Here is a 144,179-nt window from a genome sequence, read left to right as displayed (position 1 = left end):
CTAAGGACTGCTAAGAAGAAGAGGAGGAATACACAGGTGAGGTTCACCTAAGGACTGCTAAGAAGAAGAGGAATACACAGGTGAGGTTCACCTAAGGACTGCTAAGAAGAGGAGGAATACACAGGTGAGGTTCACCTAAGGACTGCTAAGAAGAAGAGGAGGAATACACAGGTGAGGTTCACCTAAGGACTGCTAAGAAGAAGAAGAGGAATACACAGGTGAAGTTCACCTAAGGACTGCTAAGAATAGGAGGAGGAATACACAGGTGAAGTTCACCTAAGGACTGCTAAGAATAGGAGGAATACACAGGTGAGGTTCACCTAAGGACTGCTAAGAATAGGAGGAGGAATACACAGGTGAGGTTCACCTAAGGACTGCTAAGAAGAAGAAGAGGAATACACAGGTGAGGTTCACCTAAGGACTGCTAAGAATAGGAGGAGGAATACACAGGTGAAGTTCACCTAAGGACTGCTAAGAATAGGAGGAGGAATACACAGGTGAAGTTCACCTAAGGACTGCTAGAAGAAGAAGAGGAATACACAGGTGAGGTTCACCTAAGGACTGCTAAGAAGAAGAAGAGGAATACACAGGTGAGGTTCACCTAAGGACTGCTAGAAGAAGAAGAGGAATACACAGGTGAAGTTCACCTAAGGACTGCTAAGAATAGGAGGAGGAATACACAGGTGAAGTTCACCTAAGGACTGCTAAGAATAGGAGGAGGAATACACAGGTGAAGTTCACCTAAGGACTGCTAGAAGAAGAAGAGGAATACACAGGTGAAGTTCACCTAAGGCTAAGGACTGCTAAGAAGTAGAATAATTAGAATACACTATGCCTAGGTTGGAATCAGGGGTCATCAACATGTGTCCGTATACACAGACACATGTTGTCTGCGTGGCAAGACTTGTCCTCGTCTGTGGCACATTTTAGATTTTGTTTTAGATAATAATGTTCTTCTTATTAGTGTGGTTGCCTAATAACAATAACATACTATTGTTATTGTACTCCAGCGCTTAAATCGTTTAAATCCTGAAATAACGCTCTATTCTCCCCTCCGTTTGGCCAGCAATTCGGAACTCTTCCCAAGGCATCTGTGCGCTTTGCCCTCATCTGATTGGACAGTATACAATGACATACCCAACACTATTCCTGTACAGAGATAGATAGACAACCACACTTGCAATTCTGCAGGATTGCATCATTCTAGTCAATCTCCGTGTAACCTCAGAATATACTGTATGTATGACAGTAATTTTCTAAAATTCTGTATAGTGTTATACTTTTCTTTTTATATAAACACAGATGCCTGAAGAAGGCCTTTGACCGAAACGTTGCCAATGAAGTTCGTCTTGCAAGTGCACTTTATGTGCATTTTTCTGAATACATTGAGCCCTGCCCACGCACCCCTCTCAGAGCATACAGGTGTGCATAAGACTTTGTTGCCTATATAAACACAAATAATAAAAGTACAGTATTGTAATGGCTTTGAAAGTGAGTTCCGGGGACCCGCTGGGTTACTTGAGGTGGTAACTTTCCAGAAAAAGAGTAACTAATTGGAAACTGTCGGTGATGTCATTGGTAGACGGGTTTCTGAGTTGTCCACGGCCCATGCACTTCTGAAGGCCTATATTCATAGTCTGGATTTTCGTTGGTGAGGTCACCACAGCTCCGGTGGTGAGCCTTTTATTGATAGTATCAAGTGCAGATAGACAGGAAAGAGGAAGAGAGAGAAGGGGAGAGACGTGCAGCAAAGGTTCGTCATGAACGGGACTCGAACACGCGGCACGCTGTCAGGCCAGAGCCTATACTGTATGTGGCATGCACCTGGACCACTTGGCCAGCGGGCTGTTTTTATAATGAGCATTAGTGAGGACTAATTATGATTTATGAAGGTATGGCTGACATTATGTTCCTTTAACTTACACTAACTCTGAGAGTGTATACAAATGGAACCAAATGGACCTGTTATAGAGTTATAACCCCATAAGGGTACATTTAGGTTTCTCACTTCATGTTTTCAATGAATTTAACCCATTCTGAACGGGAACCCATTTTGGTGTTAACACTATGTTATGCTTTAGCTTTTGAAAAATAGCAGATCTACAAGCTCATAGCGCGCCACCGAGTGGCGCGCTACGAGCTTGTAGGTCTGCTATTTTTGAAAAATCGAAGAACGACTGACATTTTTATAATCTGATCTCAGGTCAGAATGGGTTAATCAGACCAGTATGTGTCCAGTGGAAGCCTTGTATGTATCTGATCTCAGGTCAGAATGGGTTAAGATGAGGACAGGAGACGAAACCAAAATAGACGATGATGACAACGGGGCTTTCATTGTGCTTTATCGATCCTCCCTGGGACATCTGAGAGAGGCTATGTTTGGGAACCGGAGCCGAGTTAAGCTTCCGTAATTGGATGAGCGGGACGTGAGGCCGGAGAAGCCAGCCTGTATATTGACAGACTCCAGGTCAGTTAATGTCATTGAAGTTGTCGTCCAACGATCCATCGTTGTCTTCTTCAGATCTTAGAGCTTCTTCGATAGGACAGCTCACATCCATTCAATAGCACTTACTGTAACCGCCGCAGTCCCCTATATCTACAGTATGGCGGAACACTCCTGCCTACTGTACAAATACTGTACCTTTATACTGTGAATTTAACACTTACTAGCTAACTTGACCTCTGGCTCTGTACTTGGTCTGCTCTTTGTTTTTTTTACCAGCTGACGTGTCGCAGTAAGTAGCTTTGCCGAGCCATGCAGGGGCCCATAGGGCAGGAGCCTATCTCCTGTTTCTGTAGCGTGAGGCAGCTTGATGTACAAGTACACCCCCTGGACATGACGCTAGTATGTCGCAGGGACTTACCCCCAATCCAACCCTTGATGCTGAGTGTCAAGCAGGGAGGCACTGGGTCCCATTTTTAGAGTCTTTGGTATGACCCGGCCGGGGATTGAACCCCGTGCTCCCAGTCTCAGGGCGGACACTCTAACCACTAAGGCCACTGAGCTGGTGTCGCAGTAGATCTGCAATTTTCAGCTAATGTTCCCCCCCAGAATAGGGATGCTAGGTTTCAAGTGGTTAAGCCTGTGTAAGCTAAGGAGGTACGGTGGCGCAGTCGGTAGCGATGTCTCCTCACAGCTAGAAGACCCAGGGTTCGTTTCTCGTCGGCGATGCTGTGGACGTTGCATGGGCCGTCCGTGTTCTCTCCTCTAGGGCCTTCCTGATGGAGTGGAAATTAATTGGTTGGAATAACGTGTTCCTTCCACGCGCTATGTCCTACCGGGGAAACTACCCCCCTGTCAGGTAATCAGAACCGGCCTGCTCACTGAAGCACCAGCTCAGTTCGGGGCTCTCCCCAGGTTGGCAGAGGGAGAGTAGTGCCCAGGTTTACAGTTTATTGGCACCGGTTGAAAAAATGGGTTTTCTTTTTCTTTTTAAAGGCCTGTGAGCTGTGGAACACATCCATCCATCCATCTATCGTATCTATCTTTCTATCTACAGTCACCTCTCTTTCCCCCCTTTACTCTGTCTGTCTTTCTTACTTTCATTACATCTTTTTTCCCAAACATGCCACCGTTTGACCTGGGTCATTGCGTTATGTCACTGGCCCTCTGCATACCTGTTCTCGCACATGCATGCACACACGCACGCACGCACACACACACACGCACGCACGCACACGCACACACACACACACACACACACACACACACACACACACACACACACACACACACGAGCACACGCACACGCGCACGCACGTGCACGCGCCAGCCCGGGGGGGCCGCAGTGAGGTGAATTGTGGCCATCTGGTCAATAATCATCCCGGTATGACTGGAATGGCGCGGAGGGCTTTAAAACAGAGGATTTGGTCCACACGTTGTGCCCTGGGCAGCTTGCTGACAGCAGCACAATCCCAGGGAAAGAACTGGGACTGATTACAGGGTCATCTGAACACACTGTGGGGCTCCTCCAGTGTTGATTTTGACAGCAGATTAAAATAAAAAATTAGTCATAGTCTTTTGAATAAGGTTTTAGTAATATTTTAGCCATCTTAAATGTTGTTGTCTAGTCTTAGTCTAGTTTTTGTCTAAATAAATAAAAACGAAATCTACAGTTGACTTTGATCGACGGAAATGTATCTTGGTGGGCCTTGATGGCGTCGTAATGCCTGATTTTACACTTGGTTGCATGCTGAAAATTGCCGATCTCACAATCTCACAACTATTTTCAGAACACCCAAGCGCAACCAAACATAAAATGACTCTTTTAGTTCAACTGGATCTATTCTATATACTATGAGTATATTTCTAGTTTTAGTCTTCATAGCTATTTAGTTTTCAGCAAAACAAAACATTTTTCGTCATAGTTTCAGTCGACAAAATCAACACTGATCTCCTCAGATCTGTATCGTTGCTGTCCGGCAACTCCATATCATCTTGTAGATTTTAGCTATCGTCTATAGGCTAGACACAAATATTTGAAAAAGTTTGGAAATTACATGCCTAAATTACATGCCTAAAATAGGGACACTTGGTTGATAGTGGTTAAGTCTGTGGGTTTTATAAATAAATATATAACTATAATATTGTAACTAAATAACATTTAGTTACCAAGAGTTTTGTACATAGGCCTACAAGGTTTCCACCGGATAGCGCCGATATCCAGTAAAGTCATAAATAGTGTCAACTTAAAAACACTGCTATTTATTTACTTACTTACTTACTTACTTACTTACAGAAGTTACTGTTGGGGAGTTTAATTAAAATGTGAGTTAGTTGAAGCAACAGCATTATTTCTCTGGCTGTTGACCTTTTGGGCAAGGTCATGGAGGATGTCTAATCTCCCTTAGAAGCTAGACTACCATCTAGTGGGCATTCAGTGCACATGCAACACAGGTGAAGTTTCTCACATAACACAAAACCAAAATGTTCACACAAACCTTGCTGTAAGCATGGAAGACGGAGACATTTTCCTTTGTTGTTGAGTGTGTGCACTAAATTGTGGTGTAAAATGGTAAATATAGTTGGTTTTTTACACTCACAGTGTGAACATTTGGCTTCAGAAGACTTGGATTTACTGCACAAGGAGTAGCCTATAACGTCTTTTCATGGTCATTTTTGGCATCTTAAGTGATACGTAGTTTTGTTACAACACGTGTTACTGTGAAAAGCTTTATATTCCAATAGCAATCATTGCTATAGAGTTGGTCTCCTCCAGACCAGCTCTTTAATACATGGATACAATATGTAGTAACTTTGTGAGTTTGTGTGTGAATAAGTTGAATACGGTAGATACACATCCTCTTGGATGGCTTGGCTAGTATATGATTTGCTAGTGGATCATTAATCTAGCAGCTACTGTATATAAATATATGGTGTTCACATTTTCATTTGACCTGTACCTTTCCAGCCATGCATGCACGCATGCGCACGCACACGCACACACACACACACACACACACACACACACACACACACACACACACACACACACACACACACACACACCCCAACACCCCACCCTTTGTGCATGAATGTATCTGCTACACTTTTTATTTGACGTCTTTCTTCATAATAATACATCACAGTTGTGACAGGTGGGTTTTCAATTGCTGCCTTAATGGAATGTGGAACTGGGGAGAAAGAGAGAAATAATTACTCTTTTTGATTGATTGATTGATTGAAATATTTATTAACAGTTTGCAGAATTACAGTACATTTCAAGCACAAACTCAATACAAAGACTGTTAACTGTGAGTGGACGACCCAATTAAGCCTTACACTTGTTTACAACAGGGTCCACATTGTTCAATTCATCAAAACTCTAAATGAGGCTATAAGAGTTTACTATATTTAATGTGATTTTAATGTATTACACACACCCTGTACAAGCCAGTGTACGGGGTGTCTCTCTTTATCAAACGATAAAGTATTTAGGGACACACTATACGAGATGCACAAACCGAAGGAGCAGTATAAGAACAAGGCATATCATTCCATTTAGTTCCTATGTTGGTCTCCCAAGCTGTCCCCCCTGACCCCCCACAGTGTTCATTTCCACCGTGATTGTTTGGCTCTGTGTCATGCCACATGGTGAAGTCCACTTTGCGGCCATCAGACCACATCCAGCTACCCTCCAAGTGAATGTCTGTCAGTCCAATCCAGGTGAAGCCTTGTTCTGGGTCAAAGTTCTTGATCAGGTCGGTGACGAAGGTGTGCTCCGCGCCACTGTGGATGGACACCAGGTTGGCATCTTGGGACAAGCAGTTCCACTCTGCTTGGCCCCAGGTATAATGTGTAGCAACGTACTTGTAGCAACGGCCGTTGAAGCTGAACCAGAACATCGGACAGGATCCACGCTGCAGCTTCACCTCAGCCGAGGCAGCCGTGTGCACAGTGTCTAGTGCCAGGTTTTCATTCTGTAGCTGCACCTCAGTCAAGGGACTGGCGTGCACGGTGTCTAGTGCCAGGTTTTCATTCTGTAGCTGCACCTCAGTCAAGGGACTGGCGTGCACGGTGTCTAGTGCCAGGTTTTCATTCTGTAGCTGCACCTCAGTCAAGGGACTGGTGTGCACAGTGTCTGGTGCCAGCAAGCCCAGCAAGCATAGGAGATGAGGAATCAGGAACATGTCAGTCTGAGGTTGTCTCTCTGTCAGTGGAGCTTGGATTGGAGTCTTCTGGATGTCTCTCTGATGATGTCTGTATCTTGCCGACGTTAGACTGCTTGTTTTTATATCTGCTCTACTCTATAGTGGGTGTCTGCACAGCTGAGTAATATGATTGGTTGTAATGCTGGTGAAGTACTGAAGGTAATATGAAGATATCAAGGTCTGGCATAAGAGATAACAGGGAATGGAGATAAACACATTCAAGATAAACACAAGGAAGTAAAACATAGGTCAGCATACGGGAATAAACCATAGATGTCTTTATATTGTTTTGTGTCTTGGGTACAGGTCAGTGAATAACACACTTGTTAAAGAATTAACCAGAATTAACCTTTCATCTTAGCTCAGTAACCCACAGGTCTGCTGGCACGACTACTGTACCTGACGTTCTTTACTGGAGACGGTCTGTACGTGGCCAACCAATGACCTGCATGGGTTACGATGACAAACATACTTTATATGAGAGATAAAGATAAGATACAGTACATCAGATGAACACAACAATGGAGTTGTCAAGAGAACCACGATACAAAGGAGAAGGGGGGGGACGGGGGGGGGGGGGACGGCTTTGTTTCAAGTTGCACCTCCTTGGCATAGACTTCCTTAAGCATATGACCTCATACCATTCAAATGACATCACACCATTCAAATGACATCTCACCATTCACATTACAGCTCCCCCTGCGTTCCACAGCTGTGACATCACCCTCACACCTGCCTCTGACGACCTACCACCCAGGTCCTAATAGTGCTGTAATGAGAAGTAATCAGTACAAAATGACCACATAGCAATCAGATAATATTAGACGATTAAAAAACACCATGAAAGACTCAGTCAAAACGCCTCAATTATGTGAACAGGAAAGCTCTAACTGTCCAAACATTCACGTCGCCTATAACCTCCATTCTATCTCTTATGGCAGGGGGTTCTGAAACTTTTTCGGCCCAGGCCCTCCTTGGAGGGAAGATTTCTTTTTTTTTTTAGATGCCTGGAACTATTTGTATAAAAGAAAAACCTTTCCACTACACTCACTGCAATATCAATCATGTGCCAATAGTCATTTTTGAAATACGGTTTTCTTTATTTTCTGAAAAATGTATATTTTTCATTTCCTGATAACATTTTGGAGTTAGGTGGTTTCTTCCTGACAGCAAAGATATCTCCTCTTATCAACCATCGTCATTAATCATCACTGTCTGGAATTCTATAGATTTTCATAATAGTCGGGCAGCCGAGGTGGACGGGTGGGAAATTCGGTACCGGTAGTCTTTTTTATTGGCCTAATATAGCCCAGAAAAAGACACTCTTTGGGCTAAAAACAGCCATAGACATCGCAAATGTGATGAGGTCAGCACAATTTGGGCACATTTGGGCAAGTGGCTATGGCTGCTTTTAGCCCAAGGAGTGTATGTTCTGCAAAACTAATGCTTGGAATGGATTCAGAATCATGAAAAGAAACCCTGGTTTGACATGTCACGCTACTTAAAGCAAAAGGAAAATTTGACATTTTTGCCAGCCATAAGATGTAACTGTTAATGGTAGGGTCACAAGAAACCCCTATAAAAAACGATTGCCCAATACTAACAGCCGGTCAGCAAGTGGATTCATAAATGTATGTACAGTATATAGACAATATTTAAAAAAAGACTATATACCAAATGTCCCGCTTTAAACAAAAGCAGCCTGCCGGCTGCCAGACCATGAAGACTGAACTTTGACCAGACTCTCAGAACTCATACAAATAGAGCACTTTGAATTTGAGTTTGGTGTATACTATAGTTATTATGGCCAGTGGGGCTTATTGTTGTTTGGTGCACAAAATGCTGTGCAAAGTGTTCCAAAGAACATCATGAATCAAACACTGGCAATGAATCAAACACTGGCAGGCAAGATCTTTCTTTTAAAGATCAAACCAGCTCCAACATAATGAAAAGGGTAGCCTATACTGCACCCATCCCATGGAGAAATTCAAATTGTTTTGTTACAGCAAGCAATAATAGAGGTATCGGAAAGGAAGGAAGTACAATAAAAGGAAATTAAGTTAAATAAACCATAGCCTACAAAAGAAAACCGTAGGAAAACAGTGTCCATTGCCTAGAATAATAAATCTACAAGTAGCTGTAGCTTGTAGATCACTAGGCATGTGACTCACAAACCCAGCTGGGATGCATGTAAAGAGTGTACAGGCCTGCAAACGTGCATGGCTCCTCTCCACACCAAGGACCTCTACTTTCTTATTTTACCCTATTTTTGCACACAAGGGAACACTAATGGCTGGAGAGACGCTGTGCAGATTTGAGCAAACATTTTCTTTCACTCCTCTTCCAGCAAACACGCACGCACGCACGCACGCACGCACGCAGTCGCACACACACGTCAGTCACACACACACACACACACACAAACACACACACACACACACACACACACACACACACACACACACACACACACACACACACACACACACACGCAAACATACCTGCCTAACAGATACCAGGAGGAATGTTTTAAGACATTTTGTTGCAGAGGAAACCACACCTGTCTATCTTCTAAACCCAAATAACATGTTGTTTTGGACCGGTCACCGTTTACATCTGATATTGGTGTGTTTTCAGAGAGTCCAGTGGTGTGTGTGGATGTTCAGACCATAGGTGCAGACGGTACAGTGCAGTCAAATGTCTATGGAGATGTTTGATTCAATCTACACCTGTGCAATCCTGACCTCTGCTGGGTGTGAGGTGAAATGCTACCATGATGTGTACCCTGACTATGACCTACTCAGACAGGTGACACCTAATAGGGGTGATACACTCTGGGCTCCATTTTCGTCACTGCTAAACCCCTTATCCATAAACTTCTTCGCCTTTTTTACTACTACTTTGAATAGTTAAAATGGCCAGTCTACAAGCTCACAACGTGTCAATGTAGATTGGCTAGTTGAACTATTCAAAAATTGTTTTCAAACTAGTTGAGCTGTTGATCCAGCTCAACTTGTTTTGTAGCTTTGTAGATTTTGTAGCAGGTACAAACATCGGGTGTGACGGGGCGTCGGCGTCGCTGCTTGGATTCCATTGAAAAGGAATGGTAGCCTGTAGCTTTGAAACTGCCAGTGTGGACATGCATCACAGGATGGTCATCAATTATTTTCATATTATGTCCTAAACGTATAAAGGAAACTGATATCCTCTCAACTTTTCCTCATGACATACTGTATCTTAGGGGGAAGGATTTACATTTTTATGTACCGTGAATATGACAGCTTACGGTGCTATACAGTAACAGTGTAATTCAGAGGTGCTGTGGATGACAGTTATTTACAGGGGTGACCTGAACCACTGCCCTATTGTCACCACCATGCAGGGAAGAGTAGACTGAGAAATAGCTTCTTCCTCCAGCATATGACTGCTTTTAATATTGCCTTGTGTACTTTGCTTATCTTGATTTTTTTTAAATGTCACTTTTATTTGTCGTTCTTGGGGGTTATCTTATCTTAGATGTTTTTTGTGTTATGGCAGTGGTTCCCCAGCACTAGGTTGGTCAGGCTCGGGACCCATTTTTGTGGGTCACGGGGAAATCGTTATTTCAAAAGATTTGCAAAAATGTAATATTATTATAGAATGAGAAAAATGAATTTAAAGATTTAAAGAAAAGAAAACCTATAAATGTAAAAGAAGAAGAAAACAAAGAAGACTTTCTCTCTCACACCTCACTATACTGTAGCCTGTAAAACAGCTTCCTCAACACATTCCTCCTGATATCTGTTAGGCAGGTATGTTTGCTTGTGTGTGTGTGTGTGTGTGTGTGTGTGTGTGTGTGTGTGTGTGTGTGTGTGTGTGTGTGTGTGTGTGTGTGTGTGTGTGTGTGTGTGTGTGTGTGTGTGAGATAGATAGAGAGGGAGGAGGGAGAGAGAGTTATGTCTTTTGTCTTTAGACTTTGATCAGGGTTTTTTAGGGCACACACAGAACCAGTAGGAACCGCCCACCCATGTCATGTGATCTCTGAGGAAGCAGGAAGGGAAGCCACACTGAAAGTCAACTCAGTCAGTCAACTCAGTCAGTGCCACAATCATTACTAAACTGAAACATGGCACAGCACGTTCTGTTGCACGAGGAAAACTTCTTCTGTTCTCTCTGTGTGGATCTACTGAAGGAGCCAGTGACTCTTCCCTGTTCACACAACTTCTGCACTACGTGTATTGAGAGACACTGGGAAAAAAATGAGAAATGTAAAGGGAGAGTCCGATGTCCACAGTGCAAAGAGATCTTTTATAGGCCTGTACTGAAGAAAAACAATGTGTTGGCTGAGGTGATGGATGTAATTGAGAAGACAGAGCTCGAAGGTGTTCGTCCTGATCACTGCTATGCTGGACCTGGAGATGTGGGCTGTGATGCCTGCCGTAAGAGAAAACTGAAAGCCGTGGAGACTTGTCTTCAGTGTCTGATCTCGTACTGCGACGAGCACGTCCAGCCTCACTATCATTCTCCTGCCTTTAAGAATCACAAGCTGGTCAAAGTCTCCGACAGGCTTCACGGGGACATCGGCATCCTGCAGGTAATCCAGGAGACGGAGGAAGAAGTGAAGGTGCTTCAGCAGGAGAGGGAGACCATCAATTACTCTTCCGATAGATCAGCGAGGAACAGTGACAGCCTCTTCGCAGAGCTCATCTCTTCCATTGAGAGAAGACGATCTGAGGTGAGGGAGCACATCAGAGACCAGCAGAGACGCGAAGTGAATCGTGCTGACGAACAGAGGAAGCGTGCGGAGGAGGCACTCGCTGAACTGAGGAGACGGCATGCTGAGCTGGAGCAGCTCTCACTTACAGAGGAACCCATCCATGTCCCACGCAGTTCCAACACCCTCTCAAGGATCAGTGAAACTTCACACCCAGCCATCGGCAAAGTCCGTCCTCTGAGCTACTTTGAAGATGTGACTGTGGCTGTGTCAAAGATGCGGGGCAAACTAGAGGCCATTCTTAAAGAGGAAGGGACAAACGTCTGGGATGCAGTGAACAGAGTGGATGTTTTACTGTCAACAGCAGAGCCCAAGACCAGAGCCGAGTTCTTAAAATATGCACTCGTAGTCACAATGGATCCAGACACAACCCATCAAATTTTGGCTCTGTCCGAGGGCAACCGAAAGGTACAGAATACTACCATAGTGCAAGGACATCCTGCTCACCCAAAGAGATATGGCGATTGCTGGCAGTGTCTGGGTGCAGAGGAGCTGACTGGACGCCATTACTGGGAGGTCGAGTGGGGCGGTGACTACGTCGACATAGCAGCCTCATACCCAGACACCCCCAGGAATCAGGCTCCAATGGAGCGTAGATTTGGATTGGTAAACAACACTTGGTGTTGTCAGATTTGGGGTGAAGGTTGTTTTTACAGACACGGCGACGATACTAATGAAAACATGAGGCCTGTGAGTTCCAGAATAGGAATGTACCTGGATTACCAGGCAGGCATTCTGTCCTGGTACAGCGTCTGCTCTGACACCATGACTCTCCTCCAAAGAGTCCAGAACATTTTCACACAGCCCATCCTCCCCGGATTTTGGGTTTGTGACCATGCCACCATGAAGATGTGCCATGACATCAAGAAATCTAGTGAGGAGTAATTAAGTACATGTACTCAAGTGCAGTGCTTAAGTAAATATTTGACGTATTTATTTTACTTTTAGTTACTTTTTGTATTTCCAAGTTTTGATACTTTTACTTCCTCTCCACTACATCCCAGAGGAAAATAATTTACTTTTCACTACACTACAATTATTTGAAAGGTTTTACTACTATGTAGGAATATTTGTATTATGTATACAAAGCCCTACTCTATTATACCTATTAAGCTGTTTGAAAATAGCTCTTCTACAAGATCATAACGCGTTGCTGAGCAAAACGTTGTGAGCTTGTAGTTCGGATGTTTTGGGGGAAAGATTACTTTTTTTTACTAAAGTGATGGTTTTTGTTTCATACCATTTTGTCTAGACAAATTGTCAAGTATAATCATTTTTGTACGACCTGGCCAGGGAATCAAACCCCGACCGGTGACCTCCCAATCTCAGGGCGGACACTCTAACCTCAAGTGTACAGTATATTGATTTACTGTAGTTTGTTTAAATGCAATCAATTTGATAAAATGTAATGAATCATGACCAATGTGATATATATATTTGAATAAATGTTTGCATATGACTACATGCATATTGTGTTTTTTGTTTTTATTTTATGAGTGTACATTAAGCTTCAGATTTTTTTTCCCATTGCTGTTACTGTAAAGTGGCCTGGGACTTGTTTTGTGTATTATCCTCAAATGTCGCCCTCGCCTCAGGTCCCACATCAAACCTCTGAAGGTGGTCTGTACAGAGGACAGGTCTGTGTATAGTGTAAAATAGAGTGTACGTGAAGGTGATGTGATTTGTGATGGAGAGTTGATTGTCAGTGGTTTTCAACCCTTTTCATATCAAGGTTTATTTGACATTTGAGCCACGGACCACCATTTGATGAGCTGTTACCTCTCAGACCCAAAACATAGAATATTTTGTTATTGGATACAAATGTGTCCACAATTCCCATTATATAAACCCATTGTAACTTCAAACTCCAGCTATTCAAAAAACAGCAAATCACTTTGTGCCACTATGAGCTTGTAGATCTTTTTTTTTAGCAAATCTTTGAAATGTTTGTAAGATGGTGGTCGGCTGCCAAAAACGTATTATCTTTTGGGGGCCTTGACATGAAAGCGTATCAATAGGTTTTTCTGGAAACGTTTAGGATTTAGAAGACATTTGTAGAATAATCTAAATCCTAGAATAGAATGAGTCTATTCACAGGTATGTAGGTAACCGGAAGGCTCAGCCCAAAACACGCTCACCCACATTGTTTGCATCGACTGCATGCTATAGGGGCGGTTCTTGCATTCTTTTTGTTTAACTGCAGGATAAGATTATAAATAAGTTCAGGGTTAGGCATAGTTTTACAGAGGTTAAGTTTAGGAATAGGGTTAGGTCTTGGCACCATCAGTCATCAGTCATCTAGTATTGCCCATTGGGGGTCGCCATTGCATCAAACTAAACAACTTTCTCACTGGCACAAACCCAAATAGGATGATAAGGAAATAAAATATACATATTTTGTCGTTGTATAATAGTGATGGAAAACGTGGGGGCTTTTTATTTTCCCCTCTTTAGAATTGTCTTAGGTCTGGTGGGGATGTTATATGCCTGCTTCCAGCCTGACTAAAATGGGAAATATGTATTGTCATATTATGACTGATGATTTCACTATTTTATAAAACCTTATACAATATGTGTGTTGTATTAAGGGATATGTTTTCTTGATACATTGTTAAATATCTCTATGATAGCATAGCAATCAGGTTGGCTAATTTCGGCAAAGAGGTTTTGTGTAGAGGGAAAAAAGAGCAGACCAAGTGACCGGTCAAGTTTACAAAAAAATACACATCAACGTGAATCCAACATACACTGATGGTAGTGCTGTCAAACAAGTCTATGAATCTATTAAATCTATAGGTCCTTGGGCTAAAAAAACGTTGAAGACCCGGAAGTTTCAAGTTATGATTCGGGGAAAGCCTACTGAGTGGCAAAAAACAACTTTCTGGTCTTGACAGCTCAATGAGCCCATACATCTAAAAAGAAAAGTAGGATTTGATTGCATTAAACAACGTTAAATAACATTAAACTCACTTTGCCACTCACTTTATGCATGTATATGTGTATATAAAACAATAATAATGTTTAACTAAAGCAGTCATAATCGCTATGGATCCTACAGTGGATCTCTACGGTGACACGGGTGTGGGTTGGGTCAACTTGGGTGTAGGGTTGTTATTTGTTTTTCTTTTTTTTGTCTCTGATTAAACTGATAACTATGATGAGTATCTCACATGCTGTGCTGTGAGAAGGATGGGCACAATAAGCTTTTAAGCTTCAGCCCATGCCTTTTGATCACTTTCAAGGGGCTGTTTCTTTTTTTTGCTGATGTAAACTTTATTCTGTTCTGTGAAGATGTTCAAATAAACTAAACTAAACTCCATTTCTTTTTTTTCCTTTCTCCAAACAAATTATAAAACAAATACATTTTAAAAAAAAATGCATTAGAATCCCATATCTGTCACCAGAACCAATCAAGGATGGGTGCTTTAGATGAATCTAACATATTTCTAAAACCGAGCGTGCCCTGATGCTGTAGGCAAACAATGCTGTGGTGTCAAGCTTAACCTTAATGTGACCCCGCAATATTATGATTGTGCCCAGGGCAGCCCTCTGCAGATTTGTCTAGGAAGGCGCCGTGTGAAATTCATATCAAATATCAAAATACTGAATCAAGCAAATTAAAACGGTATGGGGTGTAACACAAAAGCCAGAGTAGAAGTTAAAATTACGCCAAACACGTTTGAAAGTGAAATATCCGTTTAATTACATTTATTTGAATACACCGGTAATCATTTAATTTCAACGTTTCTGTAAAGTCATCTGTAATTCATTCAGATACTGTTTAAACATGGGGGAAATATATATCAGCAATGGCATGTTTAATTTAAAATGAAATGATATTGATATTGATTACTTAATGACAAGACACCATTGTACCAAGTCATTCTGAAAGCATAGGCCTATATGTGAACAGCAGGTTATATTACACATTTTCAATAGACACAATAAACATATAATTTTAGTGACAAAGCTTAGGAACAAAACTACTTGTTTCTAATGACAAATAAATGGTTATTTCAGTGGTTCTCAAACTTCATTTCAAGAGTTACAGATATATACTATAGACATCCGGTTGGAAACTAATCTCCTCTGGGAACCCTTCTTGTATTTACATGAACATAACAGTTTACTTGTGCTGAGAATGTTGACCTTCAGAGAGACAGATAAATATAAAATTAATATTATTAGACGATTGTTATTTGTTACTGATGTGGGTGTCATCTTTCGTTTATTCAGTGACAGCCATAGCACAGATTCCAAGACCCCGGAAAGGTGTCCCAGACCTATCTGTCTCTCTGTGATGTTCACTCCGCTCTCCCAACAGTCCTTTTTTTTCATTTCGAGAGGTAAGGTCTTTATATACAGTTGTCAGATGTTTACAGAAATATTCATGTCCTTACTAATACATCATGTAGTTCTCTCTATCCCTTTGGCCTTTAAGCCGATTGGCTAATACACATCTCAAATTTGTGTTGAGACAACATGCATGGTCATTGGATCAAATGGTCAGTGTGGTGTTAGATGTGCTCTCTGCACACTGTCATATCAAAATGGTCAGTGGATGATAGGCATTCTTGTTCTTATAGTTCACAGCATGGACATGATATGACACAGCCTCTCTCTCACAGCTAGAAGTATTGAACACAGCTTGCATATGTACCTAATATGAAAACCCCAAAGTTTTATCTACTTGAGGTCACACAATTCAGCATAACTATCAAAGTTAGAGTTAAAGTAAAGGCCAAATCCAGCATACAGGGGCTGGGTGAATATGCTCTGGACTCTGTGGAGTAGAGTCATGTTGTAGGAACTCTGCATGCCACTCCAGGGAGTCCAGGGCCGAGGAGAGAGACTGTAAAAGGACAGAGTACCTGCGCTGTGATCCAGGTACACTCCTACTCTCTCCGACAAGGCCGGAGTTGGGATTCTAGTAAAAGACTGCATGTAGTTGAAAGTATAAAGCGGGTGGTAATTACTGCCATTGCCAGTTATCTCCTCTCCCCTTTTCCAAGAAAAGACACTGGTGTCTGGCTCACACTGTAAAGACCAAGCTCTATCACTGTATCCAAATCCACTACCGTTAAAGGACCCTCTCTCTAATGAGAACGATCCTGCTCTGTAGATATCTTTGTATGAGACCGCTATATCAACTTTTCCACGCCACTCCACCTCCCAGTAACAGCGCCCCTGCATACCCGCTCTACTCAGAACCTGACGCCATGCGGTGAATCTCTCTCTGTGGCGGGGATAAGATTGTTTTTCCGACGCTATTGTTACTTTTCTGTTCCCTTCAGACAGAGACAGGTTTTGGTGTGCTGTGTTTGGATCGAGTGTGATTGGACATGAATACTGTAGGAACTCAGCTCTGGTCTTAGGTTCTGGTGGTTCTGACCACCTGAACCCATCAAGCCAACCACGTCTTTCCTGGTGTCCCTGAACAAGACACTGAAGCCCTAACGGCTCACTGGGCATCCCCTTGGGCTGAACACTGCTTCTAATAGGATGTGTCAACATAATTACCAAAAAAAGGATCACTACCAATAACGTCTTTGTATTTTTATATTCAAATAAAATATCCTCTAGATTGATTTTTATGACCTCAGCTCTGGTCTCTTTGTTTTTTTGTATTGGCTTCATGGCTCTTGTTCTCTTGGCTCGTGGGTCTCGGCTCTTGTTCTCGGCTCTTGCTGACAGTGAAACATCCACTCTATTCACCGACTGTGAGATATGTGTCCCTTCCTCTTTAGAAATGTCCTCTAGACTGTCCCTGGGTTCTGGTGATGCTGCCAGTAAAACATCCACTCTATTCACTGACTCTGAGATATGTGTCTCTTCCTCTTTAAAAATGTCCCTTAGTTTGTCCCTGGTCTTTGACACCATGTTTGACACAGCCACAGTCACATCTTCAAATGACCTGACATTGCTGCTGACTGGGTCTGTAGATTCACTGATCTTTGAGAGGGAAGTGTAACTGTTTAGGAAATGGATGGGATCCTCTGTGTCTGAGATCTGCTGCAGCTCAGCATGTCTCATCCTTAGTTCAGTAATCTCCTGCTCCACACGCTTCTTCTGTTCTTCAACACGACTCACGTCATGTTTCTGCTGGTCTCTGATCAGCTCCCTGGCCTCAGTTCGTCTTCTTTTAATAGCAGCCGTCAGGTTAGTAAAGACGGTGTCACTGTCGTCCACTGCTCTATCAGCAGAGTGATTAATGGACCTCACCTCCTGGTAAAGCACCTTAACGTCTTTCTCTCTCTCCTGGATTCTCTGCTGGACGTTCTGCTGACTCGTGTCAAATGTTTTCTGTCTCTCAGCCCTTTCCACTGCAGCTGAGATGGTATCGTGATGTTTATGTTCTTCCACAGAGCACCGAGAACAGATACACTGCTGATCAGTACGACAGAAAAGCTCCTTCACCTCGTTGTGACGAGCACAGATGTTCTCCGGAAGCTTACTGGAGGCTTTTACCAGCTTGTGAGAGGAGAGAGGAGACTGATAGTGAGGCTGGAGGTGAGTGTCACAGTAAGAGACCCGACACTGAAGACAAGTCTTCACAGCTTTCAGTTTCCTCCGAGTGCAGAAATCACAGACCACATCTTCACGTCCATCAGAGCTGTGATCAGGAGGAACAGCGTGGAGTCCCGTATTCTTTGCTATATCCATCATGTCCGCCAACATTGTGTTTTTCTTCAGAACAGGTCTTGGGATAAACGTCTGGCTGCACCCTGGACAGCTGAATCTCCCTTGTTGATCATCCTGATCCCAGTGTTCCTCAATACACCTACTGCAGAAGTTGTGTCCACAGGGAACAGTCACTGGATCCTTCAGTAGGTCCAGACACAGAGAACAGCAGAAGTTTTCTTGGTCAAGTTGAATTTCTTGCTGCGCCATTTTACAGCTAACTGAGTCTGACAAACAAACTCACTGACTGACTGGCTGCAGTTTCAGTGGCTTCACATTCCTAGTTCCACATCTGGTCCCCACCCCCACACACTGACGGGCGGGGGTCAGTGTGTGGGGGTTGGGGGCCGGTCCACCGGTGCATGCTAGAGAAATGTGTGGAAATGTGAGTCCCTCTCTCTCTCTCTCTCTCTCTCTCTCTTTCTCTCTCTCTCTCTCTCTCTCTCTCTCTCTCTCTCTCTCTCTCTCTCTCTCTCTCTCTCTCTCAATGATTAGTGATGATATAGCAATGATTACTACTGATCACCATGGTTATTTAACAGTAGACTATCATTTACTCCAAGAGTGTACAAATGTAACTAAATGGATAAATTAAGATTGAAAACACATTAGAAGGCTAATATCTGTTACCACTTACCAGAACCAAGGATGGGTGATTTCATTTAATCTAACATGGTTAAATGGAGTTTGAAGTTACAATGGGTTTACATAGGAATTAGGAATAAATTAATGAATATCAAATATCTGAGTACTGAATCAACAACTTAAAATCACGCCTGTGTGAAGTCAGTGGTGCAACTCCATACCCACAGGAACATCCAGACCCCCAGGAACGCGGGGGGGGGGGGGAGGGAAGTTGCACCACTCAGTTCACATTTTCGTTAATCTTTATACGTGTATCGCTTGCTCCATGCTGTTCTCTCTGGTGGTGTCTGACCGAGGTGGCACATTGACCTGAAGGCCTGTCTTGATTCAATCAAACCTTCAAGCTATTATGTAAAGTAAAAGCCCATGTCAGTAATGTCACACCTGACCTATTGTTTGGAAAGGAAATGTGGCTGGGTGCGTCTGAGCACGAAAACAGCATGGTTGTTAATCACCACCTGTGCGCAACCTAACACACACACACACACACACACACACACACACACACACACACACACACACACACACACACACACACATATTATCTGTATATATGGTGATTTCGGGTGTGCCAGTACAGTACATTACAGTACAGTACAGTACAGTAGGGTACAGTAGAGGGACCGCCACACGGTAACTGTCATTTCTCAACTGTTTCGGACGTGGGGCTGCTCGCCGGAATCGGGCCGGCACCCTGGGTGTGCTCCTGTGGGTCTGACTGGAACCCCCCCCCACGGGTTGCACCACTCACTTAATTTTTTTTACAGGGACCCGTTTCGAATTGCAGCTGGGGCTCTGTGAGAGCGGTTTTGAGGGAGTCTAGGGATTCAGATTTCTATACCAAACCAATAGCTTTGGTAGAGCGTTCCACATTTTAGTGGCATATATATGAGCGAAATGAATTTAAACCCTTAAGTTGTTACAAACATTGCTCTCTCGTCAATAGTAGAGCAGCTGATTAATCTCGTCCTATAACATTTACTATCACCCCTGACAACCAAATAGCCAATCACAGAGCGACCGTCCCTCCGGGCTATGGGACAGACATCTCTTTTTTTCCTTTTTTATCTTTTGCACCATCATCAGGCAGAGGACGAGGAAGGCAGGGCAGCAGGCTAGTTGCTGGCTAGCACACAAACGGCTAGCAACGCAGCAACAACAAAACACAGCCAGCCAAAGCCTTTAAGGCAATTACCTCAGTTAACTTGTGTGTGTGTGTATACAGTGCAGTCACTGGCTAGCTGGCGTGGCAAATATATAGGTATATATATATACAGAACAGAAGAGAGGGAGAGAGAGAGACCTTCGCAAAGACTCTCCCGAAGTTATCTCGCCCTCGGCCGAGATGTCAGCGTTCTCCGAGGCTGCCCTAGAGAAGAAACTGCAGGAGCTGAGCAACTCGCAGCAAAGCGTGCAGACCTTGTCCCTGTGGCTCATCCACCACAGAAAACACTCCAAGACCATCGTCACCGTGTGGTTCAGCGAGCTGAAGAAAGGTGAGGCTAGTGGTGGTCAGTCCACATTATGACAAATGCATCCACAACACAGGGAAACATTGTGAACGATGGCTAGGAACAACATCAACAACAGTGTGGAGCTAAATAGCACCGAGCTGAGCTAACGAGGGCTAACAAACAGTGGTGGGGGAGTAATCGAGTATTATTATTTTTACTTTATACTGGAGTATTTCCATACTTCTACTTCACTACATCTCGGAGGCAGATATCACATTGTGTACTTTATACGCCAGTGCAATTATTGGAAAACTTTATTACTTTGTAGATTTAGAAAACATTCGTAGGTTTCGGCCATTTGCAAGTCCTCGTGAGCTTGTAGATGTGCTATTTTCAAAAACCTGTGAAATGGGACACAAATAAAGAATACTTCTTTCCACCATGCACTGCTAGTCGGTGTCAATGTGGTACAACTTTGTCAATTGTCAGCTAACATGAAACTGCCACGGCTACAGGGGCTAACGTTAGCCAGGCAGTACAGTGCTGCTGTGAAGTTTGCAATCCAGTCATAATTAACATTATTAATATTGACCATGTTTCGTTGTTCTCTTTCCAGTGTGTTGGCACTTATTGTTATATTTTAGTCACTGACGCTGAATGAAAAGCAACACGGAACAATGTCACTCCACTGCATCATGCTATTCCATGCTAACGTTGGCTAATGCAATGCATGCATCTGTTAGTGTAGCTGCAGCTATAGTGCGAACTTAACAGTTGGCTAATAAACAGAACACAGGTTCTGTTGTAAGCTTGTTACACCTGGACTTGGTATTCTATGTGGTAAGGCTGGTAACTTGGTAAGCCACAATGCTCAAGGGTGTGCCAATAACTCAACTGTGCCAATGTGCAATCATTGACTAGCCTAGAATGTAGAGACTTGTAGATGTATTTAGCGATTCTGACAATGTCAGAATCGATAAATACATCCATGAGAGAGTCTAAATCTTAGGCTAAAAGCATTGGCTATTGTCAATATTACATATTGACACACGATTGATTGATGGCAGGAAACTTCACAGGTGACCTTAGGTCTTGTTCCCCTTAACCCTTGGGTTTAATAACTGGGATGGGAGTGTTTATTACCGGCATGTATTTATCATACATTATAAGCATGTAAAAATGACCCTCGTGCCTGGAAAATCTTAGTACTAGTTTAGTCGTTTCTACAGCTAGAGACTGAAGGTGGTGTGAGACACGGGATTCAACAATACACATGAGTTTAAAGCTGCTATCAAAGCAAATCTGGGCTTATAACACCTCCAACAGTGCCACAGGTTTATCACCTCCATGCCACGCCCCACTGATGAAATAATTAGGTTAAAAGTAGCCCAGCAGACCACAGAGTGCATAAATTAACATATACTCCAGATTGTCGACATTTGTGTATTATAAATGTTTTTTTTGTGGTTTCATAAAACATTCTAATATTTTGATATAGGATTTCTAGATTATCATGAGCTGTATGGCAGATTCATCAAGATAAAAAAACGAAACGTTTTAAATATTTCACTTCATGCGCAATTCATCTTGAATATATGAAAGTTTCACTTTTTGAATTATAGGCCTGTTGAAATGAACTTTCACACAATATTCTATTTTTTGTAGATGCACCTGTCCTGTACTTTATGTGTAATTGTGTATAGCCTCTGATGTATGCTATAGTGATTTGTCTTGACTTAAAAGATCACAGTATAATTTTCGGTTTGATTCATTGGTTCATAGTAATATTATAATATACGCTGGTGGTCACTTTGTACACATGTTTAATCTTCTCCTTTTGTGTTGATTAGACATGTCTCTATCGCTAACATAACTCACTCCACTAGTCGACATAAATCAAACCTTTATTTATCCATGGAGGGAAATCCAAGTGTCGTTAATTTGCGGTTAACAGCAGTGTATGATGTAATTGTCAAGAACCAAGAACCAAGATAAATGATATATATATATACGTCCCAGGTGCATCCATGTGATGTATTTTTTTGTTATAGTTATTATTAGGCTCATAGGAATATACTATGTAACAACCAGGTATAGTCTGGTGACCACCGGAGAGACGGGTGACAGCTGGAATGTAGACGGCACCCGGGTGAACAGTATGGGTTAGGGTTAGCGCCCCAGCCTGTGTCCTCCGTGAGGAGGAAGCCCAACAAACCTCGGTGAGGCCTTTAGGAGGGCCATTATAATCCACCACTCCTGAATGGAGTGCCTGGTGCTGGTAGTCTGGTGCAACGCACAGGTCCTGGGCCTGGTGAGAGCAGGAGTGGACCTGGTGAGACGTAGGAGGGGCCCGGCCAGGAGTAAACCCACAGAGCCTAGTCCTTCCACGTGCCAGAATTTGGTTCTCCAAGTCCCGGCAGAGTAGTTCCGGAGCAACGGATTGTGTGGCCTTGCTCATTCCCTGACGGACTGATCGAGGGTAGCTACTGGGACGTAAGTCGGGATTTGATCAACCCCGGCTGGGTCGCCTGAATGAGGGGTATGATGTTGAGAGACCCGAAACCCCGTTGACATCAGGAAACGTCACTGAGGATACGTCCCAAGTGCATCCATGCGATGCATTTTTAGTTATATACTCCTCTGAATGTATGTACAGTATAAATTAATGTAAAGTGAATATATGAATGATTATACAACTAATATTATACGTCTATTGATGATTGTGAATATAATGATACTAAATAAATAAAATGTAGTATAATAATACTAAATAAATAAAATATAGTAAACTGTGTTTATATGTATGTGTATGATGTCATGTAGGTTACACTATAACAAGTGCAAGTATACACATGGTCTAGTAGTATTTACTGTGTGTTTATGAATAAGGTGTACTGTCAATATATACTGTATATGTGTAGTCCACAGCAAATATGAGAATAAATAATATTCTGTCGGCAGACCTTGGAACAGTCGGCATCTCAATGAATTTGTACAGTAAATGAACAGCATTAGTGATTAACTGAATAATATATGTACAGTCTCAGCAGTACACAACTCTTAACATGGCATCTGCCTAAATAATCCATGATTGCAACTTGCACAAGAAGAAGAAGAAGAAGCAGGTGATGAACAATATTGCTTTAACCCATTTTGGGCGGGAACCCCTTTTGGTGTTTTAAACATGTTATAATTTAGCTACAAGCTCATAGCGCGCGCTACGAGCTTGTAGGTCTGCTATTTTTGAAAAATCGTGAAAATATTTATTTCAGAAAACTGGAGGATTTAGAAGATTTTTTTTTACTTTCGAGGTCAGGCCTAAATGGGTTAATGGCACATAATATAACACTGACCACAGTCACAGACCACACGCTCCTATTTTATACATGTTCCTTTAACTTCCTTATGATTTGCCATTCAAATACTTCCTTACAAGACAGTGAGAAGCTGGAAGATGCTGCCGTGCAGCCTTTTAAACAAACGTGTCTGTTCATGACTGGATAAGCTCATGAGCTTACTGCTTCAGCTTAGTTTAGAGTAGTTGAAATTCATTAAATTGAATCGCTTTGGGGCTACTTTGACAGACGTGCTGTAACCAATATAATTTTGATACAGCTATTAGCTGTGACAGTGTGTGGATAAGGCATTCTGGCTGCCATATTATAACTAACGATACCCCAAGTGGCTGCTGTATTTTGAGTCATTGCTGTCAACTGTAACAAGCATGTGGTGTTTATAGCAGCCCCCGGAGGATTCCCCCTGGTACTGATGGCACATTACTCTGAGGGAATTCTTGTGTCCTTCATTTCAGTGTTGGCTGTGAATGCTCCTGAAATGGCAGGCATTATGTCTTGAAACGTATAGTTAATTGCTCAACCTGTTGTGAATGTCTACAACTACATTATAGTGGCACAAATCTGAATGGAAAATCTGCCCCTAAATCTTGAATGGAGTGGCGAGTGATGAGCAGGTTTAAAATCTTCAAATGGCCTTCTGTAATTAGTGCGTTACCGTGGTGAAGAGTGTATCTCAGCACCCCTGGGAGGCTTGATAATTGTGACTGATTGCTCGCTCCACACATAAACCCTCTATTCTTAGTAAAACAGCCCTGATTCACAACTGTACTATTCACATTTCTTATGGCCAATTGCGACCTGTTGTAGATCTGCAATATTTGCCGCATGTTTTGGTGCTGCTAGTGTTTCTCCTGTTGATTATAGAATGATGTGAATACATCAGTTTAATTTATGAATCATTATTGATTATTCACCAGTCTGACTGTATAGCATAGCATGAATTGGATAGAAACTGTGGCAACATTTGCATGATAATTGGCTTTTTGGTCTGGTCCAGTGAAAAACGTGCATAGAGACTGATGAGGAAATACCACCATCTTGTTGTCTGTTAAGTTAAATATCAGGATGACTTTTTTTGTCCCCACTGCAGAAGGCAAATTGAAAAATATGTGGAAAAAGTAATGTAACTATTACTGTCACATAACTAGTATTCTACTTCAGTGCACAGCCACATACTGTATCTCTTACTGTTTCATTACCACCACAACTGGGGGGTCTGGGGACCTCGGTTGTCATGGGAATGGGGCCTAATATCATTGCTCCGTGATGCTCTAAATCTGTTTGTTTACACTTGCTTCTTGTATCTACAAATTGTTCCTGGTTGCTACTCCATTAGTCGTCATGTGTGTGCCAACATCTAGTTCCCACCAGGGAGCAATTACATTACATGTGCTTTCTCTCTCTTCTCTTGTGCAGCTCTGGTGTCCCGGAAGCTAACCTTCCTCTACTTGGCCAATGACGTCATTCAGAACAGCAAGAGGAAAGGACCAGAGTTCACCCAGGACTTTGCCCCGGTCATCGTAGACGCCTTCAAACACGTCTCTAGGTCTCAACACTGTCCCTGATGCACATAAAAAAAACCCATTGTTTTCAGATCGTTATTTTCAGTGCAAAAATAAGACTGAACAAAGATATTATATCATATTAGTTTAAGAAAAGTAGATGTTTGAGCAAGTCTTTTTTGCTCTGGTGTTCTTCTTTTTTCTGAAGTCTGAATCTGAAAGCACGCGAGACTAACACATCCATGTACAATATATACCTGTAATGCAGTATAACAGTGTGTCAACTGTGACAGATGACACAGTTGGAAGGTCAATTATGTCAGTTAAAAGAGAATTCCATACTAGAAGGCTTTCTTACCTTATTTGTAGTTGTTACGTCCCCACCAAAGAGGTCCAGGTGTTATTTTGTGCTCCTTATTGGCTATTTCCCCTACCTTAAGCCCTAAATGAATTGCATTCAATTGAATGGGGCTATGGGGTGTTGTGCTAATTCGCTTATTTCCATCCATTTCTTTTTGTATTTCGATGCAAATAAGCGAATTAGCACAACACCCCATAGCCCCATTCCATTCAATGATTGCGCAATTCATTGAGGGCTTAGAGTAGGAGAAATAGCCAATAAGGAGTTTTTGCACAAAAAAAAACACCTGGACCTCTTTGGTGGGGACGTAACAACTACAAAGAAAGGTAAGAAAGCCTTCTAGCATGGAATTCTAAGTAAGTGAGTGAAATATCTGTGTATGCCGATAGCAATCATTACTATAGAATGTTTGTTCAGTAACGGGGATGTCCCCGTATCTCTCCAGCTCTTTAGTAAACGGAACGTACTTATAAAGTGAAATGTGAATTTGGAAGTGATGAAACAATGAAATAAGCAGACCCCTATTACTGAACAAACACTCTTATCTTGATTATTATTAAAGCTCTATATACTGATGGTAATCATTGCTATAGAGTCTAGGAATGTTTACTATCAATATAATAGAGCTTTCATATCAAAAAAGCCTTTTGCTTTAACCAAAGAATATCACTTGCAGCAGTGCCGTTAAGTTATTACTAAGCCACCAAATGTCTTTTCCAATAGTGTTTTGACTGTACGATCAGCATCTTGGCAGCTGTGTGTTTAGTACCGTTTACTGTGTTGTAATGTTTTGACTGTATGGGTTAAAGTTCTCAGTCGCCACAACTGATGTCAGTCATTAGGATTCCATAGAAGATGTGCTCTTCCGTCTTCTATGGAAGCAAAATGAAAATGGCAGATGTACAAGCTCACAACACTGCGCGTTGTCTTGTGAGGCTATTTATGTCTTTGTTTTATGAACAAAGAGTATTTGAAGTTGTAGCAATAGAACATACATGTTTAGAAGCATCTTTCATGAACATTAATGTCATAGAAGCAAAGGTTAAAGCCTCAGTGTGATTTCTGTGTGTGGAACATCAGCAACATGATGATAATGCATTACACTTTGAGTTCATGAGGTTTTATTTGGCTTTATTCCACCTGACTGTAGAATCTCTATTCCATGTGACTGTAGAATCTTTATTCCATGTGACTGTAGAATCTTTATTCCATGTGACTGTAGAATCTTTATTCCACGTGACTGTAGAATCTTTATTCCACCTGACTGTAGAATCTTTATTCCATGTGACTGTAGAATCTTTATTCCACCTGACTGTAGAATCTTTATTCCACGTGACTGTAGAATCTTTATTCCACCTGACTGTAGAATCTTTATTCCACCTGACTGTAGAATCTTTATTCCACCTGACTGTAGAATCTTTATTCCACCTGACTGTAGAATCTTTATTCCATGTGACTGTAGAATCTTTATTCCACCTGACTGTAGAATCTTTATTCCACGTGACTGTAGAATCTTTATTCCACGTGACTGTAGAATCTTTATTCCATGTGACTGTAGAATCTTTATTCCATGTGACTGTAGAATCTTTATTCCACGTGACTGTAGAATCTGCATCCTGACTGCTGTGTGTTTACTGTGTTGTGTAGAGATGGCGAGGATGGCTGTAAGAAGTCGTTGGGTCGGGTTCTGTCCATCTGGCAGGAGAGAGCCGTGTACGAGAACAGCCTGCTGGACCAACTGTCACAAGTCCTAGGTACGCCTCAAAAGAACAATGAACGTTTTTGAATCACAGCTTCTTCCGCCATGTTGTTTCTATTTTTTGGTCCATGTTTTGGTCAGTTCTATATTGGTTATTAGCCCGGGGAGCCACAGGCCCAACATTTGAGAGGACCTGTGATGTGATGTCATGCCGTACTTTTTCTTTATTATTCTTTCATTAATTTGGTCATTAGGGTCCACAGAATAAGAGGCCTGCTCTGCTGGAAACATTACGACAAAAAGTTTTATATATCACACCATAGACCACCTATATAAGGCACCATTTTCAAAATGTCATCATGCTTTAAGTATAGCATGTTACATGTCAAACTAGGTTTTTCATGATTCTGAATCCATTCCAAGCATTGGATTTGCGTGAAAAACACTCCTTGGGCTAAAAGGCGTCATCACAAATGTGATGAGGTCAGCCCATTTGGGCACATTTGTGCAAGTGGCGAGTGTTTTTCGTGTAAAACTAATGCTTGGAATGGATTCGGAATCATGAAAAGAAAACCCCCTAGTTTGATAATAATCATATTTGAAGCTCACAACGGTGTTGTGAGCTTCTTAAGCTTTGCATTTTAAGTAATATTTGGCCAATGTTTGACCACAGTATAGTTGATAATTAGTTCATGGTCTTATTAGTTTATTTTTCTTTGTAGAGGTATTAAAAAGGTCTTACAAGTCCTTAAATTGTCACTTTAGAAATGTGCAGATAGTATACCTTGTATACACTATATGTTATATATACTGTATGTTGGTTTGTTTACTGTTAAGCGAGAACACAATGTATGCACAATTAATCTAACCTTCTGGGGACCACTGAAAATAATTTGGGGACCCCCAGTTTGTTTGGGAACCAGTGTATTTATAGCACATGTGGCGGTCTCGTCGTACGTTGCAGGCGGAGAGAAGAAGGCGAAGAAGCGGTCCTATGAGGAGATCCATGTTGACGACGAGGACTTTGCGACCCAGAGCTCCCCAGCGGAGCCGCCACAGGTGATGACCAGAACCAGCCAACCCACACATGGTGCCACTGATAGAAGGCTGTTGGGGGAACTCTGTTAAACCATTTTAACCGTCTTAAACCAACCCATATGTTGTGTAGTGTCGTGTTGCCAGACTGTTGCCTCTCGCAATTTTCAAATGCATCTGTGTTCTGTAAAATATAAAGTCAAAGTGGAGCCTCCTCCCCATTATCCTAATATAAATATAAATCATCTAAGCATATATAGCTTGCTGCTTATCAGAAATGGAAATGAAAAATATAAGGTCTAAAGATATTTTAAAATATATTTAGTTCCAGACTATATAGCATTCAGATATTGTGGAATAGTTGTCTGGCTACGCGAGACTATTTGTTTTCTTTCCATTGATTACGTTCCTAGTTTGGGCCGGCCGAGTGGTCCAGGAACCAAGGCTAGCCTGACAGCGTGTCGCGGGTTCGAGTCCTGATCCCGACAACCTTTGCTGCGTGTCTTCCCTCGTGTCAGCTCTCTCCCCCTTTCCTGTTAATTATCAATTATCAACTACGGTTAATCTATCAATAAAGGCAAAAAGCCCCAAAAGATATCTTAAAAAAAAACCTGATTAGTTCCATTAACTAACTGTGGACTAACACACACATCTACACTCTCCCTCTCTCTCTCTCTCTCTCTCTCTCTCTCTCTCTCTCTCTCTCTCTCTTTCTCCACCTCCTTTTCTCCACCTCCTCCCTCCGTCCTCTCCCAGACAGGAGAGTTGATCCGGGCGCTGCAGGAGCTGGAGAACGCGGCCTCTGGAGACTCGGCGCTGCGTCAGCGCATCTCCTCGCTGCCTGCCGAGGTGCAGGACGCCTCGCTGCTGCACCGCATCACCGGTAATGAGACTACGACACCGGTGCGCTCGTGACGCGTGCGGTTTTTTTAAAGGGGATCATTTTGACACCACTGTTGGCTGGGCCATGGAGAGAGTCGTTAAAATCTCATGTGTCAATACTCTTTCAATTTGAAGTAGACCACTGGTTTTCTACAACAAATGGTGTGTGTGTGTGTGTGTGTGTGTGTGTGTGTGTGTGTGTGTTTATCGCTTGTAGTGTTGTGAGTTTGTAGTTTGGCTATATTTGTTCATTAATCATCTTAAATCAAACTAGCAATATAATAAGTTTGGAAGCATCTTGAAACTTGAACGGTCTCTCTCAGAAATGTCATGATTTCTTCAGCTGGTATGCCTAAAACAACATTACATCTTCAGTCTTGAGATTTAATTTTTGCTTTATTGTGTCCGTGTCCGTGTGTGTGTGTGTCCGTGTGTGTGTGTGTGTGTGTCCGTGTGTGTGCGTGCTGTGTGTCAGATAAAGAGTCGGGGGAGCGTCTGTCCCGCTTGGTGGAGGAGGCCTGCATGATGCTGGCCGACTACAGCGGCCGCCTGGCGGCCGAGATCGACGACCGGCGGCAGCTCACGCGCACCCTGACGCTCTTCCTGCACAGCCAGAAGGACGGCCTGGCCCAGAACGAGCAGAAACTAGAAGTGCGTAAATACTACACCTCCTCTTTTTATCTATATTTCTCACCCTCTTGCTTTTTAACCTCATTAACACAGTGGCCGTTGATGTGTCCGTTGGTCAGCTTTACTTCTCTAGCACCATTCGGTAACATAATATGCCAGATTTATACTGGTGTTGCACACCGACAATTGATGTACAAGTGCACAACGCGTCACACTGCGTTACGCTGTGATCTTGTATATCGGCTGTTTTCAGCGCACTGTACGATGCGCAACTAAGTGTAACTCTGGCTTTATTCTGTCCTTGTGCTTGTGACTCTCTCTGGAATGAGCTTTCTTTTTCATGTAGTTGAAGATGCTTTACATTTCAACAGGATGGTTACCGTATGTTAGCAGTGAGCCAGACTGTAGATTTAAAAAATAAACGGTATGGGCACAAACCTTGTATCTCCATGTTTCTTTTATTTTATTTTATTCATAGACTAATTATAAACTATTTTATACTTGGTCATGTGATAATGTTGCATTAAGTAGCAATAGGTGATCTAGAAGCGACGCCTATAATGACACATTAAACCAATGAAAAGTATTAACAAGAACTTATGAATATATGATGACTACATTGGATCCATTGAAACACACATTCTCTTTTTTGTTTTGGACATACAAGGTTTCTGCCTGCACGATGGCCACAATAATGGTTATTATTATTAAAGGTTTTCCCCCACTTTGTTCTGACAAGTTCCATTAAAGGTCATTCTGTCTAATTCTATACATTTATTAGTCGGTAGAATGCAGTACATTCAGGATGGTAAGTGCATTCCCCTCAGCCTTTAATTTAGCGTTGTTTGTGTTTACCTGTCTTTGAGTGTGTAACTGTCCAGCCTTTATCCACAGGGCAGCAGGATTAAAGGAATTGCCTCTTTTGTATCATCAACTTCATCAAGTTTCTTGTAATAAAAGAAAGAGAATAAAAAAAATAAAAAAAAGATTTTCTGAGTGCTGTTATTTTGCTTCGGCAGCGTGTCAGCTGCTTCTGACGCTTGCATTTTGTACATTTCAATTTGCCTTCCAAACATGCTGCATACACGTAAACCATGCCTCTGGTGCAGTCCCAGCACCACCACGTGTGAATCCTAAACTGAGCTCGGGTTTAGTCGACGGTTTTGCCAAAGGGAGGAAAACGGTGATTGGTTGCATCATGTGCATGCCTCATCATGGCACGACTTCCAAGTGTGTCATTTCTTACCTAGAAGGCTACTTATTGCTAGTTCCAACCTATAACTTCTACATTATGGGACTTTAGTTAAAGTTGATCGTGTGACTTCTAATGACTAGTTCTATAGCTTTCACACAGTACATCCTCCATTCATGCTTTTATCTATGAAAGGTCCCTTGGACTGGGTGGAAGTTTATATTGTTACGATGTACCAGCTGGTACATTCCAGCTATTTGTCATTCATACACGTTGATGGTGATGTATAGGGCAAGGAAAACACTTGAGATTGGCAATAGACTGCTGTGTCTCAAAGTCACTGCCAGGCAGAAAATAATGCACATTATGTGCCAGGGAACTTTTGAGCTTTCGCTCTGATTGTTGGAAGGGGGGGGAGGGATAAATCCAAGTCGCATGCATACACTCTTGCCACATTATTTATACTTGGTCTGCTTCCTTTTTCTCTGTACACCACACTAAATCTCTGCTTAAACTGGCGATCTACAAGCATTGCAATGCATTGTGAGCTTGTCGATCTGCTGTTTTTGCGGAACGTTTGCCTCAGAATAGAGACAGACAGACACCAAGAGATCCCTGCCTACTGTTACATCTGATGACATCTAAATTAAATACATTGACTAAAACTGGGTGGAAACAATTCAGACGGCAAAATAAATACAAATTAAAATCACAGAATCGATGCAAATATTTTGGAGCGTTCCTTCATGTGGGATGGTATCGGGGTTGGTTTTAAAAGCAGGCTTGTTAGCGCTGGTTAAGTTCAGAGTTCAAGCTCAACCAAGTCAATGATTTTAGATTGTGACAGATCTCTGATTGTCTGGCTATGTGATACTAGGGATAAAGTGGTTTAACATTCCAAGGCTTCTTTCATTTACTCCTCACCCTTCTCTCGAAATATTCAAATATCTGTGTGAACTGGTTGACATCCCACATTTCCCATTTCTTTAGACTTTAACTGGGAGAAAGCTTATTCTAAAATGTAATGAAACTAAAGTCTTGGATCTTGGGAGTGAAAAAGATATAGCTGGTTATCTTTTATGGGAGGAGAGTGTTGAGTATAATTTCCATTGAGGGCTTAATGTTCGACAAACTTTTGGTTGGAGAGTAACATGACAGCCTAATCGACTGTTTTGTTGTTGTTTTTTTAAGGAAAGGCACATTAACACACAAACCTATCAGACTTATAGAAAGAAATACAATAAAAGGTTTGGCTCAATAAACCACCTATAGGCTCTCTATAAGCGATGTCATATTTACCCTGCATGGGGAAAATGGAACACACACAATCATATCAATCACTTTATATTTGGGTGTTGACGATTGTTTTCTGTTGCTGTTCCAGGAATACAAACGCAAGCTGACGAGGGTCACCCAGGTCAGGAAGGAGTTGCGCTCTCGTCTCAACAATCTCCCCGGACGCCTGTAGTACTGTACGACCCTTCAAACGTCTATCTCCTCTCCTCCCCTCCCCCTGTTCTGACCAGCCTTAACCTGGCCCTCCTACACTGGACACATCTCTATCATTTTTCTAACTTGCTGTCAGTCAATGTCTGTCTCTCTCTCTCTGTCCCGCTCCACAAAGCATCCAGGTATTTTCCTTCCGTCATTTGACTGATTACCCTTTTTTTAATGTTTTGACCTGAGTGAGCCGTGCCGTGATATGTATTATTAGTACACAGCTTCTGCGTTTGCTTCCTTAAGGCCACGTCTCGGTTCAGATTAAGGCTCTCAGACCCTAATTTGGGCCCTTTCTCAGTCAGGAGGTGGTGGAGTAGGCTACTAAACCCTGAGTTCTGGGATGACCCAGAATCCAGAACCGTATGGTTGTTTTCTTTTGGCGGGTAAACTACTACAAGATTGTAGATCAGCTATCTTTTTTTAATACTTTAATTCTTTATTTCTTTGCCGAAACCCGGCCCTTCAGGGGTGGTCCTGATTATAATGATGACAAGCGTAAACCGACACGTAAACAAACAAACACAAAGTCACAGAAGTTGAGGCCTTCTGCAAAGTTATGGAATGTTCTGGATCAACCCTTCATAGGTGAACATCAAAAAGAGCCTTGCCTGTTCACACCCACCAGTCATCTTCTCATCTATGTTACTGAAAGTGTTGTTTATTATTAGGTATGACGTAGGACCTCTTTATGTATGATGTAAAACCTGTCGGTTGTTCACTTAGTACACAGTGAATACATTGTAAATTGGTTAGGGATAATGTTCAGTACTGCATCGTATAGCCATGCCTCGGCCCCTGCACTCCAAGTTGAAATGGTCAGGTTGATGCTGGTATATTATTTTTGTATTTATGGTGAGTTTAGATATCATGCCACCAGACGTCCCACTCTGGTGCCAATGACTATTATTGTCCCCTCATGGTATTCAATCAGTGGCATCATTGTTTTCCCTACTAGACAAGTGCTGTAAAATGTTCTTTTTAGGCTCTTATTCTTTTTGGTTGTATATCATGCCACCCAGTGCTTTGTCCCATGGCTATAGGACCATTCAGCCAGGGTAGTTTGAAACGGTATGACGGTATAGCCTCCAAACATTTTGTTTACTATAGGTTTACATCAGACAAAATCACGACAGTGAAGTGCAGTAGTTTGAAACATTTCTGGAAGAAAAACCCCATCATAATGTGATTATATTTTACATAAATCCATTCAGTGGGGATGGATGACGTACATTATTGAATGTACACACATTACATACATAGGCTATTCAAAGTTGCATGTAAATTATGTTTTACCCGTTTGTCTTATATGATTCAGAGAACTTACCTTCTATACGCTTTCTTTTTCCGAACGAATGAAAACTCCGGTCAAAACAAACCCCTGCTGTACTGAAATAACTGCGTGGACTGGCCGGCGTCGTTGTGTTCTTGTTTACTGTATAATTATAAGGAATAATGCTTCGTTATTTTAAACTAGTCTACTGTAAGATGCTCAGTTGCTTCACACTGCTTGACAAGTGCCCCCACTGATTTCAAAAACGAACTTTATAACAATTTGATTTTTGTACATAAAAGGAAAGTTATTCTAAAGAATTAATAAATAAATGGAGACATAAGCTTGTCTGTTTTGGGTTTGCATACATTATCTGATACTGTCAGCTATACTATGCTTGGAATCCAGATGCTGCCCACCAGGGGGTGCAAAGAAAGTAATGTGGTCGTGCATGTATACATTGAGGGACGCTAGCTGTCCGGAGGAAACTTCATAACTCTAAAATGTTCATTTGTCAGGAAATGTAAAATATACGTTTGTAAGGAAATTAATGGCATTTAATGTTTTGTGTTGGCACCGTTTGTTTTATATCACCATTACATCACCTAATCAACATGAGTAAGGGCCGATTCATTCTCTTATTTTAGAGCCGAATAAAAGTCGGTTCGGCTCCTACAATGTGACGTCATTTGAGGTTGGGGGGGGGGGGGGGGTACCGTCCTAAAGTCTTCTCTTCGGTGCTACTGAAAATTTCTGACGAGCCGAAATCATTTCGGCACTACAGCGCCGAAACAGCGGTAAAATAGGAGTATGAATCGGCCCTTAGACTTTAATATATTAGCGCCCCTCACTTCACACGGGTGTGATTTTTATGTAGGTGTTAGCAGTGTATTGCTACTAAACCGATTCTGTTTTCCCATCATGTTTCTTCATGAGCTTGTGCTGACGACTCATGACATCTGAGTCATCAATTCAAGTCCCCAACATGGCAGGTGTAGGACATAGTCATATGGAATACTTCCATGCTAGACTTACTCTCAGGTCTCTCGCAGTCTATAGCATCGGAAACCCAGACATACTCGCAGTCAGACATTGTATGGGGAGAAAGCTATTTATCAACTTGCATGGACCATTTTCTTCTGTGATCTTTAGAAATCTTGCTTGAACTTACTTCATGAGTTGAAATGGCCAGACCTTATAACCCTAGAACCAGGTTTTGAACATTTTGGTTATAAACAAAACAAAACAAAAGGAAAGATCTTATTAAGGCAGAAGTAATAGTCAAGCAACAAGATGGGCATCCAGTAACACCAAGGTCTGTTTTTTTTATTTTGAAGGCTCGCTGTATATTAAATTAAATATAACATTTCTAAGATTACTGTGCCAATTTAACCCCTTATACTTGAACCCTCTCACTTCTATTTTTGTTGTTGTTGTATGTTATATGTTCAAAAATCACACCCGTGTGAAGTGAGGGGTGCTCTTATCATCCTACATCATCATGGATCATCTCATACTGGCAAATCAAAATGCCTGTTGCCTGTGATTGAATGGCTGATTTGCTCGTTTACATATGACGTAAATCTTCCCTTCAATGGCGTTTAAAGTTTTTATGTTTAATTTACGTCATATTTAGCAGAATTTCTCCGTTCATTGTCAATGGTAAATCTTGATACGTGTGGGTACAAGATTTAGCAGACATTTTACCTGAATTCCCCTTTCATTGTCAATGGCAAACCTTGAGACGTGTGGGGAGCAGTTTACAGTGAAAATGGCCCAGGCACCTAGGCTGGTAATGCAGCCTGACGGCGTGTCGCAGGTTCGAGTCCCGATTCTGACGACCTTTGCTGCGTGTCTTCCCCCCCCCATCTCAACCCGTTTCCTGTCAACCTACGGTGATGTATCAATAAAGTCAAAAAGCCCACAAACATATTCAGAGCAACAAAAAAAAAACAAGTGAAAATATACGTTATGCTCCCAGCGGGTAGCAGCATGACATGCTATTTTTTATGTTATTATGTTATGTTATATTTATTCTGTTGTGACTGGTGGTGTAAAGTAAATAAGTACATGTATACTAAGTACTGTATACTTAAAGGGTTAGTGCAGAAATTTGGAAAAAATATACTTGCCATAGTGGTTGCAAAGATATTTATTACCAGAGTCCCGTGGTGATGTTCTGGTTTGTTTTTGGTGAATATTAAGTAGTTCCGATCATTTAATGGGGGGCACCGGGGGCCACGCAGTAAAAATAAATGAATCCGCAAAATAGCGTCATGTGTATTGTTGACCTGTTTCTACCATATAGGGCAACTTTTGTTCATTCTGTCACACATGGAACTATGGTTTTGTGCTGCTGCTGGCGTAGTGATACTGCACACAAAGAATAGTTCCATGTGACAGAGGGGTCAAAGTTGAACCAAAGTTGCCCTATATGGTAGAAATAGGTCAACAATACAAATGATGCTAGTTTTGTGGATACATTTATTATTATATTATTTATAAATGACCGGAAGTCCGGAACGACTCCAAAATTCCCCAAAACCAGACCAGAAACCCCCACCACAGGACTCAATTAATACCTTTGCAACCACTATATTAATGGCAAGTATTTTCTACAGCTTTAAGTAAAAAAGAAACTGAACTAACCCTATTAAGTACAATTTTGAGTTATTGGTGCTTTACTCGTATTTCCAATACTTCTACTCCACTACATCTCAGAAGCAGATATTCTACTTTTACTCATCTACAATTATGACAACTTTAGTTACTAGCAACTTTGTATATTTTAATTATTATTGCAAAACATGCATTAACCACTTCAGCCCCTATACATTTTGGCCATTTGAAAATAGAAGATCTATTGTCGCAATGCACCATGCGATGTGCATTGCGACACATGCATTGTGAGATTGTAGATCGGCTATTTTCAAAAGCCTGTTAAACATTATTTTATACATTTGAAAACGTGTGAAGCGGGACATCCTACATAATGAGTACTTTCTACTTTTGGTACTTTATTAAAGTACATTTCACTTAAGATTGCAAGTACTTTTTTTCCCAGCACTGCTCCATTCACTCCAACTGAGACACCTCATAGAGGTACGCGCCAAGCATCTTGGTACCTTGAATATAGTTGCTTCTGTTGATTTTCTCATTCTGAGAGTGAGCACCGTCGTCCGAGGACCCCATGGGGAGCAGCATGACATTACATCCCGTGGCCTCCTGGAAGGTCAGAGTCACCGGAATGCTTCCGCCCTCGCGAGTCAGGTCGGGCTCCACGCCAAACACGGTCTTCATGGCCTTTCGGCCTGCCATGTAGTGGGGGTGGTTGAAGTCGGACAACCAAGCCTTGGCACCGTGACCCATGTAAATATTCAGCTTGTTGGGACTCTCCGACTCTGCAAACTTCTTCTGCAGATGACCAATGACCTGCTTCTCCACGACTTTGGGGTCCATGTCTGGGACGAGGCGAACTGAGAACTTCCCGGTGACCTTGCGGGGAATCACGGTCTTGGCCCCGCCGTCAGAGAAAGCCCCCTCGATTCCGTGGAGAGAGAGAGACGGATACCTCCAGCGGTGCATCAGGATCTGCTCCTTGGTGTCGTGAAGAAGCTTTTTAGTGCCGACATCCTTGCAGTAATCCTCCATGTCGAAGTCGATCTTGTCGTAGAGTTGCATCTCCGCGTCCGTAAGAGGGGCCACATCTTCGTACAGCCCCGGTACCAAGATCTTTCCCTTCTCGTTCACCAAGGAGCTCATGAGCACGATGAGGTCAGTCATGGCTTCGTGAACAGAGCCACCGAACACGCCAGAGTGGAGGTCCTTGTCACAGCACTCGATCTCGATGAAGAAGTAGCAGATGCCTCTCAGACCGTAGGTGATGCAGGGTTTGTTCTTGCCCAGCCAGTAGTTGTCTGAGATGCAGACGTAGTCCACGTCCTTTAGGAAAGTGTCCTTAAGAGAGAAGACCAGTTCGTCCAGGCCCTCGGATCCAGACTCCTCCATCCCTTCGAAGATGAACTTGAGGTTGATGGGAAGCTCCTTCTGGATCTTCTGGTAAGCCTCGATACAGTTCAGAAAGGCCAGCACTGGACCCTTGTCATCCGTGGAACCTCTTCCGTAGAGCTTGCCATCCTTCTCTACCAGAGTAAAAGGCTCCGTGTCCCAACCATCTTCCACATCAGCCGGCTGTACATCAAGGTGTCCGTAGATACACACAGTCTTTTTGCCCGGGTCTGAGCCCAGTTGCCCCAGGATGATAGGGGGCAGGGGAATCTCGTCTCCAGAGGGAAGCTTCTGTTTGCCAATGTCCACCATCTCCACGGTACCCCCCAGCTTCTGGATGTCAGTGGCTGCCATCTCCATCATCTTCTTGATCTCCCCTCGTTTCTCGGGCCATGCTGACACGCTCTGCACCGCCACCCATTGGGCGAGGCGCTGAACATATAGGTCCTGATGTTCGTCCACATATTTGAAAAGTGCCGATAGATCAGACATCTTTGCCAGTGATCTATAAAGAGTATTAAGATCATAAACTATTATAAGCTACTAGATGTGAGATGAAACATGATTGATTTATGTGGCCAGGGTGTGACCTCAGTCACTTACAGTATGACGTATCTATGATGCATCACTCCAAATATGGGGAAGCTTTCAACCCTCACACACACACACACACACACACACACACAGTGTATATCGTGTGTGCTACAGGCTACAATTCTAATAGTGTCTAATAATGCTACCTTTTTAATATTGTGACACAATTGTTATTGTATGCTAATTTTTCAATAATCTAAATACATTTTTAACGTTTCTGGCTGGAGGTTTAGGAGCAGCTTTAGGGGGACTTTGTTTAGGGCACCAAAAAACATGTCAGTTTAAAGATGAATCAATTGCTTTGCATAGACTTTATAACCAACGTGTTCTGTAAATATGAACATGGTAATTCTCAAAATATGATGGTACATTGGAAATGGGATCTCTTCACGTTTTCCTTGAAGGCCTCTGATGTTGGTGGCACCACAAATTCACAATCCCTGATTGGCCGAGGGTGTCACTGACATACGCAGCCGAAAACAGTACTTGCGCCTCTCTGCTTGTGCAAGTCGATCAACAACATACTGTACATAGCTGTTACCTATCCACTTTGTGCCAATTGTATAAGGCCTTCACAGAGCGCTTCCACTTTTCATGGCCAGCTGCTGCAGTCTTCTCTTCAGACCATATGATTTCCATCCTGCTTCTATATGTCTGCTGTTGATTTCCAACAGAAGACATAGAAGCTGTCATATGATACTGTATACCAAGAAACAAAATAGATAGCACCACCTTTAGCCTTTAGTATCATTAGTCTTGAGACCAAGACATTTATTTTTGTATTGAATACAGAGGTATACCATTATGGTCACATATTACCCCCTATAAAAATAGCTGAATGTTGTCAGCCGGTCAGCAGGTGGATTCATGAATGTATGTATATAGATAATATTTTAGGTAAATAAAAAGGTCTTATTCCACACCCCTGCCGGCTGCTGGACTACACTGCCTGTGGGCGGAGTGTTCACACAGATTGATTGAATCCTTTATTAACAGTTTGCATACAAAGGCACAGGAAAGGACAGTTCAATACAAGGTCTACCAGAGGATTTAACATTTTGACTGACATACAAATATGAAGTATGAATACCAGAACGCTCGCCTCAAACCACCATGGATCACTAAGAAAGCTTGCCCCAACGGTCACTGTACAGGGTCGGTCCGGACACTCCAGAGGTTCGATCCCGTCGCCCCCGCAAATCGTTCCAAGTATTTCTACACAGAGGGGAATTATAATGACCGAGAGCCACAGAACATGTTGTGCATTTTGAACACCAAATATATCAAAAGAAAGAAGAGTCTCTTACTTTAACACTGAGAACGTGCTTTTGAACAGACTTTTATGTTGCTGTTTCACTTCCATGTAATGTGAAGTGCAAGCTTTGCTCAGTTCACTTGACCATTTTATTCAGCATAGTTTTTCCTTGAGTGGTACAGTGTGAAACATTTCCCCTGGTGTAAGGGGACACAACAGCTTTTACACTGGTACCTCGTCTCACTCCGCAGCGACTTCTTACTGCAAACCCTGCATCGCTTAGCTGGATACAACTTTTTGGCGGAGGGCGGGATCCGAACCAGTTCATGGGCTGCTATCTTTCTATCCAGCCTGCTCTGAGGGTCAAGGTGTGGTACCCTATTTTTGGGTGGAAGGTTATCGTACGTCAGGCCCACCCATGACTTTATGATACTTAGCAAGAATGGGAGTTGACTTTTACAGTCGCCCTGTGGGTTTTTAGCTTTGTAAAGGATAAAAGCATTGTACACACTGATCTGAAACATGTAGGCTACAAATTTTTTTGTCCACTTGTGTGTTCTCCTGAGAAATGAGTAGTACAGAATGTTTTGGTCCAATCTATCAACTCCATTCATTGACTTGTTGTATTCTACAACGCAAGCAGGCTTCTGTTTTGGAACTTTATTCGTCCAGCCTCTCTGCCATACCAGAACTTCTCTCATCTCGTTCTGGTGGAATGTTGAAACCATTTTCACAATGCATCTGTCCTGCCACGCCAAGACCATCACCCTTTTATTGTGACGCATGATTGTTTCCCCATTTCTCAGGTCAGATTTCTTAACCTGTCGAATGGTTTCTGGTTCACCTCGATTTCTTCTTAGTGTGCCACAGACATGCGTTTTCAGATCAAGTAGATTCTTACACATTGCTACAGAATTGTAAAAGTTATCCATGAACAATCTATAGCCATAACCTGCTAGGCGATCAAGAAGGAAGACAATTGTGTCCCCGAGGGGAGAACCTTCTCCACAGTAGGGCTTCATGTTGTAACAATACCCTGTCTCAGAATCACACAGTATGTAGGATTTTATGCCATATCTGGTAGGTTTCTGAGGATTGTACACTCTGAAGCTAAGGCGCCCACGCCACAGAAGCGTACCTTCATCAATGCAAATGTTTGCGTTTGGTTGAAACATTTCACGGAATTTGCAGAGTAAGTAATCTAAGACCGGGCGGATCTTGTACAGCCTGTCAGTACCATTGTCTAATGTGCTATCACTGAACTGAAGAAAGCTCCATATATTTTGAAACCTGTTGCGAGCCATGGTCCTGCTGAAGTAGGGGCTAGTTAGTGTTTCATCAGTAGACCAGTACAGGTCTATAGATGGCTTATGAATGATACCAGTGAGAAAAAGGAGCCCTAGGAAGAGTTTTAGTTCTGTAACTGTGACAGGTTTCCATGCATGAATTCTAGAATTTGGCACTCTACCAACTGTGACAGTTTTAGCAAACCTCTTTGCATTGTTGTTGGTCTGAACAACCATATGCTGGAGCAGCTCATCAGTCAGGAATAGCTCAAGAAAGTCAATTGGTTTGTCTGAATCAAGAGCAGCAGCACCATTGATAAGTCCAGGCTTTGCAGTGAAAGGAATGTCCTCAGGCTGCCAGTTGGTTTTAGACCACTCAGGACCTTCAGCTGGAAGACTGCCACCGGGCTCGCCACCACTCCCACCCTCTGCAGCTGTGCTGTCCTGTGTTGGACCTGTAAATGATACATAATTACCATGAAATACTTTTTTATTTTATTTGTGTGGGTTTGTAGCTTTGTATTGAACAAATTGATCTCAAACAGATAGTATACAAATGCATTTGTCCACTTGTTTGACAAACATATAGTACACAATGGTTTGTTTTATCAACTCCATTCATTGACTTACTTGCATGTGACCTGAGACGTCGGACCCCTTCCGCAGACGATAAGCCTGTTGTGTCATTTCCTGTGTTGCCTGTATGCTGTCTGGCGGCTGTGTTGTTGTCAGCAGCACCAACGGGACAAACTCCAAACATTATTGTATTGCGCTGCTGTGATTCAGACACACACTATCAATGTTAACTATCCTACTCTGAAGTGTGACCATGGACCCGGCCTCACAGAGCACGACCTGGACCAGATGTGGACCAGGCCCGTCCACGGAGCCCACCTGTCTATCTCTCTTCTATTCTTTCTTCCTATTCCCCCTCTACCCCCCCCCTCTCCCCCGACATGGTCGAGGCAGATGGCCGCCCACCCTAGAGTCGGGTTCTGCCTGACGTTTCTTCCTAAAGGGGAGTTTTTCGTTACCATTGTTGCAATATTGCTTGCTCTGGGTGGATCTTTGTTGATTGTAGTGTTTTGAGACAAGTTGTTGTGATTTGACACTATAATAAAATGTAATTTAATGTAATTTAATGTAATTTATTGTTTTGTTCTTACCTCTATTTTCACTGCCAACAGATGGTAATCTAGACGCTGGCCGTGGCACCTCCAACTCTGTGTCTGTATCTGAAATTCACAATAAAATTATGGTAGTTTGGTAAATATGATGTACACAAGATCAAATCAATTCACAATTTAGACATTTAGCAGAAGCTCTCATCCAGAGTGACTTACAATATGTAATACATCAAATGCATGCATCTACTGTCATAGTAAATACATAGGCAACACATGCATAGATACAGTATAAATACATTCATTTAATCTCAAACATGATAAAAATGGACATCTTCTCACCACTGGCGTCTTGGACTGAAGAACATCTGCTTATTGGGCCTGAGTCCCTCATCGGTGTCAATTCTTCCACGTCTGTGTCGGAGGAATCCGAAAGATCCATGGCGTGTAAGCTGAAGTGGTGCCCGTGGCTTCCATCATCCTGCAACTGCCCTCGCTCGTCCCTGTCTCGCTTCCGTCTGCGAGCTTTCTGTGGTTGCCTACATTGGTTGTCAAAATGCCTGTCTTGCGGTTCTTCTTTGAAGTCATGCTGGCCTGGTACAGGTGTCCGTTGGCCTTGAGGTCTTTCTGTGACGCTTCTCTTATGCTGGCTTGGTACAGGTGTCCGTTGGCCTTGAGGACCTTCTGTGACGTTTCCGTCATGCTGGCCTGGTGGAGTTGCCCGTTGGTCTTGAGGACCTTCTGTGACGTTTCCGTCATGCTGTCCTGTTGGAGGTGTCCGTTGACCTTGAAGACCTTCTGTGATGTTTCCGTCATGCTGGCCTTGTGGAGGTGCCCTTTGGCCTTGAGGACCTTCTGTGACGTTTCCACCATGCTGGCCTGGTGGAGATGCTCGTTGGTCTTGAGGACCTTCTGTGACGTTTCCGTCATGCTGTCCTGGTGGAGTTGTCCGTTGGCCTTGAGGACCTTCTGAGATGTTTCTGCCATGCTGGCCTGGTACAGGTGTCCGTTGGTCTTGAGGACCTTCTGTGATGTTTCCGTCATGCTGTCCTGGTGGAGGTGTCCGTTGGCCTTGAGGACCATCTAGAACGTTTCTGCCATGCTGGTCTGGTACAGGTGTCCTTTGGCCTTGAGGACCTTCTGTGATGTTTCCGTCATGCTGGCCTTGTGGAGTTGTCCATTGGTCGTTGCTCATATGGTGGTAATCAGCCGACATGCCTACTGGGCCTGGGCTTTTTAGCTATGAGAATGGAGGACGGCACATGATTATTAATTTATTCCCCCCTCTTTTAACCCATTTAGGATGTTGTTGCTATGTACAGTATATCTCTGCTGTCGGGGAGAAACCACCTAACTCCAAAATGTTTATCTTTCAGGAAATTTAGCAGGAAATTAAGAAAAAAAATATTTTTAAAACAATGCAATACTGCCTCATCAAAGTTGGTATTGTGACTTTATATATTGTCAATTACTTGCATTAGAGTTGCAACTCGGTTTCAACTCGGTCTCACGTCTAGCGCAAAAAACAAATAAGACTAAAAACAATAATCACCCCCGAGAGGAACAGACTATCCGACACACGCTTTGAAAAACATATTCTTACAATCACCAATTTGGATCATTTGGATTAAAGGACTTATATGAGTACTGTTGCTGCTACCCTGCTACGCATTGATTTGCTGAGTGCAGGCCTAAGCCTTTTAGCCTGTAGGCAACTTTGTTGTTGCGTTTTGACTGCACTTTTCTTGTTGTTATGCATGTTGTGAAGTTTGAAGCCTCTGCACTTTTTTATTACGTTTTATTCAAAGGCACGTTGAGAAGTACGGCTATTGTATTTTATTATAAGCCTATATTTAGTTTAGATTGTGGTTCTGTGTGCGTTTAATTTGTGACTGTCACCATTGTAGAAATGTCCTGATTGTCCTCATTTTGATGGCTTCAGCCTATACTGATGTCTTGGAGACAACTTGTGAAATTGAATTTAATGCAGGCTAATTGTATGAGCCTGCACTGATTGAATATCGATTCGAGAGAGGCCTACCCTCGGTTTCTTTTGACTATAAGCCTAATAATGCATTTCATTTATTTTTATTTAGCTGTTAAATTGAAATAGGCCTACGTATTTGTTGCAGCCTATAATGGCCTGATTGGCCTCATTACATTTGGCATATTGATTGTGCGAATTATATTCGTTATTAAAAGAGCTGTAAAGGGGATATTGTATATTGTGTATATCATTCTTGTTTTTAACCAAATATGGGCTGTGATATTAAAGGCGGCGCAATGACGGTAGGCAGTATACAATGTAAGTTATGTAACCAACTTGCGCAAGCATTCGAAAATGGGTTTTAATTGTTGGGTAACGGAAAAGATTTTTTCTCAGAAATTAATTTGTAATATAATGGGATAATTTTTATGGGCAGTAATCCAGTAACCTAACGACATTACTTTAGAAAGTAACAATGCCCAACACTGGTCACTGGAACAACATATTTTGATATGGGGGCCAAATACATATCATTTTTAGGGTCCTTGACACGAAAACGTTTGAACCACTGATTTATAGCAACAGAAGTTTTACATAAAACTTGTTAGAATTTAGAAGAATGTGTAGAATCAGTCCCGAGTCTTAATAAGTTATGGAAATACACATCAATTAACATCTATTTCAAAGGCCCTAACATTGTCCTTTGAAATAGGCATTTGCATGCAGTGTGCATGGTGAAACCGTGAAACACACCTTTTTCAATCTTTTCTTGGCTTGGAATTCTTTAAGAAGGTTCTTCAGGAAGTCGGCATCCTCCTCGTCCTCAATCTCAATGTCGTTCTAGTAGAGGACAGAAAACAGTGAAAAGATATACGGTAGTGGAATGACTTCCAAGTTGGTATTCCATTTATTTTTATTTTCACAGATTGGTGAAGCAATAGTATCCACTGGCTGTTTTCGCCAATCTAGGCCAGAAATCACACTGGCTGGAGCAGGCTATGCACCAACTGATTCAGGAGCTTACCATTAAATCAAAGACACTGCCAGACTTTGGAGTTTTCTCTGAGAAAGAGCCAGGGTTCTCTCTTGGGTAACTTTCAGTGTTGTACTGCCCCTAAAAAAGAACAGGATATCATTACAGTGATATGCCACATCAATTAAGTCATTATACGGATTAGATAAAGCTGTCAAACCATTAATAAAATGCTGGCCAGATTTCTCAACTGAAAGCATTTTACCATACCTGTTGGCCAGCTCTGTTGCATGGCCACACCAGCTCAGTGGCCTTGTGGTTAGAGTGTCTGCCCAGAGACTGGAAGTTTGGGGTTTGATCCCCGGCCGGGTCATATCAAAGCAGAGCTGCCAACCCTCACACAATTGTGGCCCCCCCGTTAAATGTGGCGATAACATGTGTTCGTCTGCCCTCTTGTGAATGCTGCAGTGCGCACGTCATTGCTCCATTGTTAATTTAGGTGATATATCCTGATATCCCCAAAGTAAGATTGTGTCGCCAACAGGAGGATCAACAGCATAGATTTTAAGATTAATTCATGTTCAAATGTAAAAAGAAAAAAAAAGGAAAAATATCGCTGCTGGCGGCGGCCGAACGCATCGTGACACTAAAGTCTCACTCTTGTATTTTCCTGAAAGTTGGCAGCCCTGTATCAAAGATTGCTTGGCACTCAGCAGGTTGGATTGGAGTAAGTCCCTGCGACACACTCGCGTCATGTCCAGGGGGTGTACTTGTACATCAAGCTGCCTCACGCTACAGAAACGTTTCCTGCCCCATGGGCCTCATGGCTCAGCAAGGCTTACTTACCTGTTCATCTATGTGTCTCTGAGGTCCATGGATGTCTTGTGTCATTGGTCCTAGAACTGATCGAGGAGGACCATACATCTCTTGATCTGGAGATGTGTGTTCATCCAATGGCCTTTAAGAAGGTATAAAGGAAAAAAGAAATAAAAACAAATGACAAATAAGAAATAACGTACGAACAGGGTCTGAAGATGATGCGTTTCATAAAATTATATCGTCTCAGTCAGGTGGGAACTGTTACTTTTCAGGATTCAAATTCAAAAACAGCAAAAGTAGCAGATCTACAAGCTCAAATCAAAACGTGTCTCTACGTACCACGTTTCAAGTTTGCAGGCTGCTACATTTAATGCTTTTGTGAAGGGCGTTGATTTATGAATGAACAGTTACAATATGGAGACTGAGGTTTCTACCGCAACGATTATACACATTTTCCTGTGTAAGATAGAAGTCAACCTGGTGTACAGAAGACCCTGATGTCATAACAAAAAAAAACAACAACTAAGTCAATAAAGACTTACATCCCCTTGGCTTTCTCCATCTCCTCTTCAGTAGCATTTGGAAAACGGCATCTGAGCGGCTCTGGGATGTCTGACATCGCTCTGGCATCTTCGGGGAGTCTGTTGTTGGGCATAGGACCTCTCCTGTTGAAGTTAGGGTCACCTGCTGGCCCCTCTTGCCATTGTCCTATTTCCATAGGCTCAGCAAGCCGTGGCCTCTTGGCATCTTGGCCACTCATATCCCGCCTACCTGCGCCGTTAGCATTGCCAGGTCTGTTGGGTTCCCTATCTAGAGACAGAACCCGTTGTGGGTTAGCGCCAGGGTAGAGTGGCCGATAGGGATCTTCCTCAGAGTAAGACCTGTCTTGACCCTCACCTCCAGGGTAGGATCTTTGGTGGGGATCTGGTCTGGGGTTCGAGTAGGGGTCGTCAGGAGACCATCTTTGCCTGAGGTGATTGCCAATGTCAAAGGGAACCCTTTCATGGGTAAAACCGATGGAAGTCCTGCCTTGAACACCTCCACCTGGCGCAGCTAGCCCAGAACCTTCTGGCTGGTAAGCTCGACTGTGAGGGTCATCTTCTGCATATGTTGACCCCTGAGGGTTGTGTGCTGGATAGGCCCTTTTACGAGACTCCACAGCTTCAGCAGAAGGACCGCGGCCACGCTCGGCATCCATACGCTTCCTGAGGGGGTCGCTTCCTGCTGAGGGCTTCCTGTAAAGAGGAGCCTCCTTGTGGTACGTTGGTCCGTAAATCATCTCCTCCCTAGCATCACGGCCGGTACCACCAGACTCTGGGAAGTTTCTTCTAGACATGTCTTCAGAGTCCACTCGATATTCCCTATGATAATCATCACGTCTGTGCAGATGTCCCTCAGCTGGATAGGCACCTCTCTCTGCATCTGCCGACATGTAACGGTCATTTGTATGATAGGGTGGCATGTTTGGGCCATCTAGATGATGCCCCGAGTGGTGGGCGCACTCCCTTGGATAATCTGTAAATTGTTGTGACTGAGATGGCATGCCGGAATCCTGAGATGACACACCAGTTGAATAATTCTGGTCTAGATTGTTCTTCTGCTGTGGTAGTACTGTGGGAAAAAAAAGAAAAAAGGTTTTTAGTTACACATGCTTATTATGTACACCGAACTGCCAAATATAGCTGAAGTTCAGTTGCAGGACCACACCTCTAATCCAGCTATACCTCCACCTCCTATCTAGCCACCTAAAAAAGGCCATAAAGGCCCATCTAAACACAGTTCTCCCTCAGTTCTGACTTTCATTACCCCTCCCCCCACCCTAATTCTCATCCTACTTCTGAAAATAGCAGATCTACAAGCTCACAATGCGTCGCAGTGCGACACATTGTGAGCTTGTAGATCTATTTTCAGCAAGTGTAAAAACTGTCATTACGACGGCATCAAGGCCCGCCAGGCCGCCAAAATACATTTTAGACAACTAAATCAACTGTAGATTTAGTCGACTAAAATCGTATTATATTTAGTCGACTAAAACTAGACTAACTACAATATTCCAGGCGACTAAAATGTGACTAAAACTAAGTGAAAACTATTCAAAAGACTATGACTAAAACTAAAATCAAAATGTGCTGCCAAAGAAAAACACTGCTGTTCCTAAAGGATGTTTTCATATTTTCAGTCCTAAGATCCTCATGGAAAAGTGGGAATATTTTACTTGACACACGTTTCATGCCAGAACATTCAAATGGATATGAAACTATACTAGCACAATATTTGACTCCAAGGTGACAGGACAGATCAATATGGCTGTGTATTTAATCTGCTAACCGTGTGTGGACAGGACAGATCTATTGCTGTGTATTTGGAATACATGAAATATGTAGATCATAGACATTCTATGGCTATTATTACCAATATTGGAAAGGTGATTATTAGGAAAGCCAGACAATAACGCCAGATAATACTGTTGGCTGCTAGGAACATCACAGAAAAAGTGAAACCAAGAGTCACTTGTCCATTGGGCAAGTAAAATCTTAATGCACGTGTCCGGAAAGATTTAGTACTTCTAGATTTAGATTTTGTATTTAAGCCTTAATGTCAAGTCAACCCCACTCCCTCTGGTGTTGTGATTGTGGACTTCGTTAACTTTGTTAAGATAGGAGCTATACTTGCCTTGAAAAACCAATTGATCCTTTAGTTTCTGCCAGGAATAAAAGGAGAGCATGCATGAAAGTCAAGTCAGTCGGCACTGAACAGCATTATTTGGTAAACTGTTCACTGGTCAAAATGGACACTTTCACTACTGCTACAAACAGAGGCATGGTTATATCATGGTAACACACATTCCATCTACAGATAACAGTTAACCAAGACCACAACTCATTTGAGGTGTAGAGGCGAAAGAAAGTTAATCTACAGTATATGCATTTATTTTACCAGCATTCATAAGCTACTGTATTTCACATCTTAGCTATTAGTAGTGTATTGCTAGTCTTCTTTTTTTCTATTACATAGACAAATGCTCTGTACCTTCAAGTGTCCAGGAGTGGTCAGGTGTAATTGGTACAATGAATAACCTCTTATGGTTTCATTGCAGACCTGGAGAGAGGAAATAAATATGTATCACATTTGGTTCTGCACTTGCTATGCATCCCATGTCCCATGTGTATATGGTACAACGCGATGTGAGATGCGATGTGAGATTTATTGTTTATTGTTTATAAGGATCCCCATTAGCTTTTGCCTTGACAAAAGCTAGTCTTCCTGGGGTCCGACACAGACAAACATTTAACATAGGCAATACTTACAATTGTTTACAAACACTAACTCAAAATAAAACATAGTAATATAAAATAAGAAATAAAAAACATAGGAGAAATAAAAAACAAAGAAAAACATAGCAAAAAATCACTTTCAACACATTATACATTTGAATTATTATTTTCCCAGGGTTACTGCAGTATGGTTTACATAGGTGTTCTTTTAACTTGATTTTAAAGATGAATTTTGTTTGTATTGGGTATACTGGTATATTGGTAGTGCATTCCAACCTATTACTGCTCAATAGATAGAAGATTGTAGATCTGCTATCTGCTATTTAACCGTAAATTGATTTTGAAATGCTATATATATATTTTTTTATCTGGGGAGAGGGACCATTTACAATTTAGGCATTTAGCAGACTCTTACAGTAACAGTGAGTTTTAACAGCGGGAGAACAACGGCGAGCGACACTTGAATTTCATTGGCTATCGCCTCGTGACATCATGTGACATAATCAGGGATGGAGATGTGGAGACCCTGATGTCATAGTAAATGCGATCTGCTGTCGCAGTTAAGCCCATATATGGAGATCACTGATGTCATCAATATTGGCCAGCAACTTTACATCTGACCTCAAACCTCAAACCCTTAGCTCTCCATATATGGATTATGTCAGAAGTTAGAACCTGTTCTGACATTCCATATGTTGATCCTTCCCCATCCATCCTTCCTCTTCGATGTCTCCCTTTTGACTTATACCTGACCATTCAAATTGAAAACTCTAGACGGGCCTGCCCCAAAGTTATTAGTGCAGCCGTGCCCGGCAGCCGGCGAAAACTAGAGTTCTCCTTCCGAAAATGAAGGCCCGACCCTACCTGGGCCCTCATCAAACCCTATTCAGTACACTCAAGAGAATATCGCTGCATGCTACCACCCTTAGATCTCCATATACTGTAAGGAGCTGACCTGTTCTGACATTCCATATGTTGATCTGACCTCAGGCGTCTTACTGGTATTAAAACAACCAGGGTTTGGGTTGACCAAAGTGCTACACAGATTGAACTATGCACAAAAGACAAAACATAGGCTATTATATATACTGTAGGAGCCATCTTATTTGATTTGACCAAATGGCGCCCCCACTGGTTGCCTTGAGAAATGGCACCATGGTTCCCTTTAATTAAGCCACAGGCTCACAGCTGTAGAAAGAAAGACGCCAGTAGAGATACAGATTTTCAACAGCTTGCACGCAACGCACAAACAGTGCAGTTAGAGAAAGAAAGGAAAGAAAGAAAGAAAGAAAGAAAAGTAGCCTACTTTATTATTTGTTATCGAACCCTGCGCTCGTCTGTTTTTTGAGACCTTTATTTAGTTTATGTCTGGAGCCTGTTCTTGTTTTGTTTGCCCCCGTTTATTTTGAACCATACACTCACACAACACAAACTCCTACCAATAATACCAACTTGTTGCAGTCATCAATCGCCATCGACAAACAACTATACAACAAGTGAGTAAACAACAACAAGACGCCCAAGTCCCAAAGTGTATATCTCTGGTGAATGATTATAGAAAGAAAGGCATATTGGCCCTACATATACAATAGAAAATACAACACCAGGGCCTACATTGATCTTTACTCAAAGGTATAGAACTTTTAAAGAACTTGTGTGCTGTATATTGAAACCCTCTCCAAAGAGCACCTGTCAGTTTTCTATACATAAAGGACCCACGAAGCGCTTCTTCTTTTCTTTTTTCTGAAAAATACAACACCGTTGCACAAAAAAGGAGAATTACAGAAAACATTTAGGCCTACACAACACTTTATTTATTTATGTATTTAAATGTATTTGAGTGGAACAATGAAGGAGAGCATGATGGAGGTTTTAGATTAATACATTAAATCCGGGCACCAAATCAGTCAGTCTCAGTGTTGCCATGTCTGCTTATTATAAGCGACTTTGGGCTTCTTTTTCTGTAAAGTTGCTTGAAAGTATTGGTAGTTGCAGGTTGCTGTTTTTTGGGGCTAGTTTCTAAAGTGTATGCTTATTTTTGGGTTTGTTTCCTAATGTCGTTTAAACCAGTGATTAGCAAACGTTTTCATGTCAAGGGTCCACAGATTAGCCTATTAACTATTTGTCCAAGGAGTCAGGACCCTGTGTTGTGAGAGTTGTGTTTGAATGATTGATTGAAGTATTTATTAACAGATTGGAGAATTACAGTACATTTCAAGCCCAACTCATTACGTGTGGTGATATGACGCCGCCTAGTGGGGGCAGTTGTTGTTGTGGAAGGAAGCTGAATAAATATTCTGAGCAGCTGAAGATGAAAATAAAAGAAAAAGATACAATGCTGTTGTTAAAAGACTTGCAGTATTTTTTTTATTTAGTTATATAAGAGAGACTGAAACAAAAACAAATTGGAATTATTGGATGAAGCATCTACTGATTCTATATATCTATGTAGCCTATCAGGAGGGAGGATGTGTGGTGAGAGTTGTGTGGTGGTGATATGACGCCGCCTAGTGGGGGCAGTTGTTGTTGTTGTGGAAGCTGAATAAATATGCTTCGCAGCTGAAGATGTCCCGTCTCCGTCTGACGCTCATTTAATGTTTAATAACTTTATATTGCTACTATGACAGAGACAGACCCTATACATCTAAAACATATTTTGTGCTAGTGACCCCCATACAGAGTTGTGTTAGGAATTTTCAAAAGATATTCCACATTTGTCACCTTTTTCCAAGATCTTTTTTGTTGTTGTTGAAAATAGCAGATCTCAGAACTTTTTAAGCTTGTAGATCTGCTATTTTCAAATAGCCTAGTCGCTTCTTTGGGGCTTGCTTTCATAGATCTGGATGCTTGTTTCTCTCACTCTCACACAATCTGGCAACACTGGTCAGTTTGCGCCAGAGCCTGCAAACTCCTTTACTCCAGATCAGTGGTGGGGCATTATGCATTTGGTTTTTAAAAGGCCAGGGAGAGTACATACTGTACGTCTTCCCTTGTTGTCGCCCGATCAAACAGCAAACTATAATTATGAATTGTAATTACAGTCTGTCATAATTAATTACATCATCTAAATCGGTATATTGTTTAGTCAACGCTCCCGAGTGTGTGGGTTTGATGGTTTGATGGTGACGACGTGCCCACATTTCCGTGAATGGATGTTATTCGAAAGCTGCATAGATTTAGATATAGTGTCGTTTTGCAATAGCACTGCAGTTGGTTTGCTCACCTCGCATTCGAAGTAATGGAAGTCGACTTCATACGGTCTTCCCTCCATTGTTGCTCTGCTCACCGTTTGTGCATGATGTGCTAGAATAATGTAAGACCCGATTGCAGCTTTAGGAAGCCTCTTGGCGTTGCCTGTTACCTGCCGAGCCGGAGACCGGGGTTCGATTCCAGCTCGGTGCGCGAAACGTTACAAATTACAATAACATGATAATTGATACTTTATAACATAGTTATAAATAGCCTACATGGTCACAACGACTCATAGAGCCCGCATAGCTACTACCACCAGAGAATGTTTATTTGTCACGCCTCCAGGGGGGGGGGGGGTTCCCCCCCCATAGAAAAACCTTAACACTAATAGATAGTGGATTGAAAATGGGGGAGCCCAATGGAAACAAGCCTTGTAAAGTGCTTTCTCGTTTTTTTGTAATTATTTTTAGCAGACCTGTATTGAACTTGCTTGTGCTTTCTTGTGCTTACAAACTCCAACTGTTGATAAAGTTTAATTGATTGAACATTTTATTCCCAGTAGGCCCAGTATATGTAGAATGGCCTACAATTTCAACGAAAGTAGCCTACAGGTCAATACAAAATACCTGTTTACTTCAGGACAGGATCCTCCATTTTCAATTAATCTGAACATTTAAAGACGATGCCCACAGTAGATAGAAAAGAGGGCGGGGGGACTTGAAAATGGCAACCTCACAAATGAACATTATTGGCCGTGCAGGCTCCGGTCTTACGGGCCTTTGTCTGATTAGCTCTGGTCCATAGCATTAGAATGACTTCAAACGCTATGGGCCAGAGCTACCCCTGCACATGTGCCTCATGCAGGCACCTTGGAAATTCTGCATGCAGACATAGCAGCCATATATGCTAGGCCTACATGTCTCTCTGTGGATGTCACATTCAATTGGTTCATGCTCCTAAGACATTGTATTGTAAATCTCAAATCTCAAAAGTCTAAAACATAGTTTTACTAACTTGTCTCGTAGGCCTAATTACTCTATAGGAATAGCATTGTCATGTCATAATATGCATATTTCAAGTGGACCTTTGAAAGCATGCATTACTAACGAAATTAGCATATTTTAACCTATAATTAATTGAAATAAATTAGCATATTTTAACCTAAAAAATGTACACTGATTTTACCATTATAGCTTTAACAGAAGGAAGGGTGCTACTGCCTACATGTAGTGTTCTGCATATTACTTATATACGCATATATTTCATAAATGAAGAGTTATTGATTGATTGATTGAAATATTTATTAACAGTTTGCAGAATTACAGTAGGCCTACATTTCAAGCACAAACTCAATACAAAGACTGTTAACTGTGAATGGACGACCCAATTAAGCATTACACTTGTTTACAAGAGGGTCCACCTTGTTCAATTCATCAAAACATTTCCTATTGCCCTGATATAGTTCTCTTATCGTCATGCATCATCATACAATATATATAGGCCCTATACATCATCTCATTCCGGTCAATCACAATTTGCATCCTCACTTTTGTCTTCAATGTTTGTGTTTACACAATGTCTGTGTTTACAAACTCAAAGCTGGACATATAGGAGGTGCTATAGGCCCATCCAAAAAATAAAACAATAAATAATAATAATAATAAATGACGGGTGATCTAACTTGTGTATTTGTCTCTTTGGAGTTTGGACAATTGTTTTTCCCTATATGGCCATAAGGTAGCCTACGTAGGTCATGACTTTCGAAGTTAAACGTTAACCACTTAATACTACAGATCTTGTCAACAATAGACACATTCCATTGACCCGTTTGTTTCTCCTTCCGGGTGAAATTTGATCCTTTTCTGCAGCCTGGTCAAAAACAAGTGTGTTTTAGACGTGATCGAGGTGGGGGCCTGGGGCCCCCGATGATGTTCCCATTGCCCAAACCCACTGAGGAAATATTTGAAAGTTGAAGTCAACTGAAAAGTGTGTAGCGAAAGTAATTTTTATTTATTTTACTACAGACTAGAACTAGAGGCTCTGGCAACGGTTCGAAAGTAACATATGAGAACTAATAACGCCGTGGACCAAAGCTGCAACAGCACATGGGTTTTAATGGGTTTTTTTAGTCACTGATAATACGCGTACAATAACAAGTCATAGTAGAGAGAGAGATTAAGGTAGTGGAGTAAGCTCCACACAGCCAAGAAAGGGGGGCGTCGCCATTTTCTCCGCATGCATGCTCGCATCATGCACCTTTAAATGTAACAACGCTACAGATAAGAACCAATACATTTTGCATTGATTATTGTCACTTTGTCGTACGATTCAATCATTCTACACGCACGCTATTATTCGGTGTAAGCAGTGAAGCACACACACGGCGAGCAACAATGGAAGCTCTGGAAAAAGAAGCACGGGCAACAACACCGTTTCAAGTCGCGATTATGGTCGATTTAATCGAATGCGAGGTGAGCAAACCTGTCCTACATGCAAATGCAGCTTTCAAATAGCGATCCATGGTAATATAGCGTCTATTAGCGTGACCTGCATATATAAAGACATTTGAAGAACTAATGGTGAAATGAAATGATGACATTCCCAGAACCAGAATACTTTCCCCCTAAAATGTTTGTTTGTGATAGTCTTCATCCTGGTTCTAAGCCGAACCAAAGCCTGATGTGCAGAACCGCTTTTGTCTGAACTAGAACTGTTCCAAAAAAGGGTAGATGGCTCGATTCAGGAGGTTATCTCTTTGGATAAAGAGGAGATGCCCCCCCCCCCCCGGACGGTTATTCTGCTGCACGTTATTCTTTTAGATTTCTAGCAGTTTGTTTATATGATGTTTTTGCTGCTTTGTAAATTGCAATAGTAGCCTACTGCATATATGTGTACATGCCAATAATGTTTCATTGAGTATGAATGACCAATCGAAACTGGCCCCAGTAAATTCTGAATCCCCCACTCACCCCCATACACCCCCACTGTATATCTTTTCCCACTTTTTACCTCCTCTCCTCCACGATGCTTTCCTGTTTTTGGCTATATAAAAGTGTATATTTGTATATGTCTCTAAATGTTATGATTAATTGAAAATGATGGACCCTAGTGTAAACAAGTGTAATATACTTTATGGTGTCATCCACTCACAGTTGACAGTTTTTGTATTGAGTTGTACTTGAAATGTACTGTAATTCTGCAAAATGTTAATAAGTACTTCAATCAATCAAATCTAACAAGCATAGGGATGGGCATATGATGTGAAATCTCTGGGCGATATAAGCTGCAATATCCAATATAATTAATTGCTGAGTTGATAACCAATATAAACCGATGTTGATATGATCTCATTCTGTATTAAAAATATAATAATAATGTTATCCATTCTGAAAAAAGGCTTATAAACACCGAATTTGAAGAAAAAAAAACCCCAATGCCTCTTTATTCCAAAACTATAGGGATGCACCGTTATTGAAATGTTGGCCTAGTATATCCCAACCTAAACGGCTTGAATGTATAGTATTTTTATTTAAAAATGTTCCAACTTGTTGAGTCTTTTGAAAGCTTCTCCAGAAAACACTGATAGAATCTGCAATCATCACAAAAGGCTTTTTCATTTATTTTTAATCATTATAAAATAAAATATCTGCTAAAACTTATATGTTATTTTGATATTGATTCGATGCCGATATTGCATTTTAAGGGCACGGCCACTCTACCCCTGATCATGCAATCGATCAATCAATAAATCAATCAATCAATCAATCAATCAATCAATCCATTACATAGTCATAAACAATAACCACTAACAATATGAATCATATGCCAATAGTAATTTTATTGAAATTGCTTGTGTGCAAACCCTGACCGCACACTTTTCAATTGGATAAACATAATTGGAATGATACAGCATTAATAATAATAATAATAATCTGAATTATTTTGTGAGGGTCCATTTGTTACCAACTCTTTCCATCATTTAGCTGCGGACCACCTGGAACCCCCTCAAGGACCACTGGTGGTCCCCGGACCACTGGTTGAGAACCACTGCTTTATACTTTATTATAATGCATTATAATCTGCTTATAACACTGTATAATTATAGTTTTTTCTTTTTTTTTCCAATAATATTTTGATTGATTTTTACATTTTATGACATGAAAAACAAAACAAACAAAAACAGACAACTCAGCTCAGGCATGTTTTGGAACAAAGGACACAGTTATACACATATACCAAAAAAAAAAATACAAAAATAATATACAAATATGGACACATTCAGTTTGGTGCTTGAAAGTCTATTTGGGTTAACAACTCCAGAGAAAATTAAAGAAAATAAAAGATATGCATATATTTACATACATACATAACAATAACATACATAACTTTATCCATCAAGGTTAGTGGCATCGCTTCTGTCCAGGAACCCTATGGTCAAGGTGGTAGCTGTATGATTATAGTTATAAGAGCTTTTTTACAATTACTTATTATAAGGTCAAGTATAATATCTCATAACTTTCGCAAGGATTGTGTTTTTATTCTAGTCGCCTGTACGAACAATACATTATAGCAGGGTTTCTCAAAGTGGGTCCTTCATGGGTCTCACTCTCAGAAACGTTTGAACCTTATATAATTTATTTGAAAATAGCAGATCCACAAGCTCACAACGTGGGATGCATAGCAAGTGGAGAACCAATGCTGATATATTTCATATACCTTTTCCCTCTTCAGGTCTGCAGTGAACACATAAGAGGTTATTCATTGTACCAAATACACCTGGCAGTTTGCCGGGCTCGACACAAGGTAAGGAGCTCAAGCATTGAGTGCAGTTTGCTTGTAGCCTAGTGTACATTTAAACTATTGAATATGTGTGTGTGCTTGTAATGTGTGTTCCCATGATATAACCATGCCTCTGTTTGTAGCAGTGGTGAAAGTGTCCATTTTGACCAGTGAACAGTTTACCAAATAATGCTGTTCAGTATACCGACTAACTTGACTTTCATGCTCTCCTTTTATTCCTGACAGAAAAAGCAACTGAAGGATTTCATCGAATGCGCGGTGAGTAGGGTGAAAAGTGGGACGGGACGTGATAGCAACTTATTACTTAAGTTGCTATTAAATGCCTTGATGTCATATTCGGTCTAATATTGCCTATCATTTTGTTATTAAACCGCTCTGGCGTCTTACATTTGTTTTAAAATGCAAATTTTGGTCATGGGTTGTATAGAGTGACTTGGACTGCAGCCTAGGCCCTAGGGGATATTTCTCATGTTATTTTAACAGGATTAAAAACACATCTTGCAGGAAAAGAGACAATAAGAGAGCTTTACAACAGAACTATTAGGGGACTAATTATTAGAGCATTTGAACACTGATGCCTGCCAGTCACAATGTGGGACATGGTTTCAATTTGTGGGACGCCTGAAGTGTCAATTAAGTGGGTCCTAAACTTATGTTTGAAAGTATTTAATGAAGTAGAATTAGATGAGATTGCTGTATAGGTGTTCCATAGCTGGGCCCCCCTGTATCTGCTGGAGAACTGACACAGACCAGTACGGAACTTTGGGAGATGTAAATGGCCTATACGTGGATGCATAGCAAGTGGAGACCCAATGCTGATACATTTCTTTATATATACTGTATATCTTTTCCCTCTTCAGGTCTGCAATGAACAAATAAAAGGTTATTCAATGTACCAAATACACCTGCCCGTTTGCCGTGATCGACATAAGGTACGGAGCATTGAGTGCAGCTTGCTTGTATGTACTTGTATTGTGTACATTTAAACAATTTTAAATGTATGTGCGTGCGTGCGTGCGTGCTTGTAATGTGAGTTCCCATGATATAACATGTCTGTTTGTAGCAGTGGTGAAAGTGTCCATTTTGACCAGTGAACAGTTTACCAAATAATTATGTTCAGTGCCGACTAACTTTCATGCTCTCCTTTTATTCCTGACAGCCAAAGCATAATTTCTTTGCTCAAGGTAAGAAGCTCTTTATTTTAACACACAACATGTTTGGGTCATCCTGACACAATTCTGTTGCTTTATTGTATTGTCATCTCAATATTTCTATTTTCACATTTTATTCTGGATCTCACTGCCCTTAGCATTTACTTACGGAAAAAGAAGGCAAGTGGGTGCATCAGTTTGTGAGTGCTTCCTCAGCACTCACAAACAAAGGAAACTGAATATAGTTACTATTCAGTTATTTAGAAAGGTCAGTTAATTAACCATTATGGAAAGGATCTGTGTTGAAAAAATGCACAATTTACCCATAAAAATACCAATACAGTGATGTGGAGCAAGAAGAAAAATTCAACAATTTGCTTTCCATAAGAAATATCTCCCACTTTTAGTAGCACCAGCCCGTTTAACCCATTTTGGGCGGGAACGCCTTATGGTGTTAGCATTATGTTGTGCTTTAGCTATTGAAAAATAGCAGATCTACAAGCTCATAGCGCGCCACCGAGTGGCGCGCTACGAGCTTGTAGGTCTGCTTTTTTTGAAAAATCGACTGACATAGAAACATAGCTTTTTCAGAAAACTGTCAGGATATAGAAGACATTTGTAGAATTGTTCCCAGGTCTAAATGTCACACATTTAATTGAAAAGAGACGGAGATCCGAGCACTCACAATATTTAAAAGAGGACAAAAAAACACCAAACAACAGACTCTTTATATAGGGCTGGACCCAGGTGGGACTAGTCCGGCAATTAACCACTTTGAAACAAATAGAAATAACGTGGTACAACTCTTAATACACGGTTGTTACACAAGAACAATCAAACAATCATCAAATCGAAAAAAGGAACACGTGTGTGTGTGTGTGTGTGAGAGGACCCATCATATGGCAACCACACCTAAAGCTATAATACACCATAAACGCAAGGTATGAATGCAACGTTTGATATATTCAATATGATTCTCAACAGTATTAGCTTCTTATAATTGTATGAATTGTCCACATTGCTCTAATGTCCTTCAGGCCAAAACTTTTACATACCTCAAAACGTAGAAAACATACAAGATCAACGATTTTATTAACTGTAGTAGGCCTACCACACATGTGGTTTATCGTCTCACATGTCCTCACCCTGATGTCTAAGAGATCGCCTGGTTGAGCATAGATATGCCATTCGAATTAATAATGCTAATTATTCTATATAGCCAGACACTTCAGTCAGAGTCATGATAGTCTCATGATAACAATGACACTGTTGAGAATCATAGGTATTGAATATATAAAACCTCTCACTAGGGGGGGTGATCGCATCAAGAGACTGAACCAGAGGGAAACATTCTGGATTCACACTGCCTGGCCTGAATGAGGACATAGACTTCCTGTGTTTTTTATAGTTTACTCTAGGCTTTTTATCTGCCTTTAGTATTACTTTTGCTTTTGTCCTGTCCATGTTTTACGGTATATATATATGGTCGATTCTTACATTGCATTCATACCTTGCTTTTATGGTGTATCCAATGTATTTATAGCTTTAAGTGTGTTTGCCATGATGGGTCCTCTCACACACTTTTTTCTATTTGATGTTTGTTTGATTGTTCTTGTGTAATCGTGTATTAAGAGCTGTACCACGTGATTTGTGATTAACCAAGTGGTTAATTGCCGGACTGGTCCCACCTAGATACAGCCCTAATGAGTTCGTTGTTTGATGTTTTGTTAGCCCTGATGAAGACCGGTATAGGTCGAAACATGTCCTCTTTTAAATATTTTCAGTGCCCGAATCGCCATCTTTTTTCAATTGATGTCTTATCCTGATTGATCCACGAGCTCATTTTTACTATTATACTTTTATACCAACGTCTCCGTTGAGGAAATTGTAACATTATGAATAGACATTACATTTCTGTTTGGCTTTTAGGCACAGGGCAAATATGACAAATAACTGAAATATACCAAGATATTACTGCAGTTTTTTATATAATATTTTATACTTAAAAATAGATAGATAAAAAGTAAATAGCTGATCTACAAGCTTACAACACGTCAGTGACACGTTGTAAACTTCAACGTCCTCGTTCTGTTCCTTCATTCCAGGGATTCCAGACTTCATAGACTGGTCTATGAAGTCCATCCGGCAGGCGAAGATGAGTTCTGGAGAACCAGCCAGAACCATTTCTCCATCAGCACGGATGAAGAGACAGAGACGAGTACCCCCGCACTTCCACGACTTTGCCTTGGGTGTGTGGGTTTTTACTGGGGACGTTGGATCCCCCCTTGGAGGGGGGACAGAGTGCCATTCCGACGCACCGCCATTCCGATTATGTAGCTTCCGTGTTGGGTTAGGGACAGGGTTAGTGATGCGGTGAGTCGGAATGGTAGTGCGTTGGAGTAGCAGGCTTCAGAATGCCTGTATGTAATTGCCTCATGGTTGGGCTGTGCAGTGTCATATTCAGTCAGTTGGCAAAAAATAAATCAGAACCGTGTGAAATGAGGGGCGCTCTTGTCATCGTACATCAATTCATCTTAGCGGACATTTGACATTGCTACATAAGGTACATAAGGTGGTCCCTTATTGGCCAAGCGCTCCCACCAGCGGTGGCCGAGTGGATTGCGGAGCGGTCTAGATACCGGAAGGTCGCCAGTTCGAATCAGCGATCCGACACGTTAAAATTACCACCGTTGAAGTGCCCTTGGACAAGGCATTGAACCTCTACCATGAAATGCTCCATGTGGGCCTTGCTGTAAACAAGTATCTGATGCTTAGTCGAGTTACCCTTGGTAAACATGATTTACCAGAACGCATTTCTTCTTCTTCTTCTCCAACATGTGTTTGGTTGCCGATTTGCTCGTTTTCCCTTCAATGCCAAAGGCGTTTAATGTTTTGATGCAATTCAGCAGAATTCTGACGTCATTTCTCTGTTCATTGTCAATGGCAAATATGTGGGGACAAGATTTAGCGGACATTTGACCTGAATTCCCCTTTCATTGGCAAATCTTGAGACGTGTGGGGACAAACGCTGTTTAGATAGTAGTTTGAGAACTGACGTTTAAGACGTTTAAGAATGGGCCATGGACGTTTACAGATCATAACACACAAAGAGCCAATTCTCTTGCATGTAAGATCCAGTTATCTGGCAGTACTGTTTATTAACATGGCTGCACACAACTTCTTTGGTCTAGTACTCAGAGGAGCACCTGGAGGAGTTACTTGGTGCTCCTAAAATGCGGCGACCCGTCTCGCCGGATGGATAAAAGAGGGATGCATGAATAACTTATAGCAAAACGATATTTATTGGATAAGTGGGGACTGGGGAGTCAATGGAGAGTATTGCAACTCTAGATTCATCCCATTATACAAAAAAATCTAGAGTTGCAAATTGCAGCTATAGGTCCATGTGTATTCCAGCCCTATATGCATATTCTAATACAAACTTCTTAATACTTCCTAAGGATAATATGAGCATCAAAGCAATATTTAGATACTTTTTTTAAATTTAAATAGCCGATCTACTAGCTCACAACGTGTTGCAGAGGCGACACGTTGTGAGCATGCAGATCAGCTATTGCCTATTTGTTTAACATACGAGACGTCGTACAGCGAAGCATACGTCAGGCTTCCCTCTTGTTTTTAGCCGAGGCGATGTACACACAGTCAACACAGAGTCAACTCAAGACAGTCAGACACACATGGCTCCTTGGTGCAAAATAAACAGTGTACACTACCCGACTTTACGATAATAAGAGACAGTATGTCGGGACACGCTGTTGTCATGTTGATAAGCTTCATATTGTGCAGCAGTGCCAGTCCGTGAGAGACGGCATCGCACACGAGCAAGTTGCAGCACCCGGAAATCAAGCAGTGATGCTGCATGGAATCCTCCCCATAGAGTGGATCCTCCCTCGTTTGACTAAGGACGCGCTGTGATTAGCCACATTGGCCAGTGCACTTGTGCAAGACGTGCTGTGATTGGCCAGTAGTAGCTACTTTGAGTGGCAGTCAGTGGGAAATGCTCTCGCCACAGAATTTACTAGCATTCTGGCCATGATAATCATTCTGTGCGGCCCCAGCTGTTGGTACGCAGAAGCGCTTCCCGGTGCTTGATTGACAGCGCATTATGAATTTTGACGGCGCATGCGCACTGGCGCACCACTTATGTGCAGCCCTGTTTATTAAATAATTTGTAGAACCAGTCAGTGCAGAGGAGCCTATCAAATAGGGCATGAGGAAATTACCGTATGTCATATTTGTTGCTAAAAGAAAACACCTCTGTCATTATTAAATGAAAATTATGTGGCAGTTTGTGGTAATGTGTAACTAAAACTTTTTTTTCTTCTAGATTCTACTGTTGTGCCATCTCAGGATTCTTCTAGTGGTGTGTCATCTCAGGATTCCGGCGTGTCATCTCAGTCACAAGAATTAAATACAGATTGTCCAGGGGAGAACTCCCGCCCCTCGGGGCGTCCTCTAGATGGTCCAGACATGCTGCCCTATCGTACCAGTGACATTATGACAGTTGACATTGGAAATTACATGTCGGCTGATGCAACATGCCACAAGGAAGCCCAGCGTGGCCGCGGTCCTTCTGCTGAAGCTGTGGAGTCTCGTAAAAGGGCCTATCCAGCACACAACCCTCAGGGGTCAACATATGGAGAAGATGACCCTCACAGTCGAGCTTACCAGCCAGAAGGTTCTGGGCTAGCCACACCAGGTGGAGGTGTTCAAGGCAGGACCTCCATAGATAATTCTCATGGAAGGGTTCCAGAGAATCTTGGGTTGCAGAGTATGAGCATCTTGCCTCTTGGTCGAGATGCCAAGAGGCTGAGGCTTGCCGAAATAGGGCTTGCGGAAGTAAGACAATGGCAAGATTTGCCAGCGGGTGACCCTAGCTTCAGCAGGAGAGGTTCTCCTAAGGGAGGGAAAAGAAGGAAGAAGGCCCGCTTTTCACATGACAGTGAAGAGGAGAGAGAGAGAGCCAACGTGTATGCAGAGTATGTCTTTTTGTTGTTTTTTTAGCCCCTCCTATGCCCAGCTTTGAGTGTAAACACAAACAGTGTAAACACAAACAAAAGACAAAAGTGAGGACGCAAATTGTGATTTGCCAGAATGAGATGATGTATGACGATAGAGACAACAGACAGCAGGGTCTTCTCTACACCGGCCTGACTTCTATTTTGCACAGGAAAATGTTTATATCGTCGAGGTTGGGCAGAAACCTCAGTCTCCATATTTTAACTGTTTATTCATAAATGAATCATAGTAACTACACTTACTACAGTGTCACACAAAATCATCAAAGGTAGAAAATCTTCAAGCTTGAAATGTGGCACGGAGCGTTGCGTTTTGAGTTTGTAGATCTGCTACTTTTCCTGAAAAGTAACAGTTCCCATCCGACAGAGGCGATATAGTTTTATGAAGCACATCATCTTCAGACCCTGTTTGTTTGTTATTTGTCAACTGTTTATTTTTATTTGTATTCCTTCTTAAAGGCTATTGGGAGAAGACACAGCTCCAGTTCAAGGGATGAATCTACGGGATACTACACAAATCCGTGTACCTCAGAGATTTATAGAACAGGTAAGTAAGCCTTGCTGAGCCATGAGGGGCGGACTAACCACAGGTAGTCTATTGTAAAATGCTGCAGTTGAGGAATTATGACTTAATTGATGTGGCATATCATTGTAATGATATCCTGTTCTTTTTTTTAGGGCCAGTACAACACTGAAAGTTACCCAAGAGAGAAAACTCCAGAGTCTGGCAATGTCTATGATGTAATGGTAAGCTCCTGAATCAGTCAGTGCAAAATGCATAAAACAATGTGTGTATTTTACAACTATTCAATTCAAGCAACATTCTTGACTCATGTTAATAGTCTACTTTTAGGAAAATCAATTGGGCTGTAGTTAGGTAGTAGGTACCACTGTACCACTGTAACAGGAAATGACTCAAGCTGAGACATGTGTTGGCTGGTGAAGCCACATTGTGGCGTTTACTTACTGACCGGAAGCATTCAGTATATTTATACCACATTTAGTGCTGCAAGAATTGGCCAAAAATGACGGTTGAATATTCAATTACAATTCACAATTTACATTATAGGCATTTAGCAGACGCTCTTAATCCAGAGCGATTTACAGTAAGCAAGAACAAAACATGATAATACATCAAATACATTAAAATAGAATCATACGCAAGCTAAGAAACTGACTATATATAATATCCATATAATGAAACTATGCGTATACACTATACTGACTATAGAGGGCTATGTCTACAAAAATGCTGAATCTAAATTACATAAATTGAGCATTTGCATACATTTGCATAGTCAGCCCAGCTCTTTATCCAGACATCAAAACTTCACTATTGTAACTCTCTCCTTACTGGCCTACCGACATGTGCACTTAAGCCACTCCAATTGGACCATACCAAAAATCTAAAACTTGTGTGATTTATTTACGAGTTCCTCCCCAGCTATACCTTGTTATACTTGTATTGTTGTTATACACCCTGCATTAAAACAAATAAATGGAATTCCAACTTGGAAGTGATTCCACTATAATCTTTTCACTTTCTTTGTTGTCTACTAGAAAACCATTGAGGTTAAGGACGTGGAGGAGGCTGACTTCCTGAAGCACACACTTTTCAACCTTCTTGAAGCATTCCGAGAGAAGAGAAGATTGGAGAAGGTATGTTTCACCATGCACAGTGCATGCCAATATCTTGCTAGTGGACAATGTGTTAATTTATGTGTATTTCCATAACCTATTAAGACCTGAGACCAATTCTACATATGTCTTCTAAATCCTAAGGTTGTATGTAAAACTTCTGTTGCTATAAATCAATGGTTCTCAAACTTGGTCAAAGGACCCCCAAAATTTGTATTTGGCCGCCGACCCCCATATCAAAATATTTTGTTTCAGTGACCCCCGGAAGGTGGAAGTATAGATTTGAGTTAAAATGTTTGCTTTAAAAGAAAAATATATATAAAAGATTTACAGACATTTTCAAGATAAAAAAAGGCAGATCCATAAGTACACCGGTAGCTGCTTCTTTTCAATGTAAAATGACACAGATGCTTTCCCGGTTTAAAAGATGGGGGAGATTAAATTAATAATCATGTATCGTCCTCCATTCTCATAGCTAAAAAGCCCAGGCCCAGCAGGCATGTCGGCTGATTACCACCGTATGAGCCACGACCAACGTCAACCAGGCCAGCGTGACAGAAACGTCTCAGAAGGTCCTCAAGGCCAACGGACACCTGTACCAGGCCAGCATGAATTCAAAGAAGAACCGCAAGACAGGCATGTTGACAACCAACATGGGGAACTGCAGGAAGCTCGCAGACAGCAGCGAGACAGTGACGAGCGAGGGCAGTTGCAGGATGATAGAAGCCACGGGCACCGCCCTCCTTCAGGCCAACCTCAACGTTGCGCATTCACTATCTCAAATGTGCGTAGTGAGTCTGACATTTCACGTCGTCTAGCCGCTGAAAGCCGTTACGCATCAGATGCCTTCAGATTACACTCCGACACAGACACGGACTCGGGTGAAGATTGGAAACCGATGAGGGGGCCAAGGCCAGCGAGCAGAAGTACTCCATTCCTAGATAGTAAGTAGCAGAAGTCGTACATTTTTATCGTATTTGAGATTAAATTAATGCATTTATACTGTATCTATGCATGTGATGTAATTGATGATGATGATGATGTAGTTACACTCCGACACAGACCCGGACTCGGATGAAGATTGGAAACCATTTAGGGGGCCAAGGCCACCGAGCAGTTCCAAAAATAAAAGTAAGTAGTAGAAGAAGACGACGTGCATTTTTATTGTATTTGAGATTAAATGAGATTAATGTATTTATACTGTATCTATGCATGTGATGCATTTGATGATGATGATGATGTAGTCTATGTATTTAATATGACACCAGATGCATGGTATGTACAGTATCTCTGCATTTGATGTATTACATACAGTATGTATTATTCTAGATAGTCCCCACAGGAATCCGCCATTCTGTGATCGCGGAATTGACCACTGATTTCAAAGCCGTCCGTGGAATTTTCCACCATCCGCAGAATAGCAGAATGTCCGTGGAATATAGTCAGACACCCCCGATTTTACTCCCAGGTTTTTCTACTGGGGATAGTGGGGGAAATTTCGGGAGGAAAAAGGGGTCGTGGAGCGTCCGTATATCATGACACTACCTACTTATTACTACCAGTAGGTAGTAATAAGTAGGTAGTCTAGGTACTATAATAGGGATTTGTACATGGTGAGGTGTTGATGTGTTGTGTTTATTTATGTCCTGAGGGGACATAAATAAGGCGCAGACCAAAACGGTCCGACCTTTAAATAGTTTCTTCTGAAACAGAATCTGTGTAAATGGTTCCTACTGAAACTGAATCCATGCCCTGACTCCTGACAATGACAAATTGACAATGCTAAAGCAGAAAAGAATAAATATTACACCCACATTAAGTATCCTCTAGTCTAAACTGTAGTTACTGTGGGCAGGGTTTGAATGACAACCTTTGCAACCAAAACAAATAATAATAATAATAATCGATCCCCAAAAATTATAATTGGAATCTTTGATTATTCTGACTCATCCATAATTACAATTAATTGTATCTATTTCATGAAAGATTCTACTTATTATTAAAAAAAAGAAATGTCCGCAGAATATTAACTAAGCCACGGAATCAAGGATTGTTGTCCGCTGAATTAGGAATGTTCACCGCGGAATCGATTCCTGTGAGGACTATCTAGACCAGTGCTTCCCAAGCAGTGTGCCATGGAATTTTGTGACAACCACGCTTTATTACTGCAAAATATACAACTATGCAAAAGGTTATGAATTATGATTGATTCAGTGCTTGTTTCACACTCATTTCATATCGTCAAGCCGTGGAAAGCCGTTACACTTCAGATAATTCAGATGCCTCCGAGACGGACGTGGACACGGACGGGGACACAGGCGTGGACACGGATGAAGAATGGCGGCCGATGAGGGAGTCTAGCCCAATGACCCAACCTTTCTTCTATGAGAGAATCCAAAATGACAGAGAAGGAGATGCCAGTGGTGAGTAGGGGGTTCATATGTTTGTTAGACATACTAACAGTCCGACAGGCATTAGTTCGCTCCCAACATGTGTGTCCGGTTGCAAGTAACCCGTGGACAGTTAAAACTAACCTGTGGCTCCCGACATGCATGGCAGGTTACAACTAACCTGTGGCAGGTTAAAACTAATCTGTGGCTTCCTGTGAGGTTAGATTTAGGGTTGGGTTTTGGGTAGGGTGTCAGACTCATGACTGTAGGACTGTGAGTACGTTGGACCAAACACATACACCCGGTGAGAAGATTTTTATCATGTTAATGTATTTATACTGTATCTATGCATGTGATGTATTTGATGATGATGTCGCCTATGTATTCACTATGACAGTAGACCATGGTAACTATGTAACTATGTATCTCTGCATTTGATGTATTACATGTGTGCTTATTGTAAGTCACACTGGATAAAAGCTTCTGCTAAATGTCTAAATTGTAAATTGATTTGATTTTGTGTACATCATATTTACAAAACAACTATCATTTTACTGTGATTTCAGACACAGACGAAGAGTTGGAGGGGCCACTGCCAACGAGACCATCTGTTGACATAAGAGGTAAGAAAAACAATAAGTCAATGAATGGAGTTTATACATTGGAGCAAAACTACCCGTTTGTCAAACTAAAGCTAAAAACCCACACGAATAAAATAAATAAATGTTTATGGCAATTATGTATTTCTATAATTTAAAGATCCAACACAACAACAAAGCACAGCTGCAGAACATAGGTGTGGTGGCGAGCCCGGTGAAAGTCTTCCAACTGCAGATCCTGAGTGGTCTGAAACCAACTGGCAGCCAAAGGACGTTCCTTTCACTGCAGAGCCTGGACTTATGAGTGGTGCTGCTGAACTTGATTCAGACCAACCAGTTGACTTTCTTGAGCTATACCTGACTGATGAGCTGCTCCAGCATATTGTTGATCAGTCTAACAACTTTGCAGCAAGGTTCATTGAGAACCTCGGTCGTAATAGTCTGCCAAATTCTAGAGTTCTTAGATGGAAACCTCTCACAGTTACAGAACTAAAATGCTTCCTAGGGATCTTTTTTCTCACTGGTATCATTCGTAAGCCTTCGCTAGAAATGTACTGGTCTACAGATGAAGCACTAGCGACCCCCTACTTTGGCAAGGTCATGCCTCGCAACAGGTTTCAAATTATATGGAGATTTATGCAGTACAGTGATAGCACATTAGACAATGGAACTGACAGGCTGTACAAGATCCGCCCGGTCTTAGATTACTTACTCTGCAAATTCCGCGAAATGTTTCAGCCAAAAACAAACATTTGCATTGATGAAGGTTCACTTCTGTGGAAGGGGCGCCTTAGCTTCAGAGTGTACAATCCCCAGAAACCTATCAGATATGGCATAAAATCCTACATTCTGTGTGATTCTGAGACAGGGTATTGTTTCAACATGAAGCCCTACTGTGGAGAAGGTGCTCCCATAGCTGACACAGTCATCTTCCTTCTTGATCGCCTAGTAGGTTGTGGCTATAGATTGTTCATGGATAACTTTTACAATTCTGTAGCACTGTGTACAACACTACTTGATCTGAAAACCCATGTCTGTGGTACACTAAGAAAGAATCGAGGGCAACCACCAGTCATTCAAAAGGCTACAGATTCTAATCTGAAAATGGGGGAAACAATCATGCGTCACAATGACGATGTGATGGTCGTGGCATGGCGGGACAAAATCGTAGTGAACATGGTTTCAACATTCCACCAGCACGAGATGGAAGACGTTCTGGTATGGCAGAAAGCCATAAGGGCTAAAGTGCCAAAACCAAAGCCTGTTTGCATTATAGAATACAATGGCTCAATGAATGGAGTTGATAGATTGGACCAAAACCTTACGTACTACCCATTTGTCAGGAAGACACAGAAGTGGACAAAAAAATTTGTATCCTACATGTTTCAGATCAGTTTGTACAATGCTTTTATCCTTTACAAAGCTAAAAACCCACTGGGCGAATGTAAATGTCAACTCACATTCTTGCAAAGTGTCGTAAAGTCATGGACCAGCCGTAAATATGCTGAGTTTGAGGACGATGCGCCTCTACCTAATTTCCATCACAATCCTAGGGCACCACGCAAGGACCCTGAGGACAGGCTGAATGCCAACATGGCAGCCCATGAACTTGTTAAGATCCCGCCGTCCCCAAAAAAGTTGCATCCATGTAAGCGATGCAGGGTTTGCAACAGTAAGTCGCTGCGGAAAGAGACAAGGTACTACTGTAAAAGCTGTGAGGTCCCCTTACACAAGGGACACTGTTTCACACTGTACCACTCAAAGAAAAACTATGCTGATGCTAAGTAAAATGATGTCTTGTGAACTGAGCTAAGTCTGTACATGACATCGATATAAATGTCTGTTCAAAAGCACTGTCTAAGTGTTGTTTGTCATTTGTTTGAAAACCACTACGGTTTAGATGTCTGGTGTGTCACTGAAGCCAAAAATAAAAGGGTCAAATCTCTGTTTTGTTTGAGAGTCTCCTTCACAAAAAAGTGTTTTACACTTGCTTTCTGTACCCAGGTGTTTTTAGTTAAAACAAAGCTATATTCAACTGCCAATAACTAAATAACGTGCTATGATTGGCCAGTAGGGAAATGCTACTAGTCCGTGGGAAATGCTCTCGCCACAGAATTTAATCATTCTGGGTGGCCTCAGCTGTTGGTACGCAGAAGCGCTTCCACGGCGCTTGTTTGACAGCGCAGAATGAATTTTGACGACGCATGCGCACTGTGTGCAGGCGTGGTGATGACCATGGTGCTATCCCTTTTGGACTGAGTGTTTAACTGTACTCTGTTGCTGTTCATACATTTCTGTTTAATAAACTATTCAATCAATCAATCAAAAACATGCGCCCTTGAAACATCGATATGCTTCAAAGCAACTGTATGGTTGATGTAGTTAGTCCTATCACATTCATGTTGATGATTAAAGGACCACTTCACCACTTTTCAACCTATCTTCATATAATAGGTCCTCACTAATAATCTTGAAAAAATGGCGTTCATCGATGGGGAATACAAACTAATAAAAACTGCAGGCTTTCTAGTCCTGAAAAGTTGTAATGCAAAAATGGAAGCCATCGTTCTCACGATAATGAAAATCTAAACATTTTTGTAAACAAATCTTGTTTAAAAATAATCTGCCTAATGATGATGTCACTGGAAGACGGTTTCTAAACTGCCCACAGCCCTCCTATGATACACAGACTGAGTAGAAAAACATTGTGCCATTTTATCATGATTATTAGTGAGGACCTAGTATATGAAGATAGGTTGAAAAGTGGTGAAGTGTTCCTGTTACACAAATAACTTTTAGGCTTCGTAATAAAAAAATACACAGGGCAGATATGAAAAATAACAGAAATAGGCCTATACCAAGACATTTTTATAAATGTTATACTTTAAAAATAGCAGAAATAGCTGATCTACAAGCTTACAATGCGTCACAAAGTGATACATTGTAAGCTTGTAGATCTGCTATTTCAGATTTTTTATGTATGACATTTTTTCAACATTGACACGATTATGACAAATTTGTTGTGATTATCTCAAATAATTATGATTAGACGATTATGAAATTATTGTGACAACCTAGATGTAATCTGATATTCTTTACACAACCCTAATTGATGTTCCTTAATCAAATGCACTTATGAAGACTGATTTCATTTCATTTTATTTCGCACTTTCGTCTTTCATAATTAATTTGTCTTTCATACTTATCTGATACACCCATGATGAAAAGGAGCATGAAGAAGAATACATTCTTATAAATACCTGCCCCCTTTTCACTTAAAAGTTAGTTTACTTTAATGATTGGCACATCTAAACAAAACAAAAAAACAATCAAAAAACAAACAATCAGTAAAACAAAACAAGCAAGAAGTTGAGCAATGACACATGTAAGAAATTATAGCTCTAGCTCTAGTTAACCTATTCGTCGTTTTCATATTGCCTAAATATTTGATTTTTGTAATTTCTTTTAAATTGGCAAATATTTGTACAACCCTTTAGATTGTCCTCCAGAGAATTCCACATTCGGATTCCTGTTATCGAAGGACACATCAGTCTTTGAGTGGTCCGTGCAAACTTATGTTTAAAGTCAAATTTCCTCCTACTGTAGATGAACTGGTAATGTTTTGCTTTTTGCCCTGAACATAATAAGGTTTGTAGCTTCACGTCAAGTTTCAATACTCTCGATTTTATAAATAGACTATTTGTGTGATCTCTATAATGCACTTTGTGCATGATTCGTACTGCTCTCTTCTGTAATAAGTATAATGGTTTTGTGTTAGTCATGTACGTATTCCCCCACACTTCAGCACAATAACTAAGATATGGAGAAATTAATGAAAATTATAATATTCGCATTGCTTCCTTTGCTAGCACATGCTTCACTTTGTTTAAAATAAAAATGCTCTTTGAGATCTTTTTTTGGATAAATAAAATACAAATTAGAAATAAGGCTACATGATGGGTAGGTGGTGGAAACTGGAAAGCCTGGTGACGAGAGGTTGTTAATATGTTGAGTGACTTGCATATAACTAACTGCTACAGTCCGCTTGGAGTGACATATCTTGTCCAGAGGGGGGCGCAACGAGTCCTTGTGACATCAGATATTCCAATGATGTCTGAAGTGTGAACGCAGCAAAGGCATTGGCACTGCACTGGCACTGCACACAAAACGTGGTGGAAACAGAAACTAGTGCCCACCATCAGACATCAGACACACTGTAAAAGTTAGTTTGAAAGTAGAAAGTAGAAAATAGAAATGTGCAAACAGCAGCAAGATTTGTGAACTGCGACAAAATAACTTATAAGAAGGCTAGCCAATGGAATACAACCACCAAGTGGATAGCTGACTGTATTCTATATTGCTATTTATTTAAATAGTTTTGAGGAAAAATGCTGCTATTTGTCCCAAAGTGACTGCAAAACATGTAGGCCTATAACATCATGCATAACGACACTGATATAACTCCGTTTACCAAATGCTGTACCCCCTCCAACTCCATTTTCAACTGTTTTTTATTATATTTTAAGTAACTCTTGCTTTTATGTAAACGTATGTTTTCTCATGCCAATAAAGCTCCTTTGAATTGAATTGGGTGCGCTCGTTTTGTTCCACTGCCTGTGTGGGCGGGGTATTCACAACGTATGTGTATGTATGTGTTCTGTTGTCTCCGTCCATCTGGGCTGCCCCGGCTAGGAAGACAAGTACACAAGAAATGCATTGTGCCGTTGGGGTTACTCTTGGGTTAACGTGCTAACGTACGCTTCGTTTGTCAACGGACACATATCAGTAACTTTAAACGCAACGTTGCAGAACAATTGTATTAATTTTCGTTACTTTCTTATACATTCCAATCGTTTGACACACGCCGTTATTGCAGGTATTCGGTGTAAACCCTGTTTACTGAGCAGCAGGACTAGCCGTTAGCACTGTAGCTACTTACGTCAGGCTTGCCCATTTAGCAAGCTAGCTAACGCGTATAACATTAACAACCCCATAACAACAACAAGCACGAGCAACAATGGACTCGCTGGAAACACCGTATGAAGTCGAACTGGAGATCGATTTCATCGAATGCGAGGTGAGCAAAACCAACAGCTTTCTAATAACACTGACCCCCCCCCCAAAAAAAAAGAATCACATTTGTACTGGGGATCTCCTATCCCAAAATGTAGACTCTCGTAGATGTATTTATCGATTCTGACATTTTTGAAAATGTCAGAACTCAGAATCAATAAATACATCTGCAAGAGTCTTTCTTGGGTATTAAATTGTCACTATATCTGGGGAACCCCCAAATCCACCGGTCGGGAACCACTTTGATTGGTTCTCAAAAGGTTTCATGTCAAATTGTCAAGCACCCCAGAATTTATGTGTATTTATGGTCTTGGTATTTATGGTCACAGACACTGTAAAGACTGGTAACGTTTTTATATATATATGCTTCCCATGTCTACGACACAATACATTATGATGCATCATAATTATTAATCTGTGTATAACACTGAATAATTATAGTTATAAGAATTCAAAAATATCCATAATGCTTACAATAACAATAATCGATCCTAACTAACGTTATAAAGCAGTGGTTCCCAAAGTGGTGTCCGGGGACCCCCAAGGGGTCCTTTAGGCAGTTCCAGGGGTCCCCAGCTAAATGATAGTTTGGAACAAAGTGGGCCCTTAAGGGTCTGTAACTCTGGACCCGAACGGACCCTAACCTAAAATGGACCGGTTCCATGTGTACGCTCAGTTAAATTAACTTTGCTTTTTCAATATAAATTGGGTCCTCAGAGATTGCTATTACATAGGAGTACGTAGACTAATCCATGTCAAACTGGGGGTCCTAAACTGTTTGAGAATCAAAGCTAGAGCCGTGGGCTAATTTGTGTCAATTTGGGGGTCCTTGACTTGAAAAAGTTTGGGAACCACTGTTATAAAGCTTTTAGTATTTTAACCCATTTTGGACTGAGGTCGATTAAAATTTCTATGTCAGTGGTGCTCAACCTTTTTCATGTCAAGGACCCCCAGAATTATCTCTATTGGGCCACGGACCCCCATCTCAAAATATGTAGTTCCAGGGACCCCTCTGCACCACATTTTCACGACTTTTCAAAAATAGCAGACCTACAAGCTTGTAGGGCTTTACTATTTATTCCCATAGTTGTAATAAATACATTATAGCTGCAATTCTCAAAGTGGGGTCCTGGGACCCGCAGGGGTCCTTGAGGGGGTTCCACGGGGTCCCCACTCCCCAGCTAAATGAGTTACAGTAATTATAGCAACAATTCAACGTCGGTTTAACCACTACATCAGTTATTTGAAAATAGCAGATCTACAAGCTCATTTGATGGATACATGAATGCTGATGTATTTCTTTTTTTTTGCCTTCTAATCTTTTGAATTATTTTCCCTCTCCAGGTCTGCAATAAAACCATACGGGGTGAAACATTGTACAAAATACACATCACCACCGCTGGACACATGAAGGTACGGAGCTGAAACATCAGTGCAGCTTGCTTGTGCTAAGGGATAGTTAAACCTCAAAATCACTTTTTTTCTATCGATTGCTCATGGATGTTTTTAAATTTTTGTTGCGTTCCTAAGCTAATAATTTAATGACCAGCAGTGGTTCCCTATAGAGACACAAAGGAGACTCTTTGCTGGTCATCAAATTATTGGCTTAAGGAGACAAAAATAATAAACATGTCTCCATGAGGTGAGCAAAAGTACATTTTTGGGCGAACACGTACGTGGATTAAAGTTTTCAGTCGCCACGACTGATTTCAGTCATTTGGATTCCATAGTAGCCAGCATGTCTTCTGTGCTGCGCACCGAAAACAGCAGATCGACAAGCTCACAACATGTTGCAGCGTGACGTGTTGTGAGCTTGTAGATTGGCTATTTTTGGTCATTAGTTATTTTAAGATGAAAGCGTATTTGAAGTGATCAAACTAACAGTTTAGTTAGAAGCATCTCCCAGAAAGATAGAAGCATCTCCCAGAAACATGAATGTTCTCAGAAATGTCATGATTTCTTACATCATTCCCTTTTCAGTGTTGAGATTTTATTCTTGCTGTATTTCATGTGAACAATGTATTTTTCATTGAGATTAATATTCTGTAGTATTTTATTCTGTTTTTGTCCACTTTCTGTTGTTCTATTATTTCTCAGTTCCAGTGGTGTAACAAGCATGACACCACTGCTCAGCTCTCCCTGCTACATACCCATTTTAAATGGTTTATCATTATAGCCTCCTTCCAAGTGGACATCAAACAGCTTCTCGTGTGTCACCTCTGTTGGATCACTATCCTATTATACAGGACCTGACGTACAGGATACAGGCGTTGGTACTTCACACTTGCACTTCGATGGGAATTGATCTGCAACAGTGCTGTTGAAGTCAGTGTTCTCCGATGTCGGGTAAAGTGTTCTTAGCTTGAGATGATTCTGACTTGAACCTCGTCAAATCCTCTGTGTCGCCGGCACTGGCTTGCCTTATGCTTGTATGTAGCTGCATCATCCAATCTGCCACCGGAAAAAGAGCACATTTTGCTGACACAGGAAAAGCAGCAGCTGTACGTTAAAGAGTGAGTTTACATAAAGAGTTATCCTAGATATCAAATATCAGTCATTGACTTTCTGTCACCATATTTCCTTTCAGTCTCCTGGGGAGAGGCTTCCGCCATTCCTGTTTTTTGGGGACATTTTGAAGACTGCATCGTGCTGGTCTTCAAGAGGCCACTCGATTCCCAACATGCACTTTATGAGTCATCCTGGGAAAAATCATGTGGTGATCCACACATCCAGAATGTAGTACTTCAGCATGTGGATTCCTTGTCTTACATCATGCTGCAACCGTTACCCTCACACCATCTGTACTTTGGTAACCTTTGTTTCTTGTTGAAGTGTGACTTCACCCAAGGCTGTATCATTTTACATACAGTAGTTGTTCACTTTATGTGAGCTAACATAAGCATTGCCAGTTGTTGGAATAATGCGCTAGCAGCACCAGCGGAGCCAGGTTCTGTTTCAAATGGTTTTCTGCTGGAGGTCTTCTGCTGTCAGTCTTGGCATTTGTCGTGGTGTGGTGCTTGTTGTTCCCTGAGCTGAACAAGTTATTTCACAAGTGCACATAATCCTCTGCAAGCGCTGTCCTGGGAACAACTTTTGCCGTATAGTTTTAATAAATGGAGGACATTTCTTTTCCTCGTCTGGCCGCTTCAAGGGGTTCTACAGTAAATCACAGGAAGACTTGATTTTCTTGTCGTTTTGCCAGTGCAATGTCTTGTTGCCATCGTGGCTAAAAGCTGAGTTTTCTACCGATGGACTGTTTTGTCTAATGTCGAGACCGTGTTGTTCACCGCGCTTGATTTTGAACACCGGTTGCAAAAATACTTTCAGGGTGTCCCTGAGACACTAGCCTGACCACTAGCCAGCCAGCGTGATTTCTGGTCTAGAGGGGCGGGTGGTGCTGGGATCACGGCGGTCTCCCCCATAGACATATAAACGTAGACGTCCTTTCCGGCTCTGGAGGGTATGTGCTCAAGGGAGGGCAAAACTCTCTCGAGGTTCCCTGCGAAGCACTGCGGAAGCATGAGCATGTGTCACAGAGTGCATGTTCGGGTCTGTAAGTCCTGGAAAAGATGTGCTGTGATTGGCCAGTAATCACTTGAGTGGCAGTGTGACGTAACGTGCCATCTACACTTCCGGCGTAATTCCTCCCCAAGTGTAAATTCTTCCGTCATTCTTGACATCACCAAATTTGCAAGGCCCCTCTACACTAGTTCACTCCCACTCCTACACCAGGCTTTTCTTTTTCTTGTGAAAACGGAACGCCCTGCGGTGTCCCAGGCTACTGAGACACTGAACGAGGTTGACTGCATCTCGTCATGCTGTGCTGTCGTACGCCATTCATTCTCTCTCACTGTACAATGTATGGCGAAAACGGCCGAAGGAGGGTAAAGCACTGATATAGGATGCAATACAAGAGTGCGGACTAGCCGTCACTACACCAACTCCTGGATTGTTGCTGTCCACTTGTTATCCAGTCCACGCCGTCCAAAGCACTGCAGTGTTGCTGGCACTTCCATCTGTGCCTTGGTTTGGCTTCTACAGTATCGGTGAGCTCGTCATCAGCTCTGGGTGCTTGATACAGTGTCCAGCCAGCCTCATCCCTCCCTCCACCTCTCTCTCTCTCTCTCTCTCTCTCTCCCCTGTAGAGATCAAGGTTTCTGATGTTTTCCTCTCATGTGACATACAGGACCATATGTAGCATTCTTGTGTGGGCTGCATCCAGGGCCTTTTCCTCAGTGCTGTAGTGTAGTGAGCATTGGTGTAGCACCAATTCTCATTTCTTTTAATTTTGGTTTAAATATGTAATAAAATATAGAAGGCTAGTAGCAATACACTGCTAATGCCTACGAAGGGTGAGAATGTGAAATACAGTTGCTTACAAGTGCTGGTAAAATGAATGCATATAGATTAACCTTCGCCTCTCTACACCTCAAAGGAGCTTGTTTAACTGTTATCTGTAACAATGGAATGTGTGTTCCCATGATATAACCATGTCTCTGTTTGTAGCAGTGGGGAAACTCCATTTTGACCAGTGGGCAGTTTACCAAATACTGCTGTTCTGTGCTGATTGACTTGACTTTCATGCTCTCCTTTTTATTCCTGGCAGAAAGAGGGGACGTTGGTTCATCAAGGTAAGTAGCTCCTATCCTAACACACAGAACGTTTGGGTCATCCTGGGATGATTTAGTTAACAACAGACACAATTCTGTTGTTTTATTGTATTCACATCTAAATATTTTCACATTTTATTCTGGACTCACTGCCTGCTTAGCATTTACATATGGAAAAAGAAGGCACGCGAGTGCATTGGTTGTAGTTTCCTCAGCACACACACAAAAAGCAACATTTTCAGTTATTTAGAATACACCATTTAGAAATATGTCCTGAACAACGGAAGTAAAGATTGGACGAAGCACATAGTTTGAGACCTGATTTAGACGAATTGAAATGTATCCATTTAAATTCTTCAAAAAATCACGCGCGTGTGAAGTGAGGGGCACTTATCGCCATACTTGAGCCAAAAATCATCACATTCCATGCGACGAACACGTGGTCAAACACACCTACACACAAAGTTGTGCATAAAGAATTACCGGTAGATTGATTTATCTTCAATATTTTGGTGTTTGATGGTGTAGTTCCTTGTTCCTGTGGGTAAGTAGCCAAACGTGGACAACATGGCAACATATTTCAGCAATCCAAAACATAAACGTATCCATTATTTTTTATATCTATTCCTAAAATTACAAGAGCCGTGCACTTCTTAAAAGAGTTACACCAGTGTTCAACAACCTCACGTGGCCAGTTCCAGCATGAAAGGAAAACAAGATGACTCGCAATGGCCTCAACAGTCCAGAATGCAACCACAAGATGGTTGTTGGAAAAGCATTCCGAGGCACGTAGGATTCAGTAGAAAACCACCAACTGAAGTAGACCCAAAATACATGTGTGCTCACTCTTTGCAAGTCTTCACATTTCTGTCGGTGTGGACGGAAGACTTCTTGAAGGGTGACACAGTGGTAAATGGTAAATGATGCATTTATATAGCGCCTTTATCCAAGGCGCTTTACAGAGATTGTGCATTACATTCACCCATTCATACACCAATGGCGGCGGAAACCATGCAAGGCACCAACTAGCACATCGGGAGCAATTAGGGGTTCAGTGTCTTGCTCAAGGACACTTCGACACTAACTCTGGGGGAGCCCGGGTTCGAACTGGCAACCTTACGGTTACCATCCAGACACTCTACCCCTGAGCCACTGAGTACATGCAGTTACTACATGTACATAGTAAGCCTTGCTGAGCCATGAGGCCCATCGGGCAGGAGCCTATCTCCTGTTCTACTGTATAGCGTGAGGCATGACTCTAGTATGTTGCAGGGACTTACCCCCCAATTTAACCCTTGATGCTGAGTGCCAAGCAGGGAGGCACTTGGTCCCATTTTTGGGATGGTCTTTGGTATGACCCGGCCAGGGATCAAACCCCAACCTCCCAGTCCCAGGGCGAACACTCGTAAAAGCCACTGAGCTTCCCCAATGTACTCTCCCCTCTAAAATGTCAGAGATTGTGTCTGCCATTGATTGCCTATATATTTCTCATAGGCTCACTGACTCACCCACCAGGAATGTAACCCGGTTCGTTAGGTCATTTTATGAGTGAATGCACTCGGATCATTTTGGAAATGCATTTGAAGAGTCGGGCCATGAACAAAAGGCAAGGATCCATCGTCCAACAACAATCTCGCGTGAATGGAGCACTGTGGTTTAAGTCATCGCTCCTGGAGTTATTGGGTTTACCACCACCACCACTGAAACCACCATCTACTTGGCGGTCATTTTGATTGACTATAGCTTTGCATTACAAACCAGTATATTTACATTTTATTACAGGTTTGATGCATTTCCTTCTCATTTAGGCATTTTCACAATGCAGTCACACAGTGTTGTTGGGGAAAGAGAAACCACAGCCTGGCACTAACAAGTCTGTAGTATGACTGGAAGATTTTTTTCCCCCCTCATTTTAATCACATTAACTTCAGGGTCTTTTCCGTATTGCCTATGGGCGAGCAGGACGGAAGATGAGTAGGATTCATGGCTCAAGAACATTTGCCTCTTCATCAACTGCTATTGAACAGCGCTCGGGAACACTCAATGACACTTTTGACACGCTGCCGGAAGGATCCCGGAATCCTTCTGGTTCCCTGGTGGTAGCTCTACGTCCAGAGCCACTGCGAGATCATGAGAAGATGGTGCCTTGCGTGGGTGAACCTGGATATGTGCTGTCTGGACATTGATACAGAACTGTGCACTGAGAACCCTTACCCGACCAGAGAAAAGACAACAAATGTGTTCCGCTGATGAGAAGGATACACTCCACTCTGACCCAGTAACCTCTTCGAAGTTTGCCACTGATGTCAGCCATGCCCAATGGGTCGCAAGATATTCTGATGTAATCGATGCAGAATTCATGTTCTAGAGTGAAACCATTTGGATACACAACAACGTGCACCACACAGTTTAACTATTGTTTTGAAATTATTGATATCGATGAGACTGGGAAATTGGCACAATGGATACGGATTATTGGGGCAGGCAACGTTTAAGGCGTACAAATCATAAGCAAGATCTGCTTTAAAAAAAAAAAGTGTAAGCCAGAAATTGAGATGGCTTTGCGGTGCATTTAAATCTTCATAGCAATTACTTCAACAGTGAATCTTACAATGCATTTGCATTTCAGTATATGAACTCGAACATCATTGAATTATCTACTGTACATTATGATAAAATTAAAAAAAAAACACATGACACTATTGCAGTTTGACTTTCATTTAACTGCTTTGGTTTGGGTATTCTAGGTCATGCAGTCAGAAACCAGATCGTACCAGATTTTGAAGACATCAATGACTACCTACGATACCTGAATCTTGATGAGCCCATCATCGGTGAATTGAATACATTATTAAATCGCTTTGAAGGTGCTCAATTATTGTTGTTGCACGGCCTCGTTAATTATCTTTGTGTTTTTACATTGTCGGTCGCTTTTTGTTTCACTTACTTTGCCAGGTTTGAACAATTTGGAAGAAGTGTCTCGCTCCAATGACCCCAATGACCTTCAGCCAGGTCCCAGATATAACTGTAGGCTCTGTGACCTGGAAGCTAACCTACCCAACATGGTCAATCACATCATCGGACGCAAACATCGTCAGAAGTATCTGGTATGCGTCTGTCCTTATTCTCAGATTAAACTGAAATGTGCAAGTTGGACCATTTAAAATGTCTCTGATTTTAAAAATAAAACTGCTTTGAACTCACTTCAGGAGATGAAACGGCCAGACATGGTAACCTGGAACCCAGCGGCCCCATTTAGCAGTTCAAATTCGGGGAAAATCATACGGGCCAAGGCAGAAGTAGCCGAGCGACAGAATGGGAGAGGAACTCCAAAGGTTGGTGTTGTCATGACCAGTCTCTCCTGGCCAGTCTCTCTGTTGTCAAGACCAGTCTCTCCTGGCCAGTCTCTCTGTTTCTAGCTCCCACACTTGCACACTCCACACGTCCCGTAATCCATTTTGGGCGGGAACCCCTTTTGGTGTTTTAAGCAATATGTTATACTTTAGTTATTGAAAAATAGCAGATCTACAAGCTCATAGCGCGGCACAGACGCTACGAGCTTTTAGGTCTGCTATTTGTTTTTTAATCGTGAAAATGTGGTGCAAATCTTTGAATATATATTCTTTCAGGGCGAACGTTTTTAACTCAAATCTTTGATTCTGGGAGGTCCCTGGAACAACATATTTTCAGATGGGGGTCGGCGGCCAATTTATAATTTTTGGGGTCCTTGACATGAAATCGTTTGAGAACCACTGACATAGAAACATAGGGTTTTCCAGAAAACTGTCAGGATTTAGAAGACATTTATAGAATCTGGTGTTTGGTCGAAATGGGTTAATCCTGCTTCTGAGTGTCCACGAGGAGGTGAGGAGCTGTTCTGATTAAATATCAATGATTTACTTTGTTGCTTCATTAGCTCTGATCACTCTCATTCAGATGGCTATAAATGTGCCTCAGTATATCTTGCAGACAGTTAATAACAAAACAGACAGTCAACACTTCCGGCAATTCTCTATTCTCTATTATAACAGGTCGTTTCATGCTTCAAACAAGCATGATGGAACGCCTAATCAAAACAATTACATCAGTGCTCTGTTCTCCCAGAGCGCAGCAAACCCGGTGGCTAGGCTAGCTAGTTTCTTGGGACATTTGTGATCGTAGTGGCGTCGTATAGAATATAGCAAATTCTCGCGATTATCTTAGTTTTAAGGGTAACTGTTGTATAATTGCAATATTACATGGAAAGGGGTGCTTTAACGTCATTAATGCACTTCTGCGATGCAGTTCCTGTAGCATCGCAGGCGTGCATTAGTGACGTTAAACCACCCCCTATCGTGTAATATTGCTTAAATCAACCCCTTGCCTAGTAGACCGCTGGACTTGTTTCACTTGCTTTAGCTTTGTATTGTCCTTGAGTTGCTGAATTGTTTTTGTGTCTGTGCTCTGTATGTTTCAGTTGGCGAGGAAATCATTGGCAAAAGTTGTCGGGAAATCAAACATCTCCAGAGGTATGGCCTTATACTTTAAATTTTGTATGTGGTACTCTGGAGTACAAAATGAGCATTTGTTGCAATTATTTTCTTCTTCTTTTCCCCCTTTTCCCTCAAGTACTACCACAGCCGAAGAACAAAATAGGCCAGAATTCTTCCAGAGGTCTGTCATCTCAGTCACAAGAATTTACAGATTATCCAGGGGAGTACTCCCACCACTCAGGGCATCCGCTAGATAACCCAAACATGCCGCCCTATCATACAAATGACGGTTACATGTCGGCAGATGCAGAGGGAGGTGCCTATCCAGCCATCCATGATTATCATGGGGACTATCGAATGAACTCTGACGACATGTCTGGAAGAAACTTCCCAGAGTCTGGTGGTACCGGCCGTGATGCTAGGGAGGAGATGACTTACGGACCAACGTACCACAATGAGGCTCCTCTTTACAGGAAGCCCTCAGCAGGAAGCGACCCCCTCAGGGAATTTATGGATGCCGAGCGTGGCCGCGGTCCTTCTGCTGAAGCTGTGGAGTCTCGTAAAAGGGCCTATCCAGCACACAACCCTCAGGGGTCAACATATGCAGAAGATGACCCTCACAGTCGAGCTTACCAGCCAGAAGGTTCTGGCCTTGCCGCGCCAGGTGGAGGTGTTCAAGCCAGGACTTCCATAGATTATTCTCATGGAAAGGTTCCCTTTGACATTAACAGTCACCTCAGGCAAAGACCGTCTCCTGACGACCCCTACTCGAACCCCAGACCAGATCCCCACCAAAGATCCTACCCTGGAGGTGAGGGTCAAGACAGGTCTTACTCTGAAGAAAATCCCTATCGGCCACTCTACCCTGGCGCTAACCAACAGCGGCGGTCTCTAGACAGGGAACCCAACAGACCTGGCAATGCTAACGGCGCAGGTAGGCGGGAACCGAGTGGCCAAGATGCCAAGAGGCCAAGGCTTGCTGAGCCTATGGAAAAAGAACAATGGCAAGAGGGGCCAGCAGGTGACCCTAACTTCCACAGGAGAGGTCCTCCTATGCCCAGCAGACTCCCGGAAGGTGCCAGAGAAATGTCGAACATCCCAGAGCCATTCAGACGCTTTCTGCAAGGGGCGTCAGAGGATCAGACGAAGGACGGAAAAAGAAGGAAGAAGAGCCGCTTTTCAGATGCCACTAAAGAGGAGGTGGAGAGAGCCAAGTGAGTAGGGATGGAGCTTGTTCATTTTGTATTGATAATGAGCAGGCTTATCAGGCTTTAATCGAGCCTACTATTGAGCATTTTCTATTATATTGTGTGAGAAATAGCTACAAGCTCACACCATGCTTGTAGGTCTTCTAAATTTAGATTTGATAAATTCAGAACTGGGTTTGTATGTACCCGGTTTTGGGCTCATCCCTAGATGTAAGTAAGTCTTTATTGACTTGTCTTGGTTTAGCAGGGTCTTCTCTACACCAGGTTGTCTTGGTCTAGCAGGGTCTTCTCTACACCAGGTTGGCTGACTTCTATCTTAAGCAGAAAAATGTTTATATCGTCACGGTTGGACAGAATCCTCAGTCTCCGTATTTTAACTGTCAATTCATAAATTAATACTACAGCGTTGCACGAAAGAATCAAAGGTAGCAGGTCTACAAGCTTGAAACGTGGCATTATGAGCTTGTAGAGCCGCTACTTTTGCTGTTTTAATTATATCTTCTGTGTCTGGTGCCCTCTGGCGTGATCACAGAAGCATTACATGATAAACTCCCAGACTTATCTGATTGGCTGGTACGCAGGACAGTGTGGTTAGCCCTCATTCTTTTGATCCTTCTCCAATGATCAGTCAAATCAAACTGTCGTGTAGTCAGAGTTTCACTCTGACTACAGAGAGAATCTTGGGACCGAACACTACAGGCAAGTGCTTTTTGACGGGGTTATTTTCACCAGGTGATTAAAAAGTGCGGACTACATTTGCTAGTACCTCTAGTAGCGACCGTAGTGGACACTTATTCATGTTTGGCTTTGGCTGCCTCTAAGCCAATGGGAGAGTTACCCATAAAACCCATATTCTGACTCTGAACGGCATAAAACGAATACTATGAACGCCGCAACGTCAGCCATGAGCTGAGGCAGATGCTGCAGCACACAAACTGATTATTGATGTTCATATACGAGAGCTTGCTGCACCTGGCAGTTATGACTGAGTCATTCTTGTTTAGAATGTGCTTTTGAGCGAACATGGACTGTGTTTATACGTTAAGTGTCCAGATGACATACCCCTCTCCACATTGCTAACTAGCCTAGCCTTGTTAGCTTATAGCTAAGCTATCCGGTTTGCTAGCAGCAAGGCTAGCTTCTTAGCTGGAGCAGAGAACACGTTTGAGCAGAGAATGCTCACAGTCTCTCCACAACACCCTTTCCACAGCGACCAAAGAAGCCAAGCCAAGCGACAACACAGAAGGGGAGCCAACATAGCCAAGGACTGCGAAAATTGCAATGGTAAGATCTCGGTGCGGGACAAACACAGCATCTGCATCTACTGTCTTGGATACGACCACTTCAACAATGCGCTCAACGATCCAGACTTCTGCAGTGCATGCTCGACGACGGAGTTGAATTACCCAAGTAAGAGGATCAAACGGTTGCTGAAGAAGCAGCTACGGGACCCGGTCCCGGACCTCCTCATGGAGGAAGAGACCTGGGATGATCGCTCACCCTGCCGCGGTGACACAGCGGAGAGCCGGGAGGACCACTCACCCAGGTAAGGGCTTTTGACGTGTTGGGTGTTCACTTGTTTTAGCGAGTCTAGCTTCTTGGCTACACAGATGTTGAGCTTGAGCAGAGAATGCTCACCGACAACAAGTTTGAGCAGAGAATGCTCACTGTCTCACCACACCATTTCCACAGTGGCCAAAGAAGCCGAGTGAATAAGGCAACTATCGCACGACGGAGAAGAAACGGCCAGACCCTGTTGGACCCTGTTCCCCAGAAGGATTGCGAACAGTGCGGTCGTAACATTTCTAGTGTGGACAAACACAGCCTCTGCTTCTACTGTCTCGGATACGAACACTTCAGCAACGCGATCAATGATCCAGACTTCTGCATCTCATGCTCGTCGACCTCGAAGAGGTACCTGTGTCGGAAGATGAATCGGTTGCTAAAGAAACAAAACCTGGTGAAGGACCTCCCCATGGAGGACGAGACCTGTGATCATTTCTCACCTCGCCGCTATGACACGGCGGACAGCCGGGAGGACCACTCACCCGGGTAAGGATTGTTAGGTGTTACACTTGTTTTAGCTTAACGCTAAATAATTTGAAGAAACAAGAACATAAAAATCTGAGAGATTGCACACATTCCCTTGATAAAGTGCAACTAGTCAATAAAGTGCATCTTGTCAGTTATGGTTGCTGCCATTTAGCCATTTCTGACAGAGGAACATCAGAGTGAAGCTTAGACAGCTCCTCCACCATACACCATACAAATCAGATGGTACTAACCGTACTATATAACATCCTTCTCCTTCTCCCCGCAGCCGCGCATTTTGGCACCACATTTTGGTGCCCAAATGCGGAAGTGCAACCGAGCGCTCAATGTTAAAGCCCAGCTGCACGGGGTTTCCTCGTCATGAATCCACGGGATTACCGCTAGGGCCCAGTGCTTCAACTTTGGAAAGCCTCACTGGCCCCTTGCTCTGAGCCCACATAGGTGGTTGATTGGGCTCGGTGGTGACTTGAGTGATTAAGGTGGTGGAATGCTTACCCAGTGGCAGACATTTTGTCTTTTTTACAAGACCTAAGGGACATTTTATCCACGGTTAAGGTTTACTTGGCAGCTATTTCAGCCTGCCATATAGGCTTTGCGAGTAAGCCTGTGGGGCAATACCCATTGGTGTGCTGGTTTATGGAGGGCGCTAGGTGGCTTCTATCGGTCTTGAAATCCATGGTTCCATCCTGGGATTTGGCAATAGTATTAGACTCATTGTCTCAACCACCTTCCGAGCCTTTAGAGGTGGTGGACATGAATTTGTTGTCTCTTAGCGATACTGTTGACTCTTAACGACCACAAAGCACATCAGTGATATTCATGCGCTTTCCGTGAGCCCTGAGTGTGTACACGTTTTACTGATGCTAGGGTTGTTAACCTAACCCAGTGTTTGTACTGAAGACTCCTCTCTAAATGTTTCCCTGTTGAATTTGAGGTGTTCTACCTGCCCCTTTCACTTCAGAAGAGGGACAGCGATTACAACGGATTTGTCCAGTAAGGGCCTTGAGGCCGTATATGGACAGGCTTCAAGGAAGACGGACCAATTGTTTGTTTCCTGGGTCCACGGTCGGTGGGTACGCCCAAAACAAAATGAAGTGATTCTGCCCAACCGAGATGATATAAACATTTTCCTGTGTAAGATGGAAGTCAGTTAGCCTGGTGTACAGAAAACCCCGTCTGTCGTCTCCAATAGTAAAAAACACAACAACCAAGTCAATAAAGACTTTGATCTAAAAAAAAAAAATCAGTTACATTACCAACGCAGTTCTGATTTTTATTATTAAAGAACCAGGGTTCTATTTGTAACCTATGTTTTTTATTCTGAAAAGTAACAGTTTTTGACATATGATGTTTCTTTTCACCCAACAGAGTTATTAACAGCAACAGTGTTATTGTTTTAACATTTGTTAACAGTTGCTATGTGTCCACATATCACCGCGGGTGATATGTGGACACGTCTTAAGGTCTTTTATATCGATATATAACGGGATCGCTAAAATCCATTTTTTGACAGTGGCCGTTGCTAGTCAACACCTTGCTCTGCGCTCTCTGAGCTGCACACGCAGCCATTCACTTGTTTACGGGCCGACAAACGTACTTACCGGTACTCTGAATCTACGCTGCCTCCGCGCAGATTGATTATAACGGTGATGTTCTGTCCTAATATTAACGCTTCTAGAGAGAGATCAGTTTTATGGCGGCGATGTAGTAAAGGGAGATTTCACCTTCCGGTTTTGGGGGGAAATGAAAGGTGGGGATTTCATGAGTAAAATCTCATTTGCTTGGCACCTTTATTCTGAAAACTCTGGCGGCAAGTTTTAAATGCATCTTCGGACCCTGTTTGTATGCTATTTTACAGTTTTTTTCTTTTGTATTCCTTAAAGGCTAATGGCTAAAGGCAAAACTCCAGGTCAAGGACCAAGGACACAAGACATCCATGGACCTCAGAGACCAGGCCCCTATGACCAACAGGTAGTCTATCGTAAAACCCTCTGGCCAGCATTTTATAAATGGTTTGACAGTTTTATCTAATCCGTACAATGAATACACTGCAATGATATCCTGTTCTTTTTTTTAGGGCCAATACAACACTGAAAGTTACCCAAGAGAGAACCCTGGCTCTTTCTCAGAGACAACTCCAGTGTCTGGCAATGTCTTTGATTTAATGGTAAGCTCCTGAATCACACACAGTGCAAAATGCATTACAATTTACATTTACAATTTAGGCATTTAGCAGACGCTCTTAATCCAGAGCGATTTACAGTAAGCAGGAACAAAAGACAAATACATGAACAAAGAAAGAAAAGAGGCCACACAGCTCGTAGTCACGATGCTAGAAACTTTTATTTAACCGACGTTTTGGCACACAGGATGCCTACTTCAGGGTATCAATACATCAAATACATAAACTTATAGACCGGATTAATACCCGTATATATAACGTATTACACCACATGATAACTACCAGTGGCATTTCTTTCTGTCTTTCCCACCTGCACAAAGCATTTCACAGTATTGTTATCCAAGTTTGGAGCCTTTCCAGTCAACTATGCAAAACTATATTGACCTCGACTGTGTATTTATGGAAAAGTAAAATTAAATAAAAACTGTTAACAATCATTTACTGTGTATCCAAAAGACATTCATCACCATCACCACCCCCTTACAAATAAAACCAAATGTATGACTGTCCTTAATCTCTTTTATCACTTAAACAATGAATGTCACTGGGCCTTTTCTAAAATCTGAGAACCATTTTAGCTATTCTTATATTCTATTTCCAAGGAAAATGATAACATTTAGCACATTACCATAGTTTAATAAAACCAGATAAGTAATAGGCACTATAATGGTCAGAGTTCATAAGTAACTTAGGTACTGTCAATACTTTAAGTATTTGGACATGTAAAGTAGAATTACAGTGTGCCTTGGATTGGATTGTGGACTTGCTTCTTACAGTCCTATGTCACTAGAAATGTGTAATCCATGTGTCTAATCCATCCAAGAGACCCTTTTTCTCACTCATGTCACCTTGTAATACTTGTATTACGTATACTGTTGTGTTATAGTACCTGCATAAAAAAATTGAATGCCATCATGGAAGTGATTCCACTATAATCTTTTCACTGTGTTCTGTCGTCTACTAGAAAAACATTGAGATTGATGACGTAGAGGATGCTGACTTCCTGAAGAGCAAACTTTGCAACCTTCTTAAAGAATTCCAAGCCAAGAAATTGGAGAAGACTTCGGTATGTTTCACCATGAACAGTGCATCTTGTTGGAGTGGACAATGTTTGGCCTTTGTAATAGATTATTAGCTTAATTTCTGTCTGTTTCCTTAACCCATTAAGACCTGAGGCCCAGTCTAAATCTAAACCGAATTTTATGAAATACCTATATTGCTACATCAGCGGTTCTAAACCTTTTTCATGTCGATGTATTTTGCCAGTGATCAAAACTATTTTATTCCAGTGACCCACATAAACAAAGATTTAGTAAAAGAGAGTAAAAGGTTTGCTTTAAAAGAAAAAACATATACAAAGATTTACACACATTTTCAAAGTTTTTTAAAACTAGCACATCTACAAGCTTGTAAATCTGCTATTTTTGAATAGTCAACCAATGTGCTATAATATATAGCTAAAATGACAAAGATCTTTTCATGGTTTTATTGGCTTAAAAGAGGTCTACCGGTAGATGAAATTAATGACCATTTATTGTCCTCCAGATAGTTATTTTAATGCACACTGCTAGCCTGAGTACAATTTTTGTTGTGAAATGACATAAGTGAAGCTTGAACCTTGATTCCCGTAGCAAAAAAACGAAGGCCCAGCAGGCATGTCCGCTGGTTACCACGATATGAGCAACGACCAACGGGCACCTCCACCAGGCCAGCATGACCGAAACAGCCAGCATGACCGAAACATCAGAGAAAGTTCTCAGGGCCAACGGGCACATCCACCAGGCCAGCATGACCGAAACATCAGAGAAGATCATCAGGACCAATGGGCACCTCCACCAGGCCAGCATGACCGAAACATCAGAGAAGGTCCTCCGGGGCAATGGGCACCTCCACCAGGCCAGCATGACCGCAACATCAGGGAAGGTCCTCAGGGCAAATGGGCACCTCCACCAGGCCAGCATGACAGAAACTTCAGAGGAGAACCACAAGATAGGCGTTTTGACAACCAACGTAGGCAATCGCAGGAAGCTCGCAGACCGCAGCGAGACAGGGACGAGCGAGGCCAGTTGCAGGATGATGGAAGCCACGGGCACCGCCCTTCTTCGGGCCAACCTCAAGACAGTGCTTCAAGCAGAAGCCGTTACGAAGGTAATCTGTCAGACAAACGTGGTATCTCGGAATCCATTTTATTAATGCCTCAATTCACAAAACACAAAGAACAAAGATGACTAAGATTCAGGGTCAGACCAGTCGTTCCCAAACTGTAATGCTGTGAGAAGTCCTGGTGTGCTATGCAAAACGTTTGTAATTTATTATCGGTACTTCAAATGCTCACTCATTTCCCAATGCAGAGTCAAATTATTTACCCTAAACATATATTTTAAAGTTTTATTTTTCATTAGTAAATGAAAATAAATAGTGATAATAGAGTGATAACTCAAATGTATTAAAAGTAATTATTATAATAAAATAATAGATAATCTGTTTGAGGACCTGGGATCCAAACTGACTATGTAGACAAATACAAAAAAAATCTAAAACACTGCTACATAGACTACACACATCTGGTGGATATGCTGTGCGACTGCAGCATTTGTGACTCTTGTGTATTGCAAACTAGCTTTAATTCCCTTTGTTGATTGTCGTTTCTGCCATTCTACCACATCTCCTCTTGCAGAGGTCTTTGGTGGGTCCGGACATGGCCAGCCACCCTATGCTGCTGTTCAAGAGCAGCCACCACTGTACCCAGAGAGATTTAATGAGCCCAGGAACCCTCATCACCCCTCTGGCAACAGGCAGTATTTTGATCACTTCCCGCCAGCCAACGCCTTCCACGGGGGGGAACAGGGATATGGGAGCCATCGCCGCCCTCAGCACTCCAGCCTAGACAAGATCACCTCCACCCTCCTGGAACTCGTGGCTCGGAAATAAACCGGCAGCTATCAATGAAGTCAGTGGTTCTCAACCTGTGGTGGGCAGTGAAGGGTACATTGCAAGTTGACCCCCAAATATTTGTAATTATAATATAGTTTCATGATGTGTTTTCATTTAGACCTTGAAAAATGTGTTTTTTTTAATACCGAGACGGTCATGGTGGCAAGACTTAACTGTTCAGGAGAGGAGAAAAACTTTTAATAGCACAGGCAGACTCTTCACATACTAGAGAATTTCTGAAATAAATGTCAGAGCTGAAATCGACATGTAAATGTGAAATAAATGCCTAAACATGTGGCTAGGTGTAATGTTAGAAACCACAGAACTGAACCTTTCAAGCCTGTTTTCTCAACTTGCTGATTTCTGCAAGATATTACTCTATAAGCTATAATATCTCCTAAACTTGTCGGTCAAACTGAACAACCAATATGCCAATTTGAAGTTATGATTTCCTGCGTTCATAGGACATGAAAAAACGGAGTTATTAAAAGAGGATATGTTGTCATTAAAGGTTCTTCCTCCTGCAGTGTACCTCAGTCACTATGAACGTCCCTCGGATTGTGATGTTTGAGCGCATCAACAACAATGGATGCTGTTAAAAATGGTGTGTATAGAGCACCGTCCTGACGTCACTCGCTCATCCCCTCGATTCCTCTCTATGGAGAATAATATCGCCTACTATAAGCATTGTGGTCCAAAAATAAACAAGCTGTCTCTGCGTTATTGTCAGGGAGTTGTCTCTGTATCGTTTGTGACAGTCAGTCACTCATATATGATACAGTCTGTTTCTAGCGAAAATATAACTAATTCAGTAGCAGTAATCTACAGTTATGGTAAATTTGTGAGTGCTGTTGAACCACTGGGTGAAACGTGCCCTGCTTGATATTTTCAAGTGTACCCTGGTCCAGAAAAGGTTGAGAACCACTGAATTAATTTATATAATCGGTAGCATATCGAAATCGGTCATGATTTTTCATTGATGATGCAATAATGTGACCGTCAATGACTGTCGCTTTTGTTTTGTTTATTTCTAATGTTTGGAAGCAGCATAATCCGTATAATATCGGAATTGGTCAGAATCTGTATCGCCAGATATGACCCTGAAAATCGGATATCTGTCATAATTTCATAATCGTGCACCCCTAGTATTAGTGCATGTATTGTTGTATTATATCTTACTTTTTGTTTTGCTTTTTATTTTAGACATTGAAAGCGTATAGGGACTAAATATGAGGCAGTATAGATTTATTTTTTGTTGATTTCATTATGGTAAATAATTGCATTGTGATTTAACGAAGAATATGATTTGGGGGGGAAGTGACGCTTTTCAATGTCATTTTTGCTTCATGCTTTATGTTCTAACTTCTTACTATAGTGTTATGTTCTAACTTCTTACTATAGTGTGATGATTTGGGTGTAAAAGTGTAGTAGACTTTATCATTAAAAGCTCTCGTTTTAGTTTTAACCTGTTTTGTGCAATTCTTCTGTCATCTATTATTACTGCTACTATTACTACTAGTTATTACTATTAAGTTACTCTATGATTTCGTTTTTTGTTGTTGTGAGTTACTGAGTTATTAAAATTTCGTTTAGTTGTAGCTTAGAGGGTAGAGGCCTTCTGGTTCGACCCAGAAACTCCCAACAGCAGAAATACACAATTCTACAACTATTACTGTAGGTGGGGAGATGCAGATAACTGTGGAGAGAGTGTAATCAATAATTTAGATATTCATTCTGTATTTGGGTCAACTTCCAAATAGTGAAATAATGAAATGAAAGGCTTCTGGTTGGTTTTTTTTCTCTATTCTTTGGTACAGGTTACACTAAATGCCACATGATTGATTGTTTATTTATTTCCGTGTCCTGCACACAATGTGCCCAACCCTCATGGATTTACAGCATGTTTACATTACATAATTCACGCATTTACAGCATGTTTACATTACATAATTCATTATAGCCTATTACAACTCAGATTTATACATGCTCGTATTTAAACTGGCAACTTTATCACATCAAATGGTGAAAATAACCAATAGATATAATTTAGCTGCTTTTAAAAATGTGGGGGAAATGGACTATAATGACTGACGGCATGTTGCCAACATAGGCAGGTTGAAAGTGGTGGTATGCTGTTATCGAGGACCCATAGCCCCTCCTATGTCCAGCTTTTGGTGTGTAACCCACATTTTGTCCTAACAAATATTTTGATGTGTAAACACAAATATTGAATATGAAGGTGAGGATGCAAATTCTGATTGGCCGGAATGAGATGATTAGAGCGTCCCTTACTTCACATTGGTGTGATTTTTTTTGTTTTGATTTATTGGATACTGTAACATATACAGATAAAAGCACAGTAAAGTACAGTTCAATACAAGGTCTGCGAAGAGGATTTATAGGCCAGTACTGGAGTAATGTGTTCACACCTGACACCTCCTAGTGTTAGTCAAGAGTCTTGCTGCAGAATTTTGAACAAGTTGCATGGATTTTTTCCCCCAGAAGTCCAGAATACAGGGCGTTGTTACTTGTTACAGTAGTCTAGGCGTGAAGAAATTAATGCATGAATTATTTTCAAGATCTGTAAATGTGAGGAATGGTTTTATTCTGGCAAGTGGCAATGTTTCTGTACAACCTTAGTTATTTGGGCATCAAAAGAGAGGTTAGAATGGAACCACCACACTAGGGCCTTTTTGGATATAATTTAGCCTTGATGTTCTGTCTATAATGTCTGCTTTCATCATCCGGATCTGTGCAAGGTGACGTGCACGGCACGTGCACGAACCGACGTTGGGACGTCAGCGCGAGCGTGCTTGCGTGAATACGTTGACGTAACCCTTTTTCCGGTTCGAGTCTCGAAAAAGAAGCCATCTTGTTTCCCGTTGCTTACTACCACCACCAGCTAAATAAAATAAATAATAGACCCGGGAACCGCGTTTGACTTCGAACCCGCACAAAAAAAAGTGAGTAACAAAATTAAAATGCCCTTTTTGTGTGTGAATTAAAACACGTGCGAGGAGGCGGCGGGTGAGAAAGGCAAGCGAGCGGGGGTGCAATTTACTCGTCTCCTTTTTCATTTGCCTCCTTCTTGACCAATAAGACGATTGTTTTGGAAGATGAACATAGGCGCCATTTCCCTCCGCTGCTCTCTTGACTCGCTTATTGGTGGCCGCCCGCTCTGAAGAGAGCCGAGCGGAGAGGCGGCGAGGGCAACTGGCCACGGTGCCGCCGCCATATTGGCTCCGCGGCGCCGTTCGCGACCCGAGCGGCCGCTCCATGGCCGGAGCCCGAATGGCGCCGGTCGCAGCCCAGCGACGACAAACTCGTAGCCCCTTTGAAACCTTGATTGGTGGAATCTAGTCCGAGGTTTGATTGGTCTGACTGAAGGACACATCCAAACGTTGTCTTTATTGGTTAGACTGCTTGCTTTCTCCGCAAGCTTTGTAAAGCTTCGGCAAAACTTTTCATTTGATAACGTTGTGTCCGTCCAGCCAGTGGAGAATTCACCTTAACTGCCCGAGCGCCGCAAGGGTCGGCTAGTTTAGTTAGCCCAAGCGTGCCGTGAAGCTAACGCATAGCTAGCTTATAAAGTCACAGAGAGAGACAGACACAACAATGAACGGAATGCTAACGTTTTTTAGCCAGGGAGTTTATTTTATGTTCCTTGCTTACTGGTCTAAAGTGTACTGGCCGGTGCGTGAAACGACACAACATAAACACCACTCAACATGATACTGCACTGATGCTAACTAGCTGGTAGCTATAGTGCAAGAAGAAGTGCTATTATTTAGTAAATAAATTGTAAGATGTATTAAACCAGTCACATGGTTGTCTGTGTCATTTACTGACAATACAGTTGTTAGAGTAGTAGTAGTTTGCAATATTTACACATTTGATTGGCGTTTTTTTTGTTGCTCTCCCAGTGCACCCACTCTTATTAATTTGTAACGTTAACCACTTTAGTTTCACCGTTTTTGGTGCATGGCGTTTTTTATTTCGAAAATAACACCTACAACAGTAACAACACAAAAGGGTCGTGTGCGAATCATTGTGAGCACACCCGCTATTTTGGAATAGCAGAATGATTAAATGGGGTTTATGTTTTAAGAGGTTAAATGTATTGGGTTTGAAATGCATGGAAGTAAAGGCTAATTTGCTTTTAATATTGATGTGTTATGTGATGTCTGTGAGTGACCCTTCATCATTGATCAGACTGGGGTTAATGTATTGCATAACTTAAAGAGACAGTTGCAAAGTTGATTAAACGAAAATATAATTATGTATATCTACTCTTGGTTTGGTAGTTTGGTTTGGTTTGGTAGTAGTTATCAGTAAAAGACAATGCAGAGTTATTGTGATCAGTAATTGCTATTTGTGTATAAAAGATAGGCTTGTGAGCTTGTTGGTTTCTGTCTAGTGTTTTGTTTTTGGAAGGGGGTTGTTTTTTAAGATAGGTATCTTTATTGTCATTCAGCGGATACATACATACATACATAGGCATAAGAGAACGAAATTACGTTTCACTGGCTTCTAATCTGCTAGTTAAAAGAGGATCTAAAAAACAATTTATAATTTATATTCTCAGTCCTCATGAGTCATAATATAAGTGCATTTGATTGAATAAGGAGCATTTTCAATAGCACATAGGCTTGTGTACAGAATATCAGACTACATACAGTTGCTGGGGAGCATATCGATGTTTCCACCATAACCATAATAACCATAACGGTACCATGGGAACATAGGAATGACCCATTAATGGGTCCATTATCAATACACAGGGGTTGACACGAACGGTTTCCCCGACTTCCCAAGTTCCCGTGGCAAGTAAATAAAACGTTCGGGCAAATGGAGTTTGCTTTCAGGTTGCCCTACGGGGGCAAGTGCATTTCGTCTTCATTAAATGTTATTTACACTACAGTATGAAGAATAATGCCACCTTTGTCCTTTTTACAACTAGCAGTAGCACTCATTCTGGTTTTTCAAAGTGACTATCACCACTTGTATTTAACATATTTTTGAGGGGCCCCTCCTATGCACAGCTTTGTGTGTTTATAGCACGGAATGCGTTTGTAGCAGGGAATGTGATGATTTGATTGGATGATGTATGATAAGAGCGACCCTCACTTCATGCAAGAGATTTTTCTTCTACGAGCGCAAATTTTAAATATCACCTTGGGGTCAACACGACCTGTACTTGCCCAATGGGTAAGTGCCCCTGATGCAATTGTATATTGGTTAATCAATCACTCAAAGACGTGATGAGTCAATTGTAGCAACTAGCAATGGTTTCTCCATTCGCACAGTTCACACTGTTGCTTGTCAGGGTTTATCATTTGTACACTATTATGCTTCTCCAGCTTTCTCTGTGTTGCTAAAAAGAAAGGCCCCATCTCATTAAGACTTTTTGGACATTTTGTCTACAAGCAGTTAGCCTATCTTACTGTACATAATTCATGATAACTGTGTACATTTAGGGCTGCAACTATCGATCATCTAATATTCTACATTCTTGCTTCCATTAGAAGCAAGAAGGTTTTCATGTCAGTTTGTTGATTATCATTCAACAAACATTTATACAGATTTATTTTTCATTTTAGCCTTATTTTTACATGGCCGTATATATGGGTCACGCAAAAGCAAAACAAAAAAAAGCTAACTATAGCAAAAATATCTTGTAGATGAGATGAAAAGAGCTTGTAGATGTATTTTCATAAAAATCTATTTGTTTTCTATAATCTATTCAGTCGATTAACTGTTGCAGTCCTCGTGTTGCAGTCCTCGTGTTCTCAGTTGGACAGTATTGGCGACATCATAGAAGAGAGGCCACTCATGCTGTGGGGTGGTATTATCTACTAGGGTCTCAGAATGTCAGATCAGTGATGTCCAATGCAGGTGTGCATGTGGTGTTTATGTCTACATGCATGCAATGCATGCATAGCTCACCCTAGGCTGCCCTGAGGGAGCTCTTCTGCTGTGTGTTTGTGAAACCAGTGGCCTGCATGGGTGCGTGTTTATCTCTAAACAGCGTCAGGGAGAGCAAACATGTCCCTGCTACGGGCAGTACAAGTCATGGGAAGGTCTCGGTTGCGTGCTGTGACCTTGCCAGGTGTCATCATGGAGGCATTTTGGGTAGCCTGCCTATGGCTCCATGTGCAGCGCCGCTCTGTAATGATTAACCAGCCTGCTACAGTACCTGCTCCGGCCTGTCCCCCTGCTCCGCACTAAAATAGAAAAGGGAACATTTAGCTTTGTTTCTCTTGAGTCCCTCACATGCTCTCTCTGTGTCTCTCTCTCTCTCTCTCTCCTTGTTCCCTACCCCTCCCATCCTGTAGCAACTCTCCTCTCTGTCCTTCTCCATCCTTCCGCTTCCCCTCCCCCTCTGGTTTGTTCATTGATGGAACCAGGTTTGCTCTCTCTCTCTCTGGCTTGGTGTTCTTCAGTAGTCTCTCTCTCTCTCTCTCTCTCTCTCTCTCTCTCTCTCTCTGGCTTGGTGTTCTTCAGTACAGTGTCTCTGTCTCTCTCTCTCTCTCTCTCTCTCTCTCTCTCTGGCTTGGTGTTCTTCAGTACAGTCTCTCTCTCTCTCTCTCTCTGGCTTGGTGTTCTTCAGTACAGTGTCTCTCTCTCTCTCTCTCTCTCTCTGGCTTGGTGTTCTTCAGTACAGTCTCTCTCTCTCTCTCTCTCTCTCTCTGGCTTGGTGTTCTTCAGTACAGTCTCTCTCTCTCTCTCTCTCTGGCTTGGTGTTCTTCAGTACAGTCTCTCTCTCTCTCTCTCTCTCTCTCTCTCTCTGGCTTGGTGTTCTTCAGTACAGTCTCTCTCTCTCTCTGGCTTGGTGTTCTTCAGTACAGTCTCTCTCTCTCTCTCTCTCTCTCTCTGGCTTGGTGTTCTTCAGTACAGTGTCAGTGGGGATTTGCAGTAATATGCAGGATAAGCTGCAAGCTGCAGGACGGGTCACTCCACCATCCTTTGCATCGACTGCCAGCTCCAAGCTACTTGTTCAGCATATTGCCCCCCCCCCCCCCCCCCCTCTCAAAATGTATTTAATTTCCATATATTTCATTGACTGAGTATTAGTTTTATTTAGTTGCCAACGGCGCTGTGGTTGTACTGATAAGAGTAAATAAGTAAAGCGCTACTACAGCAACACGGGTGGTGCACGTGGAGCGGCAGCGTCCTGCCTTTGTGCTCCAATGTAAAGGTTAGTGTGGAGAACGGGCATGCTCATTTAACCAGTGGCGTGCTGACGAGGAGAGGACCTTGTATGACATTGCTGACGTGCTTTTATGGTGCCATTTTCATTGTAAAAGTTGCAGTTGGTGTTTTTCTCAGGGTCAAGACAACAAGGTCTTTGTGTGGTATACTGACTTTCGCCCACATCTCTCCAATCTTGTTTACCCACAAACAGAAGAAGAATAGAATGACCCCCCCCCCCCCCCAAGCTGCCTGGATTGGTCAGCTGATCAGTGTGATTTTTGTGCAAAAGGCTTTGCTGTCTCAAGTTTCCAGTGCTGATTATGTTTCTGTGCAAACTTGATTAGGTTTAGCCCCAGACTGATCTATTGATTCCAAACTGTTGTGTAACTCCGTAGCGATGAGTCATGAGTGAGAACCAAAGAATACAATTAGCCAACTAATTAACATTCTGCTAGAATCAAGAGCGGCCATGCAGTCAGTGAGATATTTTCGTCCTTTCCTCCCATTAGCATATCAACGGTTCAATGAATGTCATCCTTGTGAGCCTAGTTTGAGGCTAGATGTTGCCGCTCACCTGTGACTGCGTGTGCAAAGGATGAACGAGAGAGCAAGGGCGCAATGAGTTGTGCGTGGATGTGCACGTAATGCCCGTGCATGACCGAACAGCGCACGCAACTAGACGGCAGAGTCTGCCCCCCGGTATATTCTATGCCTTTGCACTTTAAATCATGTGGCCGCAACATGCGGCATCCACTCTGACACCTCCCTCAGCCAATGGGGGCCAGCCTGGCCGCCCGCATCACAGGGGCTTGCGAGCCTGTTGCTGCAGAGCGGAGGCGGGGCCTGCCGGAGACATTTAGTTTGACATTGTAAATAAGCAGAGAGCAGTTGTCAGAGAGCAGCAGCAGCAGCACTGACGCTCCTGTCTTCTACGTCCAGCCGCGAGGGACGTAACGACACAGCAACGGAGGACACGCCATGCCGAGGCAAGAACCCCCCCCCCCCCTTCTACACACGCACGCATGCACACACAACACAACACAACACACGCACACACTACCCCAGAGTTCTTTTCACAACTTTCTATGCTCTTTTTTTTTTTTTTTCTCTCTCTCTCTCTCTCTCCTCGCCCTGTTCTCCTCTCTTCTCCCTCTTCCTCTTTTCTTCTCCCTGACCCCTATCCTGCAGCTCAAGGTAACTTAGAACAGGAAGTTGGCAGTCGCTGAAAGGGGGTTGGGCGGAGGGAAGGCCCCCCCTCCTCCCTGGGTGGGAGGAGCACAGGGGGTGCGGCGTGTCAGAACTGACGGGCAGTTGCGACAGCCAGTGGAATGGGAGGACCTTGTCCTGTCATTGGCTGAGAACGCCAGTGAGGGGCTGGCAGCTCTCGGGGGCGGAGGCGGTGCTTGAGTATCATGTAGCAGGCTAGATTGATTACTCTCCACTGTTAAAGGAGAAGTGGTGCCGGAGGAGAGATTTTTGTCCGAGACTCGAGTGCCTTCGGTGCCTCTTGCCGCTTTCCTGCTGCTTCTCGCTGGCTCTCTTTGCTGCACACTTCTCCTTTCCTCTCTTCAACCCTTGCCTGTCTCCCTCAAACCCCCCCTCCTTCCGCTCTCCTTCCCTCCTGCTGGCCGAGGCAGGGGTCAGCTGAAAGACAAACGCAAGGGTCACTGGCTAGCAGGGAGACCGAGATGGTGTTTGGAGACAAAGTGCCGAAACCCGACCGAGGAGAGCCGAGCTGTGTACGGCACTAGTTGGGAGAGTTAGGAGGAGAAATAGGAGGGCAAGGGGTGTATGTTGAGCTTTGAAGAGGGAGCGGGGGGGTTTGCAGGAGGAGACATGGGACTGTGTAAAGAGTGTGTGAGAGGAGAGGGAGGGAAACGGGGGTCTCTTCTCTCTGTCCAGGCTGGGAGCTTAAAAAAAAAAAAAAAAAGAACGTTTAAAGGCGGCCAGTGGAGCCAGAGTGGCTTTTGTATGGTCGCTAGGACGGCGGGGGCTGGAGGAAGTATGAAGGGGGCTGGAGAGAGACTTTCGCTGTCAGCTTCTTGTTTTCACTCCTCCTCCTCTTGCTGCTGCCGTTGTTCCTCCTCCTCCTCCTCCTCTCAAGGAGACTTGTACAGGACTCTCCTCTGCCTCTCTATGCTCTGTTCCGTTCCCAACACACCACAGCCGACCGACAGCCAGCCATGAAGGGCAACCGGGTAAGTCAAACCAGCTTGGTGTCCTCTCTCTCACACACGCACACACAGAGAAAACGCTAACCGGATAACTCGTCGGTTAGAGATGGTCACTTTTTGCCATATCTTTCTTGGTCTTATTGTTTCTCTGCAGTGTAGAGATGCTCACTCTGTCCTGCACACACACACACACACACACACACACACACACACACACACACACACACACACACACACACACACACACTACTTTCACACTCCCTCCCACTCTTCTTCTCGTCCTCTACTTTTCCCCTTGGCAGATGTGTGTGTGTGTGTGTGTGTGTGTGTGTGTGTTTCTGCACTGGGCAGCAATCTGCCGCTCTAGTCTCATGTCCTTCAGCTGTCACGTTAGTACAGCCTTGTTGATGTTGCTGCTCTCACTCTTTGTTTTTAATATACACTTCTATACACTGTGGCTGTTGTTGAAAGGATGTTGGTCTTATTGGATTCTCGGCAGGGTAGTCTCGCGCGGCCTACGTTTCTGCATCCGTTCAAAAGAATGCGTATTCTTCCTGTTCTGCCAAAACCGGCAGCTAGCGGAGAGAGCACAACACAGCACTGTTTTGTTTGCAGCCTCATAAGCCTTCACTCGCTGTGTTTTGACTTTGGACTCGCCAGTCATCAACATGACTGTCTTGCACACACACACACACACACACACACACACACACACTCTTCATGGCCTGTTTGTTATTGACTGTAAGCAAGCAGTGCAATGCCGCCACCCTGACGCTGTACTCGGACACACTTCAAAGTCGAACTGTGGCCCGGAGCCCTCAATGCTATCCCCTCGGCATAGCATTGAGGGCTCCGGGCCCACAGTTCTTCCAACTGAGGCCCAAATCACACTCGGGAGTCTTGTCCCCTTCCTGACGTCCGGTTATGACACGTGTACCAGCCATGCAAAGCAGAGGCCAAGATGGCGTCTTCAAGGGTGAAATGGGGTTGCAGATGCAAACGGTCACAGAGGAGCACTCATGGGACCGTAGACCATCTCTGTGTGTTGCTGTTGTCTCAGGGTCCCCAGGGGTGTAGGTGCAGCTGGTTGTTTGTCTTGACCTCAGGATCCCTGGCCCCACCGCCCCCTCCTCTGTGGACCACCAACCAACCATCCCTCTGTTCTGGACCTCAGACTCCCAGATGGGACGGAGATGTCAGTTAGTTAGTTGGGCTCCAGGGCCTGGCGGAGGCCTCTTGTCTCCATCTGATCCTTACTGATGGAGTCTGAGGAGGATGAATACCTTCTCTCGCCACGACTCCCCCTCCCCTTCTTGAAAGTTTCCATCGGAGCCTCTTACAAAACTAAGTGCCTTTGGGGAAATAGGGAGAGAGGAGTTAGAAAAGAGAGTGTGACAGAGAGGGAGAGAGTGTGTGTGTGTGACTAAAAATAACTCCTGAGTCGAAGGCCGTGCTGCCAAATCTCAGGGTTGCATGCGATTTGAATATCATTTGTTCCTGGTGTCCTGCAGGGACGTGTGTGTGTGCGTGTGGGGGGGTGGGGGGAGTTAATGGACACACAAACACCGTCACACATAGCTAGTCACTGTTGCCGGTAGCCAAGGTGACCATAGCCGTGTTGCTGTATATGCACTCGTTTGCCCTTGCTGCCCCTGTGTTTTGTGTGTATACTGGGGGGTGGGGGGGCCGTTACCAGTGATCCAGTATGTGATATGCAGGTAACGTTTTAAGCCCTGCCTACTTTGACGCCAGAAGCAGGGCCCGGCGTTGGGATGAAGGTCACAGGAATGTGACAGCAGCTCCCGCAGTCTCTCTCTCGTCAGCAGAGAGCGGGAGACCGGGCCCGGGGGGGGGGGGGGGGGAGACGAGAGGGAGACGAGAGGGGCGCTCGGAGGGAAAAGTGGAAACCACACAACATGGCTAACGGATGGACACTAATGTGTTTCTTCCGCTTTTATTTATCTTTGTTCATAGAAAGTGAAAAACCACTGGGGTTACAATACACACGCAAGCGCCGCAGTGAGAGAAAGTTGAATAACCTGTCCTCTGTTGTCCCCTCCTCGCGATCCCTCACTCTCTTTCCCCCTCTTCCTCTCGCTCTCCCCCACTCCCTCCTCCCCTCTTTGGTTTCTCTGTGTCTCCTCTGTGGAATGACCTTGGGAGAGATCAGTGACTAGCACTTCCTGGAGTCGGTTCGAAGCAGAAACCCAAGGGCAAAGTTTGCAAGGCCGCTCGGCGGCGCTCTGTCGGGCCGGATTTGGCTCGACGAGCGCCTCTCGTTCCCCTAGTACGGTGCGGCTGCTTTTCAGATCACCCAATGGTCAGTCTGGCAGCGACCAAAGCACCCAAGTCCAGAGCCCGATAGTTAAACCTGTAATTCCCCAGCTGGGAACTTCACCTCTTTGTTTTTCTGTTTGTTTTTGAGTTGATCATTAACCCTGCGTGCCGTGCCAAAGTGTTTTTTTCCCCCCCTTGTCGTTTTCTACTCTTTGTCCCCTGTTGAGGTTGAGGTTACATTGACAGAGTTGAATACTGTGCTAGGCCGGGATTGTTGTAAATAGAATCTAGTGATTTTTGCCGTTTTACCACATGCATCACTATTCTACATAATAGACAATCTGCAAAAAATAAGCGAACGTTGCATTCAACGTCGCGACATGCTTCGAGTTTGTAGATCAGCTATTTTTGCTATTTGATGTACAGCAAAGTATAAATGGTTTAAGTGGTTAAAACGTTTCTCAGTTCTAACTGTAATCCTCGCCGTCCTCGTCAACAGCCTGCGTTTTATTCCACCATGTCCTGCTCTCTGCTTTTGAACGCCAGTAGCTGATGCTTTCACCTTCCCTGAGCAGGCGGATGTTGAGTTCCGGGGCTGCCTCATGCCTCAAAGTCACAAGCATCCCTGCGTAACAACTAACAAACGCACGCAAGTACGTTTTCAGTGAGGGGGGGGAAAAGGCCAAGTGACTCGCCTGGTCGTCTGTGGTCTGACAACAGACCCGCATAATCAGAGGCTGGCTCTGTATTCGTTAGCTTTTCTTTCACATGGGATGCTAGATTAAAGCCCTGGACCCTCAGAAGGGACCTTTCTGAACCGTTTGACAGTTTCACCCAGCAGCTTGTGGACCGATGACCTCTGGGTGAGGAGGATATGCTTATGCAATGTGGCTAGTAGCTACACACACACACCAGCCCGTAGAGGGACATGCTAATGGTCAGTTTCATCAAACATGATCAAGTAAAGTAGTGCTTTGTGCCTCCAGTGATTCCTGTCATGCTGTACACACTGGAGGTGACCTCTGTAATGTTATATCTGATAAAAACGGCTATATCCTGCACCCATTTGCAAGGGTTTGGCCAGAGACCAGCTGATATATCAGCCATTATTTGACTTTGTTTTTTGTTTGTTTTTTTTACGACATTGGTATCTGCAATTATGCAAGATTTTAAATGTATTGGATTTTGTACTTTTTGACACAACTTCAGCCAAAACCTCAGTAATCGGTCGGCTATAGGGCTCCACAAAATCTGGATTGGCATCGAACCCAAAACATTTGGTCAGAATGGTGGGTGGCTACTGGCTTGTTGGAGGGAGGGATAGGCGGACAATAAAACCGATACACATTAGAACATCTGTCAGGGATCAGAGATGATGGGTTTAGCTTTACTGTAATCAACAGAAGCGCACACAGTAAACCCAGCGCTCACGTGGGCTGAATTAGCAGGACCTTTTACGTTTTGGCTGCGTTAAAAAGAGCTTATGAGCTTTGTCAAATGAAGCTACATTCTAGTTAGTTAGTAATTGCTCTCTGTGGTCAAACGCTTTTAAAAAGATTGCTGAATCATCAGCCAGGAGATTGTATGTCTTTGTGGGAAAACATCCCAGCTTTAGTTAGGAGTTTGGCGCTGGGATTAATATGTTATAGACCCATCAAGGTCACCATTTAACACTTAAACTGCATGAACCCTTTTGAAACTTGCAGATCTACAAGCCCACATTGCATTGTATGCCAGCTATTTTTGGCAGTGAGAGGGAGGGGGTTCCATTTTCGTCAACGCTAAACCCCTTATCCCTAAACTTCTTAGCCATTTTTTTTTTTTTTTACTATTTTGCTATTTTGCAAAACATTTTTGAAAATGGCCAGTCTACAAGCTCACAACGTGTCGATGTAGATTGGCTAATTGAACTATTCAAAAATGTTTTTCAAAATAGTAAAAAAGGCAAAGAAGTTTAGGGATAAGGGGTTTAGCGGTGACGAAAATGGAGCCCTATGTGTGCAATGCTCAACACTCTTGTTGCAGTACACTTGCTGCCCCAGTGAGAAGTGGGACACAATAGAATGAAAGTGATTGGTCAATACCGTTTCATTGCTTAATATAATGTTACAAAAAGTCAGTTGATACCAATAGTTTACCATTCATGCGTTGAGCGATTTCAGTTTGCTAAGCAAACATTCCTGAGAATGCAATTTCAGCCACAACTTCCCAAGTTGTATAGCAAAGACAAACATTTATTTTCTACAGCATTCCTCCAAATGCATGTCTGTGTGCTCGACTTTGAGCACTTTTGACACTGATTTTTGTGCCCCAGTGAAAGAGTTCGGTTTGCTGTTGCTCTCGGCAGGTCAGGATAAATGCGTAGATTGAATTCAATCAATAGCTTTCTTGCTCACGTTGCTGTGTGTCAGATGGTGCGTGTGTAGCTTGGCGGAGAAGGAGAGAGCGCGGTCTGAACCGAGAACAAGGATGTTGCATTGTGTTTATAGCCAGATACATCTCATGTTGTGTCAAAAGGAACAAAATACAACACTCAAAATCCACACTCAAAACCCACCAGACTTTGCAGTCCCTACCTAATCCTAATCTTCCATTTCTACCCAACATTTTTGTGTAGTTTTTTATTTTGTTTCCGTTTTCTGTAAAGCAACATTGAGCATCTAGAAGAGAGTTGTAATTGTATGAATTGTTGTTGTTGTTATTTCCTGACTTTTGTTCTTCACTTGCCCCCCTGGGCAACCCTTGGTGTCAAACCCTGCCCGAGTGCAAGCCGTAGTGTCTCTGTCACCCTCGGGTTCAGGAACAGGTTTGGGATGAGTTTTGCTTCATGGCGCCCGTGTGATACCTACCTACCTATCAATGAACACCTAGTGGGGGGAAAAGTTCACTGTCTCAAGCCTGCCAAACACTGTCCCGTAACTGCATACCCCCCCCCAACACCACCCCCACGCCTTTCTCGTGCATTCTGCTCTGCACAGCGAAACTACAGCATAAGCCCCATTCAACATCGAGTGCTATATACTGCCTGCTCATTAAGCTTGCAATTTAACTGCAGTGTGTGTGTGTGTGTCACTATGTCCTCAGTCCTTCAACGTGCAAGCTGCAGCCTAGACCCCCCCCCCCCCCCCCTCCCCCCATTATCACTATCCGTTTCCTCTTAGGTGCTTTTTGAGTGGAGGCGAGAGAGGAGAAAGTGGTACCACGTCGTAATCAGATCAGAAGTGTGCCAGGGAGGGAGACGGTGTTGATTTCGATGTAGTTTTAGTCATATTATAGTCTTTTGAATAACATTTAATTTGGTTTTAGTCTTATTTTAGTCCTCTGAAATGTTTTACTTTTGGCCGACTACATCTACAATTGATTTGGCCTTGATGGCGTCTGATTTTACACTTGGTTGCAGGCTGAAAATAGCCAATCTACAATTTTCAGCTTGCTACAAAACAAGAAATTACTCGTCTTTTAGTTCTGCTGGATCTCTTCTCCACTAGTCCCTTCCTAACGTTTTAGCCTAGTTTTGATTTGTTGACAATTGTAAATATATCTATTCTCAGTTTTAGTCATCGTAGGTTATGCTGCGTTCACACAAGCAGATGCAAGGATACAAAGTCTACCGTTCATTTTCAATGGAAGCCAGCGACATGAAGACAAAGCTGCAAAAGGTTCAGATACAAAGCTTCAAATGCAAAGCTACATATACGCTGTGTAGCTTTGAATCTTTTGCATCTGCCAGTGTGAACGCAGCATACGTTTTTATTTAGTTTTAGTCTGTGGAAAAAAGGTATAGTTGACAAACGGCTTTCATCATAGTTTTAGTCGACCAAATCAACACTGCAGGGAGAGATAGGTAGAAAGAGAGATACAGGACCAGGCTAGCAGAATACCACTACTGCTGATTCAGCTTCTGCATGCATTGACTTTTTCCAGAGGGGAGAGTGACACAGAGAGAGAGAGAGGGGGGGGGGAGAGAGAGAGAAACAGAAACATACACCTACAGGTAAATGACAGGCACAGGAGAGACAGGAAGAGAGAGAGGCAGAGTCACCGAAGGAGGAAGATGCCGCTTCGAGGTGCAGACGAGGCACAGATACCCCCTCCCTCGGGCACACACACACATAATGCACATACACACACACTCTCTTGCTCCCACACACACACACGTGCGGAGAAAGCACAGTTCGCAGGAAACCCAACACCGCGGTTATCTGCCTCTGTGACCCAGTGAAGGACAAGAGAGCCGCAGGGAAGGGAGGGATGCATAAACGGCAGCGCAAACAACACAATGCGTCCCGATATAGCGCACAGCGAGCGTGCGAGACGAGAGCGTTGGTCCTGTCCCGGGATATTGCTACCCGGCGCGTGTTCCGCTGATAGCGCCAAGGCTTGTGGCAGCCGAGCAGGAGCCCACGGCACAAACCCCACCCCGCGCAGGCGCGCACCCACCCTCCCTCCCTCCCATTTCCTCATTGCATGCATTCGATCGCTCCAGGTGTTTTAACCTCATTAACCGTGGCGTCCATTTTTTGGGCATTCTTTTGTTGTTGGCTTGTAGATCGGCTATTTTCGCTACTTGTCATCGTACAATGGTGTGTGTGTGTGTGTGTGTGTGTATAGGGCTTAAGTGCCTAAAACTACACAACCTTGACATTTCCTGGCTTTAGCCAGAGTTTTAGGGCACATTTTATTATTTTCCTTTGCGCAGACGACGGACGGGCCCCACCGAGAGTGTTTTGTTTGACTAGGACGACGTGGGCCTCGGGCCATAGAAGGCGATGCATCAGAGAACGCTGGGTTTATTGCCCAGACAAAACGCAGTTCAATTTAGGTATACGAGATGGCTAGTAGGCAGCTTAGTGAGTCAACTCCACTCCTCTCACACTTTATTTCACACTCTAATATCCTCTCACTCCTTCTGTCTACGCCTTCCTCTCTCTCGCCATCACTCTGTCATCTTTCTCTCACACAAACACACACACACACACACGTCAGAGAGTTCCTCTCTGATTCTCACACTTGGATTGTTCAGTCGTCGTCAACCCCCCTTTCCTCCAGCGAGTGTGGTTCACAGCCAGTGACTTGTGTTTGTGGACTGAAGGTCATTGGGTCACGCACAGCGAGTGGGGTGTGATCAAGTCACATGCTTCTCTAGAAATGAAAGGAAAATACGACTCTGCACGTAGTTTGGAGCGAGCAGTCAGAGCTGCACTTGTGTTGTGTATGTGTGTAACAGGAAGCCACGGCTCATTCGTTTACCCTGTTATCTCTGACGTTCATTTGTCTTTAGCCTAAGCACCGTCCCTCTGTTCCTCCCTCCCTCCCTCCCTGTCCAGTGGTGCTGTTGCCGTATAGTAATTAGCCCAAGTAGTGGTGCTGAGCGAATGGCCGCCCTAATTATTGTTCTTTATCGGGCTACCAGTCGAGGGGAAAACCACACAAGCTGCAAGCTACACACTGACTCGACGAGAGCGCGCGCGCGCACACACACACACACACACACACACGACTTATTAAAACGATCACAAGATCAACTGATGATGTGCTCCAAGACACAAATGTTCTTCAGCTTAGGGAAATGCAACAGAAAGACCAAATTGAGAGGGAGGGGGGAGAGGGGTGGGGGCAGGCAGAGGGCAGCCGGGGGAGCAAAGAAAAAATCCTACCAATCCCATCAGTCATTTCCGCCCCGTGGAATGCTGGGATTGTTTTTGTGACTGACTGACTGCGGGATTTCAATCAACCTTGAAAATGCAACTGGACACGGCCAGCATCAGACGGTCAGATGGAGAGAGAGAGAGAGACATCGTCAAGGTCAATCACTAGGCCACGCACGCTCCCAGCAGCTTGATTGATTTATCACACACACACACGAGCCATCACCACCCCTGCTGCCATTTTGACTCATCGATTTGGGCTACTTTCGGTTGGAAACTCTTACCCACACACAAACGGAACTCGACATGACAGAAGGCGGAAAGAGTGCTACAATAATATCCTACTCAAGTAGAAGTACTTGTACTTGATTTGACCACTTAAACCCTATACTCGGCTGACCCGAGTCCCAGGGGGCTCCATTACTTGACTCCTCTACAAACAAATCTCATTATCTCTTTGAAAATAGCTGATCTACAATCTTGTTTCAGCCAAATGTTCACTGTTGCCAGATTAGGGACACTAGGGTGTGGTTAAACACTACCTAATTAATGATTAACATGTGTGATTTAAGATTACTCATGTTGAAAACTACTGGAGTGGAAAAGTAGATATTTCGGAGCCTGCGTAACGGTCTGCTTGGTTGGTTACATAAGGTCATGTCATGTCACGTCCTGACTAACCATTTCAATAGAAATGCGTCCAACCATTGCCATTCTGCAGTCCACTGATGTTCTCCATTGTGGAGAGCATTTGTCTTCTTGACGAAGTATTTTTGCAAAGCTTGTCTTACCAGTGAAAATATTTGGACATTTTCAGGGGGATATATGTAAAACTACTCATTGACCGTAATGAGACCATGAGGGTACTTGTCGTCTTGTACTCTTTCACTTTACTCAAAGGAGCATGGCTTTTAGTTTCTATACATGACGTACTTGGCTGCTGGAGGATCAAAAACAAAATGTTATTTAGCCTAACTTTCCTTGAGTGTGTGTGTGTGGGTGTCGCTGCTACGGGTTACTTGGATGTTAATTCTGTGGTAATGAAACATCAAAAACAAAGATAACTGTCTGGCACCCAGACAGCTTGGGACTAAAAGAAGGTCTAAGTGTTCCCCGACCGCCCTCACCATTAGAGCAACATAGAGAGAGAGGGAAACTGGATGTGCTCTCTCTGAACGCCAGGCTGTCCTTTTGTCTTGTCAGCTGGACCTGAGCACTGCTGCCAGAGTTTGAGAGAAAAAAGCAGCCCAAAAGAAGAGACTAGGCTAACATGAGCACTTTAAACCTATATACATCGGCTATAAAAAATAGACTGTGTACAAGCGTTGCGAGCTTGTAGAGTTGCGATTTTCAAAAATGCATACATTTGGGCGTCCTTGAGTTGACATACTGCAGTGCAAATCAATGTTTTGAGAACTGGTTTAAATCGGAAGCAAGCCTAAATAACTACACTTTAAATTCAAGCCCAACATTTTTCTCAACCTAGCTTTTAATCACAACCTAGTTTAATTTCCAACCTTTTTTATTTTGACCTTAGTGTCTATTATATTCATATGTACCCACTTGACATTGATGTATTGATTTTATTAGATTGTATTGCTGTTGCTTTATAAATAAAGTTTGATTTGATTTGATATCCCAAAGTCGCTTATAATATGCGGACATGGCAACGCCGGTCCATTCAGGCTTTTTGGCCAAGAGAGGGGGGGGGGAGAGAGAGAGAGAGAGAGAGAGAGAGAGAGAGAGAGAGAGAGAGAGAGAGAGAGAGAGAGAGAGAGAGAGAGAGAGAGAGAGACAACTCCGCCCAAACCCCACCTCTTTTTTACCATCACGTCTGTTCCTTCTCTCTCTCTCTCTGTTCTCCCTTCTATCTGTCTGCTTTGACCCACATAGCTGGTTTGCACGACAGTCTGACGTTCCCCCCCCCCCCCCCCCCCCCCCGTTAAAGCCTTTGGCACTCCGTGGTAGTGGTGGATTAATAGTGAACCCGACAAGCCCCTCACCACCACCACCACCACACACGTACACACACTTTTGTGCACACTCACCTCCTCCTGTTCTCCTTTTTACTTCTTTGCAACACTCAGGGAGAGAGAGCGAAGGGACTTTGAGAGGAAAGGAGTGCTCTCTCTCTCTCTCTCTCTCCCTCTCTCTCTCTCTGTCTCCGTGCACTGTGAAGCGCTGCATGCTGAGACAGGCAGGCCAACGGTCCCCCTGCAGATTCCTGACATGCCATAGTAACCTGCTGGATCTCCCCTTTCAAACTGTCACCGCACGCGCACAGACACATACACGCACACAACAAAACGGCTTTTGTGCTTAGTTTGTGTGAAAACAAATTGGTCTTTATTGTAGTTTACTGGCAGTTAAGCTTTAGTTGATGGTTGTTTCGTGTTTGTGTGTCTGTCTGTCTGTCAGTGTGGACTGACACTCGACACACGCACATGCGCCCACACGCACACACACACACACACACACACACCATAGCATCCCTATTTTGGACAAAAATGTAAAAACATAATTATAAATATAATGTAAAAAATAATTTCAGAAATCTGTCAGATCTACCAAAATGTTACATTGGCCTGTAAAGAGATACTATTACTAGGCTATGCTGTTTGTTGTATGGCGAAGTGTATATATGGCTTCGGTCTAGTAGTTAAAACACCCCACAGGCCACACACACACTCATCCCTCCCTGTGACTATAGCTTCAGCATTGTCCTCAGTGTGTGGGGTCACTCAGCGACCTCCGCCCACTGCCCGGAGGAGGAGGAGGAGAAGGAGGAGGATGAGGGGGCGGGTGAGGGTGGACTTAAATTTCACATGATGCGCTTGTGTTAGCCGAGCAGCTGGGGCTGACGATGGAGCCATTCACAAAGCGGGCATGGAGGCCGACCCGGTCGGTCAGCCACTCGTTAAAGGCCATGTCAACATCCCTCCAAAGTTACAGGAACAGAGAGGCTTGACCGAACCGCGGGCCTTATTTTAGAATTCACCGTATTCTAATTATAGACCGGCAGGCTTCTGACACACAGCCCGGAGAGAGAGGGAGATATCCGGCCGGCCGGCAAACGGCCCAGGGCGTTGATACTGTATGCTTCCTCTACGTTCCAGTTACTGAATCGTCAACATTGTTTTGATTTTTTTTGTACATTTCTGACCTTTTGTGCCCTCTCTCTCTCTCTCCCTCTCTCTCCCTCTTGACTCTCTCTCACTCTTCACTCCGACTCTCTCTTCCTCTCCCTCTCTCTTCCTCCCCCCCTCTCTCTCCCTCTTGACTCTCTCTCTCTCTCTCTCTCTCCCCTCTTCACTCTCTCTCTCTTCCTCTCCCTCTCTCTTCCTCCCCCCCTCTCTCTCCCTCTTGACTCTCTCTCTCTCTCCCCTCTTCACTCTGACTCTCTCTTCCTCTCACTCTCTCTTCCTCCCCTCCTCCCTCTCTCTCTTCATCCCCCTCTCTCTCTTCCTCCCCTCCTCTCTTCCTCTCCCTCTCTCCTCTCTCTCCTCTCCCTCTGTCTTCCTCCTCTCTCTCCCTCACTCTCTCTCCTCTCCCTCTCTCTTCCTCCCCTCCTCTCTCTCCTCTCCTGTCCCGTCCTGTAGCAGCATAGAGGATGTCGGCGGATGCGTTTGGCGCCGGAGGCAGCGATGCCCAGCAGACACTGCAGTCGTTCTGGCCCCGCGTCATGGAGGAGATACGGAACCTCACCGTGGTACGACCCGCCCCCCACTCGCTCTCTCACACACACACACACACACAGGCACACTAGGCCTGTCACAATTATTACATAATCTTCTAATCGCAATTATTTGAGATAATGGCCATTATTCTTGCATAACCGTCAATCGTTTCCATGTTGAAAAATGTCCATGCATTTTCAAACATTGTCCAAAAATAGCAGAAATGGTTGATCATCAAACATGTCACGTGTTGTAAGCTTGTAAATCAACCGTTTCAGCAAATTTTTTTAAACATTTTTTTACAATTATAAAAGAATAAAATTACATTCTGTTTCTTTGTATATTCAAGTCATTTGTCATATCTGCCCTGTGCTATTTGTGATCACGAAGCCTAAAAGTTGAGCAGAATCTTTAATTCTAGTCATAATGTTCCAATGTTCGATGCCAAAAAACACAATTAAATCGTTAATTGCAATTATTTGCAACACACATCCTTTCAAAAGAAGTTAAGAACACACATAACCTCTCCCCATGGTCTTGTTTCAGAAGGATTTCCGAGTGCAGGAGTTACCTCTGGCTCGAATCAAGAAAATCATGAAGCTGGATGAAGACGTGAAGGTGAGAAACGATCATGTAGTCACCAGACGTCTTATCTGTTCTAGCCTACAGTATATGATAGAAAGATCTGTTCTAGCCTACAGTATGTGATAGAAGAGCCACAAGGTCAGAGTAAATACTTTGACCTTACTTATTATTAGGGCTGCAACTATAGATTATTTTTTCATTGGATACTTTTTGATCAATCGAATAAGTCCGTTTGTTGAAGTCTGTTTGATTTGATTTTGTGGTGTCACTATATTACTGTCATTTCAATTGGGCCTTTTGACCTGGGCCTCATTTTGGGCCTTTTGAGAAAACAAAAATACGAGACAGGGAAGACATATTTTAATATTCCAACCACACCTGGGGGTCTATTAGAGTAATGCTAACTCCATAGACACATACAAAACAGAAAAAGTAAAAAAAAATATCTATCTTTAAACATGCAGTGATTTTACTAGCCTACGCGGGTCGGATTTTAACCAGGGGCCAAGATCGCAATTATCTTGCATAGCACCTAATTCGGCATAATGACAAATAATTAAGTGCAGTAGGTACATTAGAGTAATGGCTCAATAAAGACATCAAACGGATATTAATAAAGTATACAGATGTATACACTCCTGGCTTATACGACCATCCTACCTGGTGCAGAACGTGAAATGGAAGCTACATCGGCACAGGTAACGTTACAGATGACAGATTGGACGTTTCAAAAGGTCACACAGTGCCGTAAGTCACAGCGAGTCAGAGGAGAGCGCAGGAGTGCTCTCTGCTACAGAGCAGCTTAGCATCCAGCAGCAGCAGCACAGCGGCACTATTTCTGGTCCACACACCCAGGACAACATGTGCGTGCGTGCGGGCCGGAATACATATCCGACAGCCCGGGGGCCTTGCGCCGTCATCAGTTAAGTAGCGGCTTAAAGAGTTAAAGAGATCAGGAGATCACTTTTGGACAGCTACCTGCTGTCAGCACTGACACAGCAGCTTCTTGTCTGTATGCACGTACGGCACCTGAGGGCTCGTGTCCTGTCCTGTCCAGCCCTGCCTGGCCTGGCCTGGCCTGGCGGCTTTGATGTGCACTTGATTGGCCAGATTGGAACAGATACATCATCAGCCACTCGGCAAGACAAAACAACACGCCAGGTTGCCTTTTGGTTTGTCAGTATCTACGATGAGAGGGACGGCCACTCGCAGCCCTGTATACAGATATGTCTTTGTACGAAAAATCTGTAAGCTCGGAACACAAAAAAACAAGTTTATAATATACACATGTATGTACAGTACATAGATAATTACTGTGCTTGAATACATAACGTACAGTAAATATGGTTTTGGGTCTCTGTCTTTGTAAAGTCTGTGCTGAATTAATGTTTATATCACTGCTGAAGCGAAGTATACATTTAGTTTTAACCAGGATTAAAATGGTCTTCATAATATTTATGTCTGTCTGACCAACCTCGATATAATGTGTGTGTACAGATGATCAGTGCTGAAGCACCGGTGTTGTTCGCCAAGGCGGCTCAGATCTTCATCACAGAGCTCACCCTCCGAGCCTGGATCCACACGGAGGACAACAAGAGACGCACGTTGCAGGTGAACACACGCGCACGCACGCGCCATCCAAAATGGCCGATCCACAAGCTTGCTTGTAGATTGCCTATTTTCATTGCACGTCACAGCGCACAGCCGAGTACAAGTCGGGCATAATGTTTATTTTTATTTTTAGTTCCTCTCATGTCTGTCCTCTTCCCATCCCCATAGCTTTTATCACTGTCACATTTACTGGGTCTTTACTTTAGTAACATCCAACTTCTTCCCGGCAGTCGGTTACCTTTTTGTGATTTCACTCTATAGTGACGACTACTTTAGAGAGTAAAAAGTGACCTGTAAGGGGAGTGGCATAGCTGAGAGAAGCGGACAGTGGACAGGGGAGGATTCCCAGACTCCCGGCTCCAGTATGCCTTGGGTGGTCTTCTCTTCTCGGGGCGTAACGTAACTTTAGTTACTTTGTATTCTAACAATCAAGAGAGAGCAACCGTCCCAGTGAGGAAGCGGTGGTCCCGTCCCCCTCCTCCTCCTGAGGGGAGGGTCCCTATCCCGCTGGTGAAGAATTCCTTCCTCTCAGTCTGTCTTTCTCTCTTGGAGAGGCCTCTGAAAGCAGAGCCAGTCCCGGGTGCCAGTGACCCACTTTTTCCTACTCCGGCCATTTTGCCACTCAACATGGATCCTGGGATGATGCTGGGAGGTAGAGGGGAGAGGAAGGAGGGGTGTAAGAGCTTTGGAACGCTAGGGAAGAGAAGTAGAGCTTTGTCACACCTGGATGTCAAGAGGGGAGAACCGCCGAAGCGGGACATGAAAGAGTACAAATAAAAAGGCAGCTTTATCCGCTCGCATACTTTAGAGAGATTAACAGTCCATGGGTGTGTGTGTGAGAGGAGAGAGGGAGAGAGTGTACCGTTTGAGGGGAACGTCTCGACTAACACGAACCCTAGCATCGCTGTTCTGTGTCCAGACAGGCAAACTTTCGCCGAGCCGTTGTGAGCTGGTAGATGTATCTGGAGTGATATACAGAGTAACTAAAACACTCCATTGTGAACTCTTCATCTAGGAAGGATGCTTCACCTGATGCTCTCTCTCGAGTCGAGAGAGAGCATTAGGTTTGGGCTTCCGGGCGTGATGTGTGTCGGTCGAGAGTCTCGATCGCCCCCCTTGTCTGACACACATCACGCCCGGAGAGAGACCTAGGTGTCGTCATCGTCCCGTCTCGTCCCCCCTCGTCCCCCCTCGTCCCCGTCCCCCCCGGCACACTTTAACCCATTAAAAAAAGAAAGCGTCCGTGTCCTTTTTAACGCTGGCTATTCAAAAAAGCTCTATACAAGCTTGTACATCTGCTATTTTGATTTTACCTTGAAAAATGTGAGAAGCACTGGTTTTGAAGGCTCGACTTGTAGAGTCGGCCTCAGGTCTTAATGGGTTAAATAGCTTTAATACCCCTCACCCCTCAAACTGTGTGAAGGTTATACACATGTTAATTACATTTTACACCACAGATGGCGCAGTGTGACGTGTGCAGCTAATGCATGTGCAATTTATTATGCGTCTGTCAACCACTTCCACCCTCACCGACTTGAGTAAGTAGCCTATATCTACAAACGCACATACAGTAGATGGAACGTCTGTTTCCGGGGCTGCACGACGCCACCGTACCGGTGACATATGGGCGTATGACATAGGGGCTTATAAGTGGATAACACAGTAAACACACACACACACAAAGCTCTGATGCTATTGTGCCGGGGGGCACGCCGATCAGATCGCCATAGCAACGCTCATCAATACAACAAATGTGGACGTGTCACGGTATTAGCGGATATTAATCAGTCTGCTATATATAGACCATGGTGGGGGTGGAGCCAGGGTGGGGTGGGGGTGGTTGACTGCCAATATCCTGTGGAAAATTTCACTGGGACACACTGCGTGGGGGGAGGGGGGGCTTTGCAGTCGCGGAGGTTTTGTTTGTGATGTCAGGACAACGTTGCGCGTAACGTTCTACTTTCTCTTGCCTCTCACACACAGCCGGGGACAGCGTTGGTCGCCTCTCACACAGTCATTTTAATATATAGGATATTATGAATCCAAGCCGGAACACAAACGATTGATTGATCGATCATTAAGATAAACATCCTCTGAAAGAACCACTGGGGTTGATGTCAGAGGGACTGTGGCTCTCTGAGGGCCACGAGTCACTTCTTTGGTGCCCCTTGTGATGGCTCGGTTATCAAAGTGACAACTTGTGTTCCAGTAGTATTGAAGGCCGTGCTAAATTGACATCTCCCCTCACTCCAGTGGTAGGCAACCCTGACTTTAGGCCGGGACACTCAGGTGCAGGCTTTAGGACCTGGCATGAGAAGGGCATTACCAAACTTGGAGACCTTTTTGATGGCCAGACCTTGAGGTCTTTCACACAATTGCAGCAGCGTCATGGGTTGCCAAATTCTGAATTCTTCAGATATTTACAAATTAGACATTTTATTACTGAGGACACTTCACTTTTAGCCAATAGAATAAAAACTTCCAGTTCCAGTTCTAGCGGGAACTGTATTTGGATTCCTTTTCGATCGCCCCGTGTCCTCGCTCCACTCCCTCCGCTCCCACAGCCACGACATGTGACTATTTTGGGGAAAGAACAGAGCGGTGTTGAGCAGTAGCAAATGGTCCAGGTTTATATTTAGGTAGCTGCCGCTTATTGAATCAAAGGCACTGGACTCATCACTGGACTAAAGCCCCCGTCCCTTGTTTTCTGGGATGCGCTGTGATACGCATCGCAGTACAGAGACCACCATACGATGCGTGTCACGTTGATTTTGAATAATGTCTTACAGATTTTTTCTTCTTTATTATTCTGTTGTATAACGGCAGTATTGCTCAAATGGAAACGGGCCCACAGAGATCTTTAAAGTAAAATATTATATTACTAATCCCAGAGAGTCAATGATGTAACAGTGAGTTAATGTTGCAACAACAACCTCATGTCTGAGTCTCAGCCATGAGCTGCTTGTGTAGCACCATAAGTGATGTTTATTCTTCCTGCCTTATCAATAGCGTAACTGCCTGTATCAATACACGTATCGGCAGGCATGACAATAGGATATATTGCCATATCTTTTTTTTTTTTTTGCACAGCTCTACTGCCCACTCAACCCCTCTCCTCCCTCCCTCCCTCTTCTTTGGTGTGTTACAGAGGAACGACATCGCCATGGCCATCACAAAGTTTGACCAGTTTGACTTCCTGATCGACATCGTGCCCAGGGACGAGCTGAAGCCCCCCAAACGACAGGTGGGGGAGAGGGGAGGGGAGGGGCAAACACACATTTACTGTCCCGTCTAAAAGTGTGTCCTGGGGCTGCAACCGTTGGTCAGACTCACCGACTGAATCCATAATTTCACAAAACAATCCATCCCTAATATGCCCATTATATACTAATAGTAAAAAAGAAAGAACCCAGGACCTTCTAGCTGTGAGGCGACAGCTATTTTTAAACTATTGGTATATAATGGACATATTAGGGATCGATTGTTATTAATTGTATGTCTTTTTAGTCAATGCATCGACCGTGGACATGGGAGCGGAGCAGTCTTTTTGGGGATGCAGTCCCATCAGTGGCAGTCAGGAGGTGCTGTAAACATCCTTGACTGGAAGCTGGGTTTTTATGGCAGCGAGGGCTTTCAGTCGGATGTTTGCAGCGTCTTGTTGCCCCCGACAACTAAACAATGGGCCAGGAGGTGACGTCAGAAGGACACATCCTCGTACTCCATCTCTGACTCTTATGCACACTGTGTGTGTGTGTGTGTGTGTGTGTGTGTGTGTGTGTGTGTGTGTGTGTGTGTGTGTGTGTGTGTGTGTGTGTGTGTGTGTGTGTGTGTGTGTGTGTGTGTGTGTGTGTGTGTGTGTGTGTGTGTGTGTGTGTGTGTGTGCTCGAGCCATTACTCACTGTTCATCCTACAGGACAGAATGTTGTCTCTGTCCAAAAAAAGGTTACTTTTCACAAACTGGAAATTGGGGGGAAATGAGCCGTGTTCCAGTGGTCCAATGTAGTTATTATTGAATCACAAGCTCCTTTTAAATTCTTCTTCAATGGTTCAGTATTTAGAAAATAACAAAAGTAAGGTCTGCACACTGGGTACTGCTCCAAAGCTTTACCCAGCTTAAGGTTCCTTACACCATGGTGGCATGCCCACTAATAACTATGGTGTAAGGAACCTTAATAAATATATTATTTAAGCTTTGGAGCATTATCCAATATGCAGACCTTACTTTTGTTTTTCTTACTACCTCTGCCCGGCACCTGGCTTTAAGTGAGTGGATGTGTGTGCTTTATTATACTTAAGTATGTAGAAAACACACACACACACACACACGCATAACCACTTTCACTTCGCTCATTTTGTGTGAAACTATAGTAGAATGAAGTAGAGCATTAAATCCTAAGTTAAAATATGAAGATACAAGGTTTCTGCCCGACGGCAACGTCCTGCGCTGCAAAAGGAACCGCTTTGTCTGGGATTCTTCTGTAAACGACAGAGAGACCGGCGTGGCCAGTGGAGCCGCGTCGTCCTGGAGACCGTGTACTGGAGTGTAAACATCCTACACTCTCAGCTGTGTGATCATTGAGCTGGGAGAGGGGTGTTTACGCTCTCACCCACGGACTGACCGACAGACACAGAACCAGCCGGGCTCACTGGATGGGAGAGAGGGGTGTTTACGCTCTCACCCACGGACTGACCGACAGACACAGAACCAGCCGGGTTCACTGGATGGGAGAGAGGGGTGTTTACGCTCTCACCCACGGACTGACCGACAGACACAGAACCAGCCGGGTTCACTGGATGGGAGAGAGGGGTGTTTACGCTCTCAACCACGGACTGACCGACACACAACCAGCCGGGTTCACTGGAGACATTTGGTGTAGAGAGGGGAAAGAAAAGGAGGGGGACCCGAGTTCAGACCCATGGGGGTCGTCGGTCAAGTGAAATCTACGTATATGGGTTTAAGTGGTTAATTGTATAGAGGGTATGCGCATGCTTAAAGTGAATGGCACATCGAGTGGCAAAGCAACAGGCGAAGTGAGTTTAACATTGTTTAATGCAATCAGATAGGACTGTTTGGATGCATGGGTTGTCTAGGCCAGAAAGTAGTTTTTTCCCCACTCAGTAGGCATTCCTGCATAACTTCCAGCTTTGATGATGATGATGTCACACACATACCCTCTATTTAGCTCAGCTCAGTCCCTGGATAAGTATGGTCAACTGTCTATATGTCCAGTGGTGGACACGGTACTCAACCTTGTACTTGAGTCAAAGAATAGATGGATACTTCTGGACAAATATTACTCCACTAGACTATTTGCACTTTGAGTTAAAGTACTGTCTAAACTCTAGGACGATTTTAAGTAGTTTGGGATCCTGTCCTGACTATATGAAAAGTTACATTGATAACTTCATCTATAATGGCAAGACAATGACACAAATGTACAAATGAGTTTATTTTTATGTCACAGGCATTTGAATGGGTCAGATGATGAGAACGTTATTCCATTGTTATTGCATGAAGCTGATGACTAACTGTTGTATTTTTGACTCTACTGCGTCAAAATGTGTCTCATCGCGACACATTCTGACCGTGTAGATCTGCTATTGCCACTATTTCCTTTTTAAATTGAAGATGTGTGAAGATATGACATTTTTAACATGGTAATCATGACCGTTATGACGATTGTGGGGGGAAAAGAATAACTATCGGGCGATTATGTAATGATTGTGTCGGGGCTACATGTCTGATGCGCTGCGTTCCCACAGAGCCCCAGTGTAATGTTGCACGTAGTGCTGCGGTGCTTGGATGGTGCTGGTGTTACTGTATATTATTGACCAGCCTGGATGGAGGCCCGGCTCAGCTCAGCCCTGTCAGTGTGTTAATGGATCTTTGGGTCCAGATTACATTACTCATCCGTGGCCTCGGAGCCCCATCAGTTATTTATCAGACCTGCACTCATCTATGGTTACAACTGCAACAATAATTCATGGATATGTAATGGACTGATGCTGTGTGTGTGTGTGTGTGTGTGTCTGGCTTCTTAGTGGACTCATTTCAGTCATTGGGATTCCATTGAAGCCAGCGTTTCTGGGTTATCATACACAGTGCAGAAGTCCTGATGTCACTCACTCCTTCCCTGTCTCGCAGACATTGTTCTCTATGGAGAATAACATTGGGTCATCGTAAAGTCATCTCATATAAGCATTGTGGCCCAAAAAATAAACAAACCATCCCGGCGATATTGCCGGGGAGGTGGCTCTCTATCGTATACGATAGTCAGTCACTCATATTTGATACTGTCTGTTTCTGGTTAAAAAAATATATTATTTTGGCGGCAGTAACATTAGTGTTTTCTCTGGCAGTCAGTTGATTCTTCATATCCATAGTCAAAACGGAGTCACTGGGATCATTTGTTTATTATTACTTGTAGATCAGCCATTTCAACTATTAATGTTTATTTAAGCATACATTAATACAAGAGTTGGCTGGCTGGGTATGACTGATAATCCCTTGTGGGATTGGACTACGTCATGACTGATTTCAGTCATTTGGATTACATAGAATGACCGGAAATAGCCGATCTACAAGCTCACAACACGTCGTGTTGTGAGCTTGTAGAACGGCTATTTTCGGTCATTAAGTGATCAAACTAGCAATATAATACAAGTTTAGTTTTCTTCAGCTGGTTAGCGCCCTAAAACATTATTTTGCTTTATTGGTCAAGAACGTGCGGACACGGACATAAAATATTCATTCATTCATTCATTCATCCGTTCATTGGTTGTTGTGGTTGGTTCAGGAGAAGGTCCGTCAGCAGGTGATTCATTCATTGGTTGTTGTGGTTCCTCAGGTGATTCATTCATTGGTTGTTGTGGTTCCTCAGGAGATTCATTCATTGGTTGTTGTAGTTCCTACAGGAGGAGGTCCTTCAGCAGGTGATTCATTCATTGGTTGTTGTGGTTCCTACAGGAGGAGGTCCGTCAGCAGGTGGCCCCTGCAGAGCCCGTCCAGTACTACTTCACGCTGGCCCAGCAGCCCGGCACCGTGCAGCAGGTCCAGCAGGGTCAACAGGGCACACAGCAGATCCAGCCGGGACAGATCATCATCGCACAGCCACAAGGACAGGTACAAGGACAGGTACACAGCATAACCCTCATAACCCTGTACAAAAGGGACCGGGTCATTTTCCATTAACCCATTCTGACCGGGAACCCATTTTGGTGTTAAAGCATCATGCTATGCTTTAGCTATTGAAAAATAGCAGATCTACAAGCTCATAGCACGCCACCGAGTGGCGCGCTACGAGCTCGTAGGTCTGCTATTTTTGAAAAATCGAAGAACGACTGACATTTTTTTAGAATCTGATCTCAGGTCAGAATGGGTTAATCAGACCAGTGTGTGTCCGGTGGGAACCTCGTATGAATCTGATCTCAGGTCAGAATGGGTTAACAGATTGGTCCATGACGTGAAGCTGCAGTTAGAATCTTGTAGACAAAATCAGATCACATCGTTTTACTTCCTCCATGTTGGTCTTGGCACCGTGCGCTGATGAGGCCCACTGTCTCCCACCAGCATCAGAACACACCCTGCACACGCGCACACACACACACACACACACCGCACTCTTCATCCACATGGCCTGCTGGGAGAGCATTCGATCGCACACAGTGTTACCAATAGGGGTCCATTGACTCTCTCTCTCTCACACACCACAGTATTATACAGTGTAACCTGAGCATGAGCAAAATGACGGTTTGTACCTTTACCAACAGGACATTGTCACACACAATGTTGAGGGTCACCTTTCAACTCTCTCTCTCTCTCTCTGTGGTCTCAGTAAGTGTCCCTCTTAGCCGTGGTGGACACAAGTACTCAACCTCTCTGTACTTGAGTCAAAGTATAGATGGATGCTCCTGGTCCGGTCAAATATTACTCGACTGCAAGTCAAATATGTACTTGAGTTTACTCAATTCCAAAGTAGATGCTTTAAAGAAAATACTTAAGTATTTAAAATCAATAACGGTAAAGAAAACATCAATAACTGTAAAAATCAACGTAATGCTGTTATCGATATTCACAACATGCCGCATAAATCTACCTTTTCCCTTCCTAGAAATGTAGAGTCAAAGTACAATATTAATCTTTGAAATGTAGTGGTGTGATAGTCCTGATGTAGTGGTACTCTCCAGTAAATGTACTGTCTGTTAGCATCCACCGCTGTGCCGTGCTGCGTAGCTAGCTGGACCCTCCGTGCTGCTTCATGCTGCTTCAGCACGGTTTGCCTTTAGCTGAGCTGTCACACAGAGCTCGGCACTGGCCTGGTTTGCTCGTGCGTGCACACACACACACACACACACACACACAGCCGCTACTGCTGCATTTCCCCTACGACACTCACTTTAAATAGGCCGCTGCGCCCAAACCATACGCGCTTCTGTTTTTTAGGAACGGTTTCGGAGAAATGGCCACCGCAGATTCCGATTGATCGGCCCAGTTTTAAATATTAGTTTTACCTCTTTTAAGCCTATTTTCTAATCGTTTTGAAAAATGTTAGAAAAGAATACAACAATAGGCGATCTACCGGCTCCCAATGGCGTCGCATCACGACGCGTTGTGAGCTTGTAGATATATTTGGGAAGACTTTGCGTATGTTTTGACAATCCCAGTGGTAAAAACTAAAAATCGAATAAAAACATTTTAACTTTGACTCACGGCATCTTCTATATCCATGGTGTCTGAACGAGCAGCAGGCTCCAGCAGCCTCCAGCTACGTAGATCTAGAAGGCAAACCTCCCGTCTCCTCTAACGGCTCACTTCCTGAGTGTTCACTTCCAGATAATAATGGCCGGATAAGTGACAGACAAGACAAACGGATACGTGTTTTGAGGTTAAGGTATGAGAGGCGGAAAAGAGCATTGTAAAAGGAGATAAGAGGTTGTCTGTCCTCGTTTACTTGCAGTATTGTTTATTATTATTATTGGTGGGACTGCGCACAATTAAAAGTAATTGCACCAGAGTTGGCTTGCAGCTCATTTGCATCTGTTGTCCCTGGGACAGAAAAAATATAATACACTGACAAGAACGTAATTTTATCACATACAGTTGGAGTATTTTAATCAACGTGCCGAATATTATGAAAAACAAGGCAATCATTGATGGTGACACATTTGTGCTTGCCTTAGCCAAATGCTTGAGGCTGGCTTTAAACTGTGTAAACCTTGCTGAGTTTTCTAACGTCTGCTGATATGGAATTCTACTTTCCCACTCCGTTAATAATGCAAAAGGAATACTACTTTAACCGAGAAATGAGATTGCCCAAAGGCTGTGGTACCCAGTCACACCCCTAACAGATGCTTCAGTCTAGCTCAAAGTGAGGTACTACAGTATGTCCAGGGGTTCATGGATTGATCCAGGGCAGGGGTTCTTTCAACTCACCACCATCCTGGGGACACAGGGATAGAGTCTCATATCATTTATTGATCTTACTTATTCTTCATGTCAGTCACTCAGTCAGAATATGTAGGATAGGATAGTTTGGAATCTTAACCCTTTATTGAAATTCAGCTGCCACTACTCGGCAGGATGTAGAGTGACTTGGCAGTAAGGTATTCACTTTCAGCTTCACCCAGTTGATGTCTGTTCAATGGGAGGTCGCTCTAAGCAGAGCTCTTGGGTGTTAAGCGTCTTGTTCAGGGACACGTATTTTGGACAGACCGTGACGCCAACCTAGACGGTCCAAATAAGACACTCTGTAACGTCTCAGAGTGTACAATGGCTAATCTACAAGGCAAAATCTGCACTGTTAATTAAACTCAGTGTACAAATTGCTTTCCATTTGTACACTCAGAGTTCAGACCTGTTAAAGGTTCAATTTGGACCCCAGGTGGTCCCCAGACCCAATGTTGAGAACCAGTGCTCTCTAATGGCTGGTGTCACATGGCATGATGGTCACATTTAGCCATTAATGGCTATTGATGTAATTGACGTAATGAATCAATAAAACCCTTATGGCCACTGACGTAATCGTTTAATTCCCTGTAATTGGGGGCTTAATATAGCAAAATGTAGCAACTTTTAGCTTGTTTGGCTAACGGCCGATGTAATCTATCTAAAACCGCCCGAAATCCGCGCGTGCACGCTCTCGCACACACGAGCACGGTCTTTATGTGCATCACTGCGTAAAATGTGATATTGGAGCTTAATTTGTCTTGGTTATTAAAATCAACGATGATCGCTTAGCATCCCGGACATCTGACAGTGCAGCACAGTCCAAAACTATCACCAGATGTTATTGTTCATTAAACCGGAAGTGACATCGCCAGATTCGCTTCGATTTGGTCAAAATTGGGACATCAGGACTAGGTATAACACTATAGGATTTCCATTTCAGAATGAGATATTGTGTGTGTGTGTGTGTGTGTGACTGTGTGTATATCACAGATTTTTCTATTGGCATTAAAATGACGAATTAAACATATAGTGCAGGCAGAAGGCACAATCCACTGTTAATGAGGCTGGCCATAAGCCAGTTAATTGTCCTTTTAGCACAGAGCAGACGTAGACTACTTTCCCTCTGCCATCACTGTGTCTGCCGCCTATCTCTACAACACTAACCACTAAAGCAGACGTGAGTGAGTGACTCTAAATAAAACATTCCATCACCATGTCTGTCTTGTCTTGCTCTCTGTACTCCAGCCTGAGCTGTTGTCTTCATGTCATCTCCTCTGTCATTCCCTCTTGGTTTTAACCTCCTGCAATATGGAACTGTCATTTATCTTCTTTGGCAATGGAAGCGAGCGACGGGACCATGTAAAGACGCAGTGATGCATGCACTGTAGCTGCTCCAAATTACACACTCATTCATCTTTTGCGTCTGCCCGTGTGTGTGAACGCCCCATTAGAGTATTGACCATAGCTAAAAAAATCGTCTGTTTTCAGAAACTGGTTTATATTTTATTGGACATTAATTTTCTCAATTGAATGTGGTTAAGACTGGCCTTTCCCTCCCTCCCATTACCTGCAGATTAGAGTAATGGTTTTGGACATGCAAGGTTTCTGCCAGACAGCGACAACATGCTTTGTTAATGCTTGCGCTCCACCTATGCTTGCATTCACCCTCTGCTTCTCTCTCTCTCTCTCTCTCTCTCCCTCGGTCACCCATTCTCTCGGCCCTCAGGTGCTGCAGGGCGCCACCATGCAGCAGCTACAGCAAGTGCAGGTGCAGTCACAGGGCACACCTATCACGGTAAACACACGCAGACACACGCATGATACTAAAACACTGCTGCACCATGCAGTCACAGGGCACACCTATCACGGTAAACACACGCAGACACGCGCATGATACAACACTGCTGCACCATGCATGCGGCGCTCTCCTCTCCCCCCCCCCCCCCCCCCTTTTCCCCTTGTCATTTCCATATGAAGCTGCAGTGTGGGCAACTTTTGGCAGAGGCCTGTCAGCATCAATGGATTCATTCGCATGGTCGTGCAGTCCCGCTATCTGTGCAGTGGAGTGGTGCAATCAAATGTTAACGCGGGAACCCCTTTTGGTGTTAGCATTATGCTATGCTTTAGCTATTGAAAAATAGCAGATCTACAAGCTCATAGCGCGCCACCGAGTGGCGCGCTATGAGCTTGTAGGTCTGCTATTTTTTGAAAAATCGAAGAACAACTGACATAAACATGGATTTTTCAGAAAACTGAAAAAGACATTTTTAGATCTGATCTCAGGTCAGAATGGGTTAAAGAGACGTGATACCCGGAAGGGAGGAGTAGCTGCTGCCACATGCATCAAACACAACCCTTTTGTTTGTATGTAAAGTGGGTCCTGAACCGGCTCAGGTTTTTGGGTTTATTTATTGATATAATTAAAAACCTGGCATTAAACCTGGCTTTCCTATTTTGGGCATGTCGTTCTAGGCTATTGACGTAATTAATCAAAGAATCCCTCATTACCCTCGACGTAATTGACGTAATCGGTTTAATTCCCTGTAATCGGGGGCTTAATGTAGCAAAACACAACGCAGTGAAGAAAGCTAGCGGATGTTGTTGTTGTGTGTTGAACCGGAAGTGATATCGCCAGATTCGCTCTTATTTGGTCAAAATCGGCATAATGGTGAAGTTACCTGTGTATAATACTATAGGATTACCGTGTTAAAATGAGATATAGTGTGTATGTCACAGATTTTTCTATTGGCATTAAAATGACGAATTAAACGTATGAATAGTGCAGGTATCCACTGTTAATTAGGGTGGCCATAAGGGGGTTAATGGCTCAAATCTAGAAAGATCTAGAAAATCGGACCACATTGCATCATGCAACCCATTCACTGTGAGCTTGTACATTTTTAATTTTTGGTTTCTCTTAGTCGTTGTGTATATGGCTTAAGTAGTAAATACTGTTGAGTAACAGGTTAAAGAATGATTGTACTGTATGTAATAAAGTTTTACTCACAGAAAGGTTTAGGTTTCAGTTTGACAACTCTTTTCATTAGCATATGACATAATGATTACACACTTTCACTAATGTTTAGGCCAGCCCACATCCATGCAACTCCTTGCAACATGCAACCACTTGCAACCATTATCCCCAATGGCAGTTACCGTACATTGGTGTGGTCTGGACTTTACACGGGCGAGCAAACAAAGTTGTTTCTCTATCCGTTTCTACCCTGTGGTGGTTGTTGCAACCATTACCTTTAAATACAATCACAGGGGGGTAAATAATATGCTCGTGTTCAGTTTAGTACATTCATTTCTTATTAAGGGTCCATTGGGTTACCAACTCTCCCTCATTTAGCTGGGGACCACCTGGAACCCCCTCAAGGAGCACTCACTGGTGGTCCCCGCCCCGGACCACAAGCTGAGAAGCACTGATCTGGGTGTCCTCTCCTCAGGTGACCCCATGCGGGGCCACCACGGCCTCGGATCAGGTGGCCCTCCTACCGTAGAGACGGCGTGAGAGCGTCTGAGTCGCCGTGTTGAAACGTGCTCTGTCGTCTCTTGTCATCCTAAAGTGCCTTGTTGTGCTGGTCTGAGCGGCTGGGTTTTTGGGGTTAAACGCCGATGCCAAACACAGTTACTGATCTGTCTCTTGGTCTCCTAGCCCTGCTGTCAATCATAAACTACGTGTTGGAAACTTGCGTGGACTGTGAATCAACAACTAATGTGTGTCTCTCTATTTCCCCACCCTCTCTGTCTCTCCCCCCATTTCTCTACCTCTCTTTCTCTCCCCCTTTCATTCACTCTTTCTCTGTCTTTCTTCTTTGTCTGTCTGTCTGTCTCTCTCTCTCCCACCCCCTCTCTCCCCCCTCCTTCTCTGATAAGAGCGCTCCGGTGACCATGCAGGTGGGTGAGGGTCAGCAATTGCAGATCGTCCAGGCCGGTCAGGGCCAGACGATCCAGACGGGTCAGGGTCAGACCATGCAGGTCATGCAGCAGATCATCACCAACACCGGAGAGATCCAACAGATCCCTGTAAGAAACCTGCACCATGTGTATAACCAGTGGTCACCAACATGCAGTCACCGTACACAGACAAATGTGTCCGTGGCAAAGACTTGGTCTTGTCTGTGGCAATTGTTCAGTTTTTTTCTGTTTTACACACCATAATATAATCTTATTTTGATCATAACACCCACTTACTGAATATCAAGTCTCCAGATTTATGGCACATTAGGAGTCCACTAGTACTAGTGGTTCTCAAATGTTTTCTTGGCAAAGACCCCCTTAACTCTTTAGTGTTCAAATGAAACCAAATGGTCCATTTGGTTTCATTTGAAAACTCTGAGTTACAGATCTGTTATGGTCATTCAGGGCTATCTATTTATGTTTCAGGAAATATTATTGTACACTCATTTTGTATGTCCATAGCAAAAAATGGAATGTTGACAAAAATGTCCACCACAAGCCAACATTGCGACGACCCCTGTGTATAACCCATTGAGACCTGAGACCAGATAAATCATGACCGTTTACTGAAAAACCTATGTTTCTGATGTATCAGTATTACTATTAATACTATTACTATACTAGTATTATACTATTTCATGTCAAGGACCCCAAAGATTATCTGTATTTGGCTGTCGACCACCATCTGAAAAGATGTTTATTCCAGGGACGCTACTGAAGCCAAGATTTAAGTTTAAAATGTCCGCTGTGAAAGAATACATATTCAAAGAATTGCACACGTTTTCAAGGTTTTTCCCAAAAATAGCAGATCTACAAGCTCATAGCACTCAGAGCTGAAGCGGCCGCTCCTTCCCGCGCGGTTTGGCAGTGACTTTAAGTGTTTAACACCAACATATAGGACTAAAACAAATGAAAATGTCCAAAGTAGCCCATCTACATGGCTGAAACGCGTCCCTCCGTCCACCACAACAAAGATATTATGCCTAGGGTACCGAAATGGCCAGCAGCGACCCTGACTATTGGTACACTAATCAAATTAATAACTGGTGCGTTGGATTGTATGTGTTAATGCTGTCCATCATGCACATTGGCATGCCCTTGGCTCTGGACACGCATGAAAATCTAACCCACTGATTATTAATGCGTTTGGTGCAGCTGTGTTGCCTGAACTCATGTTCAGGTTTATTTGTCATATGTATAAATACAGGGGTATAAGTCCTTTGATATGCACTAGGCCACGTACCCCCCATTTGACCACTTTATGTCTTTCCTTTTTTCATCTCGGTGACCCCGACCTATGCTTATTAAAGTTGTGTATCTAAGAATAGGATTCTGGATGGTGATGATGTGCTGTACGGAGTTGACGTCAGCGCTGCAGAGATCTCTGTTGTCCAGCTTTCTAAATCTATGCAAGCCTCCAAATGGCATCAATTCGCTTTTTTATGACAGTGATTGTTCACCTTGAGATGCTCTGCCATTACCATCCATGTACCCTTTTCCTTTTGTGTCTCCGTTCAAATGCTAAAAGCTTTAATTATTCTTGCATTGTCCGTTATTCATGTCGTACACCGAGCGAAGGTCCAAGTACATGAAATTACAAAGGATAAGGACGGAAATGCCACAGAAATGTAGGGCAGCAGGAGAACAGCTCTGCTTCGTCACCGACATTGTTTTGACCTTGTGAGATTTCACAAACGTTCGCCTTCACTCAACCCATCGTATCGTTGACCGTTTTGTGGGGTAATCATCCAACGGATGTTTTAAGATGGTTAACGGCTCTCTCTCAGACCGACTGAGTGAACGATTGCCACAGCGGTCAGTCACCCGGAACACTGAAATGGCCGTTGACCTCTGTGTTCCTCCCCAAATGACAGGTTTTTGAGTGTGAGTGTATGTGTGCACTAAGCCCTGGTGTTTGTCTCCCCCGTGTGGTGGCTGTGTGCAGGTGCAGCTCAACACGGGCCAGCTGCAGTACATCCGTCTGGCCCAGCCCGTCTCTGGAACGCAGGTGGTCCAAGGACAACAGTTGACGCTCGCCAACACCCAGCAGGTAAAAAGGCTCTTCCCGTTCCGCCGCTGTCGCGTGGAAACCTTGCATGTCCAATACTGCAATGGTCTGTAAAGTAATTCAAATGAGCTTTATTGGAGTGAGAAAACATGCGTTTACATTGCCAAAGCAAGTGTCAAAATATAATATAATAAAAACGCTATACAGTCGGAGAAGGTACAGCATTTTGTAAACGGAGCTATGTCATATTGCGTCGATATATATATTATACAAGGTATCAAGTGTTTTTTAAACAAAGCAATCTTTCTGTAACTCAAGAACTTGTACCGGTACTTTTTTGTGGTATTTCTTACTTTAGTGGAATATTCTTTCAGTAATTTTACTTCTACTCCACTACATCTCCGAGACAAATGTACTTTTCTTTTTTACTCCACTACAATTATTTGAAAACTTTAGTTAATAGTTATTTTGTAGAGTTTGATTATTATTACAAAACACGCATGAACCACTTCAGACCTGTATACATTTAGGCCATTCGAAAATGGCCGATCTGCTATTTAAAAAAATATTTGTATACATCTGAAGCCTTGTGAAATGGGACATTCTGCATAATTGTACTTTTGCTACTTTAAGTACATTTTTATTACAAATACTTTATGTAACTTTTTCTTAAGTAAAACATTGGAGAACTTCAGGGAATGGGGAAGAAAAATATCCTGTGTTCCTGTAGATCCTATGGCGTTATTATTTGTCACAAGCTAATGTTAATACTTTTCATTGTTCAAATATTTATAAAACACACAGACTTAACCACTTTTCTTTCATTTCTTTGTCCGCCTATAATAACATGCCCCAAAATGGGCACAGCAGCTTGAAAGTGGTTAAGTGTCTCTCTGGGTTTTATAAATATTTAACCAGTGAAAAGAATTAACAAAAGCTTGTGACTGAATGACTACATTGGAATCCATTTGGAACACATTAAAGCTATTTTTGTTTCAACGGTTTCCACCCGAAAGGGGGAGACTGCCAGAACCTTCACTGAAACAGCCGGGACAAACGCTCCACGCGTCCCTGACTCTTCTCCCTTTTGGCTCTAAAACTATGGAATGAACTTCCCATTGCAGTCAGAACTGCAGAATCACTCTCAATCCTCCGCCGTAGTCCGAAAACTCAACTCTTCAGACTCCCAACTTTAGTCCGCAGCACTTGCCATAGCACTCGGCAACCTTGCAGTCTTAAATTATGTCATTTAGAATGGCTGGCATATTATTTCGAGATGGCATTCTATAGTGTATACTTAGTTTAATTGTACAGATAGACGGATGTTATGTTCTTAGCTTACTTATGATCCTTGATGACTATTTCTATGTATCTCATGTATTGCCATGTGGTGTTCTTGCTTACTGTAAATTGCTCTAGATTAAGAGTGTCTGCTAAAATGCCCAAGTTGTAAATTGTGATTGTTGAAAGTGGATATTCAATATGTACCTCTTAAGATTTCGTAATGATGCAATAATTGAAGTTATACATTGTCTTTGTTTAGCACAGATCGAATAGACTTTGATTTCTCGCAAGTCAGGGATGTGACTGAATTTCAATTAAAGTGCTATCAATTACTTCATTTGTTGGTGTAGGTACTAAGCATTGCATTGATGTGATAATATCAGAAAATATTGAATTTGATTGTAATAACTATGCTGTAGCATCCGGACTAGAGATTAAATCAGTGTGCTGTAGCATCCGGACTAGAGATTAAATCAGTGTGCTGTTGCATCCGGACTAGAGATGACTTTAGTTGTGATTCTCAGATCACACAGGCGGATGTACAGCAAGGACAGCAGTTCCAGCAGTTCAGTGACGGACAGGTAACTATTAAGAATTCACTTGGTTGGTTCACAGTTAATGCAGGGTTTTTGTTATATTGTTATCTATTTGGGGAGGCTTCATGTGCACAGACCACTAACCAGCTGGTATGTGTCTAGAGAAGGAAAGATGACTAACATAATCTATAATAATACAACATAATATAATGACAAAATCTTTGTTATTTTGCTGGTCACACAGCATTGCACTTTTAAAGATTTTTACTTCAGTGCTTCACTGCTACTGTAAATATTCTAACTTTAAATGTAACATTACTACAACACGCCTACCCTTAAAACCCATAACTGTAAACATAACTTAATTATTAGATTAGACCCTTGGTGGTGTAAGTGATATCTGTTTACTATCATAAAAGAGCTGGAGAGGCTGAGAGACCCCCTGTTGACGAACCAAACACTCAACAGAATGATTGCTAACGTAATATAGAGTTATGTAACATTTACAGTATATTTAACACCACCTTTAAATTGGGAAAATTAGTGTAATTTACAGATCTGCAAGCTTACAAATAAGATTATGCCCTCTCACCATGGCATTTAAATGAATATAATCAAGGACCTGGTCCTCACAAGACAAAATGGTGGTGGTTTTATGCTTTAAAAAATATTTTTGAAGATGGGTTTACAATTAGAAAAAACATTCAATTTGGCTTTAGTGTCAGGATCTGGCATTTAGAGTTTAGTTTTAGGGGATTCATGCCTGATTCATACTAAGTTATGCGTTGTGCACTGGAAAATAGCCAATCGCATTGTGAACGGCTTAATTCCTAAAATGTTGACATCCTCATAATAAGAATAGTAATACAACCCTGTGTGTTGGTGCTCCACAGCAGCTGTATCAGATCCAGCAGGTGACCATGCCAGCGGGACAGGAGCTGAGCCAGCCCATGTTCATCCAGTCCACCAATCAGACGGCCGACGGCCAGGTGACGCAGGTCAGCGGAGACTGAGCCCCGCCCTCTGGAAACCCTCCACCCCACAGACACACAAACGCACACACTCACTCACACACAGACTAGGGACTAGGGATGGGACGATAATCGTTTATCGTGATAAAAAAAAAACACTCGCAATAATCGTCATACACCAGGGTGAATTGGAGTGCGTATTGGAAATACGAAGTGCATTTGGTACGTTCTTACTTCACTCTGCAGTGTCTACACAAATCGATTCGCCAAAAATAGCAGATCTGCAAGCACACAAACGGCTATTGTTGGCGAACGTTTCCCCCCAAAATAAGGATGCTGGGGGTTACACAAAAGTGGCATTTTAATTTTTAAGAACATTTAGAATATGGCAATTCTTTTTGCCACAATAATCGTGACATAATTTTAATATTGTCCCATCCCTAACACAGACACACACACGCACACACACCAGCCCACTCGCTGTGACACCGCCACCACCAACGCAACAGTGAAATGGCTCTGTGCATCTAAAACACTAGAAGGAACTGCATCTTTTTCAGAATGTTTTGTTGTTTTGCTCGGGTCAGACTCGGTCAGAAGAAGCAAAAGGGACACTGGAAAACTGGCCTCTCAGATAACGCTACGTCCACACCATGTCTAAACCCCAACGTGGACAGAGCACCATCCTCTCCTCCGGGACGGGACAGACCTGAGATTCAACCCCTCTCCTCCCTCTGCTCTTAGTTGTCTATATCTGTTTTTTGGGTCATTTTTTCTTTTCTTTACTACGAAGAGTTAACCCAGAAGCTTCCATAAGCTGAACATTTTCCAGAACGTGTGAAGTTCTGTGATGTTTAGAACCAGAACCAGCCCTTGAAGAAGGAGGTACATCATTAAAAAAAAAAAAAAAAAAACGTTAGCTTGTGCATATGCTATTTTTGCTTTTTTTAATAAAAAAAGAAAATGGAAAGGATATCTGAAACTTGAGTCATAGCGAATGGAAACAAATCCAAAATCAGTGACATAAGTTTGACTGGGTTTGCTTGGTTACTGTAGTCCAAAAAGAGCCGTTTGTTATTTATCCATGGCAGTCGAAAGGATTCCTTTCGTGTCTTGATACCCGACTGTTTGACACGATAAAGCCATATAATTTATAGACATCGCTTGGGCATCATTCGTCGTGCTAGGTTGGTTTACCAAGTTCAACCCACGAATGCCAAGTGATCATAGATTGATTCTAGTAGGAGAAGGCCCTGGCAGACATTTAATAGGTCAATAATAATGTGATGTGTTTTCTTTGTAAAAAGATGGCGGTGTGGAGGTAATGTGACAAAAACAGTCCAGACCAGGACATTAAAGGGTCGTCTAACGTCTACACATATAGTTTGCTCACCGAAAATAGCCCAATTTATAAGTAAATTGTCTATATCCGGAACACGAGACGCAGTGCACAACCGAGGATAAATGGGACATAAGATGTGTCTACTCTGGTTCACACTTCACCTTGCCGCTTCTGCCACAACCCAGGGTGGGTTTGGGGTCTCCCCCCCTCCCCTCTGGAGATCATCAAAGATGCCCTTTCTAATAAAATAATGATAAATAAAAAAAATTACTTGTTTTGTATGTAAGTGGTAACTGTCAACATTATGGTTTGTTCTTGAGATTAACATTCTTGCCTTCCCGACCCCCAGTCATTTTTGTACAGTAACGACCATTGTTGACGTTCTTATTATTGTATTTTTTTTTCTTTACCTTTTTGCATGTAGTTTAAACTGCCAGCATGATATGCAATAGATAGGTACACATGTTTATTTTATTTTTGATGTTCATTTTTTTTTTTTTTTTTGTAAACAACTTTGTGAGATGAAAAAAATAAAATGATAACATGCCCCCAGTGTCTGGTGGATTTATTATGTTGGGTGTTTGTTCTTCTAACTACAGCCCTTGGTGTCATGACTTATCCTACATATGTTACTTAAAGCTGCACTACTTTCTTCTTCTGCCCCGGATTGAACCCCATTCTCCTGCTCAAGAGCTGCATTTTTATTATTATTTTTCTATTATGGAAAGAACTTTATACTAATACGCTCTGTTCCATTCTGGTCAGAGTCTGGGTGCTGATATTGTGCATGTTGGCTCACTGGAAACACTGCTACACCAGTGGGTCTCGAAGTGACCTTACTGTAAGTACCTTCCAAATAGACCCTTTGTACACTTGAGTTCTGGCCTTGGGGTCCTTGCAATTAAGTTTGAGAACCACTAACTAAATGGAACAGACTCAACAGAGTATCATCGGTAACCCCTGTGAAAGAAGTGGGGAAGGGGCCCGGAAGTAGGACGAGTAATTCTGTGAATATATAGAGCATAGAGTTGTAGAACCTATTTCGTCGGCTGGGGGTGGTTGTGGGCTCAGGAGGTAAAGCAGGTCGCCCAATGATCGGTGGTTCGAATCCCGGCTCCTCCTGTCCACATGTCCTTGGGCAAGACACTGAACCCCACATTGCCTCCAATGAGTCCGTCGGTTTTAGCTTGCCACCATTGGGCCCTTTTTTAAACTATAGCTCCTCGCCACTCGCCCTACACACTTCCACTCGGTTTGAGCATAGCTATATAAATAATAGAGACACCGCGATTCCCCTCCCATCCTATTATTTCTATGCTCAAAGCCTCAAACCAAGTGTGCAGTGCAGGGCGAGTGGCGAGGTTGGTGTCAATGGTGTGAATGTGTTGTTCGCCTCGTCACCTCCCAATGTACAGTATGAATGAATGGAACATTGTAAAGTGCTTTGAGCACTTGGAAAAGCGCTGTAAAAATGCAATCCCTTATTATTATTATCATCTGCTTGCTCAGGGGAGAATATTGACCATCAGGTCGTGTCAAGCCAGAAACAAAATTGTGTCTAACCTTGACCTATATTATAGACATGATCTAAATGTCTCAATAGAAGAGAAGGGAGACCGAATTCAACCACCCCAACTGTGTACGTACTACGTAGGCTACCACACAGTGGACAAAATAAAATGTTATTCGCTAAAGTGACTTAATACTGCTTTAAGACTAAGAATAACATAAGAAATGCCAGCAGCCCTATTGAAGTCACCCTGTACTGTATGCACAATGTCGGTAGACTTCACGAGCATATCAAAATTCTTTAATCAGTGCTATTGAACAGGAAACCGGCAGCTAGTACAACGTGCCAGGCACTGACTTGGAACCCCCATGGGAAGCGGAAGAGAGGGCGGCCTAGGAACACCTGGAGGCGGGACACTGAGGCGGAGCTGAAGAGACAGGGAATCAGCTGGGGAGAGGCGGAAAGGACAGCCCAAAACCGTGTTGGATGGAGAAGAGTCGTTGATGGCCTATGCTCCACTGGGAGCGACGGGCCTAAGTAAGTAAGTATTGAATACCCTTAACGTCTGTGTGGGTTTTACAAATAATTAACAAATGAAAATAATTTAAAAAGTGCTTATGACTAATCCACTTAACTCCCATTGGATCCTCAAACAAGGTTTTTTCCGCCTGACTTCATTCTAATCTGACAATGTATCAAGCCACAATACCATTGGCAGTAATGGCAGTATCACATCAGGTTTCTACCCGACAGCAGAGATTCAATATGAATGATTCATTAAAGGACAGTCATTATATAGCCAGTGGGCACTGGGTAATGGATACACGTACAAGAAATGCACAGAATGTGATCCAACCACAGCTAATGAAGAGGTGGTGTCATTACTCATACCGGCCAGATGAGGGCACCACTAATCCAAAAACTAAACTTAGGCCCTATGGCCTATAACAATGTGACGTCCAGATATATTGCTTGATGCAGGTCTAAATACCATTTTGCTCAAATTGGCTCATTTATTTTTTTTGTTTTAGCAACATATGACATTTTCAAAGTTGCAAAGTAAGGCAGTTTTCTTGCTAAAATGTCGAATCAATATCAGCCCCGAAAGTTTAGGCTACATAAGAACAATAGTACGCTCATTTCTGCAGTTCTGGGGTTTTTAAGTTCTTGTGTCTGAAAAGGGCAAGTGGTTAACAATAGAGTCACGAGTTATAGCTGGACTGGGGGAGCTCAGCTCCAGCAGATCAGCATTCCTTATCCGACCTAAATCTTTAAAGGAAGACAAGTCGTTACATACTGTAGGCCATAATTCGCTGGAATGGAAAAATGAAACTAATGCATAGCTGTCGTTGCTGTCGGGCAGAAACCTTGTATCTCCCTTTTCATGGTTTTTATTCGTAAATGAATGCCCTATAAATGCCATACAAAAGTGTTGCACGAAAGTAGTGAAAATAGCAGATCTATAAAAGTATAAAAGTTATTTTCAGTCTCTCCTAATGGACAGATATTCTCTCCTGTTTTACTCGAGACATAGCTATAGGCTACTGTATCTTTGGGGTGAAATATCTAAATATTTGCATACCATTAATATGACAAAAGGTTCTATTAAGTAAAAAAAATATTTCAGGGTGTGCCGTGGATGAAAATGTCATTTTTCAGAAGGAAACTGTAACTACACCTCGAGGAACGGGTCACAGTCAGATTGTTCAAAAGCTGCGTGCGCACACACGCACATGTGTGTCCGTGCGTGCGTGCTCACATGTGTGAGTGAAAGACAGAGAGAGAGTGGTGTATAAGCTATCATTTTTAGCCTGAATAATGTACAAAATCCAATAAGGAGGGCGTCGAGCCGAGGGCCCCACTGGGTGGAAGGACATGGTTTGGTACCCAGGAACCACAGGTTAAAAGTGTCCCCCCCCCCAACCCCGGGGCCCTTTCTTCCTCCTCGTCACCGTCGTCATAATCGCTGAACAATAACTGCATTAATGAGTGCAGACTCATGCTCCACTCTGTCTAATAAGGGTGATGAGGGATTGCGAGGAATATGTGAGCTTAAGCCATGTGTGAAAAGGATTGTGTCCACTGGTATTTTTCTTGGCCCGGGCCCGGCTCGTCTGGTCGGATCAAGGCCGGCTTGGCCAACAGATGAAGCCCTGCGCATCTCTGAGACTCTGACCCCGATCCGGCACTGCTGGAAAGTAGCTAATTGCATTTAAGTACTGGACTTTTTCATGTCAAGGACCCCCGGAATTATCTGTATTTGGCCGCGGACCCCTATCTGAAAAGATGTTTTTCCAGGGAACCCCTGTCTGTCCTGGTGAAAGTCTATACGCGACCGGAACATCGGCCTAATAAAGGAGCAACAATTTTTGCCAAGTGTCTGACAGTGTGGTGCGGGACCTCTTCTTCGTTTTTCAATAAGATGCCCTTTTTAATCCAGGGACCCCCCAGAAGGCAAATACTTTGAGTTAACCCATTCTGAACGGGAACCCGTTTTGGTGTTCATGTTATGCTTTAGCTATTGAAAAATAGCAGACCTACAAGCTCATAGCGCGCCACCGAGTGGCGCGCTACGAGCTTGTAGGTCTGCTATTTTTGAAAAATCAAAGAGCGACTGACATTTTTAGAATCTGATCTCAGGTCAGAATGAGTTAATCAGACCAGTGTGTGTCCAGTGGAAACCTTGTATGAATCTGATCTCAGGTCAGAATGGGTTAAACTCCTTCGCCTACTTTTTCCACCACTGTGCTTCGGTTCGCAGCATCAGCTGGAGAGATGAGGTGAAGCCCCCTAAGTGGAGCGGACGCCTGTCCAGGGAGCGGACAGACGTTTGATCCCCTTGTGTTTGATCCTCGGAGGTGTTTTAATAAGCCTCAAGCTGCTTTTCCTGCAATGGGCCCTTTAATTCCGCCGTGCAGGACAGAGTCTATAATTCAAATCAATTTGAGAACAATTGCGTTGTTCAATAATGCAGAAACCACATACTGTATGTACAGTATGGGGCATTGTGCAGTTGCCTATAGTTGCAGTGGGGTGTGTATTATTATTGAGCATGACAGGGGGTTTAGCTTAATGCTAAATTCTTAATTTTTCTTTACCGACACACAGGTGCCTTTCCTGTTGTGAATTCTTTGAGGGCACAAAGGTCAAGTCAATGAAATAGTTGAATTTTAGGGTTAATGGTGATTTTATTTATAGTATGAAATAAGGTAGTAAAAAGAGCTCTTTATATTAAAAAAAAAAATAGGCCAAACTGTGGGGGCAAGGTATCCATGCTATCTGGTTTATTTCTCACATATTGAAACAATATGCACAAACCGGCCAGCACAAAATTCTAGTTATTTGTTGCGCAAAAAAGTATTTAATTATTGTAGATGAACATTCCGTTCCCTTCTAGTTATGTCTTTCATCATCGAGGTTCAAATGAGGCTTGGCTATATTGCAGCTAAATAATTTGAGACGTTTTTGGACCAGTGTCCATGTTTTGTGACAGTAGCCTATAGTCTGACACAACACAGAAATAATTAAATTAAAATGCAAGGATGGTTTTATTTTAACCACAAGAATGGATAGGCTAACATTATTACTTTAGATCGCCCTTACTTAAGTACCATTCTCGTGGATGCAATTTCTCAAGGATTACATGTATGCTGCATTCACACAGGCAGATGCAAAGATACACGCTACCATTCATTGTCAGTGGAAGCCAGCGACATGACGATGCAAAGATGCATCCGACGTTTCTTGTAGCTGCTGCAATAGCTACACAGCTACAAAAACGTTGATCTGGTTTCAACGTAAGCTACAAAGCTGCAAAGCTACACATTTGCTGTGTAGCCTTGCATCTTTGTATCTTTTGCATCTGCCCGTGTGAAGAACGCAGCATTCAATTGATTCCAGTCAAAGGTCACGAAGTTCACTGAATGGCCGTCAAACATTATCGCGAATGCAATATCTTAGGAAGGCCTTTGCGGGAGTTATTATTTTAATAACTGGACTCGAGGATGCACTGATTAGGTTATGTGTTATGTGTCACTGAAGGCATAAAACACATTTCATTCAATTCCTTCAATGTGTTAACAACATAATAATATGAGCCATAATATGCACCACACACTGCAACTTGTTGACCGAGGCATAAGACTGCGATGCTCTGTTACAGTAGCTCTCTCTCTGCAGAGTTCAGACCTCCTGCCTACGTGGTGTCTGAGAGACCAGAGGGCCTCAATGCTCTGTTACAGTAGCTCTCTCTCTGCAGAGTTCAGACCTCCTGCCTACGTGGTGTCTGAGAGACCAGAGGGCCTCAATGCTCTGTTACAGTAGCTCTCTCTCTGCAGAGTTCAGACCTCCTGCCTACGTGGTGTCTGAGAGACCAGAGGGCCTCAATGCTCTGTTACAGTAGCTCTCTCTCTGCAGAGTTCAGACCTCCTGCCTACGTGGTGTCTGAGAGAGCCTCAGCGTGAGGTTGTTTTTGGATGACAGGCAGGCAGTGAGCCGACGTCTTGCCTTTAAAACTACAACACTCTCCACCCCTCCGACTGCAAAAAAAAGGCAGCCGGCAGACGTCTGCTTTAGTCACAGCTGTAAAAAGAGGCTACAGGGGTGGCTGCCGCACAAAGGGCCTTTTGAGTGGTCATGAATGGGCCAGTGGGTGAGGTCTCCTCCACCCAGCCTCCACCCCCTCCTCCACCCAGCCTAATGTCATTTCCTGCCTCAGAGGGCCCAGCCATTCACTTGCACAGCCGGACGACCCACGCTCCAAATCCCTGGCTTTATTTTTATACCGGAGAATAGTAAGTTGTCATGGACTCCGCCACGGCCTCAACGTCCAATGACATTTTCCCCCAGGCGGTCTACGTCAGTGGTTGGTTCTCAACCATGCAGTGGTGCGGGGACCACCGGTGGTCCTTGAGAGGGTTCCAGACCGGTCCCCAGCTAAAGGACGGAGAGTTGTTAACCAAATGGTCCTTTTGTTAGATATTTATTTAACTCTTAGATAGATTTAAGATCTTTGAGTCCTTTGAGTCTGCACAGACAGATGTGGATGTGAACCCAAGAAAAAGGATTGATGATTGTCAAAGATACAGTGGCCACCGGGAACAGACTGAAGTTCAATATGCTCTAAGTTTATTCACAATGCCTAGAATATTTATACATATACGGTTGGAGCTACGCCTCCTGCCTAGTGCCTACGTGTCAGTCACACAAGGCTTGTAGAATTTACAATTTAGGCATGTAGCAGACGCTCTTAATCCAGAGCGATTTACATTAAGCAAGAACAAAAAAGCATGGGATCATATGCTTGTGAGCATATGAAGATATACAGCTACATAAGGTTACAATTTCATCAAGATTATGGGGCATCAAGAATGTGTTTATTAGAGGTCGTTGGCTGTGTGTGAGGTGAAGGAGGGGGTGAGTTTCTGCATGGCCTCTCCGTGGTAAGACGTTTCCTACGGATGCTTCCTGTACACCATGCCCTGAAATAAGAAAGGAAACGTACTGTATACAGAGCAACGACACCTACTGTAACAGCAGATAAGCATCATATGCAGACAGATTGATAAGCATCATAATACAGTAAGTGGTTAGGCAACTATAGGCAACAAGGTTTGTACACTCAGCAGCAGATTACTTCTAGAAACAACATAGGTGTTATAGCAGATGCACATGTCAGTCTTTGCACAACAAGAACGTCTCAACGTGTCTCTAGTCACGTTCGTAGCCATGAGAAGGCACTTCATGCATTGGCTCTCGCCCCGAAAGGCCAGCGGGTGTTTGATAGTGGGCTGGACGCTGCGTCATTCCTCCTCTCAGAAGACCTTAACCAAACCAGGCCTATCACAACATCATGAGGACAGCACAACAAACACTCTGCAACACATTCATCTGCATCTGCATCTCTCCCTCCCTCCCTCTATGTCTCTCTCTCTCTCTGATGTTTTCCATTAGAGATCAGGGCTAAAGTGGAGGAAATGCAGATTAAAAAGAAGAAAAGAGATTGAAAACGAAGGTAAACAAGACTGCGGTCCGGGAAAGAAGCTATTAAGTGGCAAGAGCAGAGCAGCGGAAGTAAGAAAAGAAATAATGAAGACCCAAAAAGGACGTCAGAAGGTTGTCTGGTGGGAGTTTGGCCACTTTGCACTCTCACTGTATTGTACAGTAAGCAGCGGTGCTGATGTGTGATATTTTTAAGTTCCCACGGATTCCTCGAGTGGCTGTCAGTCGACTCCCGGAGCTCACCGGCCGGGCTCTGCTCCATGTGGGGCACGAGTGAACGAGGGAGGCGCCAGGCAGACGGAAAACAACGGAAAGGGGGAAGGATGGATGGATGGACGGACGGACGGACGGGTGCTGCGGCAGGGGGGCCGGGGTGGTGGTGGTGGTGGTGGGATTGTGTGTGAGAGGGCCCGGGCGCAACAGCTGTCCCACGTTCGACCATTCCCCTGCGACCTTGCTCAGCTGTTGTGCATTGTCACAGGGCCAGCCTTTAGCCTTTTGGGGTGGGGGACGGACAGACGGACGGACGGACACGTCAGATACAGCCATCCCGAACCCTGCGGTGTTGAGTATACGGGGGCCGGGTGGCGATGGCGACAGGGCATGGGAGGGGGGCGTGGTCTTGGAGGACACATGGTTTCTAGAGAATCTGTGGTGTTAATCCTCGAGTACAGGATCCGTCTGTTGACACCCTCTCTCTCTCTCTCTCTCCTCCGGGTGTGTGTAGAGAGACAGAGGGGACCGCAGAGGGAGAAGTAAGAGAAAGTGGGGGGAGAGAGAGAGAGATTGATTGAAAACTTTATTTCAGACACAATGGGTCCATATACAAACGACAGGGAAAAACATGACATGTTTTGTAAATACAAAACAACGACACAGAGATAGCCTATGTATCAGGCTATTTTCACTCCAGGCAGTCCTTGTCAGAGAGAGAGAGAGAGAGAGAGAGAGAGACACAGAGACACAGAGAGAGAGAGAGAGACACACACAGAGACACAGAGGGAGAGAGTAAAGCCATGATTAATACTTTGTCGTATGACGGAACATACTGTAACTTATAGGACGAGGGGTTGAAGGGGGAGGGGGAGAAGAGGAGGGGGAGGGGGACAGGGGGAGACAAGAGGAGGGGGAGGGGGACGGGGGGGAGAAGGGTAAACAGAGGAATGGGTGGGGGGGTTGTTGGGGGATCCCCTCGGACGGTGTTGACGTGACGGATGACACCAGACAGAGGGTCACCCAGGTTCTCCATCCCCCTATACCCGCCCCGCCATTCCTCCGAGTATAGGCCAATGGATTCAGCGGTGTAGGGACTGTACATTTACTCAAGTACTGTACTTACCTAAGTACAATTTCAAGGTGTGTGATTTACTTTACTGGAGTATTTCCAATCAAGTATACAGTAATCACTTTATTTACTTCTGCCCCACTACTACAGAAGCTATAACATTATGCAAAGTGTCCCTTTTTGGGGCATAATGTACAGTATAGGCAAAAAAGATTTGTAGATCAGCTACTCTATATTTTCTACATTTTTGCGCAACCTGGTCTATGGCGGTACGACAGCGTCTACAAGGGGCTTAAGTGGCTTTAAGGGTGAGTGCTGTTGAGTTATGCATAAGGTATGAGGACTGGAGCGAGGCCTGGGAATACACAGCTCAGATCTGTGTGTGAGGATCAGTGGTGGAAAGTAACAGAGTACATTTAATCAAATACTGTCCTTAAGTACAATTTTGAGGTATTTCCAATTTCCAATACTTTTACTTCTACTCCACTACACCTCAGAGCCAACATTTTTACTTTTACTCCACTACGATTATTTTAAAACTTTAGTTTCTACTAGTTACTTTGTAGATTTTGATTATTATTAAAAGAACATAGCTACATTAACCACATACAATTCGGCCATTTGAAATAGCCGATCTACAAGCTCACAATGCGCAGCGATGCGGCACATTGTGAGCTTGTATAGATCAGCTATTTTCAAACGATTTTTATACATTTGAAGACTTTTGATACTTTAAGTATGTTTGACGTGCATTTTGAATTCAGGACTTTTACTTGTAACAGAGTATAGGCTATTTCCATGTTGCAGTATTGATACTTTTACTTAAGTAAAAAAAACTGTCAGTACTTTTTCCACCACTGGTGAGGGTGTCCAGCTCTGCATTCCTCAGAGCTGTGCATGTTCCATAAACTATACACTATGCTACACACCGAGAGACGCCACAACACTGCTCATGCAGCCTGGGACACCGCATACACGCAGCCTGGGACACAGCATACACGCAGCCTGGGACATAGCATACACGCAGCCTGGGACACAGCATACACGCAGCCTGGGACACAGCATACACACAGCCTGGGACACAGCATACACGCAGCCTGGGACACAGCATACACGCAGCCTGGGACACAGCATACACGCAGCCTGGGACACAGCATACACGCAGCCTGGGACACAGCATACACGCAGCCTGGGACACAGCCTACACGCAGCCTGGGACACAGCATACACGCAGCCTGGGACACAGCATACACGCAGCCTGGGACACAGCATACACGCAGCCTGGGACACAACATACACGCAGCCTGGGACACAGCCTACACGCAGCCTGGGACACAGCATACACGCAGCCTGGGACACAGCCTGGGACACAGCATACACACAGCCTGGGACACAGCATACACGCGGCCTGGGACACAGCATACACACAGCCTGGGACACAGCATACATGCAGCCTGGGACACAGCATACACGCAGCCTGGGACACAGCATACACGCAGCCTGGGACACAGCATACACGCAGCCTGGGACACAGCATACACGCAGCCTGGGACACAGCATACACGCAGCCTGGGACACAGCCTACACGCAGCCTGGGACACAGCATACACACAGCCTGGGACACAGCCTACACGCAGCCTGGGACACAGCATACACACAGCCTGGGACACAGCATACACACAGCCTGGGACACAGCATACACGCAGCCTGGGACACAGCATACACGCAGCCTGGGACACAGCATACACGCAGCCTGGGACACAACATACACGCAGCCTGGGACACAGCCTACACGCAGCCTGGGACACAGCATACACGCAGCCTGGGACACAGCCTGGGACACAGCATACACACAGCCTGGGACACAGCATACACACAGCCTGGGACACAGCATACACGCGGCCTGGGACACAGCATACACACAGCCTGGGACACAGCATACATGCAGCCTGGGACACAGCATACACGCGGCCTGGGACACAGCATACACGCGGCCTGGGACACAGCTTACATGCAGTCTGGGACACAGCATACACGCGGCATGTAGCTACACCGCGAAATCAAGACTAACACGAACACTTTAGTTTTGATTTCGTCGACTGAAACTACGAGGAAAATGTTTGTCGACTACCTTTTTTCACTGAGGAAATCTAAACTAAATAAAAACTATTGCTATGATGACAAAAACTATATGACTAAATATACTGACAATTTGGTCAACAAATAAAAACTAGACTAAAAGGTTATAGGGAGGGACTAGTGGACGAGAGAACTAAAAGGGAAGTCATATGATGTTTAGTTGCGCTCTGAAAATAGCAGATCTACAAGCTTACAACGCATCGCAGTGCGACGCGCTGTGAGCTTGTGGATATTTTCAAAGTGCAACCAAGTGTA

General features: G+C 43.2%; 8 protein-coding genes across 26 annotated transcripts; 5 read left to right on the top strand and 3 right to left on the bottom strand.

Annotated features, from left to right (window-relative positions):
• Positions 1–10,756: 10,756 nt before the first annotated feature.
• On the top strand, positions 10,757–12,289 carry LOC308331748 (E3 ubiquitin/ISG15 ligase TRIM25-like; the record flags this gene model as incomplete). Its single annotated transcript, XM_080787238.1, has 1 exon — positions 10,757–12,289. The coding sequence occupies one exon, from the start codon at positions 10,757–10,759 to the stop codon at positions 12,287–12,289; it is 1,533 nt and encodes a 510-aa protein (XP_080643364.1).
• A 2,793-nt stretch (positions 12,290–15,082) lies between these two features.
• Positions 15,083–18,295, bottom strand: LOC308331935 (tripartite motif-containing protein 16-like; the record flags this gene model as incomplete). The annotated part of the gene is made up of 1 exon (XM_080787486.1): positions 15,083–18,295. One exon carries the CDS (start codon positions 18,293–18,295, stop codon positions 16,091–16,093), a length of 2,205 nt encoding a protein of 734 aa, XP_080643612.1. The 3' UTR covers positions 15,083–16,090.
• Positions 18,296–19,821: 1,526 nt separating this feature from the next.
• LOC308332067 (regulation of nuclear pre-mRNA domain-containing protein 1A-like) lies at positions 19,822–34,033 on the top strand. The gene is made up of 7 exons (XM_080787685.1): positions 19,822–20,226; positions 24,957–25,086; positions 27,051–27,157; positions 28,067–28,161; positions 28,894–29,020; positions 29,495–29,670; positions 32,226–34,033. The coding sequence occupies exons 1-7, from the start codon at positions 20,076–20,078 to the stop codon at positions 32,307–32,309; spliced, it is 870 nt and encodes a 289-aa protein (XP_080643811.1). The 5' UTR covers positions 19,822–20,075; the 3' UTR covers positions 32,310–34,033.
• A 2,653-nt stretch (positions 34,034–36,686) lies between these two features.
• Positions 36,687–38,111, bottom strand: LOC308332052 (cytosolic non-specific dipeptidase-like; the record flags this gene model as incomplete). The annotated part of the gene is made up of 1 exon (XM_080787666.1): positions 36,687–38,111. The coding sequence occupies one exon, from the start codon at positions 38,109–38,111 to the stop codon at positions 36,687–36,689; it is 1,425 nt and encodes a 474-aa protein (XP_080643792.1).
• Positions 38,112–39,022: 911 nt separating this feature from the next.
• Positions 39,023–52,389, bottom strand: LOC308331532 (uncharacterized protein). Of its 4 annotated transcripts, XM_080786998.1 has the most exons (12): positions 52,156–52,389; positions 50,622–50,675; positions 48,688–48,756; positions 48,331–48,358; positions 46,200–47,268; positions 45,685–45,796; positions 44,890–44,979; positions 44,619–44,705; positions 42,221–43,118; positions 41,921–41,989; positions 41,385–41,504; positions 39,023–41,209 (listed from the first exon to the last, which is right to left on the bottom strand). In XM_080786998.1, exons 5-12 carry the CDS (start codon positions 47,198–47,200, stop codon positions 39,618–39,620), a joined length of 3,969 nt encoding a protein of 1,322 aa, XP_080643124.1. In that variant the 5' UTR covers positions 47,201–47,268; positions 48,331–48,358; positions 48,688–48,756; positions 50,622–50,675; positions 52,156–52,389; the 3' UTR covers positions 39,023–39,617. The 4 variants fall into 4 exon arrangements, 3 of the variants coding, with proteins under 3 accessions (XP_080643124.1, XP_080643122.1, XP_080643123.1); XM_080786996.1 differs by lacking the exon at positions 50,622–50,675; XM_080786997.1 differs by lacking the exon at positions 50,622–50,675 and having other exon boundaries at positions 41,385–41,471.
• Positions 52,390–54,377: 1,988 nt separating this feature from the next.
• On the top strand, positions 54,378–69,661 carry LOC308332140 (uncharacterized protein). 2 transcript variants are annotated; one of them, XM_080787792.1, is made up of 15 exons: positions 54,378–54,595; positions 56,856–56,927; positions 57,150–57,182; positions 57,785–57,856; positions 58,084–58,108; positions 60,181–60,324; positions 62,424–63,075; positions 63,574–63,661; positions 63,793–63,861; positions 64,675–64,773; positions 65,228–65,696; positions 65,815–65,883; positions 66,999–67,175; positions 67,709–67,765; positions 67,902–69,661. In XM_080787792.1, the coding sequence occupies exons 1-15, from the start codon at positions 54,518–54,520 to the stop codon at positions 69,527–69,529; spliced, it is 3,732 nt and encodes a 1,243-aa protein (XP_080643918.1). In that variant the 5' UTR covers positions 54,378–54,517; the 3' UTR covers positions 69,530–69,661. The 2 variants fall into 2 exon arrangements, with proteins under 2 accessions (XP_080643918.1, XP_080643919.1); XM_080787793.1 differs by lacking the exons at positions 67,709–67,765; positions 67,902–69,661 and adding an exon at positions 67,312–67,446.
• Positions 69,662–72,465: 2,804 nt separating this feature from the next.
• Positions 72,466–91,737, top strand: LOC308332265 (uncharacterized protein). 3 transcript variants are annotated; one of them, XM_080788059.1, is made up of 16 exons: positions 72,466–72,818; positions 74,159–74,227; positions 77,421–77,445; positions 80,172–80,258; positions 80,380–80,531; positions 80,634–80,759; positions 81,881–81,932; positions 82,033–83,110; positions 84,315–84,650; positions 84,797–85,156; positions 87,040–87,127; positions 87,234–87,323; positions 88,303–88,404; positions 88,970–89,090; positions 89,148–89,486; positions 90,016–91,737. In XM_080788059.1, exons 1-16 carry the CDS (start codon positions 72,759–72,761, stop codon positions 90,267–90,269), a joined length of 3,339 nt encoding a protein of 1,112 aa, XP_080644185.1. In that variant the 5' UTR covers positions 72,466–72,758; the 3' UTR covers positions 90,270–91,737. The 3 variants fall into 3 exon arrangements, with proteins under 3 accessions (XP_080644185.1, XP_080644184.1, XP_080644186.1); XM_080788058.1 differs by having other exon boundaries at positions 88,970–89,486; XM_080788060.1 differs by lacking the exon at positions 77,421–77,445 and having other exon boundaries at positions 72,757–72,818; positions 88,970–89,486.
• A 1,390-nt stretch (positions 91,738–93,127) lies between these two features.
• On the top strand, positions 93,128–133,537 carry nfyc (nuclear transcription factor Y, gamma). Of its 13 annotated transcripts, none has more exons than XM_080787309.1 (11): positions 93,128–93,235; positions 111,165–111,274; positions 111,792–111,860; positions 113,325–113,438; positions 116,587–116,682; positions 120,406–120,573; positions 124,613–124,681; positions 126,766–126,915; positions 128,795–128,899; positions 130,666–130,722; positions 131,571–133,537. In XM_080787309.1, the coding sequence occupies exons 2-11, from the start codon at positions 111,176–111,178 to the stop codon at positions 131,688–131,690; spliced, it is 1,047 nt and encodes a 348-aa protein (XP_080643435.1). In that variant the 5' UTR covers positions 93,128–93,235; positions 111,165–111,175; the 3' UTR covers positions 131,691–133,537. The 13 variants fall into 13 exon arrangements, with proteins under 13 accessions (XP_080643435.1, XP_080643432.1, XP_080643436.1 ...); XM_080787306.1 differs by having other exon boundaries at positions 111,789–111,860; XM_080787310.1 differs by lacking the exon at positions 93,128–93,235 and adding an exon at positions 98,304–98,452.
• The last annotated feature ends 10,642 nt before the right edge of the window (positions 133,538–144,179 follow it).

Source organism: Protomyctophum bolini, assembly GCF_963924005.1.
Source record: "Protomyctophum bolini genome assembly, chromosome: 17".
In the NCBI taxonomy this organism is placed as follows: Eukaryota; Metazoa; Chordata; class Actinopteri; order Myctophiformes; family Myctophidae; genus Protomyctophum; species Protomyctophum bolini.
This window is presented reverse-complemented; position numbering and strand designations above follow the sequence as displayed.

Coding starts and splice junctions, on each gene's coding strand:
- LOC308332067 (XM_080787685.1), top strand. CDS start 20,076: ATGTCAGCGTTCTCCGAGGCTGCCCTAGAGAAGAAACTGCAGGAGCTG. Junction 20,227..24,956: donor GTTCAGCGAGCTGAAGAAAG/GTGAGGCTAGTG, acceptor TCTCTTGTGCAG/CTCTGGTGTCCCGGAAGCTA. Junction 29,021..29,494: donor GCTGCTGCACCGCATCACCG/GTAATGAGACTA, acceptor GCTGTGTGTCAG/ATAAAGAGTCGGGGGAGCGT.
- LOC308332265 (XM_080788058.1), top strand. CDS start 72,759: ATGGACTCGCTGGAAACACCGTATGAAGTCGAACTGGAGATCGATTTC. Junction 80,532..80,633: donor AACATCGTCAGAAGTATCTG/GTATGCGTCTGT, acceptor AACTCACTTCAG/GAGATGAAACGGCCAGACAT. Junction 89,487..90,015: donor AAGCAGAAGCCGTTACGAAG/GTAATCTGTCAG, acceptor CTCCTCTTGCAG/AGGTCTTTGGTGGGTCCGGA.
- LOC308332140 (XM_080787792.1), top strand. CDS start 54,518: ATGGAAGCTCTGGAAAAAGAAGCACGGGCAACAACACCGTTTCAAGTC. Junction 58,109..60,180: donor GCATAATTTCTTTGCTCAAG/GTAAGAAGCTCT, acceptor CCTTCATTCCAG/GGATTCCAGACTTCATAGAC. Junction 60,325..62,423: donor CTTCCACGACTTTGCCTTGG/GTGTGTGGGTTT, acceptor TTTTTCTTCTAG/ATTCTACTGTTGTGCCATCT.
- nfyc (XM_080787306.1), top strand. CDS start 111,176: ATGTCGGCGGATGCGTTTGGCGCCGGAGGCAGCGATGCCCAGCAGACA. Junction 113,439..116,586: donor ACAAGAGACGCACGTTGCAG/GTGAACACACGC, acceptor GGTGTGTTACAG/AGGAACGACATCGCCATGGC. Junction 128,900..130,665: donor CGCTCGCCAACACCCAGCAG/GTAAAAAGGCTC, acceptor TGTGATTCTCAG/ATCACACAGGCGGATGTACA.
- LOC308331532 (XM_080786996.1), bottom strand. CDS start 52,203: ATGGAGGGAAGACCGTATGAAGTCGACTTCCATTACTTCGAATGCGAG. Junction 43,119..44,618: donor CCAAGAAAAGATTGAAAAAG/GTGTGTTTCACG, acceptor CCATTCTCATAG/CTAAAAAGCCCAGGCCCAGT. Junction 41,210..41,384: donor ACGTCTCAGGTCACATGCAA/GTAAGTCAATGA, acceptor TATCATTTACAG/GTCCAACACAGGACAGCACA.